At 46.9% G+C, this 144,179-nt stretch overlaps 1 protein-coding gene across 1 annotated transcript; it reads right to left on the bottom strand.

The window, feature by feature from the left end:
* Positions 1-31,080: 31,080 nt before the first annotated feature.
* LOC146785434 (uncharacterized) lies at positions 31,081-116,941 on the bottom strand. The gene is made up of 4 exons (XM_085634489.1): positions 116,700-116,941; positions 90,726-90,820; positions 63,951-64,130; positions 31,081-32,252 (listed from the first exon to the last, which is right to left on the bottom strand). The coding sequence occupies exons 1-4, from the start codon at positions 116,881-116,883 to the stop codon at positions 31,788-31,790; spliced, it is 924 nt and encodes a 307-aa protein (XP_085490615.1). The 5' UTR covers positions 116,884-116,941; the 3' UTR covers positions 31,081-31,787.
* Positions 116,942-144,179: the final 27,238 nt, after the last annotated feature.

Raw genomic sequence — 144,179 nt, 5'->3', positions numbered from 1 at the left:
CGACCGCTCACACCCGCAACCCCACCATTACTCTAACGCACATCACACCCTCAAACACATTGTCGAGGATCATGATTTGTTTGACGCTTGGCATGCCCTTCACCTGCAGGTTCGGGAGGGCTCCTGCTTCTCCACTGCCCATTCCTCCTGGTCGCGAATAGATGGCTGGCTTCTCACTAAAGGGCTGACCCCATGGCTGACGTACGCTTCTTATCTCTCTCGCACATACTACGATCACTCTCCGGTGCTCATCACCCTCGCACCTCCTCATGAAGAATCGCCCTACATGTCCTTGCGTCTGGCCCCGCAGGCCCTGTTAGACCCAGTGTTCAAGACTGAACTAGAGCAAGAGATAACGGATTTTTTTCCCCGAAACGACAACTCTGTCACACAATATTCCACGGTCTGGGAGGCCTTCAAGGTCACCATACGTGGAATCTGTATTGCCAAAAGTGGGGGAGTTTTGAGGGATATCTGCGCAAGCACTCCGTAAATTAGAACTACAGCTCAAGCAAACAGAAACACAGATACAGGATGCACCCACCCCTGAATTGCAGGCGTGCCTGAGAGACCTGCTCACTGATTATCAGGAGACGGCTGAGAGGGAATGTAAGTTCAGAGGAAAATACCACCAAGCGCGCAGCTACGGATAAGGCGAAAGGCCAGGCAAAGCACTCGCATCCCTGATTCGCCCCCCTAGATTCTCCAATACCGTCCTAGAAATCGCTGATGAGGAAGGCCTGCTACACAGAAACACCCAAGATATAGTGGCCGTCTTTAGACGTTTTTACAAAACCCTGTACAAGACCCACAGAACGCAAGCCGTAGATTTCACCACTTCTTCAAGGATACCGCAATAGCCTGGCTGGGAGATAATCAAAGAGAATTTCTCCTTGCGTACCATGAGGACGAGGAGATCATATCCGCTATAATGCAACTACAATCTTGCAAGGCCCTGGGCCTGATGGCCTCCCGGCCGAATTCTACAAAACATATTGCCATTTACTCATCCCCGTGCTGCGGCATGTCTTCAAGAGGCCTGTGAAATGGCCTTATTACCCCAGACAATGCGAGAGGCGCTCATAATCTCCCTGCTGGCCTCGCAGTGTGACTCATACAGACCCCTCTCCCTCATCAATGTCGATGCTAAGATCTTAGCAAAGTTGATTGCAAATCGCATCAGCCCCCTCATGACCGCCCTGGTCCTCCCCGACCAATCAGGGTTTGTACCCAGTAGAGGCACATCTCATAACCTGCGCACCCTGTTTGCTGTCCTCCAAGATATTGACCCTGGCATGAGCGCTGCGACCGTCTTTCTAGACGCCATTAAGGCATTCGACTCCCTAGAATGGGACTATCTCGCTTTTGTCCTGCAATGTATGGGGTTCCCTGACCCTTTTTTAGCCTGGATTACCCTGCTATACACTGGCCTGTGGGACAGCGTCATGATCAATGGCACTCGATCCTCTCCCTTTAAAATAGCCAGAGGCACTTGCCAAGGGTGCCCTCTTTCGCCCTTTCTTTTTGCCCTGGCTATTGAACCTCTAGCTGCCTAAGTCTGGCAGCACATCCGAGACCATGTTCTCATCTACCCAGATAGACAACTACTAATCTCCTTATATGCTGATGACCTCACCCTCTATCTCAGCAATCTGGACGACAGTCTCAACCCCATTCTCAGGCTGCTCATTCTCTTTGGTCACCTTTCTGGGGTCAATATCAATTGGGGAAAATCCCAGATCTACCCCCTTATGGATGCCACTACGCGATTTGTGCTGGACTATCCCCTTACATGGCGCGATGACACACTCACATACCTCGGCATAGTCATCACCCACAATCAGAATGATTTGATGATGTCCAATTATGGACGGGCGCTCGATCTCATAACTGAGAAAATCACCAGATGGATTGCGCTACCCCTCTACCTGGCTGAGAGAATCTCTCTTGGTCCTACCCAAACTACTCTACCTCTTCCTTAATATCCCCTACGCCCCCAGCCATAATTTTTTTAAAGACATTAAAACTCAACTCATTTGCCTTATATGGGGTGGGAAACAAGCCAGGCTGCGCTGGGACACCCTCACACGACCCTTCAGTGCCGGAGGCTTTGAAGTGCCAGACCTGGAGTTATACTTCAGCTGCGCTCAGGCTCACTTCGCGTCATACTGGATACTTCCCCCCCTTACATGCCCCTCCTGGCGATAGAGGACGGATACATGGCCCCAACACCGTGCTCTGCCTACCTGAGCAACCCTACCGTCCCGAGATGCTTAGCCTCCACCACTGCACAATGCACCACCAGCGCCTGGCACGACCTGGCTAGATGACTACACTGCACACTACTATACTCCCCCCTACTGCTCCTCCACGGTAGGCATGACCTCCCGGTCACCCAGAAAGGTAGATGCTGTCGCCTCCTTCGAAAACTGTCCATCCAGACCTGGGGGAAACTGTATATCAATGGCACATTTTGCACCAGTGAGGAATTCTTTGGCACTTCCCCTCCTACCCCTCTTGAACAGGTTTTTCTATGTAAGATTGCGACAGGATGTGAGAGCCCTCACTCCGTACTTTACGCAGGAGCCTCCCATTATGTCCCCCCTACACGCCCTTCTGCAGCAAATTACCCCTACACACGTCGTGTCACTACTATATCGCATTATTCAAAGAGACCGCACATACAACCCTCCTTTAGCCAGGGGTAGGTGGGAGGAGGAACTAAGCTTCCCCCTCACGGAAGACCAATGGTCCATCTGCTGTCGCCAAATTGGTTACAACAAACAAATGATGGACGGAATGCTGACAATGCAGACATTCTCCCCCAGTCAAGAGATCTGGGTTAAATCCATCGTTCTTTTGCTCACTACGCCACCCCAGTTCAGACATGGCCATATGCAAATCAGTCTTGACCCTGTGCCTCATGGGAACAGTCCAGCCCGAACTGCCAAGTCATGTCTTCCCTGGACCAGAATCAAGCATCCTAGGACCGGTTTCTGACTATCAGCCGTCATCAGCCAGGATAGCTTGACTCCAGTGGCGTAGTAAGCACGGGTCCCACGTCTGGGAATACCCATCCCACTTAGGGCGAAAAGCGTTACAACAAACAAATGATGGACGGAATGCTGACAATGCAGACATTCTCCCCCAGTCAAGAGATCTGGGTTAAATCCATCGTTCTTTTGCTCACTACGCCACCCCAGTTCAGACATGGCCATATGCAAATCAGTCTTGACCCTGTGCCTCATGGGAACAGTCCAGCCCGAACTGCCAAGTCATGTCTTCCCTGGACCAGAATCAAGCATCCTAGGACCGGTTTCTGACTATCAGCCGTCATCAGCCAGGATAGCTTGACTCCAGTGGCGTAGTAAGCACGGGTCCCACGTCTGGGAATACCCATCCCACTTAGGGCGAAAAGCGTTACAACAAACAAATGATGGACGGAATGCTGACAATGCAGACATTCTCCCCCAGTCAAGAGATCTGGGTTAAATCCATCGTTCTTTTGCTCACTACGCCACCCCAGTTCAGACATGGCCATATGCAAATCAGTCTTGACCCTGTGCCTCATGGGAACAGTCCAGCCCGAACTGCCAAGTCATGTCTTCCCTGGACCAGAATCAAGCATCCTAGGACCGGTTTCTGACTATCAGCCGTCATCAGCCAGGATAGCTTGACTCCAGTGGCGTAGTAAGCACGGGTCCCACGTCTGGGAATACCCATCCCACTTAGGGCGAAAAGCGTTACAACAAACAAATGATGGACGGAATGCTGACAATGCAGACATTCTCCCCCAGTCAAGAGATCTGGGTTAAATCCATCGTTCTTTTGCTCACTACGCCACCCCAGTTCAGACATGGCCATATGCAAATCAGTCTTGACCCTGTGCCTCATTGGAACAGTCCAGCCCGAACTGCCAAGTCATGTCTTCCCTGGACCAGAATCAAGCATCCTAGGACCGGTTTCTGACTATCAGCCGTCATCAGCCAGGATAGCTTGACTCCAGTGGCGTAGTAAGCACGGGTCCCACGTCTGGGAATACCCATCCCACTTAGGGCGAAAAGCGTTACAACAAACAAATGATGGACGGAATGCTGACAATGCAGACATTCTCCCCCAGTCAAGAGATCTGGGTTAAATCCATCGTTCTTTTGCTCACTACGCCACCCCAGTTCAGACATGGCCATATGCAAATCAGTCTTGACCCTGTGCCTCATGGGAACAGTCCAGCCCGAACTGCCAAGTCATGTCTTCCCTGGACCAGAATCAAGCATCCTAGGACCGGTTTCTGACTATCAGCCGTCATCAGCCAGGATAGCTTGACTCCAGTGGCGTAGTAAGCACGGGTCCCACGTCTGGGAATACCCATCCCACTTAGGGCGAAAAGCGTTACAACAAACAAATGATGGACGGAATGCTGACAATGCAGACATTCTCCCCCAGTCAAGAGATCTGGGTTAAATCCATCGTTCTTTTGCTCACTACGCCACCCCAGTTCAGACATGGCCATATGCAAATCAGTCTTGACCCTGTGCCTCATGGGAACAGTCCAGCCCGAACTGCCAAGTCATGTCTTCCCTGGACCAGAATCAAGCATCCTAGGACCGGTTTCTGACTATCAGCCGTCATCAGCCAGGATAGCTTGACTCCAGTGGCGTAGTAAGCACGGGTCCCACGTCTGGGAATACCCATCCCACTTAGGGCGAAAAGCGTTACAACAAACAAATGATGGACGGAATGCTGACAATGCAGACATTCTCCCCCAGTCAAGAGATCTGGGTTAAATCCATCGTTCTTTTGCTCACTACGCCACCCCAGTTCAGACATGGCCATATGCAAATCAGTCTTGACCCTGTGCCTCATGGGAACAGTCCAGCCCGAACTGCCAAGTCATGTCTTCCCTGGACCAGAATCAAGCATCCTAGGACCGGTTTCTGACTATCAGCCGTCATCAGCCAGGATAGCTTGACTCCAGTGGCGTAGTAAGCACGGGTCCCACGTCTGGGAATACCCATCCCACTTAGGGCGAAAAGCGTTACAACAAACAAATGATGGACGGAATGCTGACAATGCAGACATTCTCCCCCAGTCAAGAGATCTGGGTTAAATCCATCGTTCTTTTGCTCACTACGCCACCCCAGTTCAGACATGGCCATATGCAAATCAGTCTTGACCCTGTGCCTCATGGGAACAGTCCAGCCCGAACTGCCAAGTCATGTCTTCCCTGGACCAGAATCAAGCATCCTAGGACCGGTTTCTGACTATCAGCCGTCATCAGCCAGGATAGCTTGACTCCAGTGGCGTAGTAAGCACGGGTCCCACGTCTGGGAATACCCATCCCACTTAGGGCGAAAAGCGTTACAACAAACAAATGATGGACGGAATGCTGACAATGCAGACATTCTCCCCCAGTCAAGAGATCTGGGTTAAATCCATCGTTCTTTTGCTCACTACGCCACCCCAGTTCAGACATGGCCATATGCAAATCAGTCTTGACCCTGTGCCTCATGGGAACAGTCCAGCCCGAACTGCCAAGTCATGTCTTCCCTGGACCAGAATCAAGCATCCTAGGACCGGTTTCTGACTATCAGCCGTCATCAGCCAGGATAGCTTGACTCCAGTGGCGTAGTAAGCACGGGTCCCACGTCTGGGAATACCCATCCCACTTAGGGCGAAAAGCGTTACAACAAACAAATGATGGACGGAATGCTGACAATGCAGACATTCTCCCCCAGTCAAGAGATCTGGGTTAAATCCATCGTTCTTTTGCTCACTACGCCACCCCAGTTCAGACATGGCCATATGCAAATCAGTCTTGACCCTGTGCCTCATGGGAACAGTCCAGCCCGAACTGCCAAGTCATGTCTTCCCTGGACCAGAATCAAGCATCCTAGGACCGGTTTCTGACTATCAGCCGTCATCAGCCAGGATAGCTTGACTCCAGTGGCGTAGTAAGCACGGGTCCCACGTCTGGGAATACCCATCCCACTTAGGGCGAAAAGCGTTACAACAAACAAATGATGGACGGAATGCTGACAATGCAGACATTCTCCCCCAGTCAAGAGATCTGGGTTAAATCCATCGTTCTTTTGCTCACTACGCCACCCCAGTTCAGACATGGCCATATGCAAATCAGTCTTGACCCTGTGCCTCATGGGAACAGTCCAGCCCGAACTGCCAAGTCATGTCTTCCCTGGACCAGAATCAAGCATCCTAGGACCGGTTTCTGACTATCAGCCGTCATCAGCCAGGATAGCTTGACTCCAGTGGCGTAGTAAGCACGGGTCCCACGTCTGGGAATACCCATCCCACTTAGGGCGAAAAGCGTTACAACAAACAAATGATGGACGGAATGCTGACAATGCAGACATTCTCCCCCAGTCAAGAGATCTGGGTTAAATCCATCGTTCTTTTGCTCACTACGCCACCCCAGTTCAGACATGGCCATATGCAAATCAGTCTTGACCCTGTGCCTCATGGGAACAGTCCAGCCCGAACTGCCAAGTCATGTCTTCCCTGGACCAGAATCAAGCATCCTAGGACCGGTTTCTGACTATCAGCCGTCATCAGCCAGGATAGCTTGACTCCAGTGGCGTAGTAAGCACGGGTCCCACGTCTGGGAATACCCATCCCACTTAGGGCGAAAAGCGTTACAACAAACAAATGATGGACGGAATGCTGACAATGCAGACATTCTCCCCCAGTCAAGAGATCTGGGTTAAATCCATCGTTCTTTTGCTCACTACGCCACCCCAGTTCAGACATGGCCATATGCAAATCAGTCTTGACCCTGTGCCTCATGGGAACAGTCCAGCCCGAACTGCCAAGTCATGTCTTCCCTGGACCAGAATCAAGCATCCTAGGACCGGTTTCTGACTATCAGCCGTCATCAGCCAGGATAGCTTGACTCCAGTGGCGTAGTAAGCACGGGTCCCACGTCTGGGAATACCCATCCCACTTAGGGCGAAAAGCGTTACAACAAACAAATGATGGACGGAATGCTGACAATGCAGACATTCTCCCCCAGTCAAGAGATCTGGGTTAAATCCATCGTTCTTTTGCTCACTACGCCACCCCAGTTCAGACATGGCCATATGCAAATCAGTCTTGACCCTGTGCCTCATGGGAACAGTCCAGCCCGAACTGCCAAGTCATGTCTTCCCTGGACCAGAATCAAGCATCCTAGGACCGGTTTCTGACTATCAGCCGTCATCAGCCAGGATAGCTTGACTCCAGTGGCGTAGTAAGCACGGGTCCCACGTCTGGGAATACCCATCCCACTTAGGGCGAAAAGCGTTACAACAAACAAATGATGGACGGAATGCTGACAATGCAGACATTCTCCCCCAGTCAAGAGATCTGGGTTAAATCCATCGTTCTTTTGCTCACTACGCCACCCCAGTTCAGACATGGCCATATGCAAATCAGTCTTGACCCTGTGCCTCATGGGAACAGTCCAGCCCGAACTGCCAAGTCATGTCTTCCCTGGACCAGAATCAAGCATCCTAGGACCGGTTTCTGACTATCAGCCGTCATCAGCCAGGATAGCTTGACTCCAGTGGCGTAGTAAGCACGGGTCCCACGTCTGGGAATACCCATCCCACTTAGGGCGAAAAGCGTTACAACAAACAAATGATGGACGGAATGCTGACAATGCAGACATTCTCCCCCAGTCAAGAGATCTGGGTTAAATCCATCGTTCTTTTGCTCACTACGCCACCCCAGTTCAGACATGGCCATATGCAAATCAGTCTTGACCCTGTGCCTCATGGGAACAGTCCAGCCCGAACTGCCAAGTCATGTCTTCCCTGGACCAGAATCAAGCATCCTAGGACCGGTTTCTGACTATCAGCCGTCATCAGCCAGGATAGCTTGACTCCAGTGGCGTAGTAAGCACGGGTCCCACGTCTGGGAATACCCATCCCACTTAGGGCAAAAAGCGTTACAACAAACAAATGATGGACGGAATGCTGACAATGCAGACATTCTCCCCCAGTCAAGAGATCTGGGTTAAATCCATCGTTCTTTTGCTCACTACGCCACCCCAGTTCAGACATGGCCATATGCAAATCAGTCTTGACCCTGTGCCTCATGGGAACAGTCCAGCCCGAACTGCCAAGTCATGTCTTCCCTGGACCAGAATCAAGCATCCTAGGACCGGTTTCTGACTATCAGCCGTCATCAGCCAAATTGGTAGCATCTCCGCAAGCAGCAGACCGCGCATCATTCACTACAAATACATCCACAGCCTTTATTACACAACTGCGCATTTGCAACGTCGTCACCTCCGTGACAACAACCGGTGCGATCGCTGCGGTAGTGAAGGAGCAGACTTTAGGCAATTAGCTTGGGACTGCCCGCCCATACGAAGCTACTGGATGGAGGTGTTGACAGCGCTTGACCAAATGACTGGCCTACATATTCCCAACGAACCCTAACCACGCTTCTGGGCTACACTGAGAAGCTGGTCGCCAAGGTGCGAAGCTATGTTTCCTTAACGCTCCTTCTCGCCAAGAGACTGATTGCCTGCAGGTGGGGAAGGGGGAGAGCCCCCAAATTCAAAGATTGGCTGCAAGATCTTATCTATTGTCAAGAGCAATTACACCTCTATGCCGAACTCCTACTGCCTTCCTACCGTCCACGCGATATATGGCCTCCCTGGCAAATCTATCTTCTGGAGCACACCACCGCCACCGCCACAGCCGCTGAGCCTCGCATTAGCGACGATTGGGTACACAACAGAGATGTGACCTGATGCATGTGGGACTTCACTTAGGCCAGGGAATAATGTCCAAAGAGGCAACAGATTATAGGATAAAATCACTTATTAGATAAATTGTTAGCATGAATCAGCATACACGGGCGTCTTCTACTTTTAACGATGATTAAAATGGTAATGTTGTTTCTCATTTGTTTTTAAGTCAAAATGCTCATGACCCTCTATTGCTACTAGCCAAAGATGTCCCACCTGACGCAGCGGGCCCGTTGTGGTTGTAGGCGGCTTGCTGTGTACCTTTTTCCCCACCTATGTTGCTCTGCAGAAAACTACTTTGCTTTGCTGGCCCGCCCGGGGATGTAGTCACAATGCTGTGGTCAACAACTCTCGCCTTCAATAAAGGTTTTCGCTAGGCAGCAAGCTGTATAAACGCTGAGAATGTTAAGGAAGGAATTTGCCCATTAGGAAGGTCTTTGCTTCCTTTTTTAATCCAGCCAAGCAAGGTATTCCTCTGATGTGGAGCAACAGCGAGTTCCAGATTCTGGGTGCGACCCCAGAGAAGGCTCTGTTGTATGTTTTCTTTTTCCAGATGAGGGGAGGTTTCAGAACAAAAGCCCTGCAGACCGGGAGTGCCTGTTTTCTCCGGAGACCACGATTTTCTGAGCGAGATATGCTGGAGAGTTAGAGTGTAGCGCTTTGTGTGTGACGCAGGCCAATTTGAGCTGTATACTGGCTTCGTACGGGAGCCAGTTCAGAGCTTTGAGGTGCGGCGAGATGTGGTCGAATTATTTTGATCCTATTGGGAGTCTTGCAGCAGCGTTGAGACAAGCATTTAGGGGAGCCGTTGAGATCTTGGGTAGTCCTGCGTGGGTAGAGCATTCGTACTCGATCCTAGAAATAACTAGTGCCTGAACTGCCATTTTAAGGTCCGATGTATCTAGGAATGGTTTTAATTTTCTCAGGTAGCTCAGGTGAAACCTTTCATTTTTGGCTAGAGTGTTGATGTGGGCTCTCATATTCAAGTTCTTGTCCAGTGTGATTCCTAGTGATTTGGCTCAAATTACTTTCATACTTTCAAATCACTCAAGTTACTTTCATATTTCACCATACTAATTCACCCCTAATACTTTATGGGTTTCCGGAGTAGCATGCTACTCGCCAAAAAAAGGGCTTCAACAGCCCATCAGGGGTAAAAAGCGCTATATAAATACAAAACCTTTTTTCCTCTTCTATCCTTCTGCTATCCTTCCGAATCCAAATAACTGACTAACCTATCCACCAAATAACTGACTAACCTATCCACCACTTAAATTACTTTTACACTACTAATTTCAACACTAATTCCTTTATGGGTCCCAGAGTAGCGTGCTAATCGCCAAAAAAGCGCTTCACCGCCTCGTCAGGGGTAGTAAGCACTATATAAATGCAATCACAATACAATACAATATCCCACAGGTTCCATATTGAGCCGAATTGTTGTCTTTTGATAAAAGCTCTTGTCTTATCAGGGTTATAAGCTGGAACGCTGCAGGCTATGCAGTCAGGGATGAGTGTAGAGCTTGGTTTTCCTGTACTGAGAGTTTTGATACAGTGCTGCAGCAGGAGAATTGGGAAGTGACTGATATCAAGCACAACGGATACTCTTCCCTCTGACTCTTCCCCTCCACAACCCCATTTTACTCATCCAAAAGCCTCCCCCTTCTTCTATGATCCCTCCCAAAAAAATATATATATATATATGTCGGAAGGTGGAATCTGACTATATGGTTGCCCCCACTTTTTTCCTGGTGTTTGAATGGTTTTTGACTAGTCTGGCTGGGATCCTGCTATCCAGGACCCCAGCCTATCTGCTTACTCCCTTAAACAATTGGTGTGCATGTTAGATGCACTAGTGATTGGATACTGTGGTACCTTATGAGCCCCTAGTATATGGTACCTTAGGTACCCAAGGCATTGGTACTTCACAGGCCTACCAGGGGCTGCAGCATGCATTATGCCACCCCTGGGAAGCATTCTCAATCTGACACCACAGGCCTGCTACTGCAGCCTGTGTGAGGTAGTGTTAGCACTCCTCACTGAGGTATAGGTTCCTATATCTCACCATACACACACATATAAACCTATCAGCCACCCCTCTTGCAGGCCCTAAAAATCCTGAGGGCAGGGTGCTTGGTTTACTATGTGAGGGGGTGCTTCTGCATGAGCAGGACCCCTCTGCAGCTGGCAGAGTCTATTCTCTGCTGCTGTTTGTGGATGCAGTTAAACCATACACTCTTAAGTGCATTATAACCTCGCGGTAAATGCTAACTTTGGAATGACTGCATCAAAACATGTCGTGTTTGGTGTCAAACAACTTGGAATCATACCCCCACACCAGTAACTGGTGAGGGAGTATGATCCCACCCTTCTAGAGGGGATGACATGTACCCACTGTACTAAACGGTAGAAATCTCCTAGAGCTCTGGCATCACAAAATGGATGCCACCAGCACAGACACTGGGCTGCCCTCCTGCTGCTGACCGAAACTCGCAGTGGAGGAAGCCCAACAAAAGGTATCCTGTCACAGGGAGGTGTCACCACCTCCCAGACAGGATTTAGTGTATTGGAGCTGGGTGGGTGCACTCTTAGAGTGCTTTGAAGTCCTGCACTGGGGGAGCAGTAGGCTCCTCTGTGCATATGCCAGCTCAAACCGGTTCAGGGCCTACCTGCCCCTGCTCTGGCACGAAACTGGACAAAGGGAAGTGGGTGTAACCACCCACTACCCTGACCCTCCTAGAGGAGTGGTCATAGAGCTAGTCCCTCTCCTATCTTCACTATAAGATAGCAAGCATTGCCAATGCAATTCAGATTACCCTGGACGACGCTCTACAAAGAAGAATCCTGGCCCTTCGACGTTCCACTATCTTTGGAAGACTGAAGAATCTCCCTTGGAGTCAAGGAGTGACTCCCCTGCTTGGCAGGCACCTATAACCTCAATCAACGGTTGCAAACTTCACCGCTCCCGCCGGAGTCCGAAGTCTCTGCGGCCCCAGAAGCAGATTTCCTGACCTCTCGACGGCCATTTTGAGTCCCCAGCAAAGCTGTGGCATCTGGACCCCACGAGTGACGAGGAACGGCAATACCTGGGAACCGTGCACTGATTTCGAGTGCAAACCCTAAACAATGTTCTATGAACTTGTGCTTTGGACTATTTGTGGCCCAAGTCCCTAGCAGGTCTTGTTCCAAATATCAGCGGCCTACCCTGTCCCGAGTGACCGTGGGCTCCTGTGAAACTTTCCCTGTGAAGGCGTCTTTGCAGTTACTTGCCCGTTGGCTAGTGACTCTCCCGAAGACCTTCTAACCAACTTCAAGGGCTCTCCTGGTTGCTCCGGGTCTGCCCTCACTTACCCTCACTGGGTAAGTCCATCAGACCTTGCTGGTCTGCATCACTGACTATCTTCAGTCCACACAAGACTTGCAGTTGCCAAGGCTTGTTGGCTCCAATCCGGTTGCCGGCACCGTCATCAGCTGCAGACATTGTGGGACACTCCGAATCCAGCTGCTGGTCATCCTCGATCCCTCCTGGACCTCGTGAGCGAAGAGACAAATCACCATCGATGACTTGAAGCGACGCGACATCTGTGGTCATCCATCTTGCTGGCCACCGGTCACTGGCAAGTGACCTTGAACACTGTCCCCTCAATTTTCAGGTCCTCTTCATCTTCAATCCACCTTTGGATTCCAGCAGACACCTCTTCAGTCGTCTCAAGCAGCAAGTCTTCATTGGTCTCCATTGAAAACAACATCGCGACCCGACACCAAAAGACACCTATGCACCCGGCTTCCCTGGGTGAGGTAACTCGTGCACTCCGGTGCCCAAGTGTGTGTTGGCCCTCGAAATACTTACCCTGTAAGTGGCTTGCTTGTTGACTTCTTCGAAGTGCCCTAAAACTTTAAAATACAAACCGCGACTTGCTCCATTGTAACCTATAGGAAACCCGCGGCTGTGTTTAGACACTGCACGCGTCTCCCGTGGGCTTGTTACTTACCTGCTAACACTGCAGTAGTGAAGCCCCAGCGATTCCCAAGGCCCTAGGCTTTGTCATTTTGCAAGTCGACTTTGTTAAACCATTTTTTTAGTATATGGTCTGGTACGCCCCTAGGGCTCCAGCCATATTTGTGCTTAATTTATTGAGAACTGTTGACATTTGAATGTTTACCTGGCTTCTAATCTCATAAAGAGATTATTAGAGTGTGTCTAGAAATAAATACATATATATTTGATATATATACCTGTGTGGTGTCCTTTTCATTTGGTAATTCAAGAGATTATAAGGTAAAACAAGCTGCTTTACATTCCTCAGAGACTTAGCCTGAAGGCTGCTCTCCACAGCTACCACTAGGATAGCTTTCTTTAAAAGGTTGTCTTAAACCTATCTACCATAAGAGTCGAATTGGACTGGTGCAAGGTGGCCACTATAACTAGTGACCAGCATATGCCAGGCCAACTTCTCACATTGGTGGGCAGCGTGTGGGATTCCAGCTTGCCATTGTTTTACCAGAAAATCTCTATTTGAATTACTAACTGAAAACCACTAAAGGTACTCAAGGTACATATAAAGTCAAGCTAGTATCAATAAGTTCTACTGAACTCTGAGCTGTTTGTGAATTGATAAGCACACCCTTGCTACAGCTCAAGCTAGGTTTAGTAGGCCTCAACTAGTGTAGGTAGTACAACACTGCACAACACTAGTATGTCTCACCAAGGTGGAGCCAGTGGGTCCACCCCATCTCAGTACAAAGACATAGCCTAAACTGACCTGAAGGCCTTATGCTTTGAAAGACAACTGAGGGTGGGCAGGAGTCCCTCCTCACAACACCTGATAGATCTGTTAGTAGCAGATGATCTGAAACTGGCTCTAGGAGCTAGTGGGTCTGCATCAGGGAGTGTGTCAACCATAGTCTCTGGGTCTGATGATGAAAATCAAGATGACCTGGAGTCTGTGATTGAAGGGCCAGACCCAGAAAGGTCTGAACAGAACAGAGGAATTCTCCTTAAGAGAGCTGAAAGAGTGGGAGAAAGGCCTAGGTCCCCCTCAAGGGACTCTGACCATTCATATCACTCTGGAAGAGAATCTGTTCCACAGAGGAACTCAAACTATCCCAGAGAGACCTCCTCTGACAGAAGGTTCAAGATGCTCCAGTATGAGAATGCTAGGCTTGCCCTCAGAACCAGGCAATTGTCCTTAGAAGCCTTCGAGCTCCAAAGAGCTTCTAAGAAGGAAGGGTTAGATACCCCTGGTGGCAGCAACAGTGTCCCTAGAGGCAGAGATTACATTCCAGACCATAGGAATCTGTCCAAGGTTGTTCCTTCCTACCAGAGTGGGGATGATATCCACAAATGGATAACTGCTATGGAGAGGGCCTGTAAAGTTCAACAGGTCCCCCAGACACAGTGGGCAGCAATCTTGTGGCTCTTCTTTTCAGATAAAGGTAGGGACAATCTCCTCACTGTTAGAGATGAGGATGCTAATGACTATGAATCCCTGAAGAGTGCATTAATAGATGGGTTTGGCTTAACAACTGAACAGTACAGGTTGAAGTTCAGAGACACCCAGAAAGCACAGACTCAGGATTGGGTGGACTTTGTAGATTGTGCTACCAAGGCTCTGGAGGGTTGGATAGTTGGCAGTAGAGTCACTGACTTTAAAGGATTGTATAATTTGATTATGAGAGAGCAGATCCTTAATAATTGTCAAAACCAACTCTTACACCAGTACCTGGTGGACTCTGATCTGACCTCTCCCCAAGAATTGGGAAAGAAGGCAGACAAATGGGTCAGAACCAGTGTTAGGCCCAAGAACCAAGGTGGTGACCAGAAGAAAGATTCCACCAAGCCCAAAGAGAAAGGTGGGGATAATAAAACAGAAAAGTCCTCTGAAGGGCCCCAAAAACCCAGTTCTGGGGGTGGGTCCCAAAATCCTTCCTCTTCCAATAAGAAACCATATTGCCATGTGTGCAAGTAACCTGGACACTGGAAAACTGACTCCAGCTGTCCAAAGAATGGCAATAAAGAAAATGTTCCTCCCACTGCAGCTCCAACACCTCCTGTTACTACCAGTAGTAATCCCCCAGGTGGTGGGAGTGCACCCAAAAACTTAGTTGGGCTTTCTTGGGGAACTCAGGTGGACTCTGGCCTAACCAGGTCCCCTACACAAGCAACTCTAGTCTGTGATGGTGGCATGGGGTTTGACAACTTTACCATGAGTCCCAATATCTTGGGCAGGTACAGACAAGACCCCATGATCAATGGTCAGAAGGCTGTGGCCTACAGGGCCTACAGGGACACAGGGGCTAGTGTCACCATGGTGACAAAGAGACTAGTACCCCTAGAAAAGCTTTTACCTGAGTTTAGCTACCAGGTGACCAATATTGATGGAATTAGGACAGACCATCCCATGGCAGTGGTAAATCTCAGCTGGGGAGGGGTCACTGGCCCAAAGAGAGTGGCAGTGTCCCCAACCTTGCCTGTGGATTGTCTACTGGGGAATGATCTGGAAATCTCAGCCTGGGCTGAGGTAGACCACAATGCCCATTTAAGAATGTTAGGCATCCCTGAGAGAGTGGATGAGACCCTGAGGGTCTCACCTCCACCCCAGGAGAAATTAAGGGGAGTGAAGCCAGAAACTATGGATCACTCCACACAAACAGAGAGCATAGGGGGTGAGGAACAGTACTCCCCCCACCAGACTAAAGGTAAGGGTCAGCTTTCTAAGGGAACTGACCCTGCCCCTTGTGAAGTAACTGCCCCAGAAGTGGTCAGGCCTGTCCTGGCCACAACTCTGATGGCAGGGGATCCTTCCAAGGTGGCACCCAGTCTGGAGCAGGTATCCTGCCCCTCTCTACCCTGCCTCAGTCAGCCCAGGGTTGCAGAGGTCAGGGAGGTCAGTGGACCCCTAGTGGGCCCCTGTCCAGAGGAACCCCCTCATCAGCAGATTAGGGACACCCAGCAGAGTAGTTCTAGCCAGGTGAATATTCCTCTACACACTGAGGGATCCCCTTACCCCTAGGTACAGGTACCCCCCAGATGGACTTTGTTGGGCACAGGGTAACCTGGGGCATAGTTGCCCCAACCATTCCAATGCCCTCCACTATTCCAACCAGAGGGACCCAACCCCCAGCTGTAGGCAGCCAGAGGTTGACCCTTAGGGCCAGATATGACACAGTCATGGACAGAAAGGCTTCCATGGTGACCAGTGTCCTGAGGAGGTTGAGACCACCCCAAATAGGGCCTCACTTCCAGACTCAGACACCCCACCAGCCTACTTCTGTACCAGAAAACCATACAGGTAATTTCCCTAGACTTTGGAGAAACTCTAAAACCCCTTGGGGTAGGATTTCCCAAGTGGACCATGAGACAGGGAGCAACCATGCTAGTGCAGGTTCTTCCTTATATGGCCACTCAGGAAATAAAGGCGTAACTGGGCAAGGTTAGCCTTATCTCCTTTCGTTTGGGGGGGTGGGGGGGTTATGTAGGAAGGTGGAATCTGACTATATGGTTGCCCCCACTTTTTTCCTGGTGTTTGAATGGTTTTTGACTAGTCTGGCTGGGATCCTGCTATCCAGGACCCCAGCCTATCTGCTTACTCCCTTAAACGATTGGTGTGCATGTTAGGTGCACTAGTGATTGGATACTGTGGTACCTTATGAGCCCCTAGTATATGGTACCTTAGGTACCTAGGGCATTGGTACTTCACAGGCCTACCAGGGGCTGCAGCATGTATTATGCCACCCCTGGGAAGCATTCTCAATCTGACACCACAGGCGTGGTACTGCAGCCTGTGTGAGGTAGTGTTAGCACTCCTCACTGAGGTATAGGTTCCTATATCTCACTATACACACACATATAAAAAAATCAGCCACCCCTCTTGCAGGCCCTAACAATCCTGAGTCCTGAGGGCAGGGTGCTTGGTTTACTATGTGAGGGGGTGCTTCTGCATGAGCAGGACCCCTCTGCAGCTGGCAGAGTCTATTCTCTGCTGCTGTTTGTGGATGCGGTTAAACCATATACTCTTAAGTGCATTATGACCTCGCGGTAAATGATAACTTTGGAATGACTGCATAAAAACATGTTGTGTTTGGTGTCAAACAACTTGGATTCATACCCCCACACCAGTAACTGGTGTGGGAGTATGATCCCACCCTTCTAGAGGGGATGACATGTACCCACTGTACTAAACGGTAGAAAGCTCCTAGAGCCCTGGCATCATAAAATGGATGCCACCAGCACAGACACTGGGCTGCCCTCCTGCTGCTGACCGAAACTCGCAGTGGAGGAAGCCCAACAAAAGGTATCCTGTCACAGGGAGGTGTCACCACCTCCCAGACAGGATTTAGTGTATTGGAGCTGGGTGGGTGCACTCTTAGAGTGCTTTGAAGTCCTGCACTGGGGGAGCAGTAGGCTCCTCTGTGCATATGCCAGCTCAAACCGGTTCAGGGCCTACCTGCCCCTTCTCTGGCACGAAACTGGACAAAGGGAAGTGGGTGTAACCACCCACTACCCTGACCCTCCTAGAGGAGTGCCAATGCAATTCAGATTACCCTGGACGACGCTCTACAAAGAAGAATCCTGGCCCTTCGACGTTCCACTATCTTTGGAAGACTGAAGAATCTCTCTTGGAGTCAAGGAGTGACTCCCTGCTTGGCAGACACCTATAACCTCAATCAACGATTGCATACTTCACCACTCCCGCCGGAGTCCGAAGTCCCTGCGGCCCCAGAAGCGGATTTCCTGACCTCTCGACGGCCATTTTGAGTCCCCAGTGAAGCTGTGGCATCTGGACCCCACGAGTGACGAGGAACGGCAATACCTGGGAACCGTGCACTGATTTCGAGTGCAAACCCTAAGCTACATTCTATGAACTTGTGCTTTGGACCATTTATGGCCCAAGTCCCTAGCAGGTCTTGTTCCAAAAATCAGCAGCCTACCCCATCCCGAGTGACCGTGGGCTCCTGTGAAACTTTTCCTGTGAAGTCGTCTTTGCGGTTACTTGCCCGTTGGCTAGTGACTCTCCCGAAGACTTTCTAACCAACTTCAAGGGCTCTCCTGCTTGCTCTAGGCCTGCCCTCACTTACCTTCGCTGGGTAAGTCCATCAGACCTTGCTGGTCTGCATCACTGACTATCTTCAGTCCACACGAGACTTGCAGTTGCCAAGGCTTGTTGGCTCCAATCCGGTTGCCGATACCGTCATCAGCTGCAGACGTCATGGGGCACTCTGAATCCAGCTGCTGGTCATCCTCGATCCCTCCTGGACCTCGTGAGCGAAGAGACAAATCACCATTGACGACCTGAAGCGACACGACATCTGTGGTCATCCATCTTGCTGGCCACCGGTCACTGGCAAGTGACCTTGAACACTGTCCCCTCAATTTTCAGGTCCTCTTCATCTTCAATCTACCTTCGGATTCCAGCGGACACCTCTTCAGTCGTCTCAAGCAGCAAGTCTTCATTGGTCTCCATTGAAAACAGCATCGTGACCCGACACCAAAAGACACCTATGCACCCGGCTTCCCTGGGTGAGGTAACTCGTGCACTCCGGTGCCCAAGTGTGTGTTGGCCCTCGAAATACTTACCCTGTAAGTGGCTTGCTTGTTGACTTCTTCGAAGTGCCCTAAAACTTTAAAATACAAACCGCGACTTTCTCCATTGTAACCTATAGGAAACCCGCGGCTGTGTTTATGCATGCGTCTCCCGTGGGCTTGTTACTTACCTGCTAACACTGCAGTAGTGAAGCCCCAGCGATTCCCAAGGCCCTAGGCTTTGTCATTTTGCATATCGACTTTGTTAAACCATTTTTTTAGTATATGGTCTGGTACGCCCCTAGGGCTCCAGCCATATTTATGCTTAATTTATTGAGAACTGTTGACATTTAAATGTTTACCTGGCTTCTAATCTCATAAAGAGATTAGTAGAGTGTGTCTAGAAATAAATACATATATATTTGATATATATACCTGTGTGGTGTCCTTTTCATTTGGTAATTCAAGAGATTATAAGGTAAAACAAGCTGCTTTACATTCCTCAGAGACTTAGCCTGAAGGCTGCTCTCCACAGCTACCACTAGGATAGCTTTCTTTAAAAGGTTGTCTTAAACCTATCTACCATAAGAGTCGAATTGGACTGGTGCAAGGTGGCCACTATAACTAGTGACCAGCATATGCCAGGCCAACTTCTCACAATATATATATATATATATATATATAACCTTCACTCTTATATCCATCCACTATCCTTTTCAATCAAAATAACAGACTAACATGTTCACTTCTCAAATTTCGAATTCCACTATACTAATTCACCACTAATCCTTTATGGGTTCCAGAGTAGTGTGCTACTTGCCAATAAAGCGCTTCAACATCCCATCAGGGTTACAAGCACTATATATATGCAAACCTTTTTCCTTTTTAACCCCTCCCCAACCCTTCTCAATCCAAATAACAGACTAACATATCCACCACTCAAATTACTTTCATATTTCACTATACTAATTGAACACAAATCCTTATGGGTTCCAGAGTAGCGTTCTACTCGCCAAAAAAAGTGCTTCAAAACCCCATCAGGGGTAGCAAGTGCTATAGAAATACAAACCTCTTTCCCTCTTCTATCCCGCTGCCTACCCTTCTCTATCCAAATAACTGAATAACATATCCACTACTCAAGGAGGGCGTGGCCAAGCAGTCGATGATGGCGGACGCGTGAGCCTTCAGCTCCGCGCCAGCTGACTCAACTATCCTGCGTACTACCTGCTTACCCTCTGCCCCGTGTGGGGTAGAAACTGGGAGAGACCCCTGAGACTCGGAGGAGCTGAGCGACGCTGGTTGTGGTAGGGAGGACGGCGGAGGAGCCGCCGGCGGGGGTCGCCTTCTCGTGCCGCTGGCCCGGATATTCAAGATGGCGGGTACGCGGCGGCTCCACACCTGAACGACATCGAGGCCGGGAGATCGGAGCCCCGAGCGCAGGTTGAAGCGTCCGGGACAGGTGGCGGAGGACGGACGCCGAGTGGGGCGGGCGGCCCACCAAGGCGATTCTTCCCCCTCCCGGTGAGCGGCACCGTCCCTGCGGAACTGGGTCCCGGACGAACGTGCGGTGAATGGTGCCGCCCCGCCTACGCCACTGGCACGGCAGCCTTACCTTGAGGGACGGCGAAGAGAGGGGAGATAGGCCGCATCCGTACGGCCAAAGAAGCCTGCGCAGGTACTCTATACCAGCGACCGGGGTCTGCCTGGAGGTGCGACTGGGGTGCAGAGATCGTGCGGCCCCCGACGTTTGAAGAGGTGGCAGGAGGGGCCAATTTGAATGATCGGAAGGCGCAAACGGAGCTCATAGGCTGCAAAGAAACATTGGCGACTGGAAGGCGATGTGGGAGTGCTTAAGGTGACGCACTGCGGGGTCCCTACAGGGGACGAGGTGGAAGGTGTCGGCTCCGTCGGCGCCGCTAGCGGTGGGCCTCATTTTGGGAGCCGGCGAGGGGAAGAGAGATCGCCCGCATTGATAAGACCGGAAGTGGTAAATACCAACACCTGGAGAAGCGCACAGGGTGCGGAGACCTGGCGGCCCTCTGGAGAGTAGGTGACACAAGAGGCGGGAGTCCCGGGGGAGCGGAGCAGCGCCAGTTTGCCAGGGCTGAGAGGACAGCTACCTCGCATGGAGTTTCTATGCCAGAATGAGATAGCGACGGCTGGGCGGCGACATGGGAGTACTTAGGATGTCACACTGCGAATCCCACATTTGGTAAACTCCTTTAGATGGAAATGTGACTTTTGCCGGGTTCCGAGAAGCACTTGGTGTTCTGGGAACAGGTACGCTCTGCTGTGTTATTGACTGGTACTATAGGGTTCCCATCACTCACCATCTGGCAGTTTTTCTTCATCCTCATCCTTGACAGACACTGGAGTGGTGGATACCCCCTTGCCCGGGGGGAGGAGCTTGTCCCACAGCGAGTCAGCAACCCTCGGCCGGTAAGAGCACGACAAACAACAGACATGGGGAAGCCCAGGGCACGGCAGACGGGTCCCCCTCTTGAACGGGATGTAAGTAGAGGGACGCAAGACTCTATGGACATGGAGGCTGATCAACCGGATCCTCTTGCACAACGGCTATTTGATACCCTCCTTGCGGCCATTAAAGACACTAAGGATACCTTACACCAAGACATTGCAACGGTCTCGGTGGGGCTGGGCCTCCTGAGAGCTGAACACGTGAAGCTCTCGGATCGGGTGAAGCAGGTGGAGGGATCACTGGAGACTATGGTACTGATACAGCAGGGGCTGCAAGGGCAGGTGGGGGACCTATCCCAGAGAGTTCTGCTACAGGAAAAGAGAGCAGAGGATGCGGAAGGGAGGAACCGTAGAAGTAATATTCGAGTGGTGGGACTGCCGGAGGGTGAAGAAGGCACGGATATAGTGGCTTACTTAGAGGACTGGCTCCGGAGGGTGGTGGCGCCGCAGGGCCTCTCCACATTTTATACCCTTGAACGAGCGCACCGAGTGCCGGCACGTCCGCCTGCTCCTGGTCGGCCTCCAAGGACGGTGGTGGCTAAGTTGCTGCACTTCAGAGACAGAGACCTTTTGCTGAGGAGAGCACGAGAAGAGGGCCCCTTTGCAGTAGGCAACAGTAAAGTAACGCTATTCCCTGATTACACCTTGGAGGTACAAAGACGGAGAGCCTCGTTCTTTGAAGTGAAGAAGGCCCTAAGAGAAGAAGGCATTCAGTACGCCTTAATGTTCCCTGCTCGTCTAAAAATGATGATGGAAGGAAAGACTCACTTCTGTGAGGACCCACAAACAGCTTGGGACTGGTTGGAGACGTATCGGGCGGGTAGCTCCCCTCACTCGACCTCGAGACGCCAAACAGTGGGTCAGATGCGTGCAGGGAAACGTTTACGACAACGGAGGCGCCGGACAACTGTTCAGAAACCCAGCCCAACACGTCTGTCCGCAGAGCGCACTGAAGTTCTGGAGACGGTGGCCGCAGTGATGCAGTCCAGAGACTCTCCCTCTGAAACGTACTCCGAGGCTAAGTATGGGGAGGAGGACATAGACTCAGAGAGCTCGCAGGCTACCAGTGGGGTCCCGCCGTCGGTGACACCGCAGACTGCTGATGACTTGTAGGGGGTTATTGTAGGAGAGGGACTAGATTATAATTACTTGTATGGTGTAGTAGGGGTTGGCCTTGCTACAGGGGGAAAGCAGTAGAACACTGCGGGGGGTATAGCCTGACGGAGAAGCGTTGTCCTGTGGGGGCGCAGCTTTCTGGGGGTGAGATTGGGATTGGAAGGGGGTCCAGGGTTAATCATGAGGATAGTCGGCGGTTAGCGGGCTATCTTGGCAGACGTCACTGATCTTGCCACGCACCCACAGCAGGTCTGAGGGTAGTTTCCTTTAGACCTTTGGATACTTTGCCTTTGTTGCGTGGTGAGAAGCATCACCATGGGTTCTGTTGATAGGTTTGGGTGGTTGGCCGTTGCCAATCCGCTCTTGGGATGGGGAGTTTTGGATAAGGGGGTTGTTTGCTTCCGCCAGGGGCACAGAAACGGTTTCAAGTGTGGAGCGGGGGGGAGCACGATACTGCAGAATGGTGATGACAGGCGGTAAGCCAGAGCAGTCCCAACTGGTAACCTGGAATGTTCGAGGGATGAGATCACCGCTGAAACGATATCAGGTACTGTCCTATGTTCGGCGTAGAGGGGCGCAGGTGGTTATGCTGCAGGAAACGCATTTGGCGGAGGATGAGATGGCACGTCTGGGTAGGCGCTGGCGGGGACAGCTGTATGCTACTACGTATTCCGCTTTCTCCAGGGGGTCCTGATTTGGATTAAACCGGGGGTTCCCTTTAGGCTCCTTAGGATCACATTGGTGAATGTTTATAGCCCGAATAGAGATCAGATTTCCTTTCTGTCTGGGGGTCCTGACCAACTTCCCACATACAGATCTGATAATAGGGGGGGACTTTAATTGCATAGCTGATGTGCACTGGGATAGATCAACACCCCCGCTTCATGGGACTCCGGTTGAAACAACAGCTAGAGGGTTGAGAGCATGGGTCCAGGGATGGGACTTAAGGGATGTTTGGAGGCTACATAATCCCGGGACGCGGGGCTACTCCTATTACTCGCATTTATATGATCTGCATACCCGACTAGACATGTTTTGGTGCTCTTCATCCCTGTCCTCCTTACTTTCTGCTACTGAGTATCTGGGTCGATCACTATCAGACCACAGCCCATTGATTATGAGGTTTACTCCACTTCGGGAGCGGACTCTGATTCCCAGCTGGCACCTTAGTCCTATATTGCTGGAAGATGAAGGATTCCAACACAATCTCGCTGAACGGTTGACAGACTACTTCACACTAATGGAGGTACGGCTAGTTCTCGGCTGGTAGAGTGGGAGGCGTGCAAGGTGGTGGTGAGGGGGTTCTGCTTAGGGAAGACAGTTGGCACAAGACGCTTGGTAACACAGGAGTTGGAAGAGATAGAAGCCCGGATACTCCGGGCAGATAGCGAAGCGGCGGAGGGGGGACAAACAGGGGACCGACTTGTGGAGCTGAGGAGCCAGTATCACCATGCCTGGGACCGACTGAGGGCCATAGACTGGAAAACGCATCAAGCTGCTCAGCATGCAGAAGAAGGAAAGGCGAGTAAACTACTCGCGTGGTTGATTAGGCCGGAGGGCAGGGGGTCCCCCATAACCAATGTACGGATCTTACAGGCCAGATACTAACCTCTCCAGGTGATATCAATGGAGCCTTCCGGATGTACTATGAGGCCTTATACGATGACCCTGACCCATGTGAAGTTGCATCAATGCAGCGGTACCTGGAGACTCAAGGTTTAGTGCAGCTGGACCGTACCTATCAGACTCAACTGGCTGCTCCGCTGGGGGTAGGAGCTATCAAAGAATCGATAAGAGAGATGGCGAAGGGGAAAACACCCGGGCCGGATGGCCTGCCCGCGGAGTTCTATGCTACGTATATTGATATACTGGCTCCTCAATTGGAACGGGTTTATGCTCTGGCCCTGGAAGCTGGACTGTTACCTCCCTCGATTAGGAAAGCATTGGTGATTCCCCTCCCGAAAACAAATTCGGATCCGGCCCCACTATCCTATTTCCGACCACTTTCCATGTTGAATATGGATTTTAAGATCCTAAGTAAGGCCATAGCGTTAAGACTTCTTCCCCATATGCGGCAACTGGTCCACACGGACCAATGCGGCTTTATTCCAGCTCGCTCGACGTCAAGTAATTTTAGACGTCTTTATCATGTGATGTTCCACCCCTCCCTTGGCGATTTCCCGGATGCCGTTGTGATAGCCATCGACCTGGAAAAAGCTTTTGATTCCCTCCGGTGGGACTTTCTATTGGAGAAGTATGGCTCAATGATTAGAGCGGCAGACCCTGATGCAGAGGTCTAACCCGGGACCAGGGTTCAATTCCCCGCCTCGGCGGGTCTTGGGCTCAAAAATTCCACGGGCCTGATAATTCTCGCCTCGGTGCCTATCCCAATCATGGAGTGCAACTCTGGGCAATAGCTTGCTTAATCTCCACAACGGCCCCCACAACGCTAAGGATGCCTGGCCTCCACCTTGGGGGTGCCCAGGAGTGGACGCCTCACGGGGAAAGCCAGGATGGGTTCCACAGCGGTATTCGTACAAGCGCCTTGAGACCCTTGCGGGTGAGTAGTGCGCTATACAAGTATCAAATTAACATTTTATTTATTCGCAGTTATGATGGAGATGCAGCTGGGAGACGGCTGGTTGCAATGGATTAAGCTCCTCTACAAGAGCCCGAGTGCACGAGAACGGACGGGAGGCACCATCTCGTCCCCCTACCCCATCTATAGGGGGACTTGGCAGGGATGCCCGTTATCCCCATTGATCTTTGCACTCGCCATGGAACCTCTGGCCGCACGCTTACGGAGGGAGTGGGGATACCGATAGAGGGAGCGAATCATATCATTTCCTTATACGCGGACGATGTCCTGATTTATTTGAGGGACGGCTCTACGGGAGTCCGGATGATCATGGACTTGTTTGGAGAATTCGCAGCCTTTTCAGGCCTACGAGTGAATACACGAAATACCTTTGTCTTCCCGCTTAGGCCTAGCATGCCTCGACCTGTGACAGTGCCGAACACATTGGTATGGGCACCGGTTTCCATTAAATACCTCGGGATTCAGATATACCACACACAGATGGATATGTTCGAAGGGAATCTGGGGGCTTCTTTAAGAAGCCTCAGGTCCCAGGTCACATTTTGGCGCTCACTAAAGTTGCCCCTTATGGCCCGCATGGCACTTTCTAAAATGGTGATGCTCCCCTGGTTGTTATATCACTTTGTGAACCTTCCAGTGCTGATCCCCGGGGCTTGGTTTCAGACGTTGGATGAACTCCTGCGTTCTCTTATATGGGATGGTGGCCGGAACCGGGTATCGTTGCAAACATTGAGGCTGCCGTTGGCTTCCGGAGGACTCGGAGCCCCGGATTTCGAAGGGTATTATCTGGCGGCACAGCTGCAGTGGCTGACTCGCTGGTTGGGCGGTAGGGACAGTGACACTATATCGCTACCGATGGGGACGGCTCTGGCCAGATTATATCCTCGACTTTTGTATAGGCGGCAAAAGATACTACCTATGGGGGTACTGCTTTCCGTGGCGGTGAAATGCTGGGACCGCTGTGTGACACGTTCCCGAGCCAGAACACGGTATGCTCCAGGTATCCCCCTCACAGGTATCCCGCAGGCGGGAAGAGGACCACCGCTTACCCACTGACAATTGACTGGGTGGTATGAGGCGGGGATACACACCATTGGGTATTATTATAGGGATGGTGAGTGGCTCCCACTACAGGAATTCCTGGAATACCATGAGCTCCCGGCGGGACAGTTCCTGAATTACCATAGGCTGAGACGGGCCATAGTTGAGTTATGGGGACCCCCAACTACGGAACTGGATCCAAACTCGGCACTGGAAGCGGTGGCAACTTTGGGCTCGGCGGGCCACCTGATCAGATGGCTGTACTTGGCAATACAGGGTTTGACGCCAGAAGAATTGGGAGGCCTTAGGGGGAGATGGGCGGCTTCCATAGGCAGGCCTTTCACAGATCAAGAGTGGCAGAAAGTCATACGAAGCCCCAAGAAGGTATCTAGAAACACGGCATTTAAGGTGCTACAGTTTAATGTGCTCCACAGGACATACCTGACCCCGCATAGGCTGAATACCATTTATCAGCGGACAGACATCTCCTGCTCTAGATGTGCAGCCCTAGATGCAGATTTTGACCATATGATGTGGTCTTGCCCCCAGCTTGTTGTGTATTGGGGTGAGGTCCTGGCACAAGTCAATAGAGTGCTGGATGGGACTCTATTGGCTTGTACCCCAGAGGTCTGTTTACTGGGTCTCTATCCCAGACCAAAGGCTCGCAAGCTGGGGCACCGGTTTGTAGACTTAGAGCTTTTATTGGCAAAGAGGCAGATAGTGCATAGGTGGAAGGCTAAAATTACCCCGTCTATAATGCTCTGGGGAGCAGAGGTCACACGATGGGCAAGGGCGGAGGAGAAGGCCCTTATTACAGAAGACAGAATCACCAAGAGGCGCAAACCGCTTGCCGAGCGCTGGGGAGCTATTGTCCAGGCATGGGAGTCTAGGGATGATCCGGAGAGGAGTGATAGTGCGGAGCTGGAGACACTGGAGGACCGGACAGGGGTTGGGTGAAATAGTGGAGGCAAACTATTGGTTAGGCGGACCCTGGGCTTGAGACGGGGTGATATGGGTATTTCCTTGCCTCTCTCCCTCTTGTTGTTTTTTTTGTTTTTTTTTGCTTTTCTTTGCGTTTTCTTGATTTCTGTCCCCCTCTGCACTACCCCGCCTTTGTTGGGGGGGGATCCACACTGATAGTAATGCATGTCTCTAGAGGACCATGGGATAGGGGTAGGCCCCTGGCGGGATTCAGTTAATGTTAGTGGTTTGGTTACCCTATAAAGGGATTGAGCTCAGTGATGAATATTTGGAGCATATACGGAGGGTTTTGGCCTTATTGAAATTGTCATGTAAGGAATAGAGTTAAGGAGACATTTAGACCTTGTCAACCCCCTTGCAACTATGAATGGGGGAATTTCTGGCACAGATCCCTACATAAACCATATGAGGCAAAGGAATGATGGCTTTCTGAAACTGTACTCAAGGTAATGGGGATTTTCTTTGTTTCCTTCTCCTTCCTAATCTTGGTTTAATGCAAACTGTACTGTATCACGAAGATCCTTTCATTTTTTTTGTTATATGATAACTTGCGCAAATGCCAATAAAAATCATTTTAAAAAACATATCCACTACTCAAATTACTTCATATTTCACTATACTAATTTTCATCACTAATCCTTTATGGGTTCCAGAGTGGCATGCTACTCACCAGAAAAGCGCTTCAACATCTATCAGGGGTAACAGGTGCTATATGAATGCAAACCTTTCTTCCCCTTCTAGCCCTCCGCGATCCTTCTCACTCCAAATAACTGACTAGTATCCACCACTCAAATTACTTTCATATTTCACCATACTAATTCACCCCTAATACTTTATGGGTTTACGGAGATGCGAGCTACTCGCCAAAAAAAGCGCTTCAACACCCCATCAGGGGTAACAAGCGCTATATAAATACAAAACCTTTTTTCCTCTTCTATCCTTCCGCTATCCTTCCGAATCCAAATAACTGAGTAACCTATCCACCACTTAAATTACTTTCAAAAAGTCTTGTTGTACCAATCAAGAAAATTGAGAAATCCCAGGCCTCTATAGGGTACTGTAGAGTAATACAATTCCACAGGTGCGCCATTGTGCAATTAATTTCAACACTAATTCCTTTATGGGTCCCGGAGTAGCGTGCTACTCGCCAAAAAAGCGCTTCGACGCCTCGTCAGGGGTAGTAAGCGCTATATAAATGCAATCACAATACAATATCCCACAGGTTCCCTATTGAGCCGAATTGTTGTCTTTTGATAAAAGCTCTGGTCTTATCAGGGTTATAAGCTGGAACGCTGCAGGCTATGCAGTCAGGGATGAGTGTAGAGCTTGGTTTTCCTGTACGGAGAGTTTTGATACAGTGCTGCAGCAGGAGAATTGGAAAGTGACTGATATCAAGCACAACGGATATAGTTGTAATTCCATCGCAACTCAACCTTCTAGATCAGGGAGAACAAAAGGGGGTTTATCAATCTGGCTGAAGCTATTACTGAACTGTGAGGTCAACCTCGGTCCTGTACATAGCTGTGTGATGCACGCCCTAGTGGCCACAATTAGTAACGATTTTTCATTATGCTTATTTAACTTTTATAGTTATGAGTTTTCTTATTTTAATAATGCAGACTTTAAAAGATTGTTTGAATTAGCAGATATGTTTATCAAGCAACATGGGATGGGATTGAGATGTGCAAGTGTAATTGTTATAGAATATGGGCTTTATTTAGGGGGAACTGGCATAGGGAAGCGCCGCAAGTCTTCGTGCAACGCTGCCATATGCCAGCGTGAAAGGACAGGAATGCACCGTATTTATGGTAAATATATTTTTTTATGCTTTTATCTGTTCGTAATTTTATGTAATATGTGCTTTTAATTTGTCATTGATTGATTAATTGATTGAGGAGTGAACTGGAAGAAATGTGAAAGGATGTGTAAAAAAAACCCTTTCATTTGCAAGATTTATTTATTAGTTTTTAGGAAACGCATGTGGTACAAAAAGTCTTGTTGTACCAATAAAGAAAATGGAGAAGTCCCATGCTTATATAGGGTACTGTAAAATAATATAAATCCACAGGTGCGCCATTGTGCCATTAAATAGAGACATAGGCCAACTACAATCAATCAAGACATTTATATAGCGCACTACTCACCCGGAGGGTCTCAAACTACGAAGACTTTGTACAGTAAACCTAGCAACAGGGCTTGTAGAACAGGGGTGGAACAAAACCAAGGGTCACTGACCCTATAACTGGGAACTTGCTATGATAGGGAAGAAGAAGGGGCAAAGTGGGGGGAGGGAGGGTCTGGGGCTACAAAATGTGGAGAGGGACTCTCGGTTCTTAGCGATGGTGGTTGAGCTGGGTCTCTGGTGAGCAGTGTAGCCACAGGGACAACATACGTGAGCAAGGCGTGGCCAGTGGGGGTCTGGTAAGCAGTGCCGGTGGGGGCTAGAACAGAGGGCACACCTGCTCACGCAGTTATGGTCTCATAGGTCACTAAGAAGGAGTCCCAGACTGCCCCAAAAGCTTCAGATTTGTCATTCAGTTTATAGGTTGTGCATTCGTGGCTGGCTACCCTATGGAGTTCAATCCGCCACTCACTGGAGGTAGGAACGGTTGGCTGTCTCCAAGGTCAGAGGCTGCAGAGCTTTACCATGGCAAGGGAGATCGCTATCCACTGGTGCTCGTTAGACGTCAGGTTGGGAAAGTGTGCAATGTCATATAGGATAGCGAGCTTTGCGGTGAAGTGGAGCTGGAAGGGGCTGTGACTATGGAGTAGTGACCATACATCCGTTGAATATCTCTTGAGCATTGGACATGACCATAGGACATGAAACAGATAACAGTGGTCTGCAGGGCAATTCCAGTACCGGTCATGAAGCAGGAGCTTAGCTTAGTATAAAAAGTTTAGTCTGGATTCTCTATGCACTCTGTCATGTCCAGTCAGTAGGGTCACCAACTCCTCGAGTGAATAGTTCTTTCTAGGTTCAGTTGCCACGCCAGTCTGGTCGTATTACTCAAGGGCCCTGAGTTGGAAGATTTGATGAGCACACCATAGAGGCTGGAAACTATTCCCTGATAAAGTCTAAGGACGAGCAGGTATTGAACGATAAGGGAAACAGGGAGCTCCACCAGTGGTGGTCCAAGAACTGCCCATAGACAAATGATGAGCTGGCAGTAGCGTTGGTGATCTACTGGCCAAAGCCCAAATACCATTTGTAGCGCTGGCAATGTTTTTAGGAGACCACCGTCATACATTTGGTCCACTCGGTGTAGCCTCCTTGCATGGCAAGACTCTAGAAGAATGGTGCTCTCCTGATACAGGGAGCCAAATTGTTCGATAAATGTGCCTTGTGGTATAACAGTGGGTGCGCCCACTAAAATATGCACCCCCTCCATGCCACTGACTTTGCTGCCACAATAGGGTTGGAGGCCACTGTTTTATTGAAAAGAGGACAGATAGAGCAGCAGCGAAGGGCGGGGGCTGAGGAGGAGGAGGCGGTGTTACAGGCGAGCCCACAATAGGGCATCTCAGTCAGAGGGCACAGATGCGTTGCCAATTGAGAGAGGAAAGATGATAGGATTTCATGTGAGACAATCTCAATTAAAGAAACTTTTTAAGGTCTGACAAACTCAATGATACACACACTAAGGCTAGATCTAGGACTGACCTCTTTGGACTTATTGGCTAAATCCTATCCACTATGGTTCCTATTGACTTTAGTAAAGAACCAGGATACGGATACGTTCACTGTCAAATTTTTCATGGACGCACAGAATCATTTTTACGAATTTTTGCATCAAATTGTAAACTTTGCCTCTAACTGTAATTTAGGAATTGACATTCTCAATACAGATAAACAATTTTCATGGGCAAAGATAAAAGACCTTCTCAGTGAAATAGTTAAAGAAACCAGCCAATGGAATGATAGGAACTTTTGTCAACTTAAAAATTGATAACACACTCAACTGAAAGTCTAAGAGACGAAAGAGCTTTTCCCCAATTATCTCAAATCCCAGTACGTATTCGGACGAAAATTCTATTGACCCATATAGATATTAATCCAATTTGAGAAATATTGGGGCTTAGGCTGAGACTTTGCCAAAAACAATGATAATTTATTGTATAAGCAACTCTAGTGCTACATATAGCATAGCACATCTTTTTTTGGAGGAAAGTGCAGACATCTTTCATCCAGTTCTTAGAAGATATGTTTTAACTCGGAATGATGCACTAGCCAATTTATTCTCAATTACATTTTTGACATAGTGAGCTCAACATTACAGAAAGAGGCAATTGGAATTCTAGGAAGATGCATAGGACCATAATACTGATGCATTTTCGCAAGTCCCTTTGTAATCAAGACCCACTAGATTCGCCTTGGCCCTCTGAGAAGCGTGGGCTTGAACCAATTTACGAGCTTGAGTGGGATTAACCGATCAATATCGTCCCACGCTTCTCCATCAATCTGTCTAGAGATAACACATGCTGGGCAACTATCATCTCTAGTCAGAGACTGCCAGGTATACCTTTTATTTCAGTAGGATACTGGAACAACTTTCCATGAAGGATGCACGCACACAAGAACAAACACTATTATTTTAGCAGGCTTTATTAGTATGCTAGAGCTTTGTATTAGTGCAGAAGATATGAAAACACGTAATTGCAGATATAAACATTATGGTAAACAAAATGAAGATACATGTAACTAGTACTAAAATAGTAAACATGATAAATGCCAATCTTTAATTCAATTGATGATGACAGTAAATTCTCTTCATCCCTTGTCCTAGTTAAGGTTTACATTAGCACCAAACTTTTGCTGGAAATAGGAGCTTTCAAAATGGCACAACCTCCTGCCAGCTCATAGTATATTTTTTTCCAGTGTGTCCCTTACCTTTGGTTAAGGACACTCTTCATCTGTTTTGTTGTTCTTCAGATATCAAGAGACTTTTTCTCTTGAAGATGAAGGGTGAAATTCCTCTTTCCGAGAGTCTCTCAAGCACATAAGTAAATGTCCGTCGGGAGAGGGCTCAGTACAAATGACTGCCCTTTCTTCAGTTATTTTGAAACAGTAAATTGTACTCAGATATGGTAGTATGACTTTACTACTCTGTAATGTTGTTGATGCTATATGATGTATAAAATAATAAAATTGTTTTAAAAAAAAAGAGGGGGCTCATAAGCAGAACTATAGCAAGGCATACAACAATATCATTAGATTTGCCTATTCATGCATGCACCTAAGAATAAATGTCAAATTTAGGCCTAGAGGGATAGTTCATTCGTTTGGGATGACAGACTTAAAAATTGTGTCCCCCTGACCAGACCGGAATTGTGGTTTGCTTGGGAGCAACAGGCACATCACAGGCCATGTAGTTGGCTGCTGGCTTCAGTATTTGGCAAGCCTCAGCAGTGTTGAGACAGGCAAAGCAGAACTCCACAGCGCAACAGCAGCAAATTACGTACTTGCACATTTCTTTGTGCTCAATGAGGAAACCGCAAGTGGGGCAAGCACGAATGGAGGGGCAGCCTTTTATGCCACTGTCAGGCAGGTCGATGACCTTGCATTTCTGAAGTATCTCCAAGATGTGGTCTTTGCACTCCTTATTCTCACAGCCCACAGAGGATTTACCACCACCTTTCCAGGGTCTCAGACACTGCCAGCAGAACTCATAGTTGCTCCCGTTCTTGGCTTTGCAGATGGTACAGAAGACTCTCATGTTGCTCTTGTCTCTGCGTTCCACCAAGGACTTGCAACCAGGGCACTAAAATGAGTAAGATAAATGTTAGCACATTTCAAAAATGTTATATTGTCTTTGCACATTTTAACATAACTATCTAACCTGTTAGCAACAAGCATGACAACCAAGGTACACTTGGAACTAAACCTGCCGGACAAATGCACCTCATGGTGGAATCCAAAACTCTTCAAGCCCATGTTAGATACTGCCAACAACCTATGGAAAATCACTGCAGTAATCAACCCAGTCAAAGACTACAGAGATGAGGAAACCATTAGGTGCTTTTCAAGACAACACTAGGAAGAGGCTCAGGGGGGTCTTTGTCCTGAATGCTAGCCACAGAGCCATACATTGATTGGTAATCATCATGCAGTTGAGGCCTGCCCCAGATTTTAAGAAATCGTACAAAAAATAAATTGACTGTTGCCAGTGCTTTAAATGGGCCACTACTCACTGTTACTGAGTGCAGGCAATTTTCAGATTTCTCTCCTTGAGTATCAGAACTTCTCCTTGGGCTAGGAGAGTACCAGTGCTGCTGGTGGTAGCTGGGGTCAGGCTTTGAGTGGAGCTTGTCTGTAAGGCACCTCCACAGTCAATGGCGAGTGTATTCCAGAGCCAGACTGCTGTTGCAGCCATACATTCTAACCGACAGCGTGACAGGTATGAAATGTGGCATGACAACTAGAGCTTCCAACATTGGAACTCTTGCGCTGTCAGTTAGAATATAAGGCTGCAGCAGCAAACTAGTGCTAGAATACACTCGCCATTGACTGTCCCTGTGCCTATCGTACTTTGGCATAAGTTCTACATGAAAGCATACCAATTTAGGTCGAGCCTAGGTGGCGCATGCGCTGTCTCTGGACATTCTGTATTCAGTCAGGGGGCTTACAGACCACCTCCAGCTTCTGATTGGCTTTAGTCAGTGTCCTTCAAAAAATGCTGTTTCTAATTGGATAATGGTTCCTACTTGTCCAACCCTTTTTAGGTCTCGCCGCAAGCGGTGCAGTGCACAGCACTGCTCGCGCAGCGCACAGCACTGCTCGCGCAGCGAGAGACTTTTTGTAGGGGTTTGGAAAGGCACATAGGAATCGCACACGCTTGTGCGTGTGCTTTTCCTTTTGGTCCATGCTATTGGCCTTTGCATGCGTCTTTTTATGAAAGACAGCACGCAATTGGCCAAAGGCGGTCACATGGCTCCGCCCATGGCCTATTGGTGTCTATTACGCGCATTGCTGAAATGTGTTTTCAATTATCGTGCCTAGACATGGACGCGATAATTGAAAACACATGTCTCGCTGTGGCACGCGCGTGCACCACTCGTTTGTTTTTCAATAGCGATCGCTTTCACTGCCGCTTGTTTTCTGCAGTAGGTGAAATAGGAGTGTGGCAGGTTTTTCCTTGATCTCCATTTCCTTTGCTGATGCCATACCGTGATTGTAAGTGCAGCAGAAGTATGCGGCTTGATGTCACCTGTGCTTCTGATGTACACTGCCTGATATCTCTTACCCGGTCTCCATCTCGCCATACGGTGATTGGAAGTGCAACAGAAATATGCGGCTTGATGTCACATGTGCTTCTGATGTGCACTGCCTGATATCTCTTACCCGGTCTCCATCTCGCCATATGGTGATTTTAAGTGCAGCAGAAATATGCCGCTTGTTTGAAAGGCCTTCGTGTAGGTATTGCGCTCTGCAACTTGGGTAAATAAAGCAATTAACACAATTACTCATAAAATATAGATGAGCCCTTGTGGAGGCTTTTCGGCAGCAACAACGCTCCCTCATGCCTTCCCTTCCACTACTCCTCTCCATCAGAGCAGGCGAGGGCCTTCAAAACAGGCGTTGTAAGATAGTTATTTACCTTTGGGATAATAATGTGTTTGTGGAAGGGCAGCAGATGTCTGCTGACATAACTGCGCTTGCTACGTTTTGTCTCCCCAACATATGTGCATCACAGAGCCGCAACCACATCTTGAGAGCCCAGGAGATGGCAGCATCAGCGGAACATTCAAATACCTCAGAATGTCAATGTCCTGGAGATTACAAAAAAACACACAACAATGTCCATATACAGCACAGAAGGACTTCTTTCTGTGAATACACGAAGTCCCTCCAGTCAATTTCCGGCCAATAATAATGGGGCTTATTTACACCCCAAAATAGGTAGACGCTATGTATTGACATTGCTATGGAGGCCCGACAACTCACTTCATAGATTTGAAAGAATTACACTGGCCTCAAACACACCTGTCTCAAAGTCGTCGAATAATCAAAGACGTATTTTAACCGACCAAAAACCTGCTGTTGACTCTCCTAGAACGGTCTCGCAATATTCCAATTATTATATTTAAAAAAACAGATGAATGCATCAAAAGGTAAACCACATGGCGCCCTCTTACCACCCATTTTACCACTCCTACACCAACATCCTTCCCTGCACCGTGCTAACCTCTGTCTACAACAGTTTCCTGCAGTCTCTCAGTCTCCTTCCCATTCACTACAGCCACCCCTGCGGCACATCAGCCAAAAAACAAGCTATTTCAAAATGACGGCAGTATGAATAAAATTGGGGCAACCCTGTCCATTGGAAATTAAATTTAAAAGTGACCCTCCTCAATTATACCTTTATACGGTTAAATAATACAGACACGGTTCTCATTAAGAACAAGGGATGCACGGTTTAAAGTGCAATCTTTGCTTTGACATATCCAAGTTACAGGCTAAATTCACTAATTACCACGATGTGAAAAAATGCTACTAGCATCTTATTTTGTCTTGATACATTTGATTATGCAAAGCTCGAGAACACATCCCAAAAATTAAGAAAAAAAGTCGACAAAGATCCAAAATGGCTTACCAATGACAGAAGGTCGAAGGACGTGGACTGCTCTGGCAGCACATGCCTCATCAGTGTATGCAGCTTTAAATTAAAGCTACCTTAGACATGCATGTTTCTCGTTTGTGTCGCAATTGGAGGGCTACAAATAGCGGACTCCTTGTGGTCCAATCTTTCACCCTTCACACCAAGAAAAGAGCATTTTTGTCCACTTAAAGATTCGGTGCATGTAGGATAGGATAGGATAAGATAATCATTTGTAGAGCGCAACGAATTCCGGAACGTCTTGGCGCTGGTAGGGAGAGAGGGAAAAGACGTCATCTTCATCAGCAAGTCTCATTAAAGAGCCATGTTTTTAACCGTTTTCTGAAAGCTGGATGGTTGCCAATTGATTTCATAGAGCAGGGAAGCTTATTCCAAAGATCAGCGGCACAGAAAGAAAAGGCTCTGCCACCCCATCTGACTTTACGTATACGATTTATCTTGATGAGGCTTTGTGTAGTGGACCTTAAGACCCGGCCGGGTGAATAAGGAATAAAAAGCTTCTGAACATCCTTGGCTCCTCCTCCAAATATAGCCTTGTGCACTAAGCATATAGCCTTAAATTCTATATGCTGCTGGATCGGGAGCCAGTGTAGTGTTTTAATTCCACCAGAGATAGATTGGTCTCTGGGGACAGCTATCAGAAGTCTTGCAGCAGCATTTTGCAAAGTCTGCAGCCTCTTCATCTGGGACTTATTTATACCTAACAGCAAGGCGTTGCAGTAGTCAAGTCTCGATAATACGAGGGCCACCACCACCGTCTTGCGAAGGTCAGGTTCGATGAAAGGAAAGATCTTCCGCAGAGTCCTTATTAAAAAGGAACATGATGAGGCAAGGTTGCTGACGTGTGCTGAGAAATTGAGCTGGCTTTCGAAGCGCACAACCAGGTTCCTGACTTTATACACAGGACAAGGGCACTCCCCCGCCTCCACCGGCCACCAAGATCCATTCCATACGGAGCTGCCCTGGCCAAACTCCATAATCTCCGTCTTTTCCGTGTTGATTTTCAGGAAATTCTCCCGCATCCAGCGCATAATCTCAGACAGACAGCTGTGAAAATTGGAAGCCACATTGCTCGATTGTTCCACAGTCGAGACTATGAGCTGGGAATCGTCGGCATAGGAGATTATGGTAAAACCATATTTCCTGATAAGCTTGGCAAACTCTGCTCCCTACCTTCCAAAAAAGAGGAAACGAGGGACAGAGCGGTTCCCCGCACACCCATCTCCTGAAGCCTCCGCCTCAGCACCGTGTGGTTAACAGTATCGAAGGCAGCTGACAAATCTAGCATCACCAGAACTGCCCTGCCACCCCCGTCCACTATACCACAAATTTTCTCCGCTGCCACCAGGAGTGCTGACTCCGTGGAGTGCTGAGCACGGAAACCGTGCTGAGAGGGGTCAAGCAGATCACGGGAAACCAGATATTCTGTTAAAACCCGGTTTAACTCCCTCTCCATGACCTTGGCCGCCATAGGAAGTGCAGCAATCGGACGGTAGTTCTTTAAGATTTTAGGATCCAAAGTAATTTTTTTTAACAATGGTCTAATTATTGCCCTCTTCCAACTTAAAGGATAACTACCAGACTCGATTATTTGATTAATTAGCGGGGACAGTTCTCCTGCAATAACCTCTGCCGCACGATGAAATACTGATGGAGGACATGGATCCAACGTTGATCCTGATTTTAATAAGGTAATCAGCCTACACGTTTCCTCCAACAAGATGGGGGGAAAGTTACTGAGGCAAGTGTCGTCCTTAGCACTAGCTTCCCGCTCCTGGCCACAGCACTCCGAGCTGGTAGAAGAGCTCCTGAGGTCGTTGTAAATTGTCTGGACCTTATCCTGAAAGTACACATCCAATTTTTGGCATGTTGCTAAGTCAGGCCGATATGTGCTATCTTGCGGGGGCTTAGAGAGAGCAGAAATGGTCTTGAAGAGCTCCTTAGCCGAATTACCGGCTTCCCTGACCTTGATGGCAAAAAAAGTGCTTTTAGCTGCGATTATTGCTAACCTATAGGCTGAAAGAGCACGATTGTAATGTTCTTTACCCTCAGCACTATAGTCCCTTCTCCACAGACGCTCTGCCCTCCTACAGAAGCCCTTCTGGGCCTTAAGCTCTTTATTGTACCATGGCGCGGATGGTTCAGTTCTCCTGGCGCCGAGCAGCTTCTCAGGTGCTACCCTATCTACCGCAGCCGCCAGCCATCCGTTGAAGAACAAAGCAGTCTCCGAAGAGTCTTTGTTATGGGTGAGACACACACTTCCCAGAGCAGAGCAGAGATTGTCCGTGGTCACCTGAGACCACGGTCTAATCTTCTGCTTGCCTAGTCTGGGGCCCTGAGGGCAAGCTGGTGCTCCATTCACAATATTAAAATGAACGGCCCTGTGGTCGGACCAAGGAAGAATCATAGTATTAGTTATTTCCAGGTTCATATTGTTGGTGAAAATTCCATCTAAGGTGTGGCCCAGGCTGTGAGTCGAGCTCTTAACTGCTTGATTTAAATCTAGTGCTGCTAAATTTTCAATTAGTATGGCCACTTCTGACTGATCCGTAAGCTCTAGATGGTAGTTGAAATCACCCAGGATCATGAAAGGATGGTGATCCATCCGAGATTCTAAGCATTGCATGAGCTTTACGGGAAAAGTGGCCTTGGGCCCAGGTGGGCGATAGACTAGTACTCCTTGACATTTGTAGGAGTTCCCTGCATATTTGGTAAAAGAGAGAGATTCCGCGGGAAGGTCTAGGTGTGTCTCCGTACGAATTTTTAGATGTGTTGCATATGCAATAGCTATCCCTCCCCCCCTTTTGCCTATTCTGTCCTGGGAAGTAACCACATACCCACTAGGTAATGCAGTATTCCAGTCTGGACCAGACTAATTATCCGTCCAGGTTTCGGTTAAAAAAATTACATCAGGCGCGCTTTGATCAATCAGGTCATGAATCTGATAACTATGTTTGTGCGGGGAACGTACATTTACCAAAATGCAACTTAGCGCTTGTGGTATCTTGGTTCTTGTTATACTATGTGCATCCGCTGGGCACTTACTCGCTGCCTCTGCTTTGTACTGGCTGTTCATCACCCTATACAATCCTGCCCCTTTGTGATGCTCCTCATTCTGGAAGTCGCATCTGGCGCAGGACCCGAGCTCTGAAAGTTCCCCACATGGGTCCCAATCCTGGGGCCTACATGGTGCTCTATCCAAAGGCAGCAGCTCGCCTCTGCTGTAAAGATGGGTGTGGGCAGGCGCAAAGGTCCCGGCGCTGGGCGCTGATCGGGTGCGGCTGCGCGGTCGTCCCAGCGCCACTTTTAAATGAATTGGCCACACCCACCCTGCTGATGCGTCAAGCCCAGGTGCAATGCGGACCCACCTCACCCAGGTCTGCTTGGGTCGAGCGTCCAAGATGCCAGAAAGGGAAAACCCCAGCAGAATACACCACCAGTACGTGAATTAAAATAAATTAAAATCTTACATACAGAACTGTGCAAATTATACTAAGTGCAATGCGCGTTTAGGCGGAAGATTACAACTGACGGTTCCGCTCTTAAAAACAGCACAAGAAAGGTTAAAAAGAATGCAGTCAGTGTTTAAAATGTCACCGCTATGGCAACCAAGCTTTCAAATGACGTTAAAACAAAGGTGAGGGAGCGGCTAAGAAATGCAACGAAACCCTCTCTACTGTTTGTCTGTCGAGGCCTAGCCTTTGAGTGACAGGGTTATATAACTCCAACGCGGGTTAAGCGAAGGATTGAACCCTGGTCAAAAGCAATGGCTTTCTATTATTTACCAAACACCGTTAATGTCAGCTATCGATTGTCATTTTTTGAAAATCATTTTCAATTAGTTAAGATTTTATTGCATTGTTGATTAAACAATTTGATACAAATACAAACAAAAAACCCTCCTCCATGACAACCACACTGCACCTACAGCCACTTCACAGATCATCCTGCAACCAGCCAGTGATGAGTAAATGTGTGAGGTATGGCTACCTATGTTTTTTCACGGTTCCAAGAAATGCTTAGACTCATGCCTGAATTTATAAGTTGTGGTACTTCAAAATGAATTTTGTGGTCATTTTTTGAGCATGCGGGAATGTTATTCCCCCCCCAAAAAAGATTTGGCAGAAAGTACATGCAGAAGGACAAGTGATAAATGTGGAACAGGTTTAGAGCTCATGAGCTACAATCAGTCTCCACGGCTAAGAGATGTGGTTCTCTAGATCAGGAAGACTTGGGTCGTTCTTCTAGGGGCTGCGTAAGATTACACTGCAAGCTTTAGGTCCTTTAGAATGTTGAAGTGAATGCAGGTTTTAAGAAAAGCACACACCCATAAGCAGCAGAGATGTTCCTCTTAAGGCACCCAATCTACTCTGAAGGTGAAATAAACATTTTAGTTCTAGTTTGTAGAATCGTACTGTCATTTTGGTCAATATCTGAAAATCCATAGGCAACAGTTCGGACTAGACTGATCCTTTGGTGTGGGTTCAAGATACATTTGCAAATCACTAGGCTTCATTCTAGAATGGGCCAGCAAGCTAAACAAAACGGCGTGGAATGCTATCCAGAAGTGGAACGCCATGTTTAAAAAGCGTTGGCTCGGGAGGGGCCAACCATTACTTGATTCATTGCCAGAAGAAATCAAGATGTTCACAATCCCCTCACCAGCCAATCTAAGGAGCAGTAGCAGGCTCTTTCCATGGCATTTCTGGCATGTATAATAATTAAGTTACAAGTCATATTGGAAAGAGACCAAAAGAAAGTGTGTAGTTCTCTCTCTCTCTCTTCAGGCCTACAAAGGTAGCCGGTCCTGCAATATCACTCCATGCTATCCGTAACACCCCCAGTCAACACATCTTTACATTCTGTAAATATAATGTGGACATTTAAAAACGACAAGTCCCAGCATGCAGTGTGGATGGCAAAAATGGTAGAAGTGGATGGGCATTTCACACAACCTATAGGATCACTTGCCACCTACACCTCCAGTGAGTGCCACTCACCTTCCCTGGAACAAAGCCACTAATACTTTGCGTATTTATACTGCAATTGCTAGGGCAGCTCTGGAGTAGAAGGTGTAACATCTAATCCAACACAATGGTACTCTTTTTCTATCAACCTCAGAAAAAAAAATCAACGTTAACTCAGAAATAATGACTGCAGCCTAGATGATCATCTGCGTAGTTCAACAGATATTGACATGGTATGGAATTTAGGTTTTAACCACAAAGCACGCATAGCGTTTCAAAGAAACATCAAAACACATTCCCATAGCATGCATTCCTGAAGCGCAGGTCAGCCAAACCGGTACATTTAGAGTTCATAATACAGAAAATAACATCAACTAGGAGAGGAGGCAATTCAGAAATGAAGAGAAAAAACAGGGAGCAATGGTATATTTCCACTTTGGACACTATCCAAAGGGGATTGAATACCAAGGAAGACTGGATGGAACTTGCATCCTAAATATATTTGAGAGGTCAGTAATTAGGAATCAGTAGTAGCTCCCATAGTACCCCCAACCATGAGGATATATTCAGGGGGGCACAACATGTGCCCCCCTGTCTGTATTCCCCAAAAATTCCAGCATGGCATGGATGTCACTGTCCATGCCGTGCTGGAACATTTTTGCCATTCCTATTGTGGAATCTGTTTTTCAGGCACTGCCATGGTTAAGGCAAAGGACCGTCCCCCGTACACGAGTTCCATTCGTAATATGGCGGGCAGTCTTTGTGCTGGTTTGGCGTAACTGTGCCAAACTCGAAATCAGCCCCTTAGTACGGTTGAGGTTGGCGTCACAATGCCTGCTGCCAGAGCCAGGTGCCAAGGATGAATGCAGGACATGAAGCATAATTAAAGCTGAAATTAAAACAAGCATAGGCAAAGTCAATGGTTCTTATCTAAGAGATCTATTAGCATTGGTAATGGTTTTTAGGCAAGCTGTAACACCATGGCTGAATATAATAATAATAAAATGAGGCTGATATGAATTAGTAAATAAAAACATGCACATAACACACTTTAATGTAGAGCTAATGTGCTTTGATCAAGCGCGAATATGCTTTTTTTTTTTAAATAGATAAAAAAACCAAGCATTTGCAATGCAATAGGTCTCGCATTTACGAGAGTTGGAGCTATTGGCATTGTAAATGACAATGCCTTTTATTAATTTGTTTTGAAAACCTGCAATCGGTGCATAAACACGCACTTTGTACGTATAGTCCTTGCTTACAAAAAGCAAGGCTGGCAGTAAAACATACTGCCAACCTTGCTTCTTATAAGCAAGGACTATAAGTACAAAGTGCTTGTTTAAGCACAGCTTGCAGGTTTTCAAACACATAAATAAAAGGCATTGTCATTTACAATAACGATAGCTCAAACGCTCGCAAATGCGAGATCTATTGCATTGCAAATGCTTGTTCTCAATTGTTGACTCCCATGGATAGCCCCAAGGACTTGTTTTCTTCCACTTGTTTCTATTTACTTTCTGCTCAGGGACTTTAAAAAAAAAATCAGAACAGCTCTTCAGAGCCCTTCACGCACGTTTGTGCGCCTGCATAAAACATTTTAATAACAATCAGTGCGACAGCCGCCGCGCTTCATCCTGAACAATGGTGGCTGTGCGCCTTTCTTTTTTACTGTAAGGGCCAGCATGATACATTTTAGTTACAGTCAGGGTGACAGCCGGCGCGCTTATTCTTTACCCATGGCTGCTGATCGCCTTTCTTTTTTTCTGCAAGCACAGCTGTCTATAATGCTATCCTATGCCGCCCTAAGCTATCCATCTACATTGGAACCGTGGAACAGAGACACAGCATTTGCAGCATATTCCACCACGCATGGCAGCAGAGCAAGGATGTACGGGAACCATTGCAGCCCATCGTAGCCAGCAACACACCGTAAGACGAAGGTGCTCGTTTCACATTACTAACCACATTGCCTCCACGTAGCTTACCAAAAGAGCTGGAAGAAGTGGGGATAAAGGGGGTTGAGCAACTTTGAAGGGATGCAATAACTGTATTTTTGTCGAAACGTGAATTACAAATGCTTGTTACTGCTTTTTGGCATGATGGGCGCGAAGCGGGGGAGGGCTTGTGTGTTATTTATTTTCTATGGCCCTTTGTCCCCCAAGCCCTGTTCTCGGATAAGCACCCCCTCATGGTCAAGATCCAGCAGATTTTACCTTTGTTCTTAGAGAGGGGATCACTTTCATCGTTTTAACAGTGGAAAGCAGTAAAATATACCTAGACTAGACTGTGTGCCATTGTTGGGTGTTGTACACTGTATCACTACACTTCCTGGGTCACAACGCGTGCCCGTTTTATTATTTACTTACTCTTGTGTTTACACTCTTTTTAACCGACTATGTGAATGACTTATGTCTGTGTTTTAAGCCCTAAAGAAACCAGCCAGGCTGTCTTAGAACTGTCTTGTAGTGTTAAACATTTGTTAAGTGTTTTGAAAATTATTATCTGCACTAGTGCATGTAGATTTGTGTGCTGCCACGCTACTTGTTTTGCTGTCTGCGGAAGGGGCAGAGATTTGTTTCCATGTAACATGGATTTGCGTTCCTTTGCATGGGATATTTTTCTGCTGAGCAGGGGAGATTGCTGGGAATCGACCACTATGGAGCTTGGGGACATCAGCCTACCCGGTTTGCTTTTCTGGTCGTGCTTTCTAGTTCTTCAAAGATGTGTCTTTGCTTTCCAAATTTTCTTCAAAGATACTTTGCCGCAAGTACCGCTTATAGAGGGTGTGCTAAAACAATAGAGTAGCAAGAGTTAACTTACAAAAGTATAGCTGAAAATAAAGGGGAGAGGGGTTGGATGGACCAGAGCTGCTAATTGAAAAGGGCCATGGGTAGGTGAGGTGATTTTCCCATTCACAGAGCTCCCACAGAAGTTAGACCTTTCAAAGTGTTCAACATTTTTTTAAGTGTATTACGTGGGCTTCTTGCCTCAATAAAAAAAGAAAACAGTGTGATTTGAGTGCTTTTAGTTGGGGAGTGATCAGATATGTTCTACAACGCATTAGCTAGTGGTTTACTTTGTGTTAAGCTAACTTTACAATCAGCCTGGGTTCTTCCAAGCAACCTTTTCTGAATTCAACCCTCATGTATCCCAAACCTAATTTTAATACTATGATTTCCCTAATTCCTTTCTAGAGACTCGTCCTTCCTCCAGCTCTCCTTTTACTCATCCCCAGCCTCATCTTACTACTATGATGTCCTAAATAACACTTTCCAGACTCTTCCCTCCTCAATTTCTCCATTATCCTATTCAATCCACCTAGCAGGCTCACATGTCCAACCACTCAAATTAACACATATTTCCATACACTAACCTGCCACTAATCCTCTTTGGTTTCCAGAGCAGCATGCTGCTCGCTGAATAGCACTTTGATGCCTTGTCAGGAGTCTTACTACTATGATCTACCAAATTATGTAATTCAATCCAACTAACAGACTCTCATGTCCACTGCTCAAATTAACATATATTTCCCTATACTAACCCACCATTAATCCTTTCTGGGTTCCGGAGTAGCGTGCTACTTGCCAAAAAACACTCGGTGCCTTGTTAGGGGTAGGAAGCCTTATATAAATACAATTACAATTGTGCTGTTTCTCGTGCCTTCTCTTTTATTAGCTCCACTCCGAGCTCTGTTGTGGTATATTGTCACTGCCCCAGCGATGCATCGTCTCTAAGCAAAGTTTTGTACAACACTTAAGGAACATCCACTTGTAAAGTTTTTCTTGCTACCTAGACAGGCAGCGGCTCTTTACCTCACACAACTAATTATCTCAGGTGGTCCGACATTAAAATAACAAGTAATTGCTTAATCTACCAGCATCAGAGCAGCAAAGAAAAAGCACTTTGTGGCAATTGATCACCTCAAATCATCGTGCAACATATTGGCTCCAGGTCCTCTCCCGCTCCCCGGCCGGGAAAACAATAGTAAAACGTAAGCCATATGTGAGGATAGCCTCTCTCTCCACAGCTTTTTGAATTAAAAACAGATTTCCAAAGAACCACTCTTCTGCTTGTGCTCAGCCCAAATAATAGCACTTAAAGTCTTATCATATAAACATTTGATCTATCACACAGAGATCGCACTTTGGACCCACCCTGCCACCATCCACCATGTTGCAAATATGATTTTGCTGGAATAGTGCTCTTCCGGAACATACCCCAAGCAGCATTGGGCAAACTAGTCTTATGGGCCTGACCAGCTGAGAAAACATATTTAAGACGGTACACACTGGGCTTTCTGCAAACATCGGCAGCTTAAGAAAGCTGTATTGCAAAATGTCTCCTGGGCTAATGGGGCCAAGTCTTTCACATCAATAATGCAGCTGACCAGTCAGTCCAGCCTTCCCGAAAGAATATGGGAAAGGAGCTAGTTTTCTTAACTTAGAGTAACTCCTTCCTTATTTTTTTTTGTTCCTTTTTTCACTGGTGTCATTTATTTTCCACCTCCCCTCCCTCGTTACATATTGCCCATTTTCTGGTTCTACAGCACTGCAAGGTCATACGAATGGCAATAGCGCTATGCATATATAATCACTCCACTGCAAACAAAAGAAAAGTCAAAAACATTGTCATTTACAGCCCCAAAAGCTAATTTTTCACAAATGCACGACCAATTGCATTGCAAATGCTTATTTGTCTTAAAGCATTCAGTGGTCAAATCCCGGCAACGGCTCAACATCCTGTGATTCTGGGCAAATCACGTAAATTCCCCATGCAATAAAAACAAAAAAGTATGCTTTCATGTAAAACATCTGATTCACATTTGAGGCGCTTTAACCCCCCGTCCGGGCTGTGTGCGTTTTGGTAAGCTGCAAAAAAAATTAATAATTAAAAAAAAAAACGCACATATGAGCCACACTGGGCCAAATGGCATTAGGACACTTTACATGGCTGGCCACACATACTCAACCACCATCATGTATATTTGGAATTTGTATGTGTGGTGAGCACTGTTCCCTCTAAGGTGCGTGCCTGGCCGGCCGCACACATAGCAATCACAGCACTCAATCTCCACGCAGGAGGCACACTGTAGTGCTCATTTCAAAGGAGAGACCTTTAGGATCTAAGCAGAGAAATCAGGCAGATGACAAATGAAAACAAAGCAGGCTTATTTAAACCTCAAAAGCAATCATTTGCATCTGCGTGTGCGTTTGCGTTAGTGTTTGGCAGCATTTAACTTGTATTGCCAACAGATCAGAACACAGACAAATGCTGCCAAATGCAAAGGAGATCACCCATTCACAGATGCAAATTGTTGCTCTTAAACATATTCAGGGCTCGGCTCTTGCATGGGCTCTCCCTGTTAATCTGCATGCTACAGTGAGACTCCCATCTTCACATTTTTCCTTTTTTTCAACATAGGATGTGTCATTAAATCCCAAAGTTTTGTACAGGTGGGCAAGCTAACAATTAACAGGAAGAGCCGGTGCAGGAGTTGAGCCCTGAAAATATTTAACAGGTAAAAGATACACCAAACATCACGTAAATATGATAAAATCTCTACAAAACTCAATGAGTGTATTTCTTTAACACGTGGAAGCTCTGCCATTAATACATCACTTTATAGCACTTCATTGAGAAGTACTTTTTTTAAACATGAATCATGAGTGAACTAAGAAGGCAAGACAATTTTCATGTAAACCCTGTATGTAGCCCAGGTTATTATAGAGCAATATTATAGTCTATTAAATCAAACAGGTTTTGGTACAACTGGTATTCTGAACTCACATATTTGAAAGGGCTTTCTTACGTGATAATGAAGAAAAAAGAGTTTTGCTAAAATAAAATACAAGATCCCACGATTTGTTCAGGCTTCCTGGTGTCACTTTGCAAAATCAGGTAGTAAATTAGTATCTTCTTGACTTTTCTTATGTTAAAGCTTTCTTTTGACCTCTTTCTGCACTTTTCTGCACTTTTTATATATCACGAACAGGACCAGAAGGTATTGGAGTGATATACACAATAATCAGTTACATTACACAAGAAGGAGCAAAATGCCATTAATGATTGTTTTAGTGCAGGAAGGTGTCCCTTCCTGCACAAACACAATCATCCCTGCAACACAGGCACCCTTGCACCATGGGGCAATGATTTCTGTGCTGGTGTTTGGCAGCTTTTCTAGCGCCAGAGCTAGGGAAAACATGGAGTTGCGTCAAATTCTTGTAAATACGGCGCATCCGTGCCTTTTTTAAATGACGCAGAGCGGCACAGCTAAATTGCAAGCAGCGCCTCGCTGCGCCATTATGTTGTAAATATGCCCACGGGTAACTTAGCATGTGAGCTACAATCTTTACTAAGTGGTGACTTACTTAATATTTAAAAGTAAGGTTTCTCTCCTGATAAAAGGTTTACTTTGACAGGTTCTGCCTGGAGGTTTAAAAAATACAGGAGTCAGACTGCTCCTGTAAGCCTTAAGCCATGTTGTACTTGTCAGGCTAGTGAATGTGCTCAATAGGTGCTGCAGTCCAAAGGGGACTTTCTAACTTTCCATGCTATTAGTGTATTTTCTTACCCATATACAATGACGTTACTGGAAAGTAGAATATGATAATTCGGGATTAGCTCATTTTACCACGTTTAGGGGGTACAAGCACATACGTAAGGAGACAGGACAACAATACCCTGGGTTCAAAACCAGCAGCATCAGTAAACAAGCAAAAGGGATGCACCACTGTCCCATACTTTATATAAATATATTATCTGCATATATATCTAGTTCTGATGAAATGTATGCTTGAGATTGCATTCTTCAGATTTTTCTTTAACAACTGTGATTAGGTACACTGCAGAGCACCTTGTGTATCAAGTGTTGGGTATGCCACAGTTACGGCGCCCTTGCTTCACCAAAATGGACATCATTATTATAGCTGAATTAAATCAAATTCTCCCAAGCGTATTGAATGAGGCATTTTTCCAATATGATGGAATGGAAGTCCCAAACATTGGTTACCTGTCAATTTTATATATCGGATAAAGTACCCCATACTAAAAATTATAAGGATATTGCAAGTCACCAAGGAGGTCTGTGACCATATAAGGGAACGATGCCGATGGCTGAATTTGTTTATAAAGTCATGGTGTTACATAAGCTACGACTCTGGCATAGCTCCACAAGGAGTCCTTTCACTAGAATGTGAAAGACACTTACTTTATTGTAGTCCTGCAAACCACTATTCGATGTGTAATTGAAATAGAGCTGTTGCTTTGGGGTTAATAACAATACAATAAAGGGATCAGGGGCATTGTGGCAACAGTAACAGACCTTTTTTTGTTATTCATTATATCACACTTACACTGCACTAAGAATGAACACTTTTAAGTTAATGTATCTATTACTACAGTAACAATCTGTTTCTCAGTACACCTAAACCAACCAGGCAGAATAATATAACAAGCATTTGCAATGCAATAGGTCTCGCATTTGTAAGAGTTAGAGCTATTGGCATTGTAATGATAATGTCTTTTACCTATGTGTTTTGGTTTGGAGTGTAGTGAATGTAAGTGGTGTGGAGTGGAATTATGTGAGTTGTATTGGAATTGTTAGTTGTGGTATGATGTGTATATCTGTGGTGTGTATTGGAGGTATGTGGTGTGTATTGGAATTGTGCTGTGTATTTGAAATATGTGGTTTGGTGTGTAATTATGTGGTGTGTATTGGAAGTGTGTGGATTTGAATTGTATGGTGTGGAACTGTGTGGCATTGAGCGAAAATATGCTTATTGAAATTATGTGTTATGGTGTGGACTGCATTTATGTGGATTGCTTGTATGTGGCATAGAGTGCATTTATGTGGGGTGTGTTTATGTTGTATTGAGTAGAGTGTAATTATGTGTAGCGTGAAAATGTGGCACTGAGTGCTATTATGTGGAGGGTTATGTTGTGTTATGCAGAATTGTGTGACAATGAATTGTGGAATTATGTGGCATGATTTGTAGTGGTATTATGTGGCATGTTCTGAAGATGATTTTTTTTGTGGAGTGTAATTATGTGTTTTGGAATTAAGTGGATGTGTGCAGGGTAAATATATCAGATACGCACTTAAAAAAAGCCCACTGAATCTGCACAAAAGAGCCCTAACCCTACATTTCCTAAGTGAAGGATGCAGTAGTTTCAGGAGCACTAGTTAGCTCCTGCTTTGATTACGTCCAGCGTCATTTGCAATCTTGCCATATAACAGGTCCAAAAACTGCAGAGGGCTCAAAATGCAGCCAGCCATCGCACTCATCTTTTGACCAAAAAAAACAAATATGTGGCATCCCAACTAAAGAGCATATATTTGGGGGACAAATTGGTGACACAAGGAGGTGAACAGTTTTGGTAAATGTTGTTAAGGTTGTTTGTTGTTTTTGGTGCTTTCTCAGTGTCTGCAGCTAGACAAAATAGATCAGAGAAGGAGGTGCTGCTGTCTGGACGAGCAGAAATGGTTTGTCTCAGCACCACTCAGACGGATCACCCAGGGAAAGGAGAGGTAGTCCAGGTACATGAGTGTTGTGATTGTGTTGTGTTTCCACTGGCAGCCCAGCCTTTAAGATTATGCAGAAGGATATCAACACACAAACAAACACAGCTCTTCAAATTCAAGATCAATTGAGTAAAGAGGAATCTGACATAAACACAGAACAAATGGACAAGCACGAGAAAAGCATGGATGGCATTGACGCTGAGAGAGTAATCAAGCTGGCAGCTATAAACAGTGCCCTTTTTTCTATCCATGCCAATCAAAATCTGAAAAGCAGATGTTTGCAGACTTGCTTATTGACCCGCTTCTGCTTCCCAATGATTTTTTTTAAAAAGTCACTCAGGTCTACATGAAGTCTAAGAGTGTGGTCTGTAAGGCCAGAGGGTGAGGGTTGGTATGTTTAAACGGAGATAAGGACGGTATAGGAATTAAGGTTTATTATTTTCGTTTTTACACCATGTTTAAATTTGAAAGGTATAAAACAGACGGTGCAGAAAATAAGCTCTTTCTCCATCATTGATTAAATGCGACTTTTACAAAAAAAATAATCGAAACGACTATCGATATTTGTGTGGAGTTGTATTTTCAAGGAGAACAAGGAACTGAAGGTAAAAAACTTTTAGGTACCGTCAGCAATGGGGTTCTAACGACCCTGTTCTGGGTTGTAAAAGCACTGCAGCTGAAATAGAAACAGAATGCTTTTGCCACTTTTTCTGTAATTACCACATAGCGCAGGAGTAAAGTAAGGACTATGATCGGCCTGGTTGCTTAAAACAAAGTAAACTGGGAGAGAGGGGCAAGAGTAGGGGCGAGGATCGGCTGAAAACACAAGCTAAAAGTGCTTTTGTTTTCAGCCGATCCTTGACCGCTGAAAACAGAAGCCCTATTTAAATAAACACACACCTTTTCCCCTGCGAGAGTGAAAGTGGTGAAGGCGGGGCTGGGGCAGTTGCAGGAGCACTGAATGCAACCAGAGGAGACGCAGCATAGTGTGTGCTGCAGAGGCGGGGACGGAGTACGAGAGGGGAGGGCATCGCCACTATGGGAAAATAAAATCAAACGCAAACACCATGAAGCAGACATGCCGCACACAGCTAAGAAAATGAAGCACGGCAACGGAAACAAGGAGAAGTAGTACCTGCATTAAAGCAACAGAAGCGGATGGCAAGACGAGCAGTGACAGGACAAAGGAACATTAAATAAGCGATGCCATGGTCGAACATATAGCGCGCGCGGTGCCCTGTATATTAGATTAAGTGGGCACCGTGCTACAACACTAAGTGCAGCTTCCATGCGGCTTAAATTTACACGCACCAGGCGCCATGATTATAAAGCAAGAGCGGGGCTCCCAGGCCAAAGTACATCTACCCAGGTGGCTTGTAGGAGGAAAATGTCAGTTTCAGAACCGCTGGCGTATCCTCAGACCAAAGGCGCGAATAGCTGCGTGGCGATTCAGTGGGCTGCGATGCATTCCCTCACTGCAGACAAAAAGCCCTTAAGACGTAGCTCGTAAGGATCGAGTGCGCCCGCCGTAAGGCGTGCCTTTCTCAGCGTGCCTTGCTCAGCATGTGGCGCATGCGTGGTATGGGTGTTTGGGTACGCAGCTGATAGCTGGGGCAGGTTCAGAGACCCGACTATAGCGGACCTAACGCTAGGGTGCAGTCCGGAGCAGTGGAGAGGGCTTGGGAGCAGTACCGGGGCACGGCAGATCGCCGTATTGGATCGAAGGAGGTAGCACTTGGGAAGCCTTCACAGCAGCGAGAAAAAGCAGACGCACTACCGCCACCATGTACAGGCACTTGGGCCCGCAGCGCTCCCCGTCCCGGGATTTTAACAGCATCGTCCAGATCTGCAGCGCAAATGTTCAAAGGATCAGTGGCAACAGTGAGTATGATGGCACAAAATTGCTGACTTGCCTTGGAAGTGGAACACAAGATGTGCACGTCGCGTGTCTGTCTGTACGTGCGTGAATTACAGGAGGCTGGTGAGGACGAAAGCGAAACTGCATGCTGGCTTGCGAGGGAAGGGGGACAGGAGATGTGCACGCCGCGTGGCTGTAGGCGCGTACACCAACTCAAATCCGCCAAAAGCCTGCGCGTGCACATCTCCTGTCCCCCTTCCGAGGCAAGTCAGCAACAATAGATCTCGCCGAAAGCAGCGCTCCGCGCTGCGTTCGCAGGCGAGACCTAAAAACAGCAAGAAGGCACGTTATAGATACCGAGAATAAAATGAACATTTCTAGCATGTTTAAAATATCATCCAAATCCTAAAACACTAATGCTTACTTCCATGCGCTACATTAGGAGAGCATGGAAGGCAGAGCGACTTGCAGTCTAGAGTTTCTTAGGGAGTAGAGACGCACTGAATACCCTGTTGACAGCAAAGGCTGCCTTTATCAGCGGAGGCGTGAAGACAGTGTTCCCTGCGAAGGGCAAACACACACTACGGTGGCAGTCTTGTCTTCCTCCGGGGCTAAGCTTTATCGGCTTCAAGCGAGATGTAGCAACTGCCAAGTGTGCTGGCAGAAGGTGAGATGGTCTCTGGCAGAACAGCGGGCAATAATCTGAGCGATGGACCTCTCCTAACAAGTGGTAGTCTTTATATACTAATTGGAATTTCTGACATAAGTTAAGAATGTCTGACATAGATTATGTGCATCAAGGTGTGAGTCCCAGACGTTTCCTTATGAACATATAAGGCAAAAGGATGTGAAATGAGACTACATTATTTTAACTATATGTCTGTGTGTGTTCTTAATTAATCTTGACATGGTGAAAAGTAGACAGTTGACCCAGACAAATGTTGCATCACGAGTAGAATTAATGTCATTGGTGAAATGACTTGATGCTATCATTGTTCTGAGAAGGTTAAGATCAGTCGACATCTGCGTTGAATGGCAGACATAAAAATGATTCTGCATAAATTGGGAAAGATGGCAACTCCATTGTTTAAGAGAGAGACAACAGCAATCTCCATTAGCCAAGGTTGAGCCGGGCCTACATATGATGGAGTCAGGCCTTTGGGTCTTTACATCTATGGAACGCCAAGGTGACATGCACTATCCTTATAATATATGCGAAGGGGTATTTTATTCCTTATAATAAATGGTCACAACATCACCCTGCCCACAACCTGCCTAAATCCTTGGTGACTTTCTCTTTCTATGAAAAGGATAGTATGATTGGAAACATGTAGGATAAAAGCAGAATCTAGTGCAAAATTAAACATATCAAAAGTAGTTAGTAATTTGTTGAGGGGGCGTGGCTTGGAGCATTGCAAGATGACGGCTCCGATGTGAGCTTCAGAGATCACCTATCTCCCATCAGTTTTGCTCCCTCAGCAGCCCAGCCGAGCCACATAGGAGCAGACCAGAGGACATCTAGAATGAAGGAGAGAGCGGTGCTATGTCTGTCCAATACTGTTAACTGGAGGGTGCCTCTAATTTTTGTCCAACACTAGCACGCAGCAAGGAAGGAAGATGGTGGTGCGCGGCAGCGACCCTTGCATCTCCTTATGTCACATCACTTTGCTACCAATGGTGCATCTATAATAAGACCCTAAGGTGCTCTCACATTGTTCTGGGAAGCGGTGGATCCGTAGTGTGGTGGTCTGGGTATATGGCTCCTGGGTTAACTCATTCTGACGCCGGTGAGCAGAGTGCTGTATGTGGGGAAGGGGCACCCTTAACCATCATCTAATTGCGCTTCGCAGCTCTGTTCAACCTCCTCTTCAAAGGCAGGCAGAGTGTAGCGTCCCCAACATAAGGAATATGTGACATCTGCTGATCCAATGGCTCATCATGTTTAAGGTGCAGCAGGGTCAATTCACCTACACATAAATAATGTCACCAACTAGAGGTTAATGCTGAGGATGTTTTCTTGTTTAAGCACACAGTACAGAATACTGTTTTCTTCAACTCTACTATTGTCTTCACTGCGGGCACACAACTTCCTTGGATTGTGCTCTGGTGTGACAGGTCTACTCTCGTATGATCCTTTCTTTATCTACTGTGCTTGTGCTGAAGCTCCGGTTTGCACCTCTTTCCTTGTTGTAACCTAGCCTCTTCCTAGAGTGTACATGTGTACAATGCGGATTACCAACATCCACACCCATTCCAAATGTGAAGAGATGTGCTATATGGCACTGTTGTAGAGCATATAGAGGTGCATCCATTCCCATTCCAACTGTAAGGAGCTGTACTAGATGGCATTTATATCAATGGTATAAAGGCAAATTTTAATCCCGCAGCTTAAATTGCCACATACATGATCTCATACGTGATCAGCACATATGTGACCAGGCCCTTCTCCTCCATCGTGGTGTTGGGGCGTTAAGTTAATTGTCGGGCTTTCATATATGACTTTATACTGAGTACAGTCTCAGTTACACTACTAAGATGTCTTAAGCGAAGGAACTCAAAGAAAAAGACCCCAAACACAGCCTAAAGAGGTCAAAACAAAATCCTCCATGTCCCGATTCACCTTTCAAAGATAACGCGGACAATATGACTACACTTGATAACATCCAAAAGAAACTCAATGCAGTTCATGACATTGTGCAGCGTACCAAAACCAATATGGATCTTCTACAGGTTAATGTGGTGGGAATCAGAAAGGACGTAAAAGATTCAGACTTACTAATGCAGAAACCAGGATCAGCGCTCTGGTGGACATAGTAGTCACCAAAGCAAACACACCCATAGTCCAGACAAGCTGATAAAGACCCTAAATTGGGAAACCACTGACTCAGAGGACTGTAATAGAAGGGTTACTGTCAGTATTGGCCTCGTGGAGGCGGCGCAAGAATCTGCTCTCTCAGTGATTGAGTTTCTCGAATCTTGGATCCCAGAAATACTAGTAATTTCCTTACGGAGAGAGTTTGAGATAAAGTGTCCCCCAGTGCCTTATTTGCAATGGAATGAGTTCTGGTGCTCATAGCTCTGACCTGAAACCAGCAGCCGGTGCAATTAAAGATTGGTGAAATGAGCTACACATGTTGAACATTTATGCCAACTACATAGACAATCCCCAATTCTGGGATTCCCTTAATGCCAAAGTATATCTTTTATCACATGATGTGCCCATAATTTGTATGGGTGATTTCAATCTTCCTATGGACCCAATCCTGGATAGACTCTCTACTTCTAAATTTAGGTCACCTAAATCACATAAAGCTACACAAAATCTCTGTACTAGTTAAAAACTCAATGATGTATGGAGATTTCTTAACCCAGTAGCCAACGGTTTCACCTTTTTCTCCTCTCCCCACTTAAGTTACTTATGCATCGATTATCTTGTCGCAGTCTCAACATTGTTACAATCAGTTGTTGATGCGACTATTGAACCCATCATTATATCTGTTCATGCCGCTTAGACCCTAACTCTCTTAATTACATGTAATATGGGTAAAACCGCCGCTTAGCGTCTCAATACTGAATTATTAGAGGATGTTACTGAGGCACAATCGTTTTCAAAACAGTAAGAGCTATTGCTTAAAGAGAACACAGAATCTGTCGCTTCTCCAGTGACCCTATGGGACACCCTGGAATGCTACGTTAGTGGTCCGGCCATCAGCAAAATGTCCAAGAGAAATAAAGAGATCAAACATACATTAGATGCCCTAAATGACAAAGTTAAAAGAACTGAAATACAACACAAACTAAACATTTGGCTGTTCTAGAAAAACTCAAACATTTGAAGTATGAATATAACACAATCAACAGCAAACTGGCACATTTCCGAATCCTCAAACAGAAACCAAGAAAACTCCTATTCATCAACAAAGCTGGCAGGTCAATAGCTGCTAATCTAAAATGTGAAAGAAACAAATAACTGATTACTAGTATCAGGGGGATAGATGGATCCATTAGAATCAGACTAAAGAAATAGCAAATGTTTTTTAAAGTTTTTACGCTTCTCTCTACAAGCCAACAACTCTCGTTGATACAGACACCTTCTTCTTAAGAAGAATCTGATTCTCAATTTTATTTCAGATAATGATAAAGCTAAAATAAATAAACTCATTTCAAGAGAGGAAATTACTGAAGCCATAAGATCAATTCCCTAGTGGGAAGGCTCCAGATCCGGATAGATTCACAATAAGCTTTTATAAGTCCATGTTAGAGACAACTCTTACACCCTTTGTAGATACTCTTCATCACTTTGCACAAACGGGGAGGGTCTCAGGTACTGCAGCCAAAGTGACAATTGTAGTAATTCTGAAGGAGGGCAAAAACCACTCAGCCCCAAATAATTTCCAGCCTAGCTCCCTAATAAATATGGAAGCTGACAACTACATAAAAATACTTGCTAAATGACGCAAACCTTTTATTCTATAGTTGATTCATAAATCACAATCAGGGTTTCTAAAACGTAGAATGGAAAGTGACAATACACATACTTTTTGTCACATTATCGAAAGTGACCATCTTTCCACCTCTCTCCTGGCGGCCTTTGACAAGTTAACTTGGCCCTACTTCGAGGCGATTGAGCATTACCAAAACTTGGGCCCTGGCTTTGGACATAAAGTCATGGCCTTATACACTTGCCCGGTAGTTAAGAGTCCTAGTCAATAGCTGCCTTTCGGACGTCTACCAATTTCATCAAGGCACCAGACAAGGTTGCCCTTTCTCTCCCCATTATTAGTTATGTTAGTAACTGACCTCCTTCTGCAATTGATCAACAGTTCTGAGGCCATTTAGAGTGTTTCCTTCAAATCATTCCAACACAAAATGACGGCTTATGCTGACAATATTTGTGTCTTTTCTGAGGAAGCAAATTCAGCCATCTTTGCACTTCTGAATAGGATCTGATGTTTTTCGACAGTCCCTGCTGCCTAATTAGGGTTAAAACCAACGTCCTCCCTTCATGCTTAGGTGACTCCGGACTACTCTGGCAACCCAAAATTATTAAATATATTGGGGTGTGGTTTTACAACGAGGTCCTTTTTTCACTAAGATGCGACAAATTGAAAACTTCGGACAAAATTAGGGACCTAGTAGATGCTTGGTGTCTCAAAAACATCTCATTTTGGGGCAGACTTGAATCCACAAAAATGATGATTACCCCATTAATTGCCTTTATCTCTAGTATGTTACCTTTACGCCGCTCGGAACATAATTTCTTTGAGGTTAAAAAAAATTACCTCCTATTTTCTTTGGAAGACTAGAAAGGCCAGAATCTCCCACAAAAATACCTGTGTTTGCAGAAAAGAAATGATGCAAGATGGTTCATAGATAATGATTCCCAACTGCCTTGGTATAGGGTGGAAAGAGAATTAGCTGCCCATACCACTTCGTCACACTTTTTACAATCCCTCATGTCACCACTTACATTCCCAACAAATTCTTAAAGATACCACCAAAGCAATTCTCCTGCTTATATCTAATTCCACCCTGTTACCTCTATGGAAGTGTAAAGAAATTGTAATTGATCCTAGACTTTAATGAGCTCCTTTGGGCCGAGAAATGTATCTCCCCAGCCACAGATTTATACAATGGCCCAAGACCACTATCATTTGAGGAACTTCAGCTTTTTAAACATATGTCCAATATGGATGTCTACACTTTCCTAAAGTTAAAGGCAAAGTTGACAAAAATTGGTCTGCTCAGAGACCCTGACATAGATCAACTGTTAGTAAAATGGGTTTCTTTAGGCCACACCAACTCTAAACTATACAAATATTGAATTACTCTCGCAATCAAACCCTACTCACCTTTACCTGCCAAGTGGGACAAATATTTCAGAAAGGCTAATAAGGAACCTCCCAAAGAGAGACTGTGGATTAACATTTCCGCTAATTATCTGATTCTAATTTATGTTGGAACTGTAACAAAGAACCAGGGGAACACAACCTCACGTTTTTTGGCTGTAGACTTCTTCAACCCTTCTGGGACACTGTGACGGAACGACTCTGCAAAATTTTCAATCACGTCATTTTACTGGATTTTCCAACAGTTACATTGGGCCTTCTAGTTTCAACAATCCCCCTTTTATTGATTCGTACTGTGTAAACATGATTAGAACTTCTGTTAAGTATTGTGGTAAAATAGATATTGCTTGATTAGAAATCTGCAAACCCCATTTCTTTCCATACCTGGTAAGTATGGGTTACCTACAACAGAACATTCATATATCGCATGCCCTATTCAGGCTTCCACGAAGGGAATCACAAACACCTGGCATCGTCTTTATAGATTTCTAGACACAGCAACTGACATAAAGCCTTCCACCTCCGTAGGCTACTGGCTTAAGTCCGTACGTCTACAGACGTTAGCATTTCTGTTGCTACTGCTTTCCTGATAATTGCCTCCCCAGCCCCTTTTTCTCCCTCATGCTCCTCTCCTCCCCACTGCCCCCCACCCTCTATCTCCCTTTGACTCTTGAATATACGTCTTTCTATGTTTTCTGGGGGCTTCCTCGCAGTCTTGTATCTAACTCAAAGAGTTTTTCAGATATCAAATTTAATTATCATAACTCAAACTCTTTATGCTGTGATGAATATTCATGAACCTCTTTAATGGGTCAACCTTCATCGTCCTATATATTGCATGCTCACATGTGGTTCAGATTTGTTCACATAGTACCCCCCTTTATTGTGGGGTGTTCCGGATATCTTTTTTATCTTTTTCTCACTTGCTGTACTTATTTGTCGAAAATCTCAATAAAATGCATTGAAATGAAAAAGAAGTAGCCATTTGTTGCATAAAGATATCAGATTAATGTAAGTAAGATTAAAATAATGCTGAGAGTAAAAATGTGTACAAAATGCTGAGAGGTTCTACTTTTTCAATAAACAACTAGGGCCCGTGCTCCGGCGACAGGCCAGTCACTTGCTTAGCACCTGTGCAGAAGGTATTGCCCAATGCTTTATCATACAAGTTTCATTCTGTGTAATGCATTTATGGGTATTGTTGCAGGGCATGAAAGAGCTGCTGGAGCAATTGGAGGGGGGAGGTTTAGGGTGGAGGATGGAACTGTTCACTCTCTACGACGGTGGGAGCGATGGCTCTGATGCACTGCCCGGTGGGTGGTGGGAGGTTCTGGGGTTTCAAACTGTTTTAACTTTTTTAAGTGGTTTTCAGGGAAGTTTCAGGGATCCATGTCTGAGTGGTAATTTCTCACAGTATGCTACGCCCAACATTGAAATGGTGGGATGGGAACGGAAATGTGACCTACACGATCCTATGGCCCTCTCCCTGACAAAGTTCCTAACTTGGAATGTCTGGGGGGATGGCAATGCTTGAAAAACGTAGGCGAGTGCATTCCTACTTACGGCGCTACAAAATTGCCATAGTGGGATTGCAGGAGACATTTGTCTGGGGTGACACATTGGCCTATATCCAGCGTAGATGGCGAGGGCAGCTTTATTCCACCTCGTTCTATGGATTTGCATGGGGGTGCTGATATGGGTGGCCCCGGGGACTCCCTTCCAACATATGCATCATGTACTTGATCCTGAAGGACGTTATGTGATCTTACACGGGAGAATTGACAGGCAAGAGATATGTCTTATAAATGTGTACGCTCCTAACTCAGATGCCCACAATATGGTTTACGAAATGGTGACGACAGCAATCCCCTTTCTGGGTGGGGACATTGTCCTATTGGAGGATGTTAATTGTGTGATGGATGGGATGCTGGACCGCGAACCCTCTCGGGGGAACACTAAGCCTGGTATGACTGGGGCCTTGATGGACGTGATGAGGGAACTGGGACTCGTGGATGCATGGCGGGTTAGACACCCAGACACTAGGACATTCACCTGCCACACCGTTGCAGCCAATACGTTTAGCAGGATAGATCAATTCCTCTTGTCGTCGTCTCTGATGCCCAGAGTCAAGGAGATAGCGTACCTCCTGAGGAATATCTCGGACCATTCCCCAATGCTCCTGACCTTGGGTACTACTAGGCCCAGGGCGGCAATCCGCAAGTGGCGGCTTCCCACTGAATCACTGACTTATCCACATTTTGCCAGGAAACTGGAAGAAGAGATCTCTAATTACTTTGAGACAAACTGGGGCTCGGCGTCCTCAAGGGGTGTGGAGTAGGAGGCAATGAAGGTGGTGGTCCGGGGGTTTTGTCTCGGGGCGACCTACGGGGGCCGACAGCAGTTCGAGAGGGACATTAAGGTCCTAGAGAGGAGGTTAGCCGAGTTGGAAGTGGTGTTACCCACGGCTCCCAACCGGTTGAATGAGTGTCGGGACGCACAAGAGGACCTACTGGCAGCGCTATGCAGACTTGAAAGATTTCATTATACTGTTTACTGACAGCGATTATACGCGGAGGGCGCTACTTGCCAGATTGATTCGTAATGAGACAACGGTGTCCCCCATAGTGCAGATAAAGACTGTGGACGGCTGCACGGTGTATAGCCAGCAAAGAATTTTGGATACCCTGGCGGATCATATGGCTGGAGTATACGTGGGGCGCCCTACGCCAGATCTGGACTATTTGACGGGGCTTCTTACCGTGCTGAATTTACCATGTTTAGATAGTGAGAACAGTAAATTGCTGAATGAGCCGAGTTCGAAAGAAGAAATCCTAGCGAGTATTAAGTCCCTGAAATCTGCAAAGAGCCCAGGGAGTGATGGCCTACCGGGTGAGTTTTATAAGAAGTTTGCACCTATCTTAGCGACCGCCTCCTTGAGGTATATAACAAGGCATTTCAAACCTGTCCGCTCCCACCATCCATGAAGGAAGCCATGGTGGATATGATCCCCAAGGCGGATAGGGACATCCAACTCTGAGGGTCATACAGACCCATCTCTTCTTAGCGGCATCATGGCTACTAGACTGCAACCGCATATGCAATATCTAATCCATTCTGATCAAGCGGGATTCATCCCTAAACGCAGCACGGCCCACAACTTGAGGCGATTGGCCCATGTGTGGCACTCACCCGTGCGGAATCAGGAAGACTGTGGCCTGGTGCTGTTAGATATTGAACAAGCATTCGACTCGTTTGGGTGGGTGTATTTATGGGAGGTCCTCTGGACAATGGGAGCGGGGACACAATTCTTGAAATGGGTGTAGTTATCATACTCGGAGCCCAGTGCTAGGATTAAAGTGGGGAGGTTGGTGTTGCGGGCCTTTCGGCTACAACATGGCACGAGACAAGGATGCCCATTGTTGCCGCTCCTTTTTGCTACGGCAATGGAACCCCTAGCGGCAGGCCTACGGAAAGATATGGAGGCCTTTGGGATCCCGCTTGGAGAGAATAATCATGTGGTGTGCATGTATGCAGATGACACCTTGGTATATGTCCAAAATCCTGCCCAGGAAATACCGACATTGTTGAGCGCCCTGGAGAGATTCGAACACGTGTCAGGGCTGCTGATTAACTCAGGGAAGTCTAAACTAATCCCAATGGGGAAACTAGCTGCGCTCCCAGACGTGAGACTGCCAGAGAAGGGGCTCCCATGGGTAAGGACCGCATTACGGTATCTAGGGATTCGACTGGCAGAGACGGCCGAGGACTATTTGGCGCTTAACAGTGGGAAAGTAATTGAGGGTTTGCAGGGATCGGTGCGCTTTTGGCGAGAGTTGCCACTGTCCCTCATGGGGAGGATTGCGTTGACTAAAATGGTGGTCCTGCCCATATGCCTTTACATGATGCAGCACTCCCTTTTCAGGATTCCCCGACACTTCTTTATTACGTTAGGCAGGCTATTGACAGATTTATTATGGGGACCCAAACGCAAACGGGTTGGACTGGTCACTCTGCAAAGAACCTGGCAGAATGGAGAGTTGGAGGTTCCATGTCTGGAATTGTATTATGCGGCTTCACATTTGTAACATACAGTGCATTAGCTAGACGTGGACGAAAATTGGGAGAAGGCCCTGCTGGCGGGACCTGTGGAGACAAGGCGCTACCCAAATTATTAATGCTGGGAGCGCGGATACCCTTGACGAGCCCCTATAATGTCCGGCATGTGGCGGAGATATGGGAAACGGTAGTCCTTAGAGTGCTAAGAAGAGCACCTTACGCCCCTGATATGCCCCTGTGGGTGGTTTGACCCTTTCGCCAGATTTCTGCATCTATGTGTGTGCGCAAATGGCTAGAGGGGTAGAGGGGGTGCCTGACCATGGGAAACTTAAATGAGAATAAACAGTATGTCTAGCGCGAGCAGGTGAATATAAACCTTTGCGCTGGGCCCTGGACAGTTCCTACAATGCACGAAAATAGCCCAGGTGGCTAGAGAGCTGTGGCCCATGTTCCCTGAAGAACACCACATCTCTAATGTGTTGCAGACTCTGATCATGATGGCCAAGGGCCGCAGATTAATTTCACACCTATACCGGCCACTTCGGGATGACAGGGCAGTCAAGGTACTACCAATCCAGGCAAACTGAGAAGTCACAATAGAGAGACGTACACCAGACATGACAGGGAGGGTATGTTTTAGTTGTGGGTGGGGAGATGGGTTGTTGGTACTTTCAATATAGGTTTGCTTTTTAAAATCTCGAAGATATAAAACCCCATGGGGGACGAAGTACAGTAAGAGAAGACTCCAGGATGTAGAGTCCAACACTGTATTAGCGGGTTAAAGCTTGTGCATAAATGTACCTTGTCCACTTAATCCTATGTACACACATTTTGATGCTTCTAATGGTATGGGCCTGAGGCTATGCATATTGGTTTTGTATTGTCTATCTCAGATGCCAATAAAGATCTATAATTAAAAAAGAAAAAACTTAGGGCCAGATGTACGACAGTTCTATTTTGCGAGTTGCAAATTGCGTTTTCTTGACTCGCAAAATGGAATGTACTAATGTGTCTCAGACACATTCAGGGATTCCCAATAGGGTCATAAATGATCTGCCTCATCAAAATTCATAAGGCAGGTCGCAATTTGCGACCCATTGGGCATGGGCTATGTTCACAGGGATGGTGGCCTCTGGAGAAAGCAGACCACCATGTCTGTGGTTGCTTTTTAATCAAAACAACATTTTCTTTTTTGAAATGCAGCCCATTTTCCTTAAAGGAAAACAGGATGTATTTAAAAGAAAAAAATGAAAAGTTTTCTTTTCATTTTGAAGGGCAGGCAGTGGACCGTGGGACCACTGCCTGCTCCTAAAAAATATTTTAACTGCCAAACACAAAGAATAAGGGGGTACCTTTGGACCCTTCCTATTTGCAATTGGCTTACCACCAATTTGAAATTGGCGGTAACTGCAATTGTTTTGCGACCGCATTTGAGGTCGCAAAATAATCGTATATCCCCCTACGACTCCCTAATGAAAAGGGACGCCCTTGGCACAACCCTTCCTAATAGCCACTCACAAACCCTATTTTGCGAGTCGGTAATAAGTTACCAACTTGCAAAATAGGGTTTGTACATGCTTCAGCCCTTTTTAGCTGTTGCAAACAATCCAATTTTCCGTTAGCGACCGCTCAAAAAGGTAGCACATCTGGGCCTAAGTGTGCAAAGTAATATACATATTGACAAACATATCTCCTTTCTGCTCCTCACTGTTTGTTTAAAAAAATATATCAGAAAAGGGAAAATCCAGCTGCTGTTTTATTTCTTTAAACTGCATCTGTAATTATTCTTTGTGCAGTAGACATTAAGGGCCTCATTTACTACATAATGATGCAGCACAGCGCCGCAAGCCATTCTGCTGCGCCGGCTGTGTAATTTTAAAAGTACAGGGATGCGTCGTATTAACAACAATACAAAACATCCGTGTGATTTCCCCTGCACTGGCGCACAATAGGCTGCCATGAACCAGCACAGGCACCCGTGTGTCACGTTGCAAGGGTGTCTGCGTTGCGGGGATAATTGTTTTTGTGCAGGAAGGAATATCCTGCATAAAAACAATCACTGATGGCATTTTCCTCTTTCTATGCAGCACGCATAGAAAGAGGAAAAAACTAGTATTTCTCCTTGTTGCGCAATTCCTATGCCTCTTCTGGAGAGGCGTAGGATTTCAACGCAATCCCAGCTTTGCGAAATGTTGTAAATCTGGGAATGTGTCAGGTTCCATGGATGTTGCATGTGAGTAATGCGGAAAAGGGGCCCATATTTACCATGAAAAGCCCTCGTTTTTTTCCTCCTTCTATGTGTGATGCCCTCTGCAGCAGGCATAGAAAGAGAAAAATGCCTCGGGATTTGTTTTGTGTAGAAAGGTTTCCCTTCCTCCATAAAAACAATCCTGCTTACAACCATGGTGCAAGGGTGCCTGCGTTGGTGGTAGGAAGCACAATGTGCAGTAACATTGGGAAATGACAGGAAAGCAACGTATATTGTTAATTACGGTGCATTCCTGCCGTTTCCCTATCATGCTGCGCAGCATGGGGACTTGCTGTGCTGCGTGATTTATTCATAAATATGCCCCAGTGACTTCCGAACTCATTCTTTATTACAGGTGACTAAAGACATCACAAGTGGCCTGTAAGAAGAAAATTAGAGGTATGCCTTTATACAAGGATGGGAGGCTCCCATGGAACATAATATATTTTAAAATCCTAAACATTTAATCTGTTTTACTAGCCACACTAATCCCAATCTACGTGCTTGCTCACTCGGTGCCACTGGGTTATAGTGCAAGAGGGAAGATATTTAATTTTTCTGACTATCCCTGGCCCCTAGGCCTGTGTTTCTTAACCTGTGGTCCAGGAACTCCAGGGGGGGGGGGCGGAAAGCCTACTCAGAGGGTCCGTGTATGATTAGAAAGTTAAACAATATTAACATATTACTAAAGTGTATATAAATAAAGACGCAAAATGTACAATTGAAAATGTTCTGTAAATGCAAAGGAATTTTAAATTGGAGGCTAAAAGTTAAGTTACTGTCCTCAGATTGATTTGTGGGGGCAGTGGCAGTGCATCAAACAGAATATCGTATGAATGACAAGTTGCCTCAATTGAATTTAGAAAGGCGCAATCCTTCCTATTATAATTTTTTTATATATGTTTGCGAAATAAATAAAATATTGTATCATTTGTGTATTTGTTTGATTAATGCTTTTTTCTGTAAACTGTGTATTGTTTTGCTATTCAAATCGTTGAAAATGCTTAGGCCGGCTTCCAGTAATGGCTCAATGGGGACCCCAGATTCCAATAATCATTCAGTCGGGGTCCCCAGTTTCCAATAATGAATAAGTGGGGTTTACAGAAGTCAGAAGGTAAAGAACCACTGCCCTAAGCTATGTAACAACAAGACTGCCATTATAGCATAAGCAGGAGATGTGCAGTGACTAGGCGTGCATACTCCACACATCCTTACAAAGCATCAATCCTCTAAGAGGATGAGATTTCGTATATATCATTGAAAACAACCAGCGGCTTTGGGCACAGTATAAATTAGGAGGCCTTAGATTTTTTGGCATAGTGCTTAGCATAAAAAGCACTCACCTCTTTATACAGACAACACTGTTTGGCTGCCATCGTAGCCAATTTTTCTTCAAAATCACGCAGTCTCTTTAATCCATCCTCAATGTTCATTGCAGCATTCTGGATAAGGTAAAGTTTCAGTTCCTTCTCACAACATGCACCATCTTCATTCAGAGCTGGGCAATAAAAATTGGTTTTACCCTAAAATCAGAAAAGATAACATGTTGCCATTTATTTACAAAGCCACTCTGAGACATAGATCTCTATGCATAAAAAGTCACACGAATGTGTTCAGTATGAAACTTATGGAAAATGTTGATGTTATTAGTTCATTAGCAATACAAACATGTAAAGCCAATTCTGCCTAAAGCACATACAGACTCATCAGTGCAGGAAAATTTGAGGGTAACATTCCAAGAACCATCAAATAACGCCTTTGAGAAAATAAGCACATAAGTCTTAAGTGGTAACATGCCATCAGAGTAGCTTGAAGGTTCTATACCCAACATGAGAGGGATATAAATGGCCAGAGCAGTATCTCTTAGTAATAGTGAGCGATACCACCACAACTGTCACAGCACCTCAATTACTCACGTGAAGTCACACTTACCCTCAAACATATAATGAAGGCAGTGGATTTCCCACTCCTTAAGAAGTCTATCTTTATCCCCATTGGACCTGTGAGCAACCACCTAGTTCTAAAAGTATCTAAATCCTTTAAAGTCCCTGAAGAAGTGGTCACCTCACTACTTAAGACATATTTGCATCCAAACAATCTGTTCCACTTCCCCCGGGTGGCATTAAATAGTGGCGGGGCTCCAAACCTTTACTTTTTGCCCGGATCTTATGTAGGTTATAGATACCAGCAGTGTTTTGATTCTGTTGTATCTCTCGGTAGTATTTAACACTCACAATCATGCTACCCCTATTCAAGTGGCTCCGCAGCCGGCTTCTCACCAGTTTTGACTCTTTTTGTTTTGTCAGGTCACTGGAAACATTTTCCTCGCCCCCTATCTTTTCAAGCTCTTGTCCTCTGACTTCTAGGGTGAACTCTGCCTCTTCCTCGTGCCCAGCCCTCTTTACAGAATATTCTCAGCTTCTTGCCTCCCTCTTTTTCTACTATGGATCATATTTTTCTAAATGATACCCACTCTACTCTTAGGCTGGACAAGAACTCTTCTATCTGTTATGCATTAATGATTCGCTAATCTCATTGCTGTGCCTCACTGGACGAAGGGCACCAACCTTATGCAGAACGGCAAAAAGTAATGGTCTGATCTGCAGAGGTGAAAATTTGCTTTGTGGCCTCCAAACTCTGACCAGTGATTTGGAGCCCATTATAGCCCTGTGGCAACAGTATACCCAATAGGAGTCCTCTGATGTGCGGTGAGACAACCTTCAAAGTATGGATTTAGCAAGATCACATTTTTACCACCTGATGTTTTAACACCGTTTTTAATCATGAGATAGGAAGATCATAAACATTTATAATTAATATATACCTTTACAAAGATGTTAACTTGAGTGCCCCCTTTAGTGTGTTAATGTTATCACCACATGATAAAAGCTTAAAATTTGATAGAAACTCGCCACACAGCAGAACACAAATTTGGGAGGGAATCCAGCCTCTTTAAAGATAAGCGGGCAGATTTACAAGAAACTGACGCATCTGATAGATGTGTCAGTTTCCCTGAGCCTGCATGAAAAACCCTTGCGCCACCATAGATGCGCCGTATTTACAATCCGGCGCACTATGGCGCAAGGATTGACAGATGCGTCACAAATTCTGACGCATCTGTTGGTGGAAAAGTCACGCATTGTTGGAGTCGTGTCGCAAGCACGACGCAACTCCAGCAATGCGTGTTGCGGCCTACACTATGTCAGTCCTCATGCCTGCTTCAAGCAGGTGTAAGGTTTTGAAGCAGTGGCATCCTAAAAGTCACGCAGTGAAATCTTGTAGATTTTACTGAGTCACTTTTACAAGTCTTTCCTGCATGGGAACGCCTACCCTGCATACATTATACCTGACGCAGGTATAATATCACGCAGGGCTTTACAACGTGACACATCTCCCTAGATGCGTCACATTGTAAATCTGCTTAATTTTTTACCCCACCGTTGCATCACAAAGGTGACGCAACGGCAGCGTAAAAGTGACGCAAGGGGCTTGTAAATCTGCCCCAAGTGATGTACCAGTAAAAAAATGGGCAGGAGGGAATGGCCCCACAATCTCCACCAGAATCAACGTTTAAGAGTAATCTCAGACACTCATGATTGGAGGAATCGCAGTAGTGCTTGCTCATTGTGATGGTACCTGTTCTCAAAGTATGAACTTATGCCTGTGCCTCTGTGTTCTGATTGTTTGCCTCAGACAACTTTATCCTCATAAGTCTAAGTCATGTTTTCCAATGGTATAGAAATATATATCGTTTTTTAATATTTTTTTTTTTTTTTTTTTTTTTTTTAAACCGTTTATTACAAATTTCAAGAATATACAAATATGGGCCCACAACCTTCCGGCCGGCCGCTAGGAATGGCAGAAACATATGGCATACGTTCATAGAACACTTGGCGTTACAAAGGAGCATAAGCAGGAGTTATCAACATCATGGGCCACAGCCATAATACCCCACAGTACGGTTTCATTTTATACAAACAACAAGAAAACAACACCCACAAGGCTACCCACAGTCGAAAATAGCAGCACGTGCTCCCCAATGGGGAACCCCAACTATCAGAGGAGTCCAAGGAGGGGAAGGGAAACAGAGCGAGGACTGGGGGAACCCTGTGCCCGGGGCTAGGGGAAGGAGTCAGCTAAGGGGACGGGGCTGGTGAGGCAGCAGGCAGCAACGGTGGCGCGCAAATACTCCCACGGTAGGCGTTCCAGGGGCCCCACACTTTCACCCATGTCCCAGGCTTACCCCTCGCCACATACACCACCTTTTCTCGAAACATGCACCAGTCCATGTGCTCTTTCCAGGCCGACACCGCCGGGGGGTTCTGGGATCCCCACAGTTGCGCAATATCACGCTTAGCAATCATATATCCCAGAGTCACCCACCACGTTTGCGGAGCCGAGTAGTCAGTTGGTTCCCACACATTCAACAGGCATCTCCTCGCTTCCGGCAGCAGCGCAACACGCGTAACCACTCGCAGAACCTCATGCACACCGCGCCAGAATCGCTCCACCTTCGGGCATTCCCATAAAATATGCAGGAAGGTCGCCACGGCACCATAACCACGCTTACACAATCCATCCTCAGTATAGCCCATACGCTGAAGCCTTGGCCCCGTCATGTAGACCCGGTGGAGTATCTTAAGCTGGACGAAGCGAAGGCGAGCCGGTATAGCCACCTCCTTCGGAGAGGCCACCGCGGAGGTCCAGTCCTCATCGTCCAATTCCAGACCGTCGGCAACCCAAGCCTCGCGAAGGCCAATCAGCAAGCCCGATCGATCATTAATCAGTTTTTTATAAATAAGGGAGATCGTACTGTCTGGGACGTGGCCATCTAGCACTCTATCCTCCAGGGGGGAAGACTCCGGGATGGAGGCGACGTCTGGGAAGACAAAGCCCAGTGCATGACGGATCTGCAGGTATCGAAAGTATTCACTGCCCTGCAACTGAAACTCCGTCTGCAGCATCTCGAATGTTTTAAATCCTCCCCTCGACCAGAGATCCCCCACTTTACTGATGCCTATCATGTCCCATTTCTCGAAGCCCTTCGAGGTCCAGAGAGAGCCCAACTTCTCAGACGCATACAGCGGTGACGCCCGGGTCAAACGGTCCTTCCACCCCATAGCTGCATTGGCCGCATGCCATACTCTGACCATGATACGCGTAGGTCCCGTCAAGCGAGCGTCGGGCGCGCCAGAGTAGAGCGCTCGATTGTAGTCGCCACCGGGCAGTAGCATCTTGTCCATCTCAAATGCCGGGTTCAAGGCGGGCCCATAGAGGCCATGGTTAATTGCAGCTAACTGGGAGGCCCAGTAATACCGTTTAATATCCGGGAGGGCAATCCCCCCGTCATACCATGGGAGCGTCAACTTCGCCAGGGCAATGCGCGGCCTCCCGTCCCAGAACAGGCGGCGCTGTAAACTCTCCACCTCACGGAAGTAGCGCGCCGGGACTGGGTCCATAGTGTTCTGGAGAGCGTATAAGAAACGTGGCAACGACATCATCTTAAACAACGCCGCCCGGCCGAGCGGCGAAAGCGGCAGGCGCCGCCAGCGCACGACGTCCTCCTTCAAGCGCTGGAGAGGGGGAAGCAAGTTCCGCTCGTAGCGGGCCTCTGGGTCCAGAGTAATGTAGACACCCAGGTATCGAAACCCCTGAGAGGCAATCTGAATCGGACAACCCCGCGGAAGGACAGGAGCCTCCCCAGAGAGCACATACACGCATGATTTAGCCCAGTTGATGACAAGGCCTGAGTTCCGGCCGAATGAACGTAAAACATCAACCAGGACTATGAGTGACTTACGTGGGGAGGCTAGGTACAAAAGGATGTCGTCAGCGTATAGGGACACACGGTCCTCGTACTCGGGGGTCCAACGGAGACCACGGATGGAGGGGTGCCACCGCAGCCACTCCGCCAGGGGCTCCAAGGCCAGCGCAAACAGGAGCGGCGACAAGGGGCAGCCCTGTCGCGTGCCCCGGCCCAGCTCGAATGGGGCCGAAACTCTTCCATTCACCACCACCTGCGCCAATGGGCCCGAATACAACAATTTGACCCAACTGATGAAGCCCGGGCCGAATCCAAACTTCGCCAGCATCGCCCAAATGTATGGCCACTCAAGCGTGTCAAACGCCATAGTGGCGTCCAAGGACGCCAAAATGGCCGGCTCCCGCACGAATGGGACACGTGCGAGCACCCCGTGCAAGCGCCGCAGATTAAGGGCCGTGTTGCGATGGGGGATAAAGCCGGACTGGTCTTGGTGGACCAGGTCGCCCACCACGCCGACCAGCCGATTGGCCAGCACCTTGGCGAGAATTTTGGGCTCCGCATTCAAGAGCGAGATAGGCCGATAGGATGTGACCCGGTCCCGAGGCCTCCCCTCCTTGTGGATCACCACGATAGTAGCCAGACGCTGGTCCGGCGGGAGGGAGCCCAGCGAGTGGGCCGCCAGGAACATCGTGCGGAGGTGGGGTGCCAGTACATCTGGTCGCAACTTATATAACTCGATAGGGATGCCATTCGGGCCCATGGCCTTGCCAGAGGCAACCGAACGTATGGCGAGGGCAATTTCGTCGGATGTAGGAGCGGCATCCAGCGACACCCTGTCCTCCTCCGAGAGGGAGGGCAGCGCGATATCCCTAAGCAGGGAATGGGAGTCCTCCTCCGAGCAAGGAGAGACCGGAGAATACACCTCGCGGAAATAATCCGCGAAACAGGAGACAATTTCTTCTGGCTCGGTGACACTCACACCATCCGTCCTCTCAATCAGCGGGACCACACGGTTCACTCTCTCCTTTTTATCCAACCACGCTATCAGTTTGCCCGCCTTATCACCCACATCATACAGTCGCCCCTGTTGCTCCCTACTGAGGCCCCTGGCCGCCTCCGTAACGAGGGCCCTGTAGGCCGCCTGCTTAAGTTGTAGGACATGTAGTGCAGCATCCGTCACTCCGCCCTCTAAATCACCCTCCAATTCAGCAATTTCGGCCTCCACCCGGGTAACCTCCTCCCGCTCGCGCCTCCGGGCCTGGGAAATAAGGGACAGGGCCTCTCCTCTGAGAACTGTCTTGAAGGCTTCCCACAAGGAGATAGCCGAAGGGACGGACCCCACATTCTCATCAAAGTATCGCTGCAAGGATTTAATCACAGCAGCGCGAATGGTGGGGTCGCGCAGGTACCAGGCATTGATGGGAACTACCCTGCCCTCACCCCTCGGAAGGACATCAAAGTGGAACAGGAGCGGGGAATGATCTGAGATACCCCGCGCCAGATGGCGCACCTCCCCCACACTCCCAGCATAGGCCGCCGGGACAAGGACATGATCAAGCCGTGAGAGGCTACCATGGGCCCCCGAGTGGAAAGTGTACTGCTGCTGCGTGGGATGTTTTAAGCGCCAGCAGTCCACCAATCCCAGTGTATCCAAGAGGCCGGATAGCCACGCCTGGGCCCGGGGGAGGTCCCTAGGGGGGTGACGATCCAGAGTCCCAGAAACCACCGCATTAAAGTCCCCCCCAACCACCAGGAGTCCCCCCGGAAGGCCCAGAAGGAGGCGCCCCAGGTCTGCAAAAGTGGTCGCCTGTAGCCCCGGTGGGACGTATACTGATACAAAGACCACTACTTTGCCTTCCATTCTCCCCACTAAAACAGCATAGCGTCCCCTATCATCATGGCGCACCTCATCAATTTCCAACGGGAGCGAGTTCTTCACCATAATGCCCACACCCCGTGAGCCCGACGTGAAGCCCGAGTGGGCCACCAAATGATAGCCACGCCGATTCATGGCACAAAAAGAGTTTCCAATAAGGTGTGTCTCCTGCAGGAAGACTACATCGGGTGAGATTCGTTTCAAATACTGCAGGACCACACCTCGTTTGATCCTATCCCCCAGTCCATTAACGTTCCAAGACAACAAAGTCAAATCCCTACCCCCCATCACACACAGGAGCAATCAGTCGTCCCCCGGAGCGCACCTTAAAAACAATACAGAAAAGGGTTTGCCTTGTGGTAAAAACGAACAACACCCCACCCCAACTCCCCCACCCCAACAAAACTCCCCCCTCCCTGCACCCCTGCATGAGCCCAAACAGCCCCCCCAAAGTGCAGTGTGCCTGTCGCCCCATAGATGGTGAAACTAACTAGACCCCCAGAGGAGGAGGGAGAACCCCCAAGAGACCCCACACGACCTCCACAGGAGGAGACTTACTCGAACAGGCGAACAGTCAAAAGTGACATCAATTTTGTCCAGAGCGAGGCATAATATTAGTCCCTCAGTCCTGATCCGGCGGGCCCTCTCCCCCCACCGCTCCCCCCCCACCCCCCCGATCCCGATCCCCAGGCAAGGTATCCAGCCAGTCCCCGGCCGCTTCGGGACGATCAAAAAAGTGCGTGCGGCCATCCAACTCCACCCGCAGCTTAGCCGGGAAAAGCATAGCGTACTTGAGATTTAGGTCCCGTAGACGACATTTGACTCCGAGAAAGCTTAGTCTCTGCTTTTGGACCGCTGGGGTGAAGTCAGGATAAAAATTTATATCCATATTGTCGAGTCTGACCGGCCCCTGTAGTCTGGAGGATTGCAGGATAGCGTCTCTGTCCCGAAAGTTGAAAGTCCGGGCGATGAGAGGCCTCGGGGGGGCTCCGGCCTTGGGCCTTCCCCCGGGAACCCTGTGGGCCCGCTCCACCGCGAAGAATTTACTCAGTCCCCGGGGCTGGAGGTGGGTGAGAATCAAGTCCTCCACGAATAGATCCGCCGCCGCCTCCTCACGTCCCTCAGGCACCCCGAGAATACGGACATTGTTCCTCCGGGCCCGACCCTCAGAATCCTCCAGGCGACGATCCATCAGCGCGCTCGCCTGGCCAAGCCGGCGCACCTCCTTTTGGAGGGCTGCCACATCCGTCGTGAGGCCCGATGTGGTGTGGGCCAAAGAATCGACCCGGTCATTAGTCTTGGATAGATCGGCCCTTACCAGGCCAACATCCACGAGGACCGAGTCAATTTTCTGCGCCAGTGTATCAAAACGCTGGTCCACCGAGGCCTTCATCTCAGCGATGGCGCCCATCACGTCCCGCAGGGTCAGATCCGCGGGCAGAGCAGGAGCATCAGTCGGGCCCCCAGGGGACCTACGCGGCACCTCGGGAGATCCCTTCTGGAGGGTATAGCGGTCCATGCTGTTAGACTGTTGGACTGCGCCACGTCGGGTCGATTTCACCTTTGCCCGATCTCCATCTTGCTTTGTGGACATGGTTCCAGTCACACGGCCGTGCCAGGCACGTCGTGAGGGCGGGCAAGCCGGTTCACGGGATCCGGGGGGGGGGTCACCACAGGGCCGCGGGGCAAGTCACAGCCGGCGGGCCGGCAGGGCACCCCAACGGGGCCACACCACCTCACAGTGCCCCGCGACCCAACCTCGCCGAGACAGCAAGGAGGGTGCAAAAGCGAAAGTGAAAGTGCGGGGTACGCGAGCCGCCGCGCCCAGCCCGCCGCTGTTGTTGACTTTGCCTCCGGATCACCCCACAACTCCAATCCGGGGTCCGGCGTGGAGAAGGCCGCAAATCTCAATCGGTGCTACCGCCGGAGTCCGAGGTCCAATTTGGAAGCGGAAAGCGGGTGCCACCTCAACTCGGGCTCACCAACACAGTCCCCTCATCTAGGACAGGATATTGTCAGGATATATGTAGGAGGTCGCGGAGGTCCTCGGGAGCCTCGCACCTACGCGGCCATCTTGGTTGCGCGCTAGGCTCCTCCCTCGTTTTTTAATATTAATGTTATTTCATAGAAAAATGTCTGAGTCGAACAGGGAAGACAGTCATCTCTCCATGTTATTGCTGATGTAATTTCATTCAGCAGAATAGTTCATGGCATCTACCTTGGCACTACTGTGTTCCCATCAAGCTGCATCCTCGCTGCTACAACCATGACACTTCCCAGACTCCTGCTGTAGTGTAGTTCCTATATCCCTGATAGGCTCTGCGCATTGGAATAACATACACTATAGATTTGACATAGGACTAAGGTCAGTATGTCTCTATCGAGTATATTAAACTTAATTACTTGTGTGTGTCAGCTAACTCAGAGGTCACTAGAAACTTCTCGAATATACAAGAAGGGATTAGTCTCTGACAACCGCATAAACATGACAACTTTGTTTCCCTTTAGAATCGGAACAGTCTCAGAATCTTGGAAACAATAGATAACAGTTTCACTCAGTCAATCGTGCATGCTTCGTTTCTACAGAGTTGCACAGAAATAGAGAGACGGGCGTTTCAATAAAAGGGTTTATTGAACAGTCTTATTCCTCATGCAAGAGATATGAATTGCTACAATCGTAAGTCAGACTGCGAAGTACAATATGTACGAGGTTAGCAGGAAGATAAAATAATACTGCAATAGCATGGTTTGTAGCTATGACATATATTAATCAAAATACATACATAAATAATGTAAGCTAAAATGTGATACTCATCTGATGCTTCTAAATTGTTCTAACCCAGTGTACCTAACCTAAGTGTAGTACGAGGTTTGAAGTAGGTGCCATTTCTAAAGTATAGCTAGCTATATTTTAGTTTAGCCAAGAGTTGCCAAAAGTTCCTCTAAGTTCTAGTCAGCTCCATACCTTAGAATGAGAGAGGTTGGAATCTCTTTTCTGGACTCGATAGTCTAACCCCCAAATTCAGAGAGCACTGGAGCTGGATTCTCTGCGAGGAGGAAGGCAGCGTCAGTTCAGTGCATCAGGCTGGAACTCGATCTCCTTTCGAACTTGCCGTGGCAAACCGCGTAGTCTAAGTTGGATCGAATCCGCCGGGAACCGCAATTTGCCCGGGCAAGTGCTGGTATATTTATACCTTGAAGGTGTCTAGGAATGCCAGTATTGACGTAAAACTCTGGCAGAGGAACGTCATGAATGAACCCCTAAGGAATAGATGTTCATGCATACTTAATTAGTTCTTGGAGAAATCAATATTCAAGCTGAGGGAAATTCCTAAAGGCTTAAGGGTCTGGTTTTCCAAGAATTCGTTGTGACGTGGATGGACAGATGTAGGTGGCCATGCCTATATTTGGTTTGCACGGACAATGTCTAAATAAGGGCCGGATTTCTATGTCCAAATAAGGGCAATGTGAATTGTACCTATATAAGGGCATAAATCGGGAAACCTTTATATTAAATCTAAATCTGCACACAACACTGCAGACGGTCCCAGTTTAATTGTGTCATTTGTCCCACTTGAGCTTGGCACTGGCATGTATTGTCAGAACAATAATCGCCAAGGACGATGCAGGATGTATCTGGAATTGGGTTGTAAGACCTTTGAAGTCCTAGGCTGCCATTTCGCTCAAAGCAACATTGCTATAGACTGCGGTCAGCGATCAATATTTTGTCCCCCTGGTCTGCTCCACTTCATACCAGGATATGTAGCTTCCTTTTGTTCTAGCGGGGTTCACATCAGCAGGCCTTCTTCCATAGTTCTAAATGTGGGTCGTGGGTGTGTACACAAAATATAGGAGAAACAAATATTGTGTGGACAAAATATTGTGTCAAGAATATCGAGGACAACAATATTGTGAAGGTAAGTTTCTGTAGGTAAGTAAAGTTATACTATATATAACTCAACATAAATGTACCTTGACAATATATATATATCTTCAAGGTGCGTAGATGTGGAGTTAAGAATAGTAAATCTATAAATCTATACTCACCTATTTGCACTTTCCTTCTCGGTATTTTGGTCCTCGATATTTTAGACACGATATTCTGTCCATATGATATTTGTGTTTCCTATATTCTGTCAGTGAGGCGGTTCTCGGACTTGAGGTAAATGTTATGTCCATGCAACAAATCCCTCTGGGCTAGTAAAGAGAGATCCTTATCGAAGTCTAGACGAATCACAGTTTACTAGCTCAAGGGGGCCCAAATTCATCATCCTTCAACAGCAAAGGCTGAAAGCACAATCAAAACGCAAGGTACCTTCAAACTGTAAATATTTCTCCAATCCAAGCATTCCTCCTTCTTCTTCCAGGGCTTTTACAGTGCAGGGAGAGGTGGTTGGCATCAAATGGTTAACCAATTGTAAAATGGTATTACACACATGCTGGAAGTTTGCCTTACTCAGCAAGTTTTAACATGACGGTGCGCTTATCACAGCTTATCTGAGTGTTTGATTGGTTCTGATGCTCCGTCCATCACCACCCCCTTTTGTACCGCTTTGTTCGCCATAAGTTGGCAGGGTTTGCTCAGACGTGAGTCCCTTGCTCACTTTGACACTGGATTCAAGCAAGCCTGGCTGAAGACGGCTGAAATGCCAGAAACCGGTCCTAGGAAGCTTGTTTCCGGTCCAGGGAAGGCATGGCTTGGCAGTTCGGGCTGGACTGTTCCCATGAGGCACAGGGTCAGACTGATTTGCATATGGCCATGTCTGAACTGGGGTGGCAGAGTGGGCTAAAGAACGGTGATGGATCAAACCCAGATCTGTTGACTGGGTGTGAGTGTTTGATTGGTTCTGATGCTCCGTCCATCACCACCCCCTTTTGTACCGCTTTGTTCGCCATAAGTTGGCAGGGTTTGCTCAGACGTGAGTCCCTTGCTCACTTTGACACTGGATTCAAGCAAGCCTGGCTGAAGACGGCTGAAATGCCAGAAACCGGTCCTAGGAAGCTTGTTTCCGGTCCAGGGAAGGCATGGCTTGGCAGTTTGGGCTGGACTGTTCCCATGAGGCACAGGGTCAGACTGATTTGCATATGGCCATGTCTGAACTGGGGTGGCAGAGTGGGCTAAAGAACGGTGATGGATCAAACCCAGATCTGTTGACTGGGTGTGAGTGTTTGATTGGTTCTGATGCTCCGTCCATCACCACCCCCTTTTGTATCACACGGTGAGGCAGCATGTTTCTCATCGCCATGCTCGGTGCAAAACTGGGTGTACTCACGTCCTACACAGCACTGTTTCCCTCATTGCAGTCACCTAGAAGGGAGCTCCACGACATGCGTGAAGCATCAGCAACAGTAGGCAAGGGTTAGGCTGGAATCTTATGGTACATTATCTTGAAGGTAATGCTCGAAATCCCAATGAAAAATAACACCTACAATTATAAGAAAGATATGCATGATAATGGAAATGAAACTGATCTTGCCCTGTGAATCAACAAGGATAGTGGACATATTGTCTTGCTTCTTTGAGGTAATATGTCAGTGGCCATGCAGTAGAAGGCAATGCAAAGGATCACTATTCATCGCCTGTGGCAGGGTTTGGAAGACAAGAAATAAATACCACAGGCAGACCCCTGTAGTGGTTATACCATAAGGTGCATGCAGAAGCTATCTTCAGAACCTCCCTAGACCTTGTTACAGATTTGGATGAAAGAAAACTGGGTTCAGGGCAAAGGTGGGAGATGTAACTTCTGGCAAAAGACAACGGGTCATTGAAGGAAACATACATTCAGATCAATTGTGTAGATTTACTGGTCCTGTAGCAATTGTAGGGACAATCCTATTTTCACTACAATTGACACAGATTTATTTTTCCCTTTTAAAACATGCTTGTGCTGAGAAGTATCCCCCCCAAACAGGTGTGAATGAAAAGAGACACAGACCGATAGTTGTATGGCATGTTTGGAATTTATTTGGAATCTATTGGTTGTTGGTGGCCAGAGCTTGACAAATGTAGATAGATACTTGAGATTGTCAACTCTCTTGCTACTCCTTCCTTCTGCAGTACCCTCCCAATCTCTTTCCAATGCTTTTCCCAGAATTTTCACCACAAGCAGTTATTTCTATTGTTTTGTTTCAACGCATACTCACTGTTTGTCCTCTGATTCCCATACTCTGGCTGTCTGTTCCAGCTACCCCTGAAGGGCCCCGTCTACCTAGCTTTTCCCTTATTTCACTTGAGACAACATTACACTATTTAGCTACAACAAATCAAGTTGCCTCTTTGGACCTTTTAATGCTATTATTTAGTTGCCTTATCCCCAGTGCAGCCGGTCTTGATTTTGAAGAACTCTGCAATTTTATTTCTCCAGTTCTCCAGTGCCTACAGCATGGAAACAAGAGCTCTTTGTTACTCTATTGAAGCATTTGCCAAGTGATTGCACCATTTGTAGCAAATTCCACCCCATATTTCTGCTTCCCTTACACACCAAGATCCTGGAGAATTACTTTCAAATTTTCTAGAATCCCACAAAATGTTTGAGACCTACTAATTAAGCTTCTGTCCCCAACAAAGTACTGAACCCTCTCTTGTTGCAATTTTGGCTGACCTTATACTCGCGATGGATCAGAAAGTCACAGCTGCCCTCATCCTCCTCAACCTGCCTGCTGCCTTCGACATGGTGGCAGACAAGATTGTGCTGTCTTGTCTTTCGAACATCAGTTTTGCAGATCACACTCTTCCTTGGACTGCTTTGTATCTAGCTGACAGCTTACAAGGCATCCACCTCTCCCCTTTCAAATCTTCTTTCAGGTCAGCCAAATATTGTGTACCTCAGAGATTTTCAGTCAGTTTCACTTTGATGTGTTTGTTTCCCCCGTCCAGTATAAGCCAGCCTTCGGTCTTTCTTTCATGACCTATGCCAACGATTCTCAGATTGTGATGCTCCTTGACTAAACGGAGGTCACCCCCATGCAAACCTCATCTGCTGCCTCTTGGAAGTGGTCTAGTGCGTGACATCCTTTACTACAAATAATCATGACCGAACTGAGATCCTCATTGTCCGTAAAGATTCTACTAATCGGGTCCACTAATAGGTGGCCTGCAGACCTGACCCTCTACTCCTTCACCTGTGGCCTTATTTAAGAACCTGGGCATTTACTCTGATCATTCCCTTTCCTCATCTTCCCAGATTAGCAGAGTTTCTTATTCTTGTTTCTATCATATGCAATTGTGTTGCAAAATTACCCTGTTCTTGCTCAGTTAGCATGATTAACTATTCTTCAAGCCATTATTCTTTTGTATCTGGATTATTGAAACTCTGCAAATTAGGGCCTTTTGGTGCTGTGAATCTTCAGACTGTCTAGAATCGAAAGGGCAGAGGCCCTGTTATCTTCTAGCTCACTCTACCCTCGCATCTTTCTTCCTACTCAGCTTATTTGCACTGTCTACCTATTCCAAGTCACTTTACTGTGACCTCCTGTGCCTAGTCCACTGAGCTTTCTGCTGTTCAGTCTCAGATTTTTCCAACAGAGGTTCATTCATTACAATGATGCTCAGCCCCTCAAATCTGCCTTCAGTTGACTTTTAGAAGTTTACAGGATATGCCAGACCCATTCTGGTTGCTGCTTCATTTTACATGACTTGCTGCTGGGCCCTGGAACACTCTCTCCCTCCATCTGCGGATCACTGACAAAATATCGAGAAGGAGAATATCGAACTACCAAAATATAGAAGGAAAAATATAGAATGCCAAAATATCAAATGCCTATCTCCAAACAGGTAAGTACAAAAATATCAAATCCAAAATATCGTTGTAAAAAATATAGTTAGTCAAAATATCGAATTTTTAAAATGTCTTAAAAGTAATGTAAAATTAATGAAATAATACATATAATTAACTGAAACATACTTAAAAATACTTAAATAACTTTAACATTAATAAATAATTAATGTAAGTTAAAAAAAAAACCCATATATTAACGTAATATTAATTAAAAATATTCAATATTTTTTGCGTAGGATAGCGGGCGGGTTAAATTTACTATCACCACTCCAGTAAGTGCAATAGTAGGGAAAGCGTTGGATAGGGGGAGGGTAAAAATTACTATTCCCACTCCAGAGAGTGCAACAGTAGGGAAAGCATTGGATAGCGTAGGGGTAAAAATTAATATTCCCACTCCCGAGAGTGCAACAGTAGGGAAAGCATTGGATAGCGGGAGGGTAAAATTTACTATTCCCACTCCAGTGAGTGAAACAGTAGGGAAAGCGTTGGATAGCGTAGGGGTAAAAATTACTATTCCCACTCCAAAGAGTGCAACAGTAGGGAACACGTTGGATAGCGTAGGGGTAAAAATTACTATTCCCACTCCCGAGAGTGCAACAGTAGGGAAAGCGTTGGATAGCGGGAGGGTAAAATTTACTATTCCCACTCCAGTGAGTGCAACTGTAGGGAAAGCGTTGGATAGCATAGGGGTAAAAATTACTATTCCCACTCCAAAGAGCACAACAGTAGGGAAAGCGTTGGATAGCGTAGGGGTAAAAATTATTATTCCCACTCCAGTGAGTGCAATAGTAGGGAAAGCGTTGGATAGCGTAGGGGTAAAAATTACTATTCCCACTCCAATTAGTGCAATAGTAGGGAAAGCGTTGGATAGCGTAGGGGTAAAAATTACTATTCCCACTCCAAAGAGTGCAACAGTAGGGAAAGCGTTGGATAGCGTAGGGGTAAAAATTATTATTCCCGCTCCAGTGAGTGCAATAGTAGGGAAAGCGTTGTATAGCGTAGGGGTAAAAATGACTATTCCCACTCCAGTGAGTGCAATAGTAGGGAAAATAATAATCTAATATTTTATTAATAATAAATTAATTATTAGTACCCCAAAAAAAGTATTACAATTAATTACCATTTACACAATATTTAATAATTAATTTATTATAAATACAAATATTTTTTTATTAATTACCTATTAATAATTAACAACCAATTAATTTTCAATACCAAAAATTAATAAATACAATTAATACCAATTAATAAATAATTATTAATAAATTAATTATCAATATACACAAATTATTTCTATAATTAATTATTTACTATTAAATTACTTCCCACCATATTCCCCTATAAACCCACACCCCGCTACAAATAATAAATTAATACAATTAACATAATTATCAATTAAATAATTAATACAAATTAATTACCAATTAATACAAATTATTTAACAATTAATAATTAATCAACAACCAATTAATTTTCAATACCAATGAATAATTACCTCATAATAATTACATTACTTCCCACCCTATTCCCCTATAAACCCACAACCCGCTACAGAAGTAAAACGCCAAATTAAAAATAATTAATAATTCCTAAAAATTAGTATTTTATGTACTATAATTAAATTACTTCCCACCCTAATCCCCTATAAACCCACAACCCGCTACGGAATTAAATTACACTAAAATTACGCTGCACTGAACCTGATCCTTCGCTAGCTTCCGCCGTGAGGGGAACGGCTTGCTGGGGCTCGGAGAAAAGAGGAAAACATCGGGGCAATCGTGGATTGAACGCCGCCGTGAGGGGAACGGCCTACATATCCCATCATCCTCGGCGGCCGCGCACGCCAGTGACGCTACGCGGCTGCCGCCGAACCGGCTTTAAGCCTGCCAGGTGCCCCCGCAGCGCGGGACGCTGCACTGAACCTGATCCTTCGCTAGCTTCCGCCGTGAGGGGAACGGCTTGCTGGGGCTCGGAGAAAAGAGGAAAACATCGGGGCAATCGTGGATTGAACGCCGCCGTGAGGGGAACGGCCTACATATCCCATCATCCTCGGCGGCCGCGCACGCCGGTGACGCTACGCGGCTGCCGCCGAACCGGCTTTAAGCCTGCCAGGTGCCCCCGCACCTGGCAGGCTTAAAAAAATACAAATTAATTACCAATTAATACAAATTATTTAACAATTAATAATTAATCAACAACCAATTAATTTTCAATACCAATGAATAATTACCTCATAATAATTACATTACTTCCCACCCTATTCCCCTATAAACCCACAACCCGCTACAGAAGTAAAACGCCAAATTAAAAATAATTAATAATTCCTAAAAATTAGTATTTTATGTACTATAATTAAATTACTTCCCACCCTAATCCCCTATAAACCCACAACCCGCTACGGAATTAAATTACACTAAAATTACGCTGCACTGAACCTGATCCTTCGCTAGCTTCCGCCGTGAGGGGAACGGCTTGCTGGGGCTCGGAGAAAAGAGGAAAACATCGGGGCAATCGTGGATTGAACGCCGCCGTGAGGGGAACGGCCTACATATCCCATCATCCTCGGCGGCCGCGCACGCCAGTGACGCTACGCGGCTGCCGCCGAACCGGCTTTAAGCCTGCCAGGTGCCCCCGCAGCGCGGGACGCTGCACTGACCCTGATCCTTCGCTAGCTTCCGCCGTGAGGGGAACGGCTTGCTGGGGCTCGGAGAAAAGAGGAAAACATCGGGGCAATCGTGGATTGAACGCCGCCGTGAGGGGAACGGCCTACATATCCCATCATCCTCGGCGGCCGCGCACGCCGGTGACGCTACGCGGCTGCCGCCGGGCAGGCTTAAAAAAATACAAATTAATTACCAATTAATACAAATTATTTAACAATTAATAATTAATCAACAACCAATTAATTTTCAATACCAATGAATAATTACCTCATAATAATTACATTACTTCCCACCCTATTCCCCTATAAACCCACAACCCGCTACAGAAGTAAAACGCCAAATTAAAAATAATTAATAATTCCTAAAAATTAGTATTTTATGTACTATAATTAAATTACTTCCCACCCTAATCCCCTATAAACCCACAACCCGCTACGGAATTAAATTACACTAAAATTACGCTGCACTGAACCTGATCCTTCGCTAGCTTCCGCCGTGAGGGGAACGGCTTGCTGGGGCTCGGAGAAAAGAGGAAAACATCGGGGCAATCGTGGATTGAACGCCGCCGTGAGGGGAACGGCCTACATATCCCATCATCCTCGGCGGCCGCGCACGCCAGTGACGCTACGCGGCTGCCGCCGAACCGGCTTTAAGCCTGCCAGGTGCCCCCGCAGCGCGGGACGCTGCACTGAACCTGATCCTTCGCTAGCTTCCGCCGTGAGGGGAACGGCTTGCTGGGGCTCGGAGAAAAGGCTTAAAGCCGAACCGGCTTTAAGCCTGCCAGGTGCCCCCGCAGCGCGGGACGCGCGCGGGCGGCGCCCGGGCGAAGCCCGGGCCAAGGGCGGGCCCGTTTGTGCCCGTTGGAGACCGTGTAAGGCCGGGCCGAGCCCTCCCTCGTTGAGCCTCATCAAAAGGTCTGTGACTGCTAAATACTATTTGATACCTGAAAGGTGCATGCTGACATTGTTTCTGAATTTAGAGGGCTGAGCCCCCCCAATGTTCTATATTATTTTATAAATCGGATTTGGCGCCCTGAGTACTTGTTGGTCAATTGTGTCTGTATGCAAGGAGTTAATTAACCCCCCTGAATGATGTCTACTGCTCCAGCCACAGGACGGAAGTCCCTTGTAGGTACACTTGACCAATTCTTGGTAAGAGCTTCTTCCATCTTGGATAGGGAAATTGACCTCACTGAGAAGCGCCTGTCGCTGGGTTCCCTTAATAACAAACGTTCCTCGCTGGGCTATCTGTCACAAATACGTTCTCCTGTTCGTACTATGGAATCAGGAGCTGATACCGGTGACGTATGCCTTGTGTTGGATGCCCCTGGAACTAATTCCCCCTACAACGATTCACCAGTGTACTGTATCCCAGTCTCTGAGGGAGCTAATCTTAACACCAGATCCAAGAAGGGCTCCTCAAATCTAACACAAACCATTGGTGTGTCGGAAAGTGTAAAGACTAGGTCTGCCACGAACTCAAAGGCTAAAGTACCCATTTCAACAAGTAAAGAAAGCTCGAAAACTCTGAAAACTCTGAAACCCAAAAGAAAGCGAAACGAACCGCCAAATGCTGGACATATAGCGAAGTCTAGAAGAATCAGCCTTGGGGCCACACATGCGATCACTCCTGATCCCAAAGGAGTAACTTCAGCTAGTGGGACGGAGATTGCACAAATGTTGCCTACCCTGACCCCGCCTAAGGATCTACAAAACCCGGGCGAAGATTTCTGGGGAAAACTGGAGTCAATCTTCTTCAAAACTTGCCAACCGATTTATGATAGGTTGGATAGTATAGAAAATAGACTGACTTGCTTGGAGCTGATGTGTTCCTCATCACAGTCCCGGCAGAAATATGTCACCAACTGCCGGGGGTGTGAAAAATCTACTGTGAATCCTCCAACCATTACTGTCCCAACTACTGACACTGCATCCATCCCTATCCCAACCGCTGCTAAAATTAACCCGCCCGAAAAGGTAACTGGGAACACAATGCATATCCCCCATGGAGGCAACCCGGAGAGCGGGGGAAATCCATTAGTGATAACCACTAGTAGCCAGGTGACGAAAGAAGTAGATAGGGAAGGTAATAGTCTAGTAGCCACAAGGAAACACCCAAACATACACCTCCCCCCTGAGTCAAGTCCCTACGTGGTAATATTGGCAGGAGTTAAACCCCTGGGTTTACACACTAGGGAAAACTACAGGGATTTGAAGAACAAGTGTGTGTATTGGTTAAACCGCAATCGCCCCTTACCCCAGAATGTATCAACAGAAATTCTCTTTGTACGCCGAGTCGACTGGGTGGGCTCAAAAAAGAAAAACATAGAAGGAGATTGTGTAATTATCAACTTTAGAGAGCGTAGGGCAGTTGAGCATGTTTGCCGTTGGTCGAACCCAAACCCCAGTTCTCCTATTCTCTCCCTGCATCTGTCCTTCTTTTATGGTAACCAACATCAGCCCAACTCAGTTGATTCCGGCGACAGAGACACTGGTACATGGTCTAGGAATAACAGTTGTCCAAACGTACAGTCTGATGGTATTAGGTCCTCTGGCCTGGAAGATTGTGATTGACGATCAACCTCTCCTAGGCCGAGGAAACACCCACGCATTGTAGATGTAACCCATGTAGGAAAATGGTCAGCCAGTCCTATTCCAACTGAGGACGACAATGCGGGCATAGATATCACTAATAAAAAATTATCGACCCTGTGCCAGCTGGTGGAAACATACCGGCTACCAAGAGCTGTAGCTCCAAAGAGTCCCGCTACAGCGGCATCTGGTATGACTGGTAATGTCGAGGTCGAAATTTCTACTAATGTGAGTACCAGTAGTACCAACATATTGATTCCTCCAGCAAAGGATAGCTCTAGCCAAACACAAAGGACCCCAAGACTCCATATGGACGGACAGTCTGTAGATGGACAACTATCAATAATATCCTGGAACATAGCAGGCCTAGGTCAAAAAATTGTAGACCCTGATTGGCTGGGCTTCATATCAAAATTTGATTTGTGTCTCTTCCAAGAGACCTGGCTGATAGATCCCCTGTTTTGCAGTGGTTTTCTAAATTATAATATCCCAGCCCTAAAAAGAGGCAGAGGTCGTCCATCAGGAAGTCTTACTATATGGATTAAACAAAACTTAGGATGTCGAGTCACTCAGAACTCTGTCATTAGCGATGACATCCTATCCATAAAGATTGCTTTAACGGGCGGGCTAAACCTCGATATTTTTAATGTTTATGCACGAGGTCAGCCGGGGGGAAAAAAGTCTCCGGTAGTACAACAACTGGAAGTACTAATTGAATCTTTGCCCTCAAACCACTTACCTATCATAGCCGGCGACTTTAACGCCTCATTTGAGCCCCTGGACCACGAAATATCCCAGCTTACTGCTGAAGAAGACGCAAGCTGGGGAATTCCATCCCTCGAAATTGCTCCGGTAAAAAGGTGGTCCGAGGCAGCAATCCAGCTAAGCGGATTATGTCTAGGGAGCCATCTGAGAGCAGTTAACGGAAGGAGCCCGTCTGATAAATGTGGCTCAAACACCTTTGACAATGGCCGCAGGGCAAGTAGAATTGATTATTTACTGATCCACGCTAAACTCTGGCCCTATTTTATAGACATGGAGGTAGTTCATAGAATCGAGAGCGACCACCACCCACTAGTTTCATCATTTAACTCATCTTTACTTGGCGCTGTCGAAAAGCCTCAAATTACCCACGAGCCAGAGCACCACCTGTCTAACGACATGCGCCATCTAAAATGGGAACGGGTTGCTGATGACCCAGAGGTTGTACTAGCGATAAAAGAAGAAGTCGCTACTGCACTAGAAGAACTGGGATTATTGACCGAGGGCCAGGACTCCCACCAACGTATAGTGGAAATTCACGTTAGGCTTTTTGCGGGCCTACGGCAATATTTCCTCAAACCTGCCCACAGAAGGAGTTCCAAGCCCCAAAGAAAAGTGGGCTGGTACAACGATAAGTGCAGAAAAGCCCGGGATGAACTAGGTAGTGCACTAAAACAGAAAGACCCAACTTCTGTAAGACTTGCCAGATCCATATATGGGAAAACTCTTAAAGAGGCAAAGGTAACTTGGGAAAACGACTTTTGGAAGGACCTCCTTGAGGCCTCAAAAAGTAAGAATAGTAAAGTTTTCTGGGACACTTATAAATGGGGTAGGGGTGGTACATCAGAGAAACCACAAAATAGCGTACCGCAGAACGCTTGGATAGAGCACTTCAAACCCCAATACGCCGCGCCCACCCAAAACATCTCTACTGACATCTTTCCTTATGTATTCTACAAAAAGGCCATATTTACACTGAAGGATGTGAATAGAGCACTAGATGGAGTTGTCCGGGGCAAGGCCCCCGGAATGGACGGCATCCCTGCTGACGTGTTTACTGATGATAGAAGCCTCTGGTCCATCTATATCTTGCGACTTGCAAATGCTATTGTCCAGGGAGCAGAAATCCCGCCCTCGTGGAAGGGCGCTGAAATTGTCCCTGTATTTAAAAAAGGAGACAAAACAATCCCAAGTAACTACAGACCAATCAGTTTGATTGATTCGGTCCAAAAGATCGTAGGCCGCATGCTTCTTTACTTAATCCAAACTTGGATGGATGACTATGACATCTTAAGTCCAATCCAGGCAGGGTTCCGCTCCCGGACGAGTACAATTGACCAAGTCTTCCGTTTTGTTAACCTATACTGGAAGACGGTGGTCTTGGGGAAGGGCGCCCTCTATGCGGTCTTTGTGGACTTAAAAGCTGCATTTGACCTGGTCCCAAGAAGCAATCTTTGGCAGGTCCTGAAGGAATTGGGAATTGCACCCGAACTTCTCACCGTGATTATCCGCTTACATGAGGGTAACGCTGCCAGGGTGCGCTGGGGTGGTCCGGGCGAGGTGACTGTCGACTTCCCGGTTGACAGGGGAGTGAGACAGGGGTGCGTTTTGGCGCCAACCCTGTTCTCGCTCTTCGTCAACGGGGTGGCCGGCTGGCTCTCCCGGACCCCCACTGATGCGCCGTTTTTGGCAGGAGTGCGTATCCCTATCCTCATGTTCGCGGATGACACGCTGATAATCTCTAAGACCCCTAGCGGTCTGCAGAAGGCCGTTGGGCTTTTTGAAGAATTTTGCATTGAGAGGGGCCTGGAGGTAAACACGGGGAAGACAAAGTTCATGTCCTTTAATGGATCAAAAACCTTTAGAGGGAAAATATACATGAACAAGCTTCCCTTGGAGGAAGTGTCATCATTTACATATCTAGGGATAACTTTGCAAAAAGATATGCGATGGGGTTGTCAACTAGATCGAGCTGGCTTACAACATAAACAAAAAGCAGGGGCACTTCTGGCTAGATTCAAAACTTCACTTACCAGACCAATCTCTCCAACTCTAGAAATTTATGGAACTATGGTCCTGGGCTCATGCCTATATGGGGCTGAGCTCTGGGGCTTTAGCAACCTGAATAACCTGAAAGTTCTAGAAAACGCTTTTTTGCGTAAAGTCACAAACCTTCCTTCAAGTACACCACTACGGCCGCTATTATTGGACTTGGGCAAGAAACCTCTGGAGCACCTGGCGAGGTTACGCCCAATACTATACTGGCGTCGTCTCTGGTGCACTGACGAACTAACCCATTATAGGAGTGGCTTTATGGATATTATAGAATCTGACAGGTCCCAAAAAATACCATGGCTGCTAGGAATAAAATCTACTCTGGGAAGTCTAGGCCTGATGGATCTCTGGAAAAACCCAGCAAACTCTGTATTCCCATCTAAAGAAAACCTGAAAAATGTGTATTGGGAATGGGTATATAAGTTGGAATATACCCAAGGTCTTTCTGCCCATTTAACAGCCCGTTTTCTTGACTTAAAAGTTCTTCCCCATTTAGAGGACTATTGGGACATGATTGAAAAAACCTCCGATCGTAAGCTATATTTCCAGTTACGGGTGGGCACATTACCCACAGCCGATTTCATCTCTAGATGGGAGAAGCAAGGCAGCAAAAATGATAAGTGCTACAGATGTACTGATTTTTGCGAAAATGTCGGACATGTCTTATTTTTTTGTCCTATGTATGTGGTACCCCGTAAAAGATGGATACAACCAATGTGTAAGCTTCTGGGTACCAGAAGATATGCCATAGCTCTTCGCATTTTGTGCACCGATCCTACTCCCCCAATATGTATAGCAGTGGCCAAATTCTTAGGGTGGGCCTGGAGTATAAGATCAAAAGCTCTGAGGCTTTCGGCCAGCTCTTTGCTTCTGAGCTAGCATTGATTTTGCAAATACACCACGGTGAAATATCTTGAAGCTGAGAGCTGGAGAGTTGGGGCGTGATTCTAACGTCTAGCTACCCTCTGTATATAACAATTCATCATGTTTATCTTTTTAATTTTCATTTTTAACTCAAGCTCGTCGGCTATTTACAAATTTAATTGCAATTTTAACTTTTTAGGTAATTTATGTGTATTTATATGTAATGTTTGTAAATGTGCTTTTATGACTTAATTGCCGAATAAAGCTAATTGAATTGAAATAACATAAAATGAATTACTTTAAAAATATTCAAACATACATTCCAAAATTAATACATACTTTTAACACATATACTAACACTTAAAACACTATAAAAAAAATCGATATTTTTAACAACTATATAATTACTGTCAATATTACTTACTTCGATAATATTTAAATCAATATTTCTTACCTGATTTTCGATATTCTTCACCACTATATTTTGGCAATTCGATATTCTGTCCATTCTATATTAAAAACTCGATATTCTGTCCTGTCGATATTTTTATTCGATATTATGTCTGTTTACCCCATCTGCATCTAATCAGCCACCACCTCGCTTTTCAAAAGTCTTTGAAGATTCACCTTTTGGCTCCTGCTTACTAGTTTCCGTCTCTCTTGGATGTATCTAATTACTCCAGTGCCAGGATGTCTTTACTGGGTAACAGCACCCTTTATTAAACAAGAAAGCTATAAACAGGCAACTTAGTGATGTTTTCCAGTTCAATAACTCTCTGCACTCCTCACAATATGGTTTCAGAGCTTTTCACAGCACTGAGCTGGCGCTTCTTAAATCTACAGAGGAAATTAGAGAGGTGATGGATAAGGAAGGGAATGCGATGTTGATCCTATTAGACCTATCCGCGGCCTTTGATACCATTCATCATAAGGTATTACTTAATCGGCTATCAGAGATCGGGATAGGAGGTCGAGCATGGAATCTGCTAAACTCCTTTCTGAAGGATAGGTCACAAACAGTTGAACTTAATGGCAACATTTCTGAACCCTTTTCTTTGCCATGTGGGATGCCGCAGGGCTCATCTCTTAGCCCCACACTTTTTAACATTTATGTGGCACCCCTGGCTGGCATTATTAGATCTTTCGGGTTTCAGCTCACCTCCTACGCGGACGACACACAAATTGTGTTGTCGGTGATGGAGGGAGCTGAAAAGGAAACAGGTGCGCGTTTCTCAGATTGCATGGGATCCATTTCTAGGTGGATGTCGGCAAATTGCCTCAAGCTGAATTCAGCTAAAACGGAGGTTCTGAGATTTGGCAACAATCCTCTGATGTGGACACCTGATTGGTGGCCTGATAATCTTGGTCTTTGCCCCACACCTTGTAGAAAAGTCAAAAATCTGGGTGTCGTGGTAGATGACAAACTCAATATGGGGGACCAGGTGAGCAAGGTGACGTGGGATGCTCTATGGTGCTTAGAATGATCAGGAAAATCAGGCTTTTTTATCCGAGGGGAGTTTGAGAACGGTGGTGACTGCACTTATATTATAACGCCTCGACTATTGCAACAGTCTTTATGTTAATATGCAAATACAACATCAAAACAGGCTGCAGGTTATTCAAAATGCTGCTGCCAGACTGTTGACCCGGACCCCTAGGACTGTTTCAGTCAAAGGAGAACTAAAGAAGCTGCACTGGCTCCCAACTCATTTGAGATCTCGTTTTAAGGCATTGTGTATAGTATTGAGCCTTGAACGGGACTGGTCCAGAGTTTCTAAAAAAGAAGTTTCTTTGGTGCATCCCTTGTAGAACTCTTAGATCTACTGGTGCTAAGCTAGTGAAAACTCCCTGCTTTAAAAAAGTTAATTGGGAGGCAGAAGCTTTGTAAATAGTGCGTCTAAAATCTGGAACAAACTCCCTTTCATGCTGAGAAACACCTCTGACTTCAGCTTTTTTAGGAAAGGTCTTAAAACAGGGGTTTTCTCTCAGTTTTAGTTCTCTGTTATCTTAGGTTATCAGTGCTTAGCGTCAAGACACTGTATGGTAATCGTGCGCTCTATAAGTCATAATAACATAACATAACATAACATAACATTAGCAAAGCACATATTTCTAACTCAGTCTACCTAAAGCTATTTGGTGTTATAAGGGCAATCTTGTGGTCTGCTGATGTCCACCATACTTTATGAAGACGTGGTGCCTGGATTTGTAGTGAACCTTCCATGGATTCCTGTGTAGCTCAGAGTGAAACAATGCTGAGATGCATTATAGTGTCCTTCTCCCAAGTTCACACACTATTATATACTGGTTCACCCTTCCACAATGACTTTAAGCCTCACCCATCACAGTGAGCTCATATCACTGTCATATCTTCTTTACTTCGTCAAGTTGGCTGCATTTCTCTACCATTAAGATACACTTTGCAGTTATTGCTAGTTACAGGAATTGTCATTCACAAACCTCTATTTTTCAGAATCCCTGCTATTGAAGACTTCTATGAGGGGATTAAGAATGCCTGCCATCCAATTAGGAGACCTAGCCCACCCTTGGAACTCAATGTAGTCCTTTCAAAACGTATTGGTCCTCCTATGTTTCACAAGATTTCCTTACACCATAGTTTGGGGAATGATGCCTTTTTCACAACAATCACATCAGCTTGCAGGGTAAGTGGAAACAGCTGGATTCAATTCAGGACCCAACCCTTTCAGAAGGGTCCCAGATGCCAAGCTGGTCAAAGAGATGATCCAAAAGTGAATCCTTTTCAGGATGGAGAAAGCGATGGAGATCTAGTTGAGAAGCCACATGGGAGGTACAACATGGAAAATGCTGGCTCCAGCTATGCACCTACAAAGCATTTAAATGTGGTGGAACACTGCAACTCAAAGTACCTGACAGATCACAGTTCTTGGAGGCAAATCCCCTCTGTATTTCAGGAAGAAACAAGGACAAGGGCCTCTTGCACCATGGAATTTTTTGTGCCATGGAGGTTAGAATTTTCAATAGATTTTCCAACATGTCTTCCTAAGATTATACACTTTATGGGGTGTCTAACAGGTTTCTTCTTTTCCCCTAACTGGGGTTGGACCTCCGACATCCTTGGGGAGGATGATTTCAGGACAGGGTTATAAATTCCATCCTTTTGTTCAAGAATAACATAGTCAAATGGACACCTGGATTTCTAGCATAACCAAAGCTGTGTTTTGTGGTCTCCTTGGTGAATAACGTGGCAGTGGCATCCGATGCCGGCAGATTTAGCACTCACCACTACATTTTTCTCAGCAATTTTCTTGGGACACAAAAATGTGCTTGGACAGTCGTAGATTACTTTTGTGTGCAGAATCTCAACTGAAGTAAAAGATAAGACCTCTGGCTTGAAAGTATTCCCGACTGTGGCACATGAACACAGTTCTGGAGATATTTATAGCATGACCAGGCAAATATCAGATATATAGAGCTGAACTGAGGAAGCTTTCCATGCCCCTGTGCCTAATCTAAGCAACAGGAAAAAGATTACTATAGATTTGTGTGTTATTCTGTTAAAATGAAAAAATATTCACAGCATGATTCTTTTTCAGTTATCTGAGAGATTTTGACAAAGCCTTGGACTTACCTGCTCATTGTGCAATTGGTGTTCAGTGAAATGGTTTGCAATCTTGAGTAGGAAGTTATTAAATTTTAATTCTAATATCGGTGACACCGGTAGTTCATAATTCCAATGACTGGATGAAACTGACATAACAACACTATGAACCTCTCCCTTCTTACCAGCTCTAAGCAAGTACAGCACCACTGGAATAAGGAACTCGGGGCAGCGGTGTGTCCACATGGCAACTCCAAACGAAGATCAATTTCATCATCGCCTACAAAGTGAATAAATACATGTAGGTCAAAGGTCTCAGCATTCACAGATGTTTGGTTCAAAAACAAATTATCAGATAGACTCTGGCTGTGTGCAGATTACCAGTACCTAATATTTATTTATTTGAAAAGTTTTATATAGTAAGGGTATAAGGGCACTGTACATGGAAGCAGATATGATAAGCATGTAAAGGTGTAAATACAGTGGCGTTCATATGCTCTAAATCATTTAAATTTTAGCAGCTGAACCAGGAACAGGGGCAACGCTTATCGCGAAGCAAATGAGACAATTGCCTAAATCACAGGCTCCAAATTGTTAACACTAAAAGGCTATTTTCATCATTAAAAACACAAACCTTACAAGCGTACATTGAGTAAGGCACCTGAATATGGAACCAACTTACCTCCAATTATCATAATTAGGCCCACGCACTTGTTATTGACACACTGATATGTAGTTTGATCTCTGTTGGGCCTCTTGTCAGCTTAACTCTTACAACCCCTGTTGGTAGTATGCAGAGTGCTGTTCTTGCCTCATTACAATGGCACTCATCTATATAAGAATCTTACCCTATTTCTCTCAGACCCGCAATATCACTGTCTCCATGGGTCCTTATTCCTTGACCTTTCACTTTGTTTTTGTGTGGCAGGGATTTGGCTTGTGTTGCATTCATTCATCCATTATTGTTATGATAATCAGCATTTGACATTTATCTGACATGAATACAGGATATAATACCCAAACACAACAAAGAGGTGATACGAAATACCAGCATTGGCTGGAGCAATTGGTCTGGGGTTGGTGGCCAGCTTCTTCTCTATGTCAATGCTTGTTTTGTCATCGCGTTTGTGAAACGTTTTTGATGGGGTAAGCTATGAGGCATTTCCTAATATATAATAAAAACATTGTCTAGAAGCGGAATATGTTTTTAGACTGAAAGAGCACACATTGCCCTAGTAGTCCCTGGCACAGAAGGGTACTAATTTTTGTTTAGGTGTGCTCCTTGTAAAAGGGCAGAATGGTGTCACTGTGAAGTTAACCAATGGCTGAAGTGGGTTGACTCATTGGCCTATAATGTATACTGTAGCTGGTGACAACAAATATGAATGACACAACAGACCAATGGATGAAGAGGGGTGGCTGAAAGCATCTACAAGTTAGTATATCAAATATATATAATGTTAGTAAAATCAAGGAATAGCTAATGCCTGACCTAACCGCCAGACCTAAAAATTGAAAAAAAGCTTGAAAATAAATAAATAATTGCAACCCATTCTACCAACTGCTGATAACATAAGCATTAGAACACGGGTGTACCCTATACATAAGTATAATAATATAGAGAGAACTGACCCCTACGGGCCCAATTCAACATCCAAAAAATGTGATTTGGTAAGGCTTGAAAATAATGGCCAAACGTGTTTTTGTTAGCTGCGAACATAGACAAGTTGATGCGAAGTAGAAAGTCAGAATATTTTGCAATGACCGTGACTCCTATTTAGCAAATTGATTCTTGCTGATTTGCAAATAACTGTCATTACCCAAAAACGTTGCAAGTTGGGATCTGATGACATCACAACTCTCAGTGTCTCTTTGGTTCTGCACAATCGTGTGCTGACCAGAACACTGAGATGTGCCTGGGGAGAAAATCAATCTGTATCCATTCTCACTTACACAACCATAGCAGAGGGCACAAACATTTACAGCCCACAAAGTCCATGAAATTATAAAGAAAGCCATCTTGGAAAGAATACAGGCCACAATAAATGCCAATGGAGTCACTAACTGGGACACTGAAGATTTGCAGAGGCACTGTGAACTGAAATGGGGATGTAGTAAAAGATTGGTTTTTGGAAGTCACACAGGTGGAAGACAATCACAGTAAGTTCCAAGGACACCCTTGGGTAGAGAATCCCTTATTCCAATAGCTTTGCATATACTGTGTGGTGTTAATACATCTGCCTCACACAAACTCATCAACAAGAACTTCAGACACTAGGGTGGCATAAAATCCACTAGACTATGTACACAAAACCATGTCTGCAGGGAAATAAATACCTGTGACAACAGGGAACACATACACAGTAATGGCAACGTATGTGCATGTGTTGAATATATAAAAAATGACAAGATCACAATGAATATTGACACTTGCAATTACTTTTGTTAACAAATTCACTCCTGCCAACCCAAATTGAGCAGTGTGATGTAAGATGCGGAGGCGAGGGTTAGAGAAAGGGACGTGGAGCAGAGGTGTCTGGTGGGTTGATGAAAGTTCAGGTGGTGCTTCAAGTAGGCGGGTTTGCAGTTGTGTAGGGCCTTGTATGCATGGGTCAGGAGCTAGAACTGGCATCTTTTCTGTACAGGGAGCCAGTGGAGTTCAATGAGGTAAGGGTGATGTGGGTTTGTCTAGGGAGATTCAGGACGGGTCTGGCTGCAGCGTTCTGTATGGTTTGTAGTCGTCGAAGGAGGTGAGCCGTGATCCCTGGGTAGAGAGCATTGACATAGCCCAGTCGGCTGGAGAAGAGGGCCTGGGTGATGATGTGTCATGAGCTTTTGGGTATCCATTTGAATATCTTACAAAGCATGCAGAGAATGAAGAAGCAGTAGGAGGAGGAGACAGAGTTGACCTGAGTCGTCATGGTTAGCTAGTTGGCCAGAATCATGCCTAGGTTCCTAGCGTGGTCAGTGGGGGTAAGAATAGGTACATGTTCTGATGGCCACCAGGATGCTTTCCATGGGGAGCTTTTGTTTCAGAAAATAAGTACCTCTGTCTTGTCAATGTTGAGCCCTTAGCAGTTGTCTTCAACCAGTTGGCGACGTCTGTCATGCAGTTTTGGAAGTTGGTCTTGGTGTTGTGTTAGGAGAGGAAGAGGATGAGTTGGGTGTCGTTGGTATAGGATATGATGTTGAGTCTGTATGTTTTGGCGATGCTGGGCAGAGGTGTCATATAAGTGTTGAAGAGGGTGGCGCTGAGTGCTGATTCTTGCAGTACTCGACAGGTGATTTCCTTGGGTTTGGGGGTGAAGGTGGACTTTTTGCGTTCTTCGGGTGAGGAAAGAGGTGACCCAAATGAGAGAGGCTCCTTGCATGCCTAAGTTGTGCAGCCTTGTGATGAGTGTGTGGTGGAGACCATATCAAAGCCTGCTGAGAGGTATAAGAGGATTCGAGCTACAGTCTCTCCTCAGTTGAGTAGTGCTCAGACGTCATAAGTAGCTGTGATGCGAGCTGTCTCGGTGTTGTGGTTGCTGCGGAATCTGGATTGGGAGAAATGGAGTTAAAGGTTCCGTTCCAGATGTGAGGAGAGTTGTAGGTTGATGACTTTTTCTAATACTTTGGCCAGGAATGGGAGCAGGGAGATCGGTCGGTAGTTGTTGAGTTCACCGGGGCCTGCCGATGGTTTCTTTATGAGGGAATTGACTTCTGCATGTTTCATGTCTTCGGGAAGGTGACCTTGGAAAATGAGGTGTTGAACAAGGTGGTGAGTATGTGGCTGATTCTGGCTTTGTCTATGTTGAAGATGTAATGAAGGCATGGGTCGGTTGGGGCCGTGTGAGGCCGAGTATATAATGGAGGCCGTGTCAGGTGCGGAGAGCTGGATCCATTCAGTTAGCCGTACGTCTGTGGTGGTAGCGGGGTCGTCGTGTTGCTTGAAGAAGTCTGTGACATTGGGCTGGGGTTTGAAGTTTCTGTTGCAGTTGGTGATCTCTAATGAGACACTGTACCAAATGCTGCTGACAGATCTGGCAAAACCAGTATGGTAGGAACACTTGCATCAAGGGAGCAATTGATATGGTCAGTGACCGCTAACAGGGCTGTCTCTGTGCTCTGATGGGGTCTGAGACCTGACTGGGAAGAGCCTAATAAGCTGTTTGATTCAAGGTATGTTATCAGTTGTTAATTAATATGTTTTTTCAGCAGCTTCACCAGCAAAGGGAGAAGGGAGATTAGCTGGTAGTTGGTGAGGTCAGTTGATGCTAGATTGGCCTTTTTTTGGATAGCCCTAATCAGTGCTGACTTCCAGTCTAAGGGAACTTTTGCTGTTGTTATTGAAACATTAAGTAAGGAAAAAATTTGGGGAGACAGTTTATGAGCAAGGTTTGACAGTACTCTGGGCGGGCAGATGTCTGTTGGAGAGCCCGATTTTTAAGAAATCAGAAGATTGTAAGTGATTTCTGGAGAAATATCTTCATATTTGCATTTGCACTGTCACTGGATCAGAGTGGAACAAGCAGGAACTGGAGGCCACAGGCAAGTTATGTTATGTTAGTAACACTTATATAGCACATAATTACCATTGATCTCTTAGCGCTTGTCTAAGAGTTAGCCACCTTGCACCAACTAATACTTGACAGAAACATTCGATCAGGCTCTATCAAAGGCCTGTTCATGCAAAAAGGTTTTCAATCTCTTACGAAATAGAAGGAGGGCGTTTTCTCTTCACAGACTTTCCGGGAGTCTGTTCCACAACTGAGGTATCAAGACTGAGAAAGCCCAACCCCCCACGGTCAATTTGTTAAAACGTGGACGGGTCAGCAAAGTTGCCTCAGAATAACGGAGATAGCGTCCCGGTACATATCGCCTTAGACGGTCCTTGATATACACTGATACCGACCCATGCAGTGTCTTATGTCCCGTTGAACCTGGCACTCTGCTTTACTGGCAGCCAGTGCAACTGTTGCAACAACGGCGAGGCATGAGCCCATACTGGTAGATTATATATTAATCTTGCAGCATCAATCATGACTACTTGGAGCTTATCCAGCAGCTTGTTCGGGAGCCCAATGTATAGAGCATTGCCATAACCCAGCAGCGACACAATCAGTGTTGCCACTACTGTTCGCATCATTGAGAAGGATAGAAGAGTCACCAATTTCCGAAGCTGCCTAAGTAGGCCCACGCAGCTTCGCATCACTGTTGTCACCTGCCCGGTCATTGCCAGATTCTTGTCCAATTTAATTCCAAGGCTCTTCACAACAGGCACAGATTTCTGTGTAACACCTAACTCCTGAGGCCAAAAACCATCCATCCAAGGGTTACCATTAGTGGTGATTGTCTGGGTTCACTTTGAACGAATTAGCTGACATCCAGTTCACCGTAATTCTGCGAGTTCAACTGCGCTTGCCTAGATTTATTAATCCGTAGGGTCAGCTGGGTGTCATCTGCATAATTAAACAGTTGGCAGTCTAGCTGTGCTAGTGCCGCCACCAGAGGCTGAAGATAGATATTAAATAAAAGTGGGGACGGAGCAGATTCCTGGGAAACCCTGCACGGGAGTACTCTTTCTCTAGAAACATAGCCACCCAGCTGTACCTTCTGTGACTGGTCTTTCAGGAACGAGGAAATCCACCGAAGGGCAGACCCTGTAATCCCCTGCACCCGTAAACGGTCCATAAGCACTTGATGGTCAACCGTGTAAAATGCAGCTGTAAAATCCAATAGGATCAGCACAGAGGGCTTGTTCCTGTTAGGCGCCACCCTGAGCTTATCTAGTACCGAAAGCCTCAGCAGTTCCATACTGTGATGGGCTTGAAATCCTGCCTAGCGAGCATGGAGCATTTGGTGCTCCTCTATAAATTCTGCAAGGATTCTGTTTACATGTTGTGCCACTATCTTAGCTGGAAAAGGTCCTAGATACTGGGCGATAATTCTTTAGGTTTTTGGGGTCTGCCCCAGCCTTCTTCAATAATGGGCTTACCATAACTTTCTTAAATCTGAGTGGTACTTTCTCTACCGCCAAGAAGGAGTTCAGAAGGAATAGCAGCTCGCCCCCAGCATGGGAAAGGCCATTCTGAACACCTTGGGAGGGTCTCCCAGCAAGCCAGATGTAATGGCTGCCATTGACCGTGCTAGGGACTTGAAGTCCAATGGTGGAAACGCTGTAAGCTTCTCTCCTCGGAAGCCAGGCATCTCAGGGACAAAGCCGGTGTTTCTAAGTGTCAGGCTAGGTATCCAGGTGCCTACTAGTGCAGTTGCGCTGTGGCCTACATTAAGTAGGCCCTGGGGTAGGTAGGGCTTCTGCTGGCGAGAATAACGGTGAGCGGGAAAACCCAGGCAGGAACACTCACGCAGCGACAGTGTCACTGAATTAGGCTGGAACAAGCAGGAACTATAGGCCACAGGCAAGTCACAAGCTAGGTGCCCAGGTGACTACTTTGCATGGAGTAGTACAGCCAAGTGATCAGTCATCTGGAAGATGCTGAGCTCAGGATGCAGTCCAGCGCAATAAGACTCCTAGGTTCTTGTGAAAAAGTGCTGTGCATTTCACTACTTGTGCTGCACAAGTGGAGATCAAAGAAAGTGTCAAATGGTGTACATTCTGTAGCAACTGGAATGTCATGAATTGTAATAAAGTTACTATTGGGATGTAGATCTTCCATCACCTTTAACCTCATATACCTCAACTGGTGATGGGTCTGCACCTCCACTGTGAGAGGCAGTATCGCATTTTGTGGTAGCGGTAGTCCAATCAAGTATAGGCAAGTCAGCCAGGCCCTACGATGCTGCAAATTCCACCCCACACATTTCAGTACCAATCTTGCTTCAAGGGCATACTGGAGGAGTACAAAGCACTGCAGACAACGGGTAAGAACTAGCATTATCGGCCTCAACTGCCACATGTGGCTGATATAGCGCTGGATGGAACGATTGATGAACAAATTGAACCTGCGCGCAATAGTAGTATGGTTCGAGATCAGGCACACGCATACCAGCCAGGTCAAACTCCAAGGTTAGTACCTACCATGCCAGTCTCTGATGTTTCCCAGCCCGTGTCAAACCGATCATAAGAGATTTGATGCAATTATAAAAGGCTCTTGTCAGTGGAATGCCGAGGTTCATAAATAGGTACAAAATGTAGGCAATATTACCATTTTAGCAATCACTACTTCCTTAGCTATGAACAGCGGCAGCCTGACCCAAACCTGGACACATTCCTCCACCCATGCAACAGCTCTTCTGTAGTTCTCCTGCCAAATTGCCTCCATAACCCTGCAAACCTAAATCCCCAGATACGTGACAGTACAGTCAGCTCATAGCGGTATGTCTATTTAAAAGTGTGATGTGGTCTGCGTCAAAGGAAGTGTCATAGATTTGGACCACTAAATGCTGTTCCCATTGAAGCCTCCAAATCTAAGGAATTCACATTGTATTGGCACAAAGTTTATCGCAGGTTCTTTAACATAAACAGTTATGTAGTCCACGTACATCGAGACCATAAGTCACTGGGCTGTGTAACTGGGCCCACATTCAGGATGGTGCTGCCGCATTTCGAGCTGGCTCCATAGCAAAATCACAGAAGTTTGGGCATCCCTGTCAGGTGCCTCTGCTAATCAAAAAGGAGGGGGAGATTGTGCTCTTCACTCACAAGCACACAGTGGGTTGCACATGAAGCAATTAAATCCACTGCATAAAGGTTGGGCTAACCCCAATTCTGCAAACCAGCGAAAATAGGTAGGGCCACTCTAGCGAATCAAAAGCCTTAGTGGCATCCATCAACACAACCACTGCTTGAAGCCTCAGATTCAAAGAGTGGATCAGAGTGTACAGATTCTGTATATAGTGGGCTGTAGAGCACCCCGGCATGAAATCCAGACTGGTCTGGTCGGACGATGCTGGGGAGGAGGGGGAGCTTGGCAAGAGTCTTATTTCTATGTTTATCATAAAAAGCAGCCTGTAGGAGTTGCAGAGATTAGGTGGTTTGTCAGGCTTCAGCCTAGAGACTATAAGTGCCTCTCTAAAAGACAAGGGAGATGTGACCTAGCCTCCTTGTACATCGCACACGGGTAAGGAGTCAACACCTATGCGAACTCTTTATAAAAGTGGACAGTGAGTCCGTCTTGTCATAGAGGTAGATTTTCAAATATTTTACACTGGATTAGCATTACAAAAGTGATGCTTACCAGCACAACATGTTTTTTTTTACCAATTTACTTTCCAGCACATTTTTTTACATTGGAAAGCACCCTACAAGTAACAGAAAGCAGCACAGAGCACTGATTTGACTTACTTTGTGCCAAGGGGTCGTTCCATGGGTGGTACATGGGCATTCCCATGCAACCACCGATCCCTTTTGACGCAAAACCCTATCTACAAACAAATGTGGTCAGGGTTTAGCACAAAAAGCTAATGCCATCTGAAAGGAGGCATTAAGAGGAGAAATGTTTTTATTTCTCCTTTCTTTTTCGACTGTGCAGCATACATACAAAATGGGAAAAGAGTTTAAACTTGTCTAGGCATAGTATTTTGTGAAGGAAGGGTACCCTTCCTGTACAAAACCTATGCTGGACTCAGGCACGCACCCTGGTGCAATGGCAGTAAGGTGTGTGCCTGGCAGCTGAAATCAGCGACGGCGCTAGGGAGAGGAGAGGAGAGCTATATTTCCGTAGATACGCTCTCCTGCTCCCTGCCCGTCATGGAATGCAGCGCAGCCTCTTCCGGCGATCAGTTGCGTGTTTTTTTTAAAGTCTGGCACCAAGTGCCTTATTTCCAGGCATGCTTCGGATTATACAGATTATGTTTACTCATCAAAATGGACATCTAGGAAATATCTATGGGCACTGTCTAACCATATCAGATTATTTGAATCAACGTAGGCAGTGGTTTCGTCTATGGTGGCATTAGAGTTTCATCGAAACAGGGTAGAGTAATCACTAAGCATTACTTATGTGGTCTTCTTAGTGGAGTAGCATGGTTCTCTCTTCATCCAAAAGTGATGTATGTGCTGCTTCGATTCTTCCTGAGCACAGCAACCAAGGTCTTGGCAGCTCTACCTACCTTCCCGTATATCTTAGCTGTGGCCTCTTTACGCAGTGAGTTTCAGTAGCTTTGTCGTACTCCTAGAGTTAATCGCAAAATTGGGCTAGAGCTCACTTTCGAGGAGGCTAAATATTGTTTTCAAACGCTATAGCTTCTGTTCTAGGCTACTTAAGTGTGCCCACAAGTACCGCAAAACCCCACATTTTTTCAAGATGCAGGCACCTCGAATGATGAAATTAAATGCCTCCCACGCGCAACAGAATTTGCATTATAAACAAATAATTTTGCGATATCAGATTTGGTCTTGGATTTGAAGATTGGATCTCTAAGGGCACTGGATGGCAATCTCCATGTGAACATGTGGTTGTCTGCATTTGTGATTATCATTGAAGCACTACCGGTGCATGGTGGGAAAGCACCGGAGGTAAGTGCTGCACTTGTCTAGTCCATGCACCAGCATCTCTGGTGGCCAGCCAGAAATCTATATTGGACCAAGCATTGCACAAGGTACTGATGCATGTGCCCTCGTTAATCTCAGGGTGTCTAGCACGCCAGATGTCAATCAGGTCATGATCAGACATGATAGATTGCTATTGTGAGACCGCACATGGGCGGGGCCTTCGTGATGAGTGAAATTTAGCAATGTAACGGTTCAGAGCAACATTAAAGTCAACCCCCACACTACTGTTGAGTGTCCTAGGCTAAATATTTTGTTCCAAAGAGTTAAAAACAGGTCAGCATAATCTGTCTTGGGACCATACACACATGCTTTTGTGATTGTCCTATCCCTAAGGACCCCATGCAGGATAAAATGTCTCCACTATTTATCACTTGAAAAGTTGAGAGTGGGCTATTGCACTACTTTTCTAATCACTATCGCTGCTCAATGTGGACACATGTACCTCCCAAATCCATTTCGTTCGTAGCATTGACTTACATAGTTAGTGAGGTGCAGTTCTTGTAACACCTCAATATCTACCCTACATTTCTTGTTGAACATGAAAACCTGATGTACCTTGCGCGGGTCGTTGAAACCTCAGATGTTCCAGAACATCAAATTGTCCTCATCTCTTAGCATCTAGAAGTGGGCCCCAGTTACTTTTGCCTGGGGACAAGCAGAGGCAGAGTACCCATCCTGGTCCTAAATCAAGCATCATCATGTAGGCATGTGAAAAATAGATTTGATCAGTTTGTCGTGAGGGAACATACAATGATAGACTAAACAAAAGACCACACCAACCCCCTCCCACTTCAAAAACACCAATGCATTGAAGAAAACACCTTCGAAACCTCAAACATAACATCATGTTTTGAAAGGCTAGAGGGCCAGCAAAAACCAAATGGGAACCATCCTGGGGTAGCTCGCTGAGCCAGGAGGGCAATCCATTCAATCAAAAGGGTGGGTGGTTGGGAATATCATTCAAGAACCAAGTAGAATATTGAGTGTGGGTTTAGGTACCCCTACACAGACGCCCTCATTCATTTGATTCAAGAATACTGAACACTAGTGCCAAAGTTATTGTCACCCAGGCATTTTAATACAATAAGTGCCAGATTGAGCCAGTTGAATGCCAGTGATTGCTCCAGCGTTATTACCATGGTGGCTTCTAGGGCTGTTGGGGCTACGTTTCCATCCTTGGGGATAATGGACATACTTACTGTAAAATGTATTAGCCCATTTGGGATCAGTAAAAAAGTAAGCTTTTCCATTGACTGTAACATGTAGCTTAGCCAGGTAAATGAGAGCATATGGTATTCCTGCCTTTAACAATAGTTGTCTGGCAGGAAGAAATTCTCTTTGAGCTGACTGGGCCACCAAGATCAAATCGGGGTATATCGAGATCTTATTGACCCTGGTGTTGCAAATCTCCCTTTTCACTTGTGAGCGCCAGGATAGTATCTTGATACCTGCTGTGCAGTAAACGAGCAAAAATCTGCCATGCCGTAGTCCCTGCTCCAGTCTATTGGTCACATATCAATCTTGAAATTATTGGTGATTTGACTGTGCCACATTACAGTATGTTTTTTTTTTTATATCTTAATCTGCACTGATTTCACCAACGTGGATATCTGGCGCAGAATTCCATCTACACCAATAGAGGACAGAATTTTGAACAAAAAGTAACATCACTTTACAGTAGGCAATAAAAGGAGAAATCATTTTATTTCCCCTAACTTTACCCACTTTCTATGTGTGCTGCATTGCACAGCACACCTCCATAATGGGAAAAGTGTTAAAGTTAATCTAAGCATAGTATTTTGTACTGGAAGGGTATCCAAAACCTATGGTAGACTCATGGAGACATGGCTCTCAGCATCCTGATTGTGCACCAGCGCTAGGGAGAAAGCAGGATAGTGCCATATTTATGTAGATAAGGCGCTTTCCTTCTCTTTTCCTGTCACAGAACCCAGCACCACAACTATGATTGCTGCGCTGCATGATGTGACAGTTTGTTAAATTTGGGCATACATGTAAGGGTAAAACTAAAACCATTTTTATCACTAACTGATTTCTAATAATGAATGTCTATTTTTTCAAGCTATAGTAATCTCACTTATTGATTTTGGAAACACCACCCTACTGGGAATTCCTAAATCCACATGCTAACTCCTCCCAGAAATGCAAGTTCTTGATCATTGTCAAAAACTAAGCAATTTGACAATATCTCCCTTGTCCTGAGACAACTGCTTTGGCAAACTCTAGAGTCCAGATCTAAATGTGATTTGCCTAATATAAATATTACATCCATTCATCTCACTCAATGTTCTATATTTCTTTAGAAATTCAAACAGCAAAGCATCTGTTTAAAAGAAAGCTCTGACAAGTTTTTGAGTATGGGCTTTTATACAGCAAACATGTGGGCCGGTACCTCTACGCTGGAGTCAACCTGCCAAATACCACAAATCGAAGCTTATCCTAATGCATTTTAGTGCCTTTCCAGGCAAACACGCCCAGCTTCGAAAAAATACTCATCCACTCGCTATGGTGAGTCAGATAGGAAAGTCTGTGGTCATTTTAATGGAAAATGTGCTGACTGTAAATGAGAGTGTGTTAACACATCACGCTTTAGTAATATATTTATTAAAAGTGAGAATTTTCAAACATGAATTGAGAACAATTCCTGTCCCCTACCCTAAGGACAATGCAATTCTAAGAGGCAAATCAGGGGGTCATATGTATCCTATATGTGGGCAAGATCCTTATTATACATGTAACAAAAGTGTAGCCTATTAAATCAAATACTGGACTCGCACATTTGAATATGCTCTCTTATGTGATAAAGAAGGAAAAGTTTACCCGGTTAAATGAAATATTTGCCTAGGATCACACAATTTGAGATCAGTTTATGGGTCAAGTGCATTACAGTTAGGTCGAATAGGTTAGTCAAATCACTAGACATGCAGGTCTGGTAACATTTTAATTATTTTCCGAAACCTGCTAGCATTAGAATGCAATGTCACAATTTACTTTTTGTAGCTCCTCTATGTTCGATGAGCTCTGCTCAAAGCCCGGTGTTACAGTCTGCGCTAGTTATTGATTTATTGGTGCATATTTACAATGTAATGGCAGAGCACGGAGCTGCGCCAAATTTGGCAGCACTGCACTCTGCCATTTCCAAAACGAAGGGATGCGCCATATTTACAACAAAACCGCACACCCTCCTGTGTTTTCCCTATCTCTAAAAATAGCTGCCTAGAGCCAACGTAGGCACCCTTGCACAATAGTGCAAGGTTGCCTGAGTTGCAGTGAATAATTGTTTATGTGCAGGAAGGTGTCCCTTCCTGAACATAAGCAATCAATAATGGTGATTTGTTACTTCTATGTGTGCTGCATTCTAACGCCTGCTATTGCATGGCGTTAGTTTTTGGCACTGTCTTTTTGTGACCTAACGCCGCCTTGTAAATATCACCCCTTTGCACGCATTACTTTGCGTGAAAGGGGCGTGTAGTGGGTGTTGCTGTGGGAGTTCCACCCAATCGGTGTTGCAGTGGGACTCACATAGCAACACCCACTGCACGCCCCTTTCAAGCCAAGTGATGCGTGTAAGGAAGCGATATTTACAAGGCGGCGTTAAGCCGCAAAAAGTGGCTTAATGCCACTGTTAGAAGGTGGTTCTGAGCATCTGAGCCACCTGGAATTTTTGCTTTTTGAACACCTAATTGTTGAGCTTTTACTGTGGGAGAGCCTCATAAGTTGGGACTCACCCACAGTTAACTCATGATGAAAGAGACTACATGTGGATTTTACTGGTGTCCCCTGGTCAGATAGGCCCCTGCGCTGCAGCCAGAGTAAAGGGGCACCGGGCTGGTTACATGCAGACACTTGTGTACATGCGTGTGCACAAGTGTAAGGGCTGCGCAGGGGAGATTCCTGGCGTGCGCAGCCCAGGAGCAGCTACAAATTGAATGGTGTGGCAGGAATTATGAAGAGCTGGGTGGTGACATGGAATAGGCTTTATACAATGGGAAGAAACATGGAAGGGAAAGTCAGTGTGCTTTAATGTTTTCACTGAAAGACCACTTCATTAATCTCCTATGGGGATGGGGACCACATGGGATAGTTTCACTTTCCTAGGGCCTACAAATTCCAGACATGCACTAAAGTCCACTGTAACTTAGGTGAGAAGAAGTATTCTGCCGAGTCCAAAGTCCTATCTGTACTGCTTTTGGGTCATCCAGAAATGTCATATTCCTCTGAGTCAGCTCATAACCAGAGCCTGGCTGAGGCTGACCCTGCCAGTCTGGATTAATGACCTTTCTCCCCAAGCTGTAGCATCAGAGGCCTAGCCCTTCACGACAAGCGTTCCAAGGGCGAAGGCCTCCACTCCAAGAAGGGAAGATGGGTGGAGCTACAGATTAATCCATCAGCAGCTGTCACTTGGTGCCAGGCACCAAACTGCTCTGGAGAGAAGGCAGCAAGGGGGGAAGGAGCTTTTCAGAGACCATGTGGCATGAGAACCCTGGACGACACCACTTTGAACAAACCCAGAGGCCTGGGCAGGAAGGAGGGAGCAGGGGCAGAGAAGTGATGTGTCGCTGTTTGATAGGGCAAACAGAGACTTCCTGCCAGCCCCCTCCCAATTCTTTAAAAAGAGTTTGCACAGGAAGAGGAGCTCTCTCTGGGGTGTGGTCTGCTGAGGATGACTGGTGCTGGAGCCTGGCACCATGGGCAGCTGGAATGAAGAACCTCCAGATTGGTCCAGGACCCTGACGTGCGCCATAAGGGGAGACCAGGACCAGTGAGCTGAAGCCTGGGCCTCTGCGCAGGGAGAAGAGAGGCCAAGGAGGAGAGCCAGGCGAAAAGGCTGCCGCAGGGAGCCAGTGAAGACAGCTCCCTGCTGAGTTTTCCCTCCTTAAGTCAGGAGGGCAAAGGAAAGTGCCCCAGTGGCTAGGGAGCACCACCAGGAACACAAAGAGGCCAACATGGTGCAGATCGGTTCCCTGGGGGCTGAGATATGCCCCCCAGAAGGTAGGCAACCTTTGACCTCTGGCCAACCAACGACGAAGCGCGTGGGGCTCCGCCGCTGGTCCAGGATATGCCCCCGGGGTGGGTCAGGTCCCGGGTGCTGTCCCCAGCAGAAGATAAGTCGGGGAGTGCCATCGCGCTCCCTGTGAAAATGCCCTGTGGGGTGTTAGGAGCCCACCCTTGCCCCGCCGAAAATGGAGACAGGGGAGCGCCGTCGCGCCCCCCTTGGAATGGTGTGAGGGGCCAGGGATCCCAACTCCGGGCCCCGCTGAAGGCAGGAAGCGCCGTCGCACCCCGCTAATACGGAAGTCGGGAAGCGCAGTCTTGGGGCCTGGGATCCCAACTCCAGGCCCCGAATCCATGAAGCCAAGTCGGGTAGCGCCGTCGAGCTCCCCGTGAAGAATTGCCGAGGGGCCCGGGATGCCAACTCCGGGCCCCAAAGTGAAGGAGGACGCCGGGGGAGTGCCGCCGCACTCCCCTGAGTCCCAGCCGGACTGGCGGGAGTCTCTGTGTCTGCCCGCTGGAGCGGGCAGACCAGAAGAGAGATGCCGGCTCCCGTTGCACTACGCAAGGGTGTTGGCCAGATGGGGAGCCACCGGGGTAGACTCCTCGAGTGTCTCTCCAGCGAGCCTGCGGGGGGGGGGGGGGGGGGGTTCCCGGGTGGGACCGGGACCCTGATGAGGATGAAGAGGTGCCAGGGGACCCGGTGGGACCGGGCCCCCAAAAATCATCCGGAGCAGTCGTGGGTGGGCTCCCCGAGCTGAAATCACTCACCTGGGGGTCCGAGTGGGACCGGGCCCCCCATTGAGGTCTTGAAGCGGTGGGAGGACACCAGGGGCAGCGTGGCTCTCCCTGGAGCAGCGGGAGAGCCGCTGCTATAATATGCACACCCAGGACGAAAAGCGCCTCATAATGCCTTGCAGGTCCGGACCGGCCTGCAAGGGAAAACAGCCTTTTCTCGACTGCTGGTGGCCCTATGAGGATGGGGTCACTGCAACATATGTGCCAAGGTGCAGGGGGAGCTGCAGCAGCAACACAGACTTCCCAGCACGAAGATGTTAAGTTCCTCCCTCAGTCCCTAGGGGACTTGAAAGCAATAACCCCTCAAGGGCTCAGTCAAGCATCAATGGCATCCTATGGCTGGAACTTTTGTTCTTCAGCTGGGGGGGGTGTTTGGGACTGCCACAACGTATGAAGGGCTGAGTTGGGGATGTCTGGAGAAGGGCATCCCCTGGAGGTTAAGAGGTGCAATGGCACCAAAAGTGCATTTACCTAAGATTATTTCTATTGAGGGACTGAAAGTCACATGCGTAATGTGAATTCATAAGCAAAGTGGGGTTATGTTGCCAGATATTCCTGCTAGGGTGTCTGGCTGTATATGCTTAATCCTGTGATTATAACTGTGATGCCTTTTAGGGACTGTGATTGCAATGCTGTACAACTGTTATCAGTGATAAGTACTTAATTTAAATTGATGCCCAAACATGTATTCTTGCTACTGCGTTAGGGGAAAAACAACCTAGGCTGTGAGCCACTAAGACGTAGAGGTGCATACTGTATGGTCAGTATATGATGCTCAGTCAGGGTTATGTGTCCCCAGGGCACATGTACCTATTTTTAATGCTTGTTGAGATGATAGAGTGGATCGTCACTGGGATGGTGCCAGTTGGTCGGGCCCTCGCTTCAGGCTGTGTTAACCCACTGCATTAGGGGGCAAGATGATGTGCATACATGGGAGTGGTGGTACTAGCCTCCACCCACCCCCCTTGCGAGAGGGGTGGAGATGTTATGCAATGTCACAAAGTAATTCCAACAGCTTATTACTAGCCTACACCACCTCCCTTGATTAAGCCTTAGACTGCTCTGCAACGCTACCCTCTGAGAGTCAAGCGCTACAATAGGGTGTTTGGTTCCCAGTGAAGAACAAATGTGACATGTTATTTGTGCAGGCCTCACAGATACTGCCTCGTTTTCCAACAGCCGCTTTGTAAATATAGAGAAGGGCATAGCACCACCAGAACGTCGCTATAAGTGACTTTCTGGTGGCGCTAGTCCCTTGTTAATATACCCCATTTTGCCTCAGGCAGGCAGCGTGTGAGGCAGGCCCAGAGGAAGTAACTGTGTTGATGTGCAATCTCTGGGCCCGGCTTGTTATATTTTATATATGGCTCTGCTCTCATAGGCTCCTTAAGTTATATGGGACCCTCGTGACATCTCGTGCTGTGATTGGACTGCTTGGTGTGTTGTCATGAGCAATTTTTTTCCTGCTCAGACAGGATGCTACCATCCGACACTGGAAACATCACACACTGGCTGGATCATTTGTCACCCGGAAGCCGCCGTGTATAAGACAGACGTTCTACCTCATAGCATGAGAGGTACCCAGAAACAACACCAAATGAGGACAGCTCGGGGTTCGGCTCAGCAGTGGACTGTTCCCAATAGTCAGTGCTGGGAATGGACATTCCTTGTGGGTTTAATACAGCTGCTGCAAACAACGCTTGCCCAACGAGTTCAAAGGAATAATTGTGGGAACATAACTCTGGTGGTTAATGTACTGCAACTGCAGAGATATTCTATACTTTAATTTGTCTTTCAGAGCTCTAAGGATGCAAATAAGGGCTCCTTTTGACAGTGAAGTACTAGTGCTACATAAATCGCTGTCAGTTTAATCACACCATCTTGGTGCAGCGGCTGAGGGACCTGGGAGTGGGAGGAACCGCCCTGGCCCTATTAGCCTCCTTTCTCGAGAGTAGAGAGCACAGGCTGTTCTGGGAGGGTATGAGATCTGATAGTTTCCCCCTTCCCTGTGGAGTGCCACAGGGGTCAGCCCTATCTCCTACTCTGTTCAATCTGTATGTCACACCTCTAGCTGACCTCGTCAGGAAACATGGTTTTACGTTAGTATCATATGCTGATGACTCCCAACTAATTATATCTGTTGCATGCAGATTCCATGCATGCCTCACGGAAATCATGTCAGAATTACTTAAAAATAAACACTGACAAAACAGAGGTGATGGAGTTCGGACCGGGCCTACCCTTGTGGAACCAATCATGGTGGCCGGCAGAGGCGGGAGAAAGTCCGTCCCCTGTAGAGAAGGTCAGAAACCTGGGGGTCCTCTTTGACAGCAGGCTTAACTTTGCTGCTCAAGTTAACAGTGTGAGGAGGACGACGCCGGGCTTACCTCCGGGTCACCCTGGACAGAACACTCCGGCGTCCTGGGTCAACAGAATGCATCCTGGGATTGGAAGTTTGAATCGAGACAACAACCAACGGGCCCCTATGCTGTCTCTTCACAGAGAGACGACGAGAAGAAACCGGAAGAGGGCGGAGATGAACCGGGAAGGGATTCTCCTGTCCCAATGAAAGGAGGACGAACCAGGAAGGTGGGGGTGGTGACCAATAGCGGTGAAGCAGTTCGAGGGAAGGAGAGCAGAGATTACGGAAGACCCGGCGAGAACGACGCGGAGACCCAGGAAGACGCGGAAACTGAAGACGACCGGGAAGAAGACGAGGATTCCAACGACCAGTGGACTGAGGAGTGGTGGTGCCCACCGGAGGAGGCTGGAGAGCGGCCGCAACTCAGGAGAGTTGCGGCGGAGCCGGTGAGTCCTAACGTGTCAGGGGGAGGGTGAGCAGGAGGAGGGAGGTGTATCGGCTGAAGGGCAGGGGTAGCGTGTTGACAGGCTTTGAGTGGCAGAGGTCTTTGTCCGGGGAAACGTTCTGTTTTGTTTTTCCCCTTTAAATGTGGCATTTCTAGGCACCAATACCGGCAGAGAGCCCTATAATTTTCATTCCCTTTTCCCTTCTTCGGCATATGTTCAAACTCCAACTCATAAGACGTTTATTTCCCCCCCCCCCTTTTGAATCACCATATCCTAAGGTTATCCCAGGGCACACCCTCTATACCGACCTTTAATCACTTATCGGTGTGGTGATGGTAAGCGATTGAATTCCTACTTAAACAGAGTACCTGACGGCTCCCTTTTCTCTCCTATTCTATGAGTCTCTGGGGACACACCATCAAGACCAAGGAGGAGCCCGGAACATCTACCTTGAAAGCCCCGTCCAGTTCAACCCAGAGGGAATCTGGAGAAGAACAGGAAGATATAGACTCTGCACAAATTCAAAAATCCATCTCTGACAATAAACAACGTGGTTTTGGGAAATATATTCAGCCTCCTCGCCTGTTTATCAAACCCGCCCTCCCACAAGTGGTGTCAGAAGTGGGATTGTAAGGCAACATGGAGGCGGCATTAGCTAAAATGGCGGAAAACCAGGAACACTTGGGGAAGGTGATGGAACGCTTCCTGACAGTAGTCGAAGAAGATCGGGGAAAGCTGCAACAAGTGCTCACAGGACAGGGTCAGACCCATGGAGCAGCTATGGATAAGATTTCCGAGGCTCTTGGACATCAGAGAGGACCCACCACCCTTCCTTCTGTGGTCCTACAATGCTACGTGAGCGGAGAAGACCCTGACTATTTTTTCAATAATTTTGAGCGGATGGCCACTGCCGCATCATGGCCACCAGATAAATGGGGCCAATATTTGGGACCTCTTCTATCTGGGGACTTGCAGGCGGCATACCAGGCAGCCACAGTCCAAGGGGTGGTACCATATGCCGACATAAAAAGGTGCATTATGGAAAGGTTGGGGGTAGACGATGAGACCTACCGACTGAAGCTACGACAAATGAAGGAAGGACCCCAAGAGACCCCTAGAGCTTTGTATTTTAGGGTAAAAGATATGGCAGATCGCTGGTTAAAACCCGCCACTACAGATAAAGATGGAATCATGGCCAAAATCTATTTGGAACAATATCTGTCCTCACTTCATCCACCCATTCAGAGGTGGGTGCGACAACAGGCTAATTTAACCCTTGAGACCGCCGTCGAAATTGCCAGTGCCTATAACAGGGCCCAAGAGATACACAAGGGACGAGAGGAGTCCACAGGAAAGAAGGGAGGCCCGGGAGTGCATCGTCAGCCCCGTCCACCTTTAGTGAGGAAGCCCGAACCAGTTACCATAATTCCGGGGAACCCCATAATCAGGCCACCACCTATGGGTCCTCAATGTTTGCAATGTGGTGGGATGGGACATATTGCCCGGTTCTGTCCACAAAAGGAAGAACCCATGGAGATCGGTATGGCTCGTAACTACTATTGCTCCCCATCAGAAAGAAAACCCCCACACTATCGTTGTACCGTATCCATGAATGGACAGCCCGTGACAGCCCTTGCAGATACAGGTTGCCTCCACAGTGTGGTTCGACCTCAAGACTTGGGGTCGTGCCTCAGCCCAATTAATGGAACCGTAGCCATACGGTGTGTTCATGGTGATACCAAACCATATCCCACCGCACAGGTACAGATACAACACACCCAGGATCCAGGAACCACTTTAACCGTGGGGCTTTTTCCACGATTACCCGAGCAAGCTATCCTTGGGAACGATTATCCAAAGTTATCTCAATTGCTACATGACAACAAACCTGAAGAAGAAGAATGGTGAGCCACAGCGCCTTTTTCACAGGATAGCGATAAGGAATGGCCACCATCTAAAACCAAGAAGAGCAAGAAACAAAGAAGGGCAGAGAAAGGCAATGGCCCGTTAGTTCTACCGATTATACAAGATGAGAATCCATGGGAAATCGACAGAAGTTTCCATGCGGCACAACGAGAAGATCCAGTGCTACAATAGGCCTGGACTAAGGCCTTAGAGAACGAGGACCCCTTCCATGTATGTCCGTATTTTTTTAAGAAGCAGGGACTATTGTACAGGAAAGGGAGCCCTACTCAGAAACCCCAGTTATTGATCCCAGGTCCATTCAGGGATAAAGTGTTGTATCTAGCCCACAGTCACTTATTGGGAGGACATTTTGGGGTGGAGAAGACCGAAAAACAGATTGTAAAACGGTTTTATTGGCCCGGCATATATCAGCATGTAAAGAAATACTGCAGAGAATGCCCGGTGTGCCAAAGAAACAATAGATACCGTCCTCCCAGAGCGCCCCTCCAACCCCTACCGATTATAAGCGAACCTTTTAGTAGGATAGGTATGGACATAATAGGCCCTTTGTTGCCATCCCGCAGTGGATGTCGTTATGTTCTGGTTTTGGTAGATTATGCTACCAGGTTTCCAGAAGCCATACCTTTACGTAGACCTGATGCCTCTAACATAGCTAAAGCCATGATAACAGTATTTGCCAGGGTGGGTTTCCCAAAAGAGATTCTGACTGACCAAGGGACTCCCTTTGTGTCTCGATTAATGAAACAAGTCTGTGCGCTATTAGGGGTGAAACAAATCAGGACGGCTGCCTATCATCCTCAAACGGATGGGCTAGTCGAAAGGTATAATGCCACTATTAAAGACACCCTCAAGAAACTCCTAGCCCTAGAGTACAGAAAATGGGAGGACATGTTGCCTCTAGCCTTATTCGCAATCAGGTGTAAAGAACAAAAGAGCACAGGGTACTCCCCCTTTGAATCACTCTATGGACATAAACCACGTACCCTGCTAGAAATGGCCCAAGAGAGATGGGAAAAAGAACCAGATGATGCCAGGCCATTGACAGAATTTATTTATTTATTTATTTATGCTCTTGTATAGCGCTGGAAGTCAACCCCCGAATACGTTTCTAATCTACGTATCCATCTAGGTCAAATAAGGACAATTGTAAGGAATAACTTGGAGGAAGCCCAGAAAACTCAGAAAGGACAATATGACAAGGGGACTAAGGTCAGGAGTTTCGAAATAGGGGATTCAGTGTTACTAATGATGGCTTCATCAGATCATAAATTATTGGGGCAATGGCAAGGTCCATACACTATCATCGAAAAGGTATCTCCTGTGACCTACGGGGTTGAGACCGATCCAACGAGACATGTCTCTCAGATTTATCATGTAAATTTGTTAAAGAAATGGGAGGGCCCCGTACCCGCAGATGTTAACACGGCGGACGTATCCATTCCCTCATTTTTTCAGTGTATAGATACCGGTCTTCCACCTGACCTGTTGGACAATCTGGTAAAAGTACTCAGTCCGATACAGGATAAATTTTCATCATCCCCTGGTAGGACCACTTTCCTGGAACATGCTATAAAAACCACCCCAGGGAAACGGGTACGCCTTAGGCCCTACCGTATCCCTGAGGCTCGTCGACAAACCATTAAAGATGAAATACAAAAGATGTTGCAGATGGACATAATCGAGCCCTCTATAAGTGAATGGAATTCACCCATTGTCCTTGTACCGAAGCCAGATGGCTCAGTACGGTTTTGTATTGACTTCAGAGAAGTCAATAAGATATCGGAATTCGACACAGACCCCCTTCCCAGAGTGGACGAAATGGTTGAAAGAATAGGGAAGGCCAAGTATATCAGTACCTTAGATCTGTGCAAAGGCAATTGGCAGATACTCCTCAGAGAACGAGACAGAGAGAAGACAGCCTTCTCTACTCCTGACGGATTATACCAGTACTACCCTTTGGATTACCTGGAGCTCCAGCCACGTTTCAGAGAGCTATGAATGTAATTCTACAACCTCATGAGAGATATGCTGGGGCATATATTGATGACATAATCATTTATAGTGATACCTGGGAACAACATTTGGTACATCTCTTCCAGGTCATACAAAGCTTAGGGCGATATGGCCTCAAAATTAATCCGGCTAAGAGCCATCTAGCAGCCCAAACCGTTCGATATCTTGGATATCTGTTAGGAGAGGGAGTGATAAGACCCCAAACCTCTAAACTAGCTGCCATTTCACAGATACCGTTACCTCAAACAAAAAAAGACCTCCGGACTTTCCTGGGATTACTCGGGTACTATCGTCGGTTTATTCCAAGGTTCTCCCAAATTGCAGCCCCTTTGACTAACTTACTCCATAAATCCGTCAAGACTGAGGAAATATTAAGACGCCCTACTAGGGAAATAGTAGGAGCCTTTGAGTCTTTAAAAACGTCTCTCACATCTGAAACTGTCTTAGTTAGTCCTGACTATTCTTTACCCTTTGTCCTTCAAACTGACGCATCAGATCAAGGAATAGGAGCTGTCTTGTCACAAGAAACACCCCAGGGTGAAAGACCTATCCTATACATAAGTCGTAAGCTTTTTCCCAAAGAGAAAAATTATGCTACCATAGAAAAAGAGGCTTTAGCCATCAAGTGGGCAATAGACACACTGCGATATTATCTCGAGGGTTGAGAGTTTACCTTATACACGGATCATGACCCTCTAGAATGGCTAGCTAGGAATAAGGCCAATAATGAGAGAGTATTGAGATGGTTTTTGTCCCTTCAACCTTATCGATTTCAAACTAAACATAGGAAAGGCAGCGAACAGGGAAATGTAGATTACCTGTCGAGGTTTCCCCAGAACCCCAGTAGAAAGACAGCAAGGGAAAGGGGATGTGAGGAGGACCACGCCGGGCTTACCTTCGGATCACCCTAGACAGAACACTCCGGCGTCCTGGGTCAACAGAATGCATCCTGGGATTGGAAGTCTGAATCGAGACAACAACCAACGGGCCCCTATGCTGTCTCTTCACAGAGAGACGACGAGAAGAAACCGGAAGAGGGCGGAGATGAACCCGGAAGGGATTCTCCTGTCCCAATGAAAGGAGGACGAACCAGGAAGGAGGGGGTGGTGACCAATAGCGGTGAAGCAGTTCGAGGGAAGGAGAGCAGAGATTACGGAAGACCCGGCGAGAACGACGCGGAGACCCAGGAAGACGCGGAAACTGAAGACGACCGGGAAGAAGACGAGGATTCCAACGACCAGTGGACTGAGCAGTGGTGGTGCCCACTGGAGGAGGCTGGAGAGCGGCCGCAACTCAGGAGAGTTGCGGCGGAGCCGGTGAGTCCTAACGTGTCAGGGGACAACGGGGAGGGTGAGCGGGAGGAGGGAGGTGTATCAGCTGAAGAGCAGGGGTAGCGTGTTGACAGGCTTCGAGTGGCAGAGGTCTTTGTCCGGGGAAACGTTCTGTTTTGTTTTTCCCCTTTAAATGTGGCATTTCTAGGCACCAATACCGGCAGAGAGCCCTATAATCTTCATTCCCTTTTCCCTTCTTCGGCATATGTTCAAACTCCAACTCATAAGACGTTTCTTTCCCCCCCCCACCTTTTGAATCACCATATCCTAAGGTTATCCCAGGGCACACCCTCTATACCGACCTTTAATCACTTATCGGTGTGGTGATGGTAAGCGATTGAATTCCTACTTAAACAGAGTACCTGACGGCTCCCTTTTCTCTCCTATTCTATGAGTCTCTGGGGACACACCATCAAGACCAAGGAGGAGCCCGGAACATCTACCTTGAAAGCCCCGTCCAGTTCAACCCAGAGGGAATCTGGAGAAGAACAGGAAGATATAGACTCTGCACAAATTCAAAAATCCATCTCTGACAATAAACAACGTGGTTTTGGGAAATATATTTTAGCCTCCTCGCCTGTTTATCAAACCCGCCCTCCCACAAACAGCTTGACGTCCTTGTGCTTCTTTCTACTGAAGACGTTAAGAAAAATCTTTCCCTACATACCCCAGGAGCTTCACAAAACGGTAATGGTGGCCCTTTTTCTCTCCAAGCTGGACTACTCAAACGCCCTCTTTTGGGGGATAAACAAGTTCCAACTGTTTAAATTATAATCCCGGCAGAATGCGGCAGCCAGGCTGACCTTGGGTTTACACAAAGGGCAACCCATTTCAGATGGGACACGTTCCCTACACTAGTTGCCTATAAAACAACGTATAGATTTTAACCCCTTCAGCGCTGGGCGAATTCCGCCGCGGTGCTGAAGGGTTCGTGCGCGGGCGGGCCCATGACGGAACGGTTCCGTCATGAGCACAGCTCAACCGTGGCTCATGACGGAACCGTTCCGTCATGAGCATGGAAGGGGTTAAAGCACTCACATACATGCACAAGGCAATCTATGGTGGAGCGGCTGAAGACCTTGAAAGCTTCTTCACACCATATGTCCCTTTGCGCGCCCTAAGATCAGCCACCCAAGGCTTGGTCAGAGTACCAAAGATCAAAAGAGAAGGCTGGGGGGGCCGCACAATTACATACTGTGCAGCCAGACTTTGGAACAAGCTGCCCCAGTACATGAGGATTCAATCCCACCTTCAGATCTTTAGAACAAGCATTTGCAATGCAATAGGTCTGGCATTTACGTGAGTTTGAGCTATTGACATTGTAAATGACAATGCCTTTTATTTTTGTTTCTGTTTTTAAAACATAAATAAAAGGCATTGTTATTTACAATGCCAATAGCTCAAACTCGCGTAAATGCGAGACCTATTGCATTGCAAATGCTTGTTTTATATGTGTTTGCTTTAAAAGTGCTCGTGCTTCCAATTGACCCTCAGATGCAATGAAGAGACAGCCGAGGGGCTAAGAGAACAACAATATGGTGTCAGTCACTGAGGTAAAAGGGTGCGTGACACCACTTCATCTAACCCTGGCATTTTGGTGAATAGATGTGTATCAGAGACTCAGTGATGCAGCGTGAAGGGAAGCTCGGCTGTCATGTGCCTTGGTCTTCGCCTGTACTCACTGCACTGACAACCATAAGCTCTGAGTGAGACAGCTCATCACAAAAACACACATGCCACTGAATCATAACAGGCAGAAAACAAAGAGACAAGTAAGGGTGAAGCAAACCAAGCAATGCAGCTGAGATACAGGACTGACAGTGAAGGGCGAAGGGACAGAAAGGTGGCAGGCAGAGGCAGACACGAAAGAGACATCCAGTCTGAAGATCACACAGGGGAGAGGAGAAAAAGATCAACCAGCCAAGGAAGCAGTGGAGGCAGCAACAGACCGGGTGAGATGGGCTGGAAGGACACAAGGAGACTAGAAAACAGGGACAGACGGAACCCTGCTGACAAAGGCAGGGGAAGGGACGATCAGAGGCAGTGAGTACTGGACACCAGGAGCAAACAAGACTCACATGACAAACAAGCGGCCGTGGGGCCGTGAAAGTGAAAGTGATCGCGATCAAACATCAAAGCGGCCGGGACAGTGAAAGCAAATGGTGTGCAGGCTGCCAAATGGTGTGCGCGCCCGGCGCACATGCACGGTATTTGGAGGCCTGAAAGCACTCGTTTGCACTTCCAGACCCCCCATTTACAAGTGCTCTTGCGAGAGCAGCGCTTTGTCTCTGGCGAGACCTACAAAATCTAAAAACCAAGCTCTTTGCAGTTACATAGGCCGCTAAACTACGCCTCCCTTGCCACAGCACCTTTCAGCGCCAAGACGCCTCGGCAATCGAGCACTTTAGAAACATATAAACCTAAACATAATTACTCGACAAATGAACGTGGTATTTTGCAGCACATGCCGTATATTTTACACACAAGAGCAGCTTGAAAAAATGCCTTCCGAGTTCATTGCTCAAAAGCGGGCATTTAGGAGTTCACGCATACTTCCTTGTTTCGTTTTATTCGTCAGTGTCACTTTAAATGGCACACATTTGGCATTGGAGTGTCAGTTAGAAGCACACCGAAACCATGCAAATGTCACATGTAAGCAATTTAAAGCTGAGAAGCTATGTGCAGCTTCCACCTTCACGATGAGCGAATACATCGAAAACAAAACCTTTCTGACAGTGATTTACATTTCGTTAAAACAGATTCAAAACGCACCGTACCTGCAATGTCGTCTTTTCCCTGGACAAAGTTCATTTCAGCCTGATCCACGTGACTGGGCGTCGGTGCGTCCATGGAACCGAGGGCTTGGATAGAGTCGAACTGACCGTGAAGAGGCTCCGATCGGGGCGCTTGTTCGGATATAACCCGCTTTCGAGCTGTCAGTTTGGTACAACCTGTATGCATGCAGAAAGTAACTGCAGTCGGCGAGGACTCCCCCGCCTCTTTGAAAATTCTTGGAAGAGATCTACACTTTCACTTTCAATCTGACTCTGTGTTTATTCTGTCGCTTCAGAGAAATGGTCGGTTTCTTGTAAATGTAGATCTGGAAATCACTTGGATTGTCTAGCCAGATGTTCTGGCAAGCTTGTTAACCCTACAGTTGCCATTTTTTAATACATGCATTTGCAAAACCAATAGGTCTGGCTTGCATTTTGCGTCCTGACTGAGACGTTATAAATAAAAAGCCTGCAGCTGTGAAAACAACAATAAAGAAGTGAATTGTTTTGTTTTTGTGTGCAAAGCATCTATGAGATAGGGCGGCATATTTACAAGCCCCTTGCGCCACCGGAGTGTCATTTTTTAGGTCTCGCCTGACCCAGCGCATGCGCTGGTCTGGCGAGACTTATTGAGAGGGCTCCAAAAAGTGCTACCAGGCCAGCCTAGAGCTGCAGTGCATGTGCACGGCCGCGCGCGCCGCACTTTACCGCGATTACTTTCACTTTTGCGGCCACAGGGCCGCTTTGCATAGCCAATAGGTGTCGCTTTTGGGACCTTATAAGTATTTAGTTATGCAACTATTGCATGGCTAAACACTTATAAGGTCCCAAAGGCGAGACCTATTGGCTATGCCAATGCTTGTTTTTTTTTAGCTTGGGTGGCACAAAGTGCAGGCCCATCTCTACAAGGTCACGCAAAGTCAAAGCCACCCAGCGTGGCTTTTCAAGGCCTTGTAGCTACGGAGCAAGGCGAGGCAGCGCAAGTCAAGCCTTGCTTTACCTGTGTGAAAGAGGCGTTCCATAGCCTCATTTACTAGGACTGCTGCAACGCAGCGATTTGTCAGAAATCACGGCGATAAGTAATTTTTTAATGCCATGGTAGCACCATATTTACGATACGGCACACCATGTCGTAAGGAAAAGGCATGAGTTAAAAAAACTGATGCATTGGTGGGGAGGGATGATGCAGCGGAAAGTGACGCAGCGGCTAGAAAAGTGATATATGGCTGATTTCGGGCTTACGGCAAGCTCAACTTCAGCTACGCATTACAAACAGAGGCCATACGTCGTTTCTAACTGGCGCATATGGCACAATGCATCAGAAATATTGTACAGAGTGTAATGGTGCCAAAGTCACCTGGGACATCATATCATAGGTCCTAGATTTAAAGCATACAAGTGTGAAATATGGCTATGTGTCACATTGCAGTGGGCATAGTCTACTTATGTGTAAGATACCTAAGTATGTGTGACGTGTTGAGTGAAACAGTATTGTGAGTGGATACATGTAAGTAAAGTGATGTAAACTGACAGGTCCTGTGTTACCTACTTTATGTGAGTATTTACCTCTGTCCCAGGTGGCTCAAGGGGTACAACAACATGTTTGATGCATGTGTAGGCACACTACTAGTTGAGGGGTTGTGATGTAATGACTAAAGTGTTTTAAGTGAATTCAGCTGGTTGGAAACCTAGTTCACAGCAAATGCAAAATTCTTAAGACTGGGTATTTGAGTCGCAGGAATTTTGAAGCATTGCAGGCTGTATGTGACGATTGCATCACTTTCTCTAAAACTCATAAATACAGCAGCGTCAGTTTTATGATTGAAAATAAAAGGGAACCCCTACCTTGTATATGATTAATGCAGCTCATTCAGACTCCGGAACAAGTTGACGCACTGCAACGAAAATTAATGTCTCTTCCTAGATGCATCACTTTGTAAATATGGAGCAAAGAAAGTGCCGCTGGTGCATCAAAAATAGTGACGGGGAGCAAGCTTTGTGTATATAAGCTCCCATGGGTGTTGCCGTGGGTGTTCCCACTCAACACCCATGGAATTTGACACTGCCCCAGATTCTGGGGCAGCGCCAAAACATTGTGCCTCAGAAGAGCAGAGGGAACGAGGAGAAATGGAGAGGAGTTGGCTTAACGGCTAGGACGGTCGACCTCTTATCTGGGGAACTGGGTTTGAGTCTCGGCAATGACGCTGAGCATCCTGTGATTCTGGGCAAATCACTCAATCTCCCCGTGCCTAACAAAAAAAACTGAATGTGTCCTCATGTAATGCAACTGGTGCTATGTAAAGCGCTCTGATACCCGATTCGGGTCAAGTTCGCACTATATGAAACTCTGTTAAATAAAAATTAAAAAAATAAACAACAATGTTTTCATTTCTCCTTTTTTTCCTCTTTCTATGTGTGCTGCATTCTGCAGCACACATAGAAAGAGGAAACACCTCTTGTGATTATTTTCATGCAGGAAGGTGCCCCTTCCTGCACAAAGACAATACTGCCACCGACCCACACACCCTTGCACCATGATGCAATATATACGCTGACACTGGCTGTGAAGACAGGTATATACTGTATCTTATAAGTACGGTGCATTCCTATCCTTACGAATTGGCATAGGGCTGCACAGAAAGAAGCCTTGCGGCAGGGCCGGCTCTAGGGGGGTGCAACTGGTGCCACGGCAACGGGTGCTGACTTCAGGTGGGGGCGCCCTGTTTGCACATATATTATGGTTTTAAAAACAGCTGCTGCCCTGTTCCTTCTCTCCAGCAATTTTGAGGTAACAATAAAAATGTCAAGATAACTCCAGTGATTAATGTTCTTCCTGGAGAGAGATTGAGTTTTGTCTACTGGAAGTTTTGACTCCTCGTAAGGTAGCGCAGAGGGTTAATATACCTGCAAAGAACGTTTACCATGCAGATCAAAAAGTGCATATAATGGAAATAGGTCAGTGTGTTACTGCTTTTGTCAGTGAGTTCCTTTTGTTACTTGCAGTTTACAAGTTAATATCGTAATATAGAACAGTGAGCTATGAACTGTGATCAAACAGCTGCATGCAAACTGCAAGCTATAGATTGGAGCGTTATGATGTTTCCCCAGGTTTTCATTATCCTAATGTTGCAAAAGGGATTTATTTGTAGAAATCAATTCTTACTATTAAAGAGAACACCCAACCATGGTGTTACTTTTTAAAATCTGAGTTTGCGCTACTCTAGAATAAGCACTATTTAACTATACTGTCTACCAGTATGGATGACATGTGACTCCTACGCCTTGTAGTCTTCTGTCTTATGTAACATTTCCTATACACTGATTTACAGATGTATGATTGATTGTCTCTAGGTAATGTGTGTGTGATGTAAAGAGCTCTGACACCCTACACTGGTATGAGTGTTACTATAAAATTAATTAAATGCGTCTGAGAGACAGTGTGGTTATAGAGACTTGAAGGGCACTGTTAAAGGGAATTCATGGCGGAGGTGGTCATTAGGGGGGCGCCAACAAACATTGTCGCACCGGGCACCACCAGCGCTAAAGCCAGCCCTGCCTTGCTGCTCTGCCTTATGCCAATTTCTTTGTAAATATGCCCCAAAGAATTAAAGGGCTCATTTACAATGAGCTTGTGCCGCCGTTACGTCATATTTTTTTGGACACACTGACAGGGGTTTCTGTGCTCCATAATTACAAGGTGACGCATCTAGGCAGATGCGCCACTTTTTGTCAGCCTGCACCAGTTTTTATCTTTGTTGGAATAGGCTGCATCCCGTTATAATTAATATATGCAAGGTAGGCGTTCCAAAGTAAAATCCCCCGTTAAACCGACACAGTGTTATTTATGACTTTTGGAAAAGTGATACATTGTTGGGAAGCAGGCAGCTATGTTTGCAATTTGTCAAACTTCCTACACCTCTACAACCCAGCCGTAGGAATGACGCATTGGCTGTGGCATAGGAATCTGACCTGATGAAGTCACTTCCAACAATGTAATCTGCAAGGAAATTACATCCCCTTAACAGGTACGTGCACACATAAGATAGGTAACACAGTAAATGTCACATTACACAACATTAATGGCTTGTATCCACACACATAGTAGTCTCACACAATATGTCACACATACGTAAGTAAAGTGGTACACAGAAGTACACTTTGCCCACTTGTATAGAAGACATACAGGACCAATGTAATAGAGTCCAAGGTGAGTTTTTCACCTTTTCATACTCTATTATATTGGTCCTTATACAGTAGGCTACTTGGGTCAGTCAATACTGACGTATCGCCTCTGTTTTTTGATGCATTGCTTTAGTTGCATCAGTTTTATGACCAACAATAGCAATGCACCACTTTTGGGCCTCATGCCTTGCGGCATCCTTCCCGCATATAGGTCAGTATTTCTGACACAACTGTGGGTCCTGGCGCCTTGGAGTCCCATATTGTAAATAAGGCACATCCATGGCATTGCAAGGATTTTTGCTGCAGCCGCAAGTAAATTTGAGGCATCGATTCATTACCACAGAGTTGCATCATTTCATGTAAATAAGGCCCTAAGTGGTAGATTTACAAATATTTTGTGCTGGGTTTGTGTCAGAAGAGTGATGCTAAGCAGCACAAAATATTTTTTTCCTAATTTATTTTTCAGTGCCAAACTTATTTTGCACTGGAAAGTACCCAGAAAGTAACACATAGTAGCGCGCAGCACTGCCTTGCGTTACTTAGCGCCAAGGGAGCGATGTATGGGTGATACATGGGCGTTCCCATGCTACCACCCATGCCTTATGACGCCAAACCCTATATTAAAACAATAGGAGACAGGGTTTAGCGCCAAAAGTTAATGTCATTTCAAAACAGGGGTTAAGAGTAGAAATGTTTTTATTTCTCCTTTCTATTCCGACTTTGCATGCGTGTTGCACTGTGCAGCACACCTACAAAGTAGGAAAAGTTTTAAAGTGCGTTTAGCTATAGTATTTTTTACAGAAAGGGTACCATTCCTGTGCAACATCCATGGTAGACTCAGGCACGCACCCTAGCAGTATGGTGCAAAGGTATTTGCCTGGCACTTGGTAGCTGAAATCAGGACCTGCATTAGGGAGAGTGGAGGAGAGAGCCATATCTCTGAAGAAATGGTGTTCTCCTGCTCCCTCCCTGTCATGCAACATAGTGCAGCATTTTGGGCTGCGGCGTTCCGTGACTGTTTTTGAAAATCTGGCCCTTTTCAGAGAGCCTATCCAGTGCAAAATAGTCTCAGCACTTTATAGATGGCGGAAGAACACCAACCAGCCAATAGCATAAGGTGAAGAAATATTTTCCTTGGTCCACTTGATCTATATTTTAAAGTCCGGGACACAATAAGTCATGTAGAAGGCTGAGCTGTCAAGCCAATCCATAAAAAGCAGAAGAGACACAATCATACCTGATTTTTCGCAGTAACTGGAACTACTATCCCATTCAACAATATTGTTGCTTGCTGCCCAGGCATGCCACGAGTGAGTAACAAAATTACAGTGGCGTAATGTTTCCCAGAAACATAAGGTTTGGAAACAATGCCAATGTCACTGAGCAAGCCAGCTATCTCTTTATAAGAGTGTTCGATGAAATATAATCAGTTTTTTGGTTTTACAAAAGAGATCTAATTGTAAACGTTTCATGCACATCTAATCGTTTTTGAAGGCCAACGAGGGGCGTAGATTAGTCTCTGAGATTCCGGAGTGTGAATCTCAAATTTCCAAACTAATCAGCAATGTTCTGTAGGGTAGAAGGTGAGAAAACCAAGGCTTATGATGAACTGTTTCCATAAGTTGGAGGGTCAGTACTGATTTGCATTAGGTTGACCCCTGTCTATACTGGCACAATGGGCAAAAACTGATGGGTTTGAATGCTACCCCAAATGATTGTCAATGGTTAGTCTAATTGCAAGCTTTCATCGCATGACCTTTTGGGTATTTGATTGCCATTGTATGGCTGGAAATCTGAACTAAAGCAAAAAAGAAGAAATGATGGACGAACTGCTGAACAATGCAAACATTCACCCCCAGTCACAAAGATCTGGGTTTAATCCATTATTTTGTTCCTCACCATGCCGCCCCAGTTTAGATCCTGTTAACTGGAAATCAGTATTGACCTTTCTCATAGGAACAGTCCACCCTGAACTGCCAAGCCAGGTCCTCCCTGGACCAGAGACAAGTATCACCCCTCATAAGCCAGGCTAACTTGAATCCAGGGACACAGGGAGCACTGGATCCACAACTGGGCATACCCTTCCCACTTAGGGCGACAAAAGCAAAAAGAGAGAATGATGGACGGAATACTGAACAATGCAAACATTCAGCCCCAGTCACAAAAATTTGGGTTTCATCCATTGTTTGTTTGCTCACGCCGCCCCACTTTGGACCCAGCCATTTGCAAATCAGTTTTAACCCTACTCCTCATGGGAACAGTCCAGCCAGAACAGTCAAGCAAGGGCCTTCCAGGCCCAGAGACAAGCATCATGGGACCGGTTTCAGGGTATCACTCCTCATCCTCCAGGCTAGCTTGATACCAGTGGCACATTGAGCATGTCTGGGCATAACCTTCCTACTTAGGGTGACAAAAGCAAAAAGAATAAATGATGCACAGAATGCTGAACAATGAAAACATTCACACCCAGTCACATAGATCTGGTCAAATTAATTGTTTTTTTGCTTACCAAGCCTCCCCAGTTTGGACCCAGCCATATGCAAATCAATCTTGACTCTGCTCATTATGGGAAAAGTCCAGCCCAAACTACCAGGCATCCTGGGACAGGTTTCGGGGTATCACCCCTCATCAGCTTGGCTAGCTTGAATCCAGTGGCACAGTGAGCATGGGACCCACGTCTGGGCATACCCTTCCCACTTTGGGTGACAAAAGCAAAAATAACAAATGATGGACAGAATGCTGAACAATCAAAACATTCACCACCAGTCAAAGAGATCTAGTAAAATTCCTTGTTATTTTGTTCACCACGCTCAGTTGGGACCCAGCCATATGCAAAACAGTCTTGACCCTGCTCCTCATGTAAAGAGTCCATCCCTAACTGACAAGCCAGGTCCTCCCTCGACTGGAGACAAGAATCCTGGGACTGATTTTGGGATGTCACCTCTCATCAGCCTGGCTAGCTTGAATCCAGTGGCACAGTGAGCACAGGACCCACGTCTGGGCAAACCTTTCACAGTTAGGGTGACAAAAGCAAAAAGAACAATTGATAGATGGAATGCTTAACAATGTAAACATTCACCCTCAGTCATAAAGATCTGGGTTTAATCCATAATTTGTTTGCTCCACGTCAGGGCTTATACTCAGGGAAACAAAAGCAAAAAGAACAAATGATGGTCGAAATGTTGAACAATGGAACCATTCACCCCCAGTCACAAAGATCTGTGCTTAATCCATATTTTTTTTTATCACTACCCCTTTCCAGTTTGGACCCTGCCATGTGCAAATCAGTCTTGACCCTGCTGCTCATGGGAACAGTTGAGCCCGAAATATCAAGCCAGTTCCTCCCTGGAACAATGACAAGCATCCTTGGACAGCTTTCGGGGTATCATCCCTCTTCATCTAGACAATCTTGAATCCAGTGGCACAGTGAGGACAGGAACATTGTCTGGGCGTACCCTTCCCACTCAGGGCAACAAAAGAAAAAAGAGCAAAGGCTGGACTGAATGCTGAACAATGCACACATTCCCTCCAGTCACAAAGATCAGAATTTAATCCATTATTCTTTAGATCACAAGGCGCCCCAGTTTGGACCCAACCATTTGCAAATCAATCCTGAACTTGTTTCTCATGGGAATTGTCCTGCCCAAAACACCAAAAAGGTCACCATTTGATCGGACACAAGCATCAAGGGACCGGTTTTGGGGCATCACATCTCAGCATCCAGGCTAGCTGGAATTCAGTGGCACATTGAGCAAGGGGCCCACATCCGGGCATACCCTTCCAGATTAGGGCGACAAAAGCAAAAACAACAAATCATGGCTGAAATGCTGAACATTACAGACATCCACCCCCAGTCACAAACATCTGTGTTTAATCCATCGATTTTTGCCCACCATGGCACCCCAGTTTGTACCCAGCCATATCCAAATCAGTCTTGACCCTGCTCCTTATGGGAACAGTTTAGCCCAAACTGCCAAGCCACATCCTTCCCGGACCACAGACAAGCATCCTGGGACTGGTTTTAGAATATGACCCCTCATCAACCAGGCTAGCTTTCATCCAGTGGCACAGTAAGCACGGGACCATTGCTACTTAAGGCGACCAAGACAAAAAAAACAAGGATGGATGTTATAATGAACAATGCAAACAGTTACCCCCAGTCACAAAGATCCATGTTTGATCCATCATTTTTTAACTCACAATACCTCCCCAGTTTGGATCCAGCCATATACAAATTAGCCTTGAACCTGCTCCTCATGGAAGCAGTCCAGGGCATTCTGCCAAGCCAGGTCCTCTGTGTCCGGAGACAAACATCCTGGGACCAGTTGCAGGGCATCACCCCTCATCTGCCAGGATAGCTTGAATCCAGTGGGACAGTGAGCACGGGACCCATGCCTGGGCACACGCCTCCCATTTCGGGCCACAAAAGGAAAAAGAACAAATGATGGACGGAATGCAGAACAATGCAAAAATTCACCCTGTCACTAAGATCTGGGTTTAGTCCATCGTTTCTTTGCTCACCATGCCTTCCCAGTTTGGACCCAGCCATATGCAAATTAGTTTTAACCCTGCTGCCAATGTGAACTGTCCTGCCAAAAGTGCCAAGCCTGGTTCTCCCTGGACCAGAGAGAAGCACTCTGGGACAGGTTTCGGGGTATCACCCCTCATTAGCCAGGCTAACCTGAATCCAGTGGCACAGTGGGCACGGAACACACATCAGGGCATGCCCTTCCACTTAGGGCAACAAAGCAAAAAATGACAAATGATGGACAGAATGTAGAACAATGGAAACATTCACCCCCAGTCACATAGACCTGGGCTTAATCCATTATGTTTTTTGCTCACCACCCCTTCCTAGTTTGGACCCAGCCATATGAAAATCAGTCTTGACCCTGCTGCTCATGGAAACAGCCCAGCCCGAAATTACAAACCAGGTCCTCCCTGTGCCAGAGACAAGCATCCTGGGACAGATTTCGAGATATCAGCCCTCTTCAGCCAGACTAGCTTGAATCCAGTGACTCTATGAGCACAGGACCGATGAATGGGAATACCCACCCACTTAGACAGACAAAAGGGTTCACTGACAGAACATTGACACCCAAAACATCCCCATATCACAATATCGAGTCATAAATATTGATGTCAAAAATATCAACATCCTATATTTATAAAGGTATGTGCAAAAATATCGAGAAAGAAATATTGATGACTTAAATATAGATGTAAAAAAGATTGTTTATATATATATATATATATATATATATAAAAATAATAATAATATATTAAATAATAGACTTATAAAAAACATTCATATACATTTTAACAGAAATAACAAACTTAACTTAAAAATGTAAATACAAATATATCATAATTATTATATATATTTACTGTAAAACAATTGATAAGCTATTAATTTAAACTTATTTTATAATTTTAAAAATTTATAAAAATGTAATATCAATAACATAAAAATTATGTTAAAGAAACATTCTATTATTTCTTAAAACATTAAACTATTTAAAAATAAATAAACTTACATTTCCCACTCCAGTCAATGCAACAGTAGGGAAAGTGTTGGATAGTGGAGGGATAAAATGTACTATTCCCACTCCAGTCAGGGCAACAGTAGGGAAAGTGTTGGATAGCAGAGGGGTAAAAATTACTATCCCACTCCACTAAGTGCAACAGTAGGGAAAGTGTTGGATAGCGCAGGGGTAAAAATACTATTCCCACTCCAATTAGTGCAACAGTAGGGAAAATGTTGGATAGCAGAGAGGTAAAAATTACTTATCCCAATGCAGTCAGTGCAACAGTCGGAAAAGTGTTGGATAGAAGAGGGGTAAAAATTACTATTCCCACTCCAATGAGTGCAACAGTAGGGAAAATGATGGATAGCAGAGGGGTAAAAATTACTATTTCCAATTCAGTCAGTGCAACAGAAGGGAAAGTGTTGGATAGCAGAGGGGCAAAAATTACTATTCCCACTCCAGTGAGTGCTACAGTAGCGAAAGTGTTGGATAGCGGAGGGGTAAAAATTACTATTCCCACTCCAATGAGTGCAACAGTAGGGAAAGTGTTGGATAGCGGAGGGGTAAATTTACAATTCCCACTCCAGTCAGTGAAACAGTAGGAAAAGTGTTGGATAGTGGAGGGGTAAAAAATACTATTCCCACTCCAGTGAGGGCAACAGTAGGGAAAGTGTTGGATAGTGGTTGGATAAAATGTACTATTCCCACTACAGTCAGTGCATCAGTAGGGAAAGTGTTGGATAGCAGAGGGTTAAAAATTACTATTCCCACTCCAGTCAGTGCAACAGTAGGGAAGTGTTGGATAGCTCACGGTTAAAAATACTATTCCCACTCCAATTAGTGCAACAGTAGGGAAAATGTTGGATAGCAGAGAGGTACAAATTACTATTCTCACTCCAGTCAGTGCAACAGTAGGGAAAGTGTTGGATAGCGGAGAGGTAAATATTACTATTCCAACTCCAGTAAGTGCAACAGTAGGGAAAATGTTGGATAGCAGAGGGGTAAAAATTACTATTCCCAATTCAGTCAGTGCAACAGTAAGAAAAGTGTTGGATAGCGGAGGGGTACAAATTACTATTCTCACTCCAGTCAGTGCAACAGTAGGGAAAGTATTGGATAGCAGAGAGGTAAATATTACTATTCCAACTCCAGTAAGTGCAACAGTAGGGAAGTGTTGGATAGTGGAGGGGTAAATAGTACTATTCCCACTCCAGTGAGTACAACAGTAGGGAAAGTTTTGGATAGCGGAGAGGTAAAAATTACTATTCCCACTCCAATGAGTGCAACAGTAGGGACAATTTTGGATACCAGAGGGGTAAAAATTACTATTCCCAATTCAGTCAGTTCAACAGTAGGAAAAGTGTTGGATAGCGGAGGGGTAAAAATTTCTATTACATATAAATATGTCAAGAATTTAAATACAAATATATTTATTATTATACATTAAAAAAATATTATAATGTTAAATACATATCACAAATACTTACAAATATTATATTAAAGAAAATAGAAAAATATTTTTTAAACAAATGTTTTTGGTTAGAATGTATTTATAAACAAAAACATTATTATATACATTTATTTTATTTACATCCTACCCTATAATACCACACAATTCACAACCCACATCTAAATTAAAACTAAAATGTAATCATAATAACATAAATAATTATCAATTAAATGAATATAATTAATTAAAAAACAAATTAAAACACATAAAAATTAATTAACTTCCCACCCTTTACCCCTAAAACCACCACCCACACCTAAAATTAATTACACAATTCCCATATTTAATTTTCAATTATTGAAATAATATAAACATTAACATCTAATCATTAATTCATTAAAAATAAAATACTTCCCACCCTTTAACCCTATAAACTCCACAACCAGCACCTAAAAATAATTACACAATTTCCATTTAATTTTCAATTAATTACAATTAGCAACGAATTAATAATTAATTTAAAATAATGACTTCCCACCCTTTACCCCATAAACCCCGCAACCTGCACCTAAAATTAATTACACAATTCCCACATTTAATTTTCAATAACTAAATAATATTATTTAACAAATTATTAATTCATTAAAAAGAAATTGTTTCCCACCCTTTACCCCATTAATCCCCACAACTTGCACCTACAATTAATTACACAATTTCCATATTTAATTTTCAATTAATTAATAACTAACAAATAATTATTAATTAATTAATAATTAATTACTTCCCACCCTGTACCCCTATAAACCTCAATACCCTCACCTAAAATTAATTAAACAATTTCCATATTTAGGTGCCGATTCCGATCCGTTAAAACCCGGGTACGAACCGTTGGACGGAGCGTTTTCTCCGTCCGACTCGTACCCTGGAAAAAAACCTTACAAACATGCAAGTACGATTCGTACGGAAACACCATTTCTGTATGAATCGTAAAAACCACCGACCGACAAAAACATACCCACAATTCTGATCCGGGACACCGCGGACGTGACGTCCAGACGGAGTCAGGCAGCGTTTCACGAACCAGCAAGTACGATCCGTGCCCACGTCACTCCGCACGCATTATATTTTACGGCAGCCAAAAACTGCCGGGAAATCAGGACGACGCGCAGAAGGAGCACCTGTACGCGACGGACAGCCATGGACCCCGACCTACGTGTCATCCCGGCCCTCATAGCAGTCGACCTGGTGTACAGGAACCGACGCAGACGCCGCAGAAGGTCAGAACAACACCCAGGGGCAAAGGGGGGGGCAGGAAACATAACCCCCACCCAAGTTAAAAATCAATCAATCAATCAATCAGCTTTATTCGGCAATTAAGACATAAAAGCACATTTACAAACATTATTTACAATTATATAAATTACCTAAAAAGATAAAATTCCAATTAAATTTTTAAACGTCCGTCAAGCTAATTCTTCCTTTAAAAGGATGAAAAATCACAGTCATGAGAATAGGACCAGCTCATATCAGCTTAAATTGCACAGGGGATAACATAATATACCTTTATGGTCGCATTACTTTGGTTGCCTACTTATGATAACTGCAGCAGGTGGTGTTAACAAGATGCGGTATTGTTTGCGGGGGAGGAGTTTGCATCGTGTCTCAAAGCTTTTGATCTTATGCCCCAGGCCCACCCTATAAACTTAGCCACTGCTATACAAATCGGGGGTGCAGGATCAGTGCACAGAATGCGAAGGGCGATGGCATATCTTCTGATGCCCAGAGACTTACAAATTGGTTTTATCCATTTTTTCTGAGGTGTTACATATATTGGACAAAAGAATAGTACATGTCCTATGTTCTCGCATTCTTCTACGCATCTATAACACCTATCATTACTAGTACCTGGTCCCCCCATCTAGAAGTAAAATCTGCAACGGGTAATGTGCCCACCCGCAGCTGAAAGTATAGCTTGCGATCTGAGGTTTTTTCAATAATGTTCCAAAACTTCTCTTTGAGGGGTTGGACTTTTAACTCAAGGAAGCGGGACGTTATGTGGGTGGAAAGGCCTTGGGCAGTTTCTAGTTTGTAAACCCATTCCTAGTACATCATTTTCAACTTTTCTTTGGAGGGGAAAACTGCACATGCAGGGTTTTTCCAAAGTTCAATCAGGCCTATACTACCCAGAAGGGATTTTATCTCAAGCAACCAAGTTATTTTTTGGGACCTATCGGATTCTATTATATCCACAAAGCCACTCCTATAATGCATGAGTTCGTCTGTGCACCAAAGTCGACGCCAATATAATATTGGACGTAACCTCGCCAGATGTTCCAAGGGTTTTTTGCCAAGATCCAATAATAGGGGACGCAATGGCGTGCTAGGAGGAAGATTTGTGACTTTGCGAAGAAAAGCATTTTCTAGAACCTTCAGTCTATTCAAGTTGCCAAAGCCCCAGAGCTCTGCCCCATAGAGGCATGAGCCCAGGACCATCGTTCCATAGATTTCTAGAACTGGAGAAATTGGCTTTGTGAGTGAGTTTTTGAATCTGGATAGGAGAGCCCCTGATTTTTGTTTGTGTTGTAACACGGCACGGTCTAGTTGGCAACCCCAGCGCATGTCTTTTTGTAATGTTATCCCCAGATAAGTAAATGAGGTAACCTCCTCCTAAGGTAACTTGTTCATGTGTACTTTCCCTTTGATGTGTTTTGATCCGTTAAATGACATGAATTTGGTTTTTCCCGTGTTAACTTCCAGACCCCTTACAGTGCAAAATTCTTCAAAACACCGGAGGGCCTTCGATAGGCCACTGGGGGTCTTCGAGATAATCAACGTGTCGTCCGCAAACATGAGGATAGGGATGCGTACACCGGCCAAAGCAGGTGCATCGGTCGGGGTCAGTGAGAGGCGACCGGCCACCCCGTCGACAAAGAGTGAGAACAGGGTCGGCGCCAAGACGCACCCCTGCCGCACTCCCCTGCCGACCGGGAAGTCCTCGGTCACCTCCCCCATGCCCCCCCACCGCACCCGGGCAACGTTTTCCTCATGTAAGCGGACGATCATGGAAAGAAGCTCAGGAGCAATACCCATTTCCCCCAGAACCTGCCAAAGCCTGCTCCTTGGAACCAAATCAAAGGCTGCTTTTAGGTCCACGAATACTGCGTAAAGGGCACCTTTCCCCAAGACCACCGTCTTCCAATATAAGTTGACAAAACGGAAGACTTGGTCAATTGTACTTATCCGGGAACGGAACCCTGCCTGCATTGGGCTCAAGATGTCATAATCGTCAATCCAAATTTGGATTTTATAGAGGAACAAGCGGCCTATGATCTTTTGGATCGAGTCAATTAGACTAATTGGCCTATAATTACTTGCAATTGTTTTGTCCCCCTTTTTGTATACTGGGACGATTTCAGCACCCTTCCATGAGCACGGGATATCTGCTCCCTGAGCAATTGCATTTGCAAGTTGCATAATGTAACAAGACCAGAGACTTCTGCCATTAACAAACATGTCTGCAGGGATTCCGTCCATGCCAGGGGCTTTTCCCCCGACCACTTTGTCCAAGGCTCTATCTACATCTTTTATTGAAAATATGGCCTCAGCGTAAAATACAAATGGGAAGGTCTCAAAAAGGCTGTTTTCACACGGTGCGGCATACTGGGGTTTGAAATAATCAACCCAAGCATTCTGCGCCACGTTGTTTTGTGGCCGCTTTGCTATGCCACCCCTGTCCCATTTGTATGTGTCCCAGAAAACTTTACTATTCTTATTCCGGTAAGCATCAAGTAGATCCTTCCACATTTCAGTATCCCAAGTTGCCTTTGCCTCCTTCAATATCTTCCCATAGCGTGACCTAGCAGACCTTACAAGTAATGTGTCTTTCTGTTTGAGTGCACTGCCAAGTTCTGTCCGGGCTTTCCTGCACTCGTTGTTGTACCAACCCTCTTTTTTATGAAGTTTGGGATTTCTACCGGAGGCGGGTTTAAAAAAATATTTTCGCAGGCCCGCGAAAAGCCTGGTGTGAATTTCTGCCACTGAGTGACAGAAGTTTTGGCCCTTTGCCGGTACACCCAATACTTCTAGTGCAGAAATAACTTCTCCATTTATTGCTAGTAGGGTCTTTGGATCCTCAGCAATCCGGTCCCATTTTAGGTAGCGAGTGTTATTAGACAGGAGATGCTCAGACTCATACGTAACTTGCGGCGGTGATGTATGGCCAAGCAAGGACGTATTAAATGATGAAACTAATGGATGGTGGTCGCGCTCTTGCCGATTAACTACCTTCATGTCATTAAAGTGGGGCCAGAGTTGAATGTGGATCAATAAATAATCGATTCTACTTGCCCTACGACCATTGTCAAAAGTATTTGCACCTTGTTTATCGGACGGACTTCTGCCATTCGCTGCTCTCATGTGATTACCTAAGCAAAGGCCATTTAACTGGATTGCGGCCTCCGTCCACCTTTTTGCTGGTGCAATCTCAAGTGGTGGAATTCCCCAGCTAACATCTTCTTCTTCAGTAAGCTGTGATATGTCATCAAAGTGCAGTGGTTCAAACGATGTGTTAAAATCACCTGCTATAATAGGCAGGGTGTTGGGGGGCAGGGAATCGATTGTTTCTTCCAGTAGTTGTACAACTGGAGACCTTCCCCCCGGGAGACCTCGTGCATAAACATTAAAAATTTCTAGATTAATCCCAGACTTTGGGACAATCTTTACAGATAAGATATCATCACTGGTGCTAAGTCTTTGGGTCACTCGGCATCCAAAGTCTTGCTTTAGGCATATAGTTAGCCCGCCAGACGGCCGACCTCTTATGCTTTTTAGGGCTGGAATATGGAAGTTGAGAAATCCATTGCATACAAGGGGATCTAATAACCATGTCTCTTGGAAGAGACATATGTCAAATTTGGATATAAAACCCAGCCAGTCAGGGTCTACAATTTTTGGGCCTAGACCTGCTATATTCCAGGAAATTATGGTCAATAGGCCACTCTCAGTGTAGCCTCCCTTGTCTAGTCTTAAACTCTGTCGTGGTGAGCTTGGGCTTTCTCTTTCTAGTTGAATCAAATTGTTACTAATAGGGGTTCTCACGTTGGTTGTAACACCAAAGTCAGCTTTCCCATCAGAGCCATCTAAGGCTGTGGTGGAACTTAACGGGAATATTAACCCCAGTCCCAGTTGTTGGTCGATGTTTTACCCCCATCAGGTGCTGGTCCAGTATTATTTCCTTGGAAAGACTATTTCTAACCTTACCCTCCTCTTTTGAGGTAGTACGTGCTACCCGTTTTTCCGCGGAGATTATAGCTGGTTTACTTATGTTGTTCTTTTTACGGTAAGGGTTTAATCGTCAATCGCAGTCTTCCAACCCAGAGGACCCAATTGCCTTATACTGCATATTAGGTTCTCTGGGATTTCTGGGCCGCATGTTAGAATCTCTCTGGCCACAACCCGCTAGGTTGGGTTGTTGGTAATCACAATAGAAGAAGGACAATGGCAGAGAAAGAATTGGAGTACGAGAATTAAGGTTTTGCCATTGACAGATGTGCTCCACTGCCCTGATATCTCTAAAGTTAATTATAATACAATCACCTTCTATTGTTTTCTTCTTTGGGCCAACCCAATTAACTTGACGCACAAAGAGAATTTCTGTTGAGACATTCTGGGACAAGGGGCGGTTACAATTTAACCAGTATACACATTTATTCTTCAATTCCCTATAATCCTCCCTAGTATCTGGGCCCAAGGGCTTAACCCCTGCCAGTACTATCACGTAGGGTCTAGACTCTAAAGGGAGGTGTATGTTTGGGAATTTTCTTGTCGCCGGGTTGCTAAATGCTTCCCTTCCTGGTTGTTTTGATACTGGGCTACTGCTTACTACTGCCGGTCCATTCTCCCCACTCGCTATGTTACCTATTGTAATGGTCTTGGTGGTATCCCGGGTTACCTGGCCCGGCACTTGCGGGTTGGTTTTTATTATAGATGGAGTAGTGGTGGGTGCAGCATTAGTAATAGTAACACTTTTATTAAGGGGCATAACTGATGATTTGTCACATGCCTGACATTTGCTAACATTTTTCTGCCGGGACTGTGCTGCCGAATACTGCAGCTCCAAACAAGTCAATCTATTTTCAATCCCATCCAGTCTGTCATAAATTGGTTGGCAAGTTTTATAAAATACTGCCTCCATTTTTCCATAAAAGTCATCTCCCGCATTATGCAGTTCCTTGGGTGGGGCTAATAAAGGTGGTGTTAGGTCGCCCTCCTTTCCATCCGCCAAGACTACTCCTGGGTGGGTGGGGGATTTTTCAGCATTGTCCACGGGAGTAATTCTCCTTGTCTTTGTAGTTAGGCCAACATTTGGCGGTTCTCTGCGTTTCCTTTTAAGTCTCTCAGTTTTCGTGCTTTCCTTGTTCTTTGGGGGAGGTATTTTTGCTTTAAGGGTCGTAGTAGATCGAGTCTTTACGCTCTCAGTAACACCAGTTGTTCGCAATGACTTTGATTGACCCATTTTTGATCTGGTATTAAGATTAACTCCTTCAGAGTCTGGGGTGCAATGAGTTGAATTTCTCTGGGGGGAAGAATCATCATTTCCCGATGCAACCAGCATAATACTCACATCATTATCTGGTCTCTGTTCCGTATTACGCACCGGGGAATGTACATGAGTGAGATGTCCCAAAGAGGAACGTTTGTCTGTAAGAGAGCCCAACGACAAGCATTTTTCAGTATAGTCAATCTCTTTGTCCAAGATGGATGATACTCTTACAAGAAATTGATCAAGTGTGCCAACCAGGGACTTCCGTCTCGTTTCGGGAATAGCAGACATCGTTTACAAATCACTTTGGCTGCGAACTACAATTAAATGATTAGATAGACGTAACTGACCTTGGTAATGACCTCCTGGCTTCTTCGCAGAGGGTGGGCCCGACCCGACCTTACTCGGCCTCTAACGGCTCAAACGTGCCCGCCCCTGGTCCGGGCTTCGTCCGGCGCGTCCCGCTCGCGTCCCGCGCAGTGGCTACCAGGTTGTATGATATAGGCGTGGCACAATGGGCGGGTGGGCGGGACCGCAGCACAGCTGAAGCCACGCATGGACTCCTGGTCTGTGGAGTCCCGTGCACCAGCGTGTCAACACCAACAGCTTTGCCCGCTTTCCCCCGCAGTTCCTTCCCGGTATGACGGCTCCTCTCAGCACCCTTCAGCGTGTCAGTGTCCTTCACAACGAAGCGGGACCCGCGCCAGCGGGTTCCGCAAGCTTATTTCACGGAAGGTGGGCGGGTGGGCGGGACCGCAGCGCAGCTGAAGCCACGCACGGACTCCTGGTCTGTGGAGTCCCGTGCACCAGCGTGTCAACACCAACAGCTTTGCCCGCTTTCCCCCGCAGTTCCTTCCCGGTATGACGGCTCCTCTCAGCACCCTTCAGCGTGTCAGTGTCCTTCACAACGAAGCGGGACCCGCGCCAGCGGGTTCCGCGAGCTTATTTCACGGAAGGTGGGCGGGTGGGCGGGACCACAGCGCAGCTGAAGCCACGCACGGACTCCTGGTCTGTGGAGTCCCGTGCACCAGCGTGTCAACACCAACAGCTTTGCCCGCTTTCCCCCGCAGTTCCTTCCCGGTATGACGGCTCCTCTCAGCACCCTTCAGCGTGTCAGTGTCCTTCACAACGAAGCAGGACCCGCGCCAGCGGGTTCCGCGAGCTTATTTCACGGAAGGTGGGCGGGTGGGTGGGCGGGACCGCAGCGCAGCTGAAGCCACGCACGGACGGACTCCTGGTCTGTGGAGTCCCGTGCACCAGCGTGTCAACACCAACAGCTTTGCCCGCTTTCCCCCGCAGTTCCTTCCCGGTATGACGGCTCCTCTCAGCACCCTTCAGCGTGTCAGTGTCCTTCACAACGAAGCGGGAAAAATCATACATGCCCTGTACATACCTGACCCCAGGGCCTGGTCACTTCGGGGGGTGGGGGCGTGTCCACCAAGGCCTGCGTCCGCCACTACGGAAGTCGACATGGACGCGAACCGTCAACACAACAATTGTGGTACGCACCGTACCCACGCCTTAAGAGCGTGGGTACGGGTCGTACCACGGCCACCCCTACGTCACCCCAACAATGGCGGTACGGCCTGTACCCATGCCTTTGGGACATGGGTACGGACCGTACCGCCATTGTTGGGGTGACGTAGGGGTTGGCGTGGTACGACCCGTGCCCACGCTCTTAAGGCGTGGGTACGGGCCGTACCCCTACGGCACCCCAACAATGGCGGTACGGCCCGTACCCATGCCTTTAGGACGTGTGTACGGGTCGTACCACGCCTACCCCTATGTCACCCCAACAATGGCGGTACGGCCCGTACCCATGCCTTTGGGACGTGGGTACGGGCCGTACCACCATAGTTGGGTTGACATAGGGGTGGGCGTGGTTCGACCCGTACCCACGCTCTTAAGGCGTGGGTACGGGCAGAACCCCTACGGCACCCCAGCAATGGCGGTACGGCCAGTACCCATGCCTTTGGGACGTTGGTACGAGACGTACTGCCATTATTGGGGTGACGTAGGGGTGGGTGTGCTACGACCCGTACCCACGCTCTTAAGGTGTGGGTACGGGCCGTACCCCTACGGCACCCCAACAATGGTGGTACGGCCCGAACCCATGCCTTTGGGACGTGGGTACGGGCCGTACCGCCATTGTTGGGGTGACGTAGGGGTGGGCGTGGTACGACCCGTACCCACGCTCTTAAGGCGTGGGTACGGGCCGTACCCCTACGGCACCCCAACAATAGTGGTACGGCCCGTACCCATGCCTTTGGGACGTGGGTACGGGCCGTACCGCCATTGTTGGGGTGCCGTAGGGGTACGGCCCGTACCCACGCCTTAAGAGCGTGGGTACGGGCCGTACCCCTACGGCACCCCAACAATGGCGGTACGGCCCGTACCCATGCCTTTGGGACATGGGTACGGGCCGTACCGCCATTGTTGGGGTGCCGTAGGGGTACGGCCCATACCCAGGCCTTAAGGACATGGTTGCGGGTCGTCCCACGCCAGTGGACAGACACATAGGGGTGTGTGGCCATCAGCCCCAGCAGTGCCCAGACATAGGAGGGGTGGGTGCCTATCACTACCAGCAGTGCCCAGACATAGGAGGGGTGGGTGCAGAGTCCTCCCAGCAGTGCCCAGACATAGGAGGGGTGGGTGCCTATCACTCCCAGCAGTGCTCAGACATAGGAGGGGTGGGTGCAGAGTCCTCCCAGCAGTGCCCAGACATAGGAGGGGTGGGTGCCTATCACTCCCAGCAGTGCCCAGACATAGGAGGGGTGGGTGCAGAGTCCTCCCAGCAGTGCCCAGACATAGGAGGGGTGGGTGCAGAATCCTCCCAGCAATGCCCAGACATAGGAGGGGTGGGTGCAGAGTCCTCCCAGCAGTGCCCAGACATAGAAGGGGTGGGTGACTATCACTCCCAGCAGTGCCCAGACATAGGAAGGGTGGGTGCAGAGTCCTCCCAGCAGTGCCCAGACATAGGAGGGGTGGGTGCCTATCACTCCCAGCAGTGCCCAGACATAGGAGGGGTGGGTGCAGAGTCCTCCCAGCAGTGCCCAGACATAGGAGGGGTGGGTGCCTATCACTCCCAGCAGTACCCAGACATAGGAGGGGTGGGTGCAGAGTCCTCCCAGCAGTGCCCAGACATAGGAGGGGTGGGTGCAGAGTCCTCCCAGCAGTGCCCAGACATAGGAGGGGTGGGTGCAGAGTCCTCCCAGCAGTGCCTAGACATAGGAGGGGTGGGTGCCTATCACTCCCAGCAGTGCCCAGACATAGGAGGGGTGGGTGCAGAGTCCTCCCAGCAGTGCCCAGACATAGGAAGGGTGGGTGCCTATCACTCCCAGCAGTGCCCAGACATAGGAGGGGTGGGTGCCTATCACTCCCAGCAGTGCCCAGACATAGGAGGGTTGGGTGCAGAGTCCTCCCAGCAGTGCCCAGACATAGGAGGGGTGAGTGCAGAGTCCTCCCAGCAGTGCCCAGACATAGGAGGGGTGGGTGCCTATCACTCCCAGCAGTGCCCAGACATAGGAGGGGTGGGTGCAGAGTCCTCCCAGCAGTGCCCAGACATAGGAGGGGTGGGTGCAGAGTCCTCCCAGCAGTGGACAGAGACATGGTGGTGTGTACACCATCCTACAATTAGCAAAACTCCATGTGTGCATGAAGGCATACACAAAGTGCGACTATATTGAGAGTGGCATGCCAACACATCACTGACAGCAGTGTCCTACTCCCATGAGGGTGGATGTCCATCCCCCACTGCATGACAAACCACATGTGGGTGTGATGACAAATTACACATGCATACCCACCCCTGGCGCTGGCAGCACAATACACACACTGAGAGCATGCAACAAGACTGTATATTCATGTGCCACCCTACTAAACTGAGAGACCCAAAGGGAACACACACTGTCACGCACATTCCAGGATTGATAGGAATGTACAGGTGCTGGGGCAGCCAACAAGTTGTTGCCTCCCATGGAAGGAAAAGGGTGGAGTACCCACAGATACAATACCCACAATTGTCAGTCAGGTGCCCAAAGACCCTGCAGAACAGGTAACACATGTGTGCGAGGCTGGGAGTACACACATGCATAGTGCGGAAAAGGGAACATGTCCACATGAAGTCATGTCAATATACTCCATACACAAGTACAGTGACCACCAAGGATGCCACAAATGATGCAGGTGGATACATTGCTGAGCATGCATGGCCAAAGTTGAAGGGATCCGTCACACACCCAGGAAATGTAGACACAGCTCAGCACAACAATTGGGAAACACCCTGCAGGGAAGATGTCAGGGTCCACAGAGGAAGGAACACACCTTGGGACAATGTCACCATACAGTAAGAGCTGACATGACCAAAGAATATTTGCAGAGACCTTGTGATGGCACACAGATACCAGGGTCCACCCCATGAACAGCACACTACAACATTTCCCAGACACCTAACACATTTTCACCACCCCAAATCATGGAGCAGCACCACCAACAGCAAGACTAGAAAAGCATTAGTGTGCAAATGAAAAACAAAAAGCTTTATTCAGCATAAACAATTATTGCAAAAGAAATGTCCACTATATACAGGGCCCATAGGCCAGGCCATGTGCGAAGTCCTGGTGGGGGACACTTAGGGACGCGTCTCCCCTAGCTTGCCCGCACAGTTCACTGTTCCATATCATCCACAGAATGGGGGGCATCATGTGGGGGGAAAGGACCAGGCACCGCAGGGACAGGAGGGGCAAGGGTAGGTGTTGTGGGTGCAGGGACGGACGACTCCACCACAGGGGGTGGGGCAGCGCCAAAGGTGGTGGTTAGCAGGGCGCTGCACACGGTTGCAAGTTCTTCCAGCATCTCCCCTGCACCCGAAGGAACCAGAGGCCCCACGGAGGGGGGGGGTCGGAGGGATGGGTTGCAGCGCTACTGGGGGAGGGTGTGGACAGGGGGGGACTCAACTACCCTGGCCGGGTACTGCCTCCACCACTTGCGGGGTGGTGTCACACTGGGGCTGCGGGAAACACTGGCCATGAACGACTCTTTGTCCGACTGTTGGGCAGGAGAGCTAAGGGGAGTGGTTTTGGAGGAAGTGGGTCGTGAGGACTGCGGACTCCCACTGTGGCTGCGTGGCTGCTGTTTGCCCCCCGACCCAGTGGCTGTGCCTACTTCCCCCTGTGTGTGCGTGACAGGAGGTGTGCGCTTGGCCTTCCCTGGTGGTGTGCTGCCTGTGTCTGGTGGGGTGCGTGCATGGGGACGTCTGGGTGTGCTTGGGACAGGCATGGGAGTGGGAAGTGTGGATGGTGCAGGGGTAGGGGGGGACGGAGCGCTCAGGAGACCCACTGCTGCAGTCAGTGACGAGTCTATGGACCTCAGCAACATCCGTTGGTCAGACATCGCTGCTGACATGCCCTCCATGTACGACACCATCTGTGTCAGCAGTCTGGTGTGGCCATGGAGGACATTAAGCTGCGATGTCTGACCAACCTGCAACTGCCGCAGAATGTCCACAGACTCGGCATTGACGGCAGCAGGGGAGACAGGGGTAGGGGTGCGGTGCCTGGCACGAAGGAGACATGTCGCCTAGCACGGACGGAAGGGACCCGAGCAAGTGGGAGGCCGGTGATGGGAATGGAGGGGGCGGCGAGAGATGGAGTGCTGTTTTCAGCCCTGGGAGCAGCCTCTGCCCCCTTTGGGAGCTCAGCCTCGGACCCGTCAGCGTCATAGTCGGTGGTGGGACTGGACAGGTCCTCCGCCTCACTCCCCTCGGCCTCCGTGCCACTCGCTGCACCAGACTCGCTAGCACTGGTGGCACCGGTGCTGGATCCCTCCTCAAGGTCCGTGCCAGTGTCTCCCTCGGTTTTCCCCGACGATGCTGTGGGCAAGGTGAAGAGACAGGAATAATCAGACACCTGTATACATATGACACATGATTCAAAACTACATAGGTCACAGTGCATAGCATGAAAAGCAACATGAGTAACATCTACAATACTACGCACATATGTAGGCCCTGCACCACACAGTTGGTTGACCCACCATGCCACTGAGAAACAATGGAGAGCATGACACAACAGCAAATTACTTGATATCAAATTAGACAGAGGAGCTAGTCTCTGGGGACAGTCGAGCACAGCATCTGGACCACACACCGTTGCCAAAAAAGGGATGAGCAGGAACCATGTCTTTTGACTTTTGGCACATGCTGCTTAGCAAATACATTAAACCATGCCCAACATGACTGGGTCACTGCATGTTGAGTGTATGTTCAGACAATCATCACACACAGGCCAGACCTGGCAAGGACACATACGGTTTGGACATGTAGGGCTTGCCCGCACAAACCCCCCCCTACCTGAGACAATGTGATTGAGACAGAGGAAGTACTTATACCTCTTACTCGGGGATTAAAAAAATGCCCTTCAATAAATCCTGATTGTACACGAACTACCCCTCGTGCACCTGTCCACACATATAATTGACAAACAACCATCATCAGATAGTTGTACCAAAACACACAGGCACTGGCCACTGTGAGTATGCACAAGCCAAATTGGGTCACCATGTACAGTGGACACATGTAGCACACTTAACGTAAATACAAATTAGGCCAGGGTACAATGCCACAGAGCCCAACCTATGCTGAAGACACAGAGAATGTTAACATTGTTGGATGACACACATGATACCAAGGAAAAGGTGCCCCAGGGGACTGTAGTGGCCACACTCCTCCATGGTCCTGTATGGATATGACTGCAACAGAAGCGACCGTCCATGCACTATGCATATCTCCCACTCATGCACATCATGTCTGAGGGCACAACATTGGTCATGCATGCTGTAAGGCAGTACACTGTTAAGACACACTCCTATGTCGGGACTCAGCATCAGTGCCAACTAACATGGACCCCACAATGACTGAACTGGACAGGGCACAGGCAAGGTCCCAACACATGTCACACACCACCCCCACACATGATGCTGCAAGCATTGGGCACTTGGATTAACTGGCAGCCTAGATAACCTTGTGCAAGAGTGACTACCCACAGACCAGGGAACACATGTCAAGGAGGGGAAGGGAGGAAGAACAGCACGGGTTGACTTGGGGGAACAGGATATGCACTGCACATATAAACCCTGGCAGTGTATCCATGCGACTGCGCACTTCCAAAAGCTGGTGACACACAACAATCACACATGTACCTAACCCCTTCCTGCTGCTGCTTCTCCTGTAAGCGCCTATCCATCTCTGTGAAGACCACCGCCAGTACACACTTCATTATGTGGGTCAGGCGCCGACGCCCACGGTTCTTATATCCTTCTGGTGAGTCCCCCAGCAGGACCCGGGCGATCCTCCTGGTCCAGCACCGGATATCCTGCCAGCGTTTCCTCACCTGGGCCAGGCGCCACTTCCGACCCTCCACCGACCTCACGGCACTGACGGCTTGCTTCCAAATCACCCCCTTGGCATAGGCGCCTACCTGTGAGTATGACAAAGTGAGACTACTTAAACACACATGCTACATGTCACAGAGACACACATTTGAACAATTTGGCTGGTTTGAACAGGGCATAGTATGCAGCAAACTCATTGCACCTTTGTCATAGGGACATTATCCTCTGGGGAAGGCCAAATGCACTACGTGGCATTGAAAGTACACAGGTGGAATGAGGGGTGCGACACAATCAATGATCCTGGCTCACACTGTGCGTCACAAGCTACACCAGGATTATGTACAGCACCTCAAAGCAGTCACATGCCCCAGGCCAGTGACGCAACCTCAGCAGAGTACACAGACACACACAGGCACAGGACAATCACCTGCCATTGGCAACTGCGGGTACAAACCTCACTCTGCACATGTGCCACTAGACTGGGGGGGTGTCACAGGTGTGGGGCTGGCTCAGCACGGCAGACACACAGCACTGCTCCCTGCTCACATCAGATGGGTAGGGTATATGCATCCCTCATGCAGCTGGGGTGCAACACTCCACATAGACACTCACCCACATGACAGGGGACTTACACACACACCAATGTCCAGGGGACGAACACATCATTTGGACACTCTCACCACAGGTACACTCAACTCACACACATCTGTGGGTACAGTCACCTGTCCCACTGGGGGGATCACAGAATCACATCAGGACTGTAGAAACAACATTCCCAAGAGGATTGGCCAGGCTGAATGTGGCATGCACTATGCAGTGATTGTCACAGTAAGCACTATGCAAGTGAGGAGTGCAGACATGCACTACAGCATGCTCTGCATGGGAGACATGAGGCATTCCCCCCCTGGGACCCACTCTAAAGTACATTGCATGTCTGTCACACCTGGACACAATGCCAGAAGTGACAGTCACAAAAAAGGGGCACAGTCTAAGCTAGTGGAGTCAGCACTCACCTGCTCCCCTGGTCTCCCATACAGCCTGGGGTACTGTGGGAGGATGACATCCAGCAATGCCACATTCTCCTCCAGGGTGAATGGCTGGGCCCTCTCCACAGACCTGGACATGGTGCCAGAGGAATCACAAGCAGCAGCAGTGGTGTGGAATGAAAGGTTGTGCAGGCAAGTGCTCTCTCATGGGACCTGGCTGCCTTATATTTGCCTTGCTGGCCTGTTTCATTTACAGACGTACAGAGTGATTGGTGAATCTCATTTGCATCCTACGTTTCCTCCAATCCCTTTAAACGTACACCAGTGGGTGCCTTTGCATGGTTTAAAAATTGAGCAGGATGTCAAGTCAACAACCACTTTGCAACATAGTATATTGTCTCCAACCGACTTTTGCTGGCCACCTGATGAAAAAATTTGAACTTGAAACTCGGTCTCCATGACAACCAGCATGCATTTAGGCCCTTATACTTGTCCCTCACGTGTCCCCTATGTAATTTCACTATACACACACTAGGGCACCACTACTCCAGTGATACGGTCCGTACACGCGTGTGTAGGGTCTGTATCACTATGGTAGTGTTGCCGTACGCCATAGGGATACGGTCCGTACACGCGTGTGTAGGGTCCGTATCACTATGGTAGTGTTGCCATAGGCGTACGCCATAGGGATACGGTCCGTACACGCGTGTGTAGGGTCCGTATCACTATGGTAGTGTTGCCGTAGGCCCACACTCAGGATGCAGCCCACGACCACGAACCCAACACAACCTTGTGGCACTGTCATCCAAGACCCCATTGTGCCATCTCCATGCATCCAACCTTGGCCTGGCCACCATTCTCCACATCCAACTGACTCCAGTATGCAGGACATAGTTCTCCCACCTGGCTACACATACCTGGGACTCCCACCCCAGGACACTCCACATGATCCCTGACCTCTGCGCATGACTGTTGCTCTTCGAAATAGGTCTGTCCGCACAGTTGTGCAGGCACCCCCTCAGCTGGTTGGGCCCATCACGGGTGAGTATGGTGCTCCATGTCTGTATTGGATGATACATTGTGACCCATGTATGTCCTGTGCCAGACTCAGACCCCAGGGTATGGATGGTTGGAGTTACTTCAAAACTCAGGCATGGTTTGACATTACAACACACACATGTTATGGAATAATTAAAATGACGGCATCATCTCATGATTTTGATGATTTTTATTAGTGGTGGGGTACGTGTTTGCGGGGATGAAAAGAGGTGCTCGCCGGGTGTCTAGAATCCAAAGTTCACAGGGGGAGTTGGTATCCTTGCCATTGGAAGTCATCAGAGTCCATGCCACAGTCTTTGTCAACATTGGTCAGACAGTGACCAGCAAGTCCATGTGGCAGAGAATGTC

Source organism: Triturus cristatus, chromosome 11 (assembly GCF_964204655.1).
Source record: "Triturus cristatus chromosome 11, aTriCri1.1, whole genome shotgun sequence".
Lineage (NCBI taxonomy): Eukaryota > Metazoa > Chordata > Amphibia > Caudata > Salamandridae > Triturus > Triturus cristatus.
The sequence above is the reverse complement of the archived record's forward strand: the minus strand, read 5'-3'. Positions and strand labels throughout refer to the sequence as shown.

Excerpts from the sequence above, each read along its gene's own strand:
- LOC146785434 (XM_085634489.1), bottom strand. The coding sequence starts at position 116,883 with ATGCATACAGGTTGTACCAAACTGACAGCTCGAAAGCGGGTTATATCC. Across the intron at positions 90,821-116,699 it reads GGGAAAAGACGACATTGCAG|GCGATGATGAAATTGATCTT; the intron begins GTACGGTGCGTT and ends TTCACTTTGTAG. Across the intron at positions 32,253-63,950 it reads AGTGTTGTCTGTATAAAGAG|TGCCCTGGTTGCAAGTCCTT; the intron begins GTGAGTGCTTTT and ends TACTCATTTTAG.